This window comes from Urtica dioica, chromosome 3 (genome assembly GCF_054948205.1).
Source record: "Urtica dioica subsp. dioica isolate 48M chromosome 3, U.dioica_male_clone48M_v1_H2, whole genome shotgun sequence".
Classification (NCBI taxonomy): Eukaryota; Viridiplantae; Streptophyta; class Magnoliopsida; order Rosales; family Urticaceae; genus Urtica; species Urtica dioica.
In genome coordinates, this window is record NC_142758.1 from 44,142,709 (window position 1) to 44,286,487 (window position 143,779).

At 39.1% G+C, this 143,779-nt stretch overlaps 11 protein-coding genes and 2 pseudogenes across 13 annotated transcripts in view; 8 read left to right on the forward strand and 5 right to left on the reverse strand.

Moving 5' to 3' along the window:
* LOC149403020 (amino acid transporter AVT1I-like) overlaps positions 1-1,398 on the reverse strand; it is a 2,802-nt gene extending 1,404 nt beyond the window's left edge. The window contains exons 1-2 of the mRNA XM_089610076.1: positions 1,302-1,398; positions 1-527 (exon numbers count right to left, since the gene is read on the reverse strand). The exon at positions 1-527 is cut by the window's left edge and continues 99 nt beyond it. Of these exons, the coding sequence (XP_089466202.1) occupies positions 1-527; positions 1,302-1,398 (624 nt within the window). The remainder of the gene's footprint in view (positions 528-1,301) is intronic.
* Positions 1,399-27,958: 26,560 nt separating this feature from the next.
* On the reverse strand, positions 27,959-31,990 carry LOC149403021 (amino acid transporter AVT1I-like). The gene is made up of 3 exons (XM_089609475.1): positions 31,847-31,990; positions 29,879-30,504; positions 27,959-28,693 (listed from the first exon to the last, which is right to left on the reverse strand). The coding sequence occupies exons 1-3, from the start codon at positions 31,974-31,976 to the stop codon at positions 28,178-28,180; spliced, it is 1,272 nt and encodes a 423-aa protein (XP_089465601.1). The 5' UTR covers positions 31,977-31,990; the 3' UTR covers positions 27,959-28,177.
* Positions 31,991-39,738: 7,748 nt separating this feature from the next.
* Positions 39,739-40,188, forward strand: LOC149403022 (uncharacterized). The gene has a single exon (XM_089608605.1). The coding sequence runs from the start codon at positions 39,739-39,741 to the stop codon at positions 40,186-40,188; it is 450 nt and encodes a 149-aa protein (XP_089464731.1).
* A 326-nt stretch (positions 40,189-40,514) lies between these two features.
* LOC149403023 (transcription termination factor MTEF1, chloroplastic pseudogene) lies at positions 40,515-43,498 on the reverse strand (annotated as a pseudogene). Its single transcript, XR_016296008.1, has 3 exons — positions 42,953-43,498; positions 42,134-42,514; positions 40,515-41,451 (listed from the first exon to the last, which is right to left on the reverse strand). The product of XR_016296008.1 is annotated as a transcription termination factor MTEF1, chloroplastic pseudogene (transcript).
* Positions 43,499-49,002: 5,504 nt separating this feature from the next.
* Positions 49,003-52,398, forward strand: LOC149403024 (lipoic acid synthase 1). The gene is made up of 4 exons (XM_089609003.1): positions 49,003-49,535; positions 49,617-49,828; positions 51,116-51,495; positions 52,035-52,398. Exons 1-4 carry the CDS (start codon positions 49,114-49,116, stop codon positions 52,140-52,142), a joined length of 1,122 nt encoding a protein of 373 aa, XP_089465129.1. The 5' UTR covers positions 49,003-49,113; the 3' UTR covers positions 52,143-52,398.
* Positions 52,399-71,722: 19,324 nt separating this feature from the next.
* On the reverse strand, positions 71,723-72,610 carry LOC149403025 (uncharacterized). The gene has a single exon (XM_089608606.1). The coding sequence runs from the start codon at positions 72,608-72,610 to the stop codon at positions 71,723-71,725; it is 888 nt and encodes a 295-aa protein (XP_089464732.1).
* Positions 72,611-75,801: 3,191 nt separating this feature from the next.
* LOC149403026 (uncharacterized) lies at positions 75,802-85,237 on the forward strand. The gene is made up of 3 exons (XM_089608608.1): positions 75,802-75,870; positions 75,950-77,015; positions 85,192-85,237. The coding sequence occupies exons 2-3, from the start codon at positions 76,000-76,002 to the stop codon at positions 85,235-85,237; spliced, it is 1,062 nt and encodes a 353-aa protein (XP_089464734.1). The 5' UTR covers positions 75,802-75,870; positions 75,950-75,999.
* LOC149403027 (uncharacterized) lies at positions 77,040-77,937 on the reverse strand. Its single transcript, XM_089609296.1, has 4 exons — positions 77,822-77,937; positions 77,330-77,728; positions 77,115-77,263; positions 77,040-77,055 (listed from the first exon to the last, which is right to left on the reverse strand). Exons 1-4 carry the CDS (start codon positions 77,906-77,908, stop codon positions 77,040-77,042), a joined length of 651 nt encoding a protein of 216 aa, XP_089465422.1. The 5' UTR covers positions 77,909-77,937.
* On the forward strand, positions 83,577-84,321 carry LOC149403028 (lipoyl synthase, mitochondrial pseudogene; annotated as a pseudogene). The gene is made up of 2 exons (XR_016296088.1): positions 83,577-83,996; positions 84,078-84,321. The product of XR_016296088.1 is annotated as a lipoyl synthase, mitochondrial pseudogene (transcript).
* Positions 85,238-86,255: 1,018 nt separating the features above from the next.
* Positions 86,256-89,992, forward strand: LOC149403029 (putative apyrase 6). Its single transcript, XM_089609223.1, has 8 exons — positions 86,256-87,181; positions 87,539-87,651; positions 87,815-87,922; positions 88,248-88,302; positions 88,391-88,585; positions 88,678-88,775; positions 88,941-89,137; positions 89,289-89,992. Exons 1-8 carry the CDS (start codon positions 86,575-86,577, stop codon positions 89,563-89,565), a joined length of 1,650 nt encoding a protein of 549 aa, XP_089465349.1. The 5' UTR covers positions 86,256-86,574; the 3' UTR covers positions 89,566-89,992.
* Positions 89,993-94,911: 4,919 nt separating this feature from the next.
* On the forward strand, positions 94,912-95,370 carry LOC149403030 (uncharacterized). Its single transcript, XM_089608609.1, has 2 exons — positions 94,912-95,074; positions 95,186-95,370. The coding sequence occupies exons 1-2, from the start codon at positions 94,912-94,914 to the stop codon at positions 95,368-95,370; spliced, it is 348 nt and encodes a 115-aa protein (XP_089464735.1).
* A 15,331-nt stretch (positions 95,371-110,701) lies between these two features.
* LOC149403031 (uncharacterized) lies at positions 110,702-113,699 on the forward strand. Its single transcript, XM_089609008.1, has 8 exons — positions 110,702-110,837; positions 110,992-111,276; positions 112,033-112,104; positions 112,215-112,279; positions 112,362-112,515; positions 112,619-112,705; positions 112,801-112,890; positions 113,239-113,699. Exons 2-8 carry the CDS (start codon positions 111,013-111,015, stop codon positions 113,365-113,367), a joined length of 861 nt encoding a protein of 286 aa, XP_089465134.1. The 5' UTR covers positions 110,702-110,837; positions 110,992-111,012; the 3' UTR covers positions 113,368-113,699.
* Positions 113,700-115,018: 1,319 nt separating this feature from the next.
* On the forward strand, positions 115,019-118,307 carry LOC149403032 (mannose-6-phosphate isomerase 2-like). The gene is made up of 6 exons (XM_089609007.1): positions 115,019-115,235; positions 115,429-115,782; positions 115,866-116,033; positions 116,612-116,824; positions 116,943-117,209; positions 117,626-118,307. Exons 2-6 carry the CDS (start codon positions 115,444-115,446, stop codon positions 117,944-117,946), a joined length of 1,308 nt encoding a protein of 435 aa, XP_089465133.1. The 5' UTR covers positions 115,019-115,235; positions 115,429-115,443; the 3' UTR covers positions 117,947-118,307.
* Positions 118,308-143,779: the final 25,472 nt, after the last annotated feature.

A 143,779-nucleotide genomic window follows, 5' to 3' on the forward strand; every position in this document is an offset into this window, starting at 1 on the left:
TCCTCCAAACCTCACCGCCACGTGACTTCCTCTATCATCTCCGCCGCCGTGAAGCCCAACCCCATCAAAAGCCCAACCCCAAAACACACACACCACCACCGCCACCGAAGCCACGACTCCCCCGGCCGAAACGTACGCCATCGCGCCGAGGCTCCTCACCCACGCCGTCGGAAGCACGGCCAGCGCCGCCAAGACCACGAAGCCCCGGCGGCCCGAGAAGTAGCCCGCCACGTGGAGGCGGGCCCCGGGGAAGAGCTTCTCGAAGTTGTCGCCCTCAAGGACAAGAAACTCGACGGCGACGAGGAAGAGCTCAGCGTACATGAGGACGGAGATCAGGGCGCGGCCGCGGGGCCTGAAGGCGGCCCCGCCGATGTCTGGGTAGGATTTGATGGCGGCCGGGTCGGTCTCCATGCAGCGTTGGAGGAGGAGACCGGTGTACCAACACAGCGCCGCCACCGAGAATAGGAGGCTCAGGCTCGCCCACCCGCCTTGGGACAGCGCGAACGGGATCGATAGAATCCCCACGCCTGAGCTAAGGCAACATAATATTTTTTATTTTGTTAATTATATTGCATGTTATATACAAGAGAGCCTATAGCTAGGGCTAAAACGTTAGGGCTTTAGAACCATAAGACAGTGATCTGAACCAATGTATTGATTTATGTTATTTGGATGTTACATCTAAATAGCCTATCCAAAATTTGGCTTTTTCTTTTCTCAAAACTTAAAATGATTTTTGTGTATGATTTGTTTCTTGATGTTAACCGGTTTTGATTTTTAGAATAATGTGATGTTTCTTAGAATCATTTTTAAAATGTTCAAATTTAAAACAAAACAATATAACTAATTACATTAAGGAGATTTACAAGAATGGGATTAATTACATTGCGTTACGTCAAACCAATTACACAAACACCCACCCACGAGATTACGAGTACGTAATATATATATATATATATATATATATATATATATATATATATATATATACACACACACACACACACACATATATAAAAGATGTGAAGTGATCAATCCATTGTGTGGTTAAAGTATATTTTCATATATTAAAAAAAAATATTAACAAGATATATACGAGCAAATGTTAAATAGTTAGAATAATTCAGACTGCTGGACGGTACACGCAGTAAAATAAGATATGGGCCTGTGGTTACGATGGTATATACGAGCTGTATTGTTTCAAGTATTATGTATAATATTATGAACTCTATATATTCTACGCATGAGATCATGTATATAAATAGAGAGAGAGAGAGAGAGAGAGAGAGAGAGAGAGCTACCTGATAAGGCATTGATTCCATTAATGCAAGTTCTTAGGACAGTAGTTCCTTCGTTAGACTCTTGTGGCTGTGAAAGATGGTTTGCTTGGCTCTCCATTATGAGTTTCTTCGATAAACGTATGCTAGAAATATTGTTTGAATGGTTTATATACATGAACGATCTTGAGTTATATGACGAAGTGGGTGACAAAGAAATTTCCACGAATAATTCACTTTAGATCAACGAAACCCATGATTGAGATTCGACTATTCTAGATATCTACATTCTGTTTTTTTAACCAAATTTGTATATGACGCAAACCTATAAAATTAAATATACGTACATATATATATATATATACGTATATATATATATCTATATAATAATAATGAAACAACAAAAAACCGCCAAAATGTAATGGAAAACCAGAAATAACAAGAGAATTAAGAAATATCGTTTCTTTGTTGCAGCTGAAATCGAACAAACTAATTAATATGACAAAGAATTTTTCAAAATATCTTAAATTAATATAATTGATATCATACTTAGGAACTGAAATAAATGAAAATATCCTCATAATCGGGAGATTTCAAAATATGTAAAAAAAACTGAACGAAAATTGAAGTATTACAAGAATTTAAATTCTATTTTAATAGAAATCGTAAACAAAATATATAACAAGAATTTAATGGAGATGACATTTATGAGGATAGAAAATCACATGAATCTCGGATAGAAAACTGATGACCATTTAAAAAATCCCATGGAACTCGGGTGTGAAATGCTAATTGTTTTTTTTTTTTTTTTTGGCTAAATTTTTATTTTAAATTTAAATACTGGAAAACACTGGAGGCAAGAGATAATTTATTTAAAAGTTTTTTTTTTTTTTTTGTTGGACTTCAATATTAAATAGACCGATTTGGATTGATTCAAATTAAAGGATCTCCTTAAGACCGAAAAAAAAAACTGTTGAACCTATTGTAAAACTCATAAATACTAATATAATGTATATACGATGCAGAAAGAAAACAAAAGAATCAAAGTAATATATATCTTGGAATGTCAATAAATAAATACTTATATATGTGTCTATACGTATATGTGCAAATGGAATAAAAATATATATATCGACAATATAAGAGTTTGATCTTCTTACCGGATGAACAAACGTGTCTCTTTAGGGGCCCAGAAGATGAAAGCGCGACGTAGAGTAATATTTATGTATATGCAGAGAATGGAAAGTTGTTATAATGATATTGAAAGAGAACGAAAATATGCGTGATATAGAGTATGAAGCGAAAAATGGTATTGAACGGAAAATGAAAGCGAAAGATGTTGGAAGGAGACAGAATAGTGGAGGCATTGACAGGGTATGTCTATTTATAGACAATGCCAAACACAGGATATGTAATTTTATTTCATATGTATTATTGATTATATATAAATGTATATGTATATATTAGTGCATAGGTTTGGAGAATATATTTATTCTCGTGAATAACTATATATCTAGATATTTTATTACTTGACTCTCTCTCTCTCTCTCTCTCTCTCTCTCTCTCTATATATATATATATATATATATACACACACACACACAAGCAAGTATGCCCGCACGTAGTGCTACAGAATAATTAATATATTTTAATTTAAAAGAAAAAATATATAGAAATATGTTAAAAAATATTTAGATTTAAAAAAATATATTTAAACTTTTTTGAGATATTTTTATATTTCTGATAAAAAAAAAATCGTACAAATGAATGTTAGGGTCCAATCTCTTATTTTTTTTCTTTTAAAAAAAGTTTTCTTAAAAAAAATAATAAATAAATAAAAAAAAACATTGTTCAAGTGAGTAGAGATGATTCTTCTACTTTAACGATTTTCCAGCTCGATCCTATTTATCGGGATGGAGTGGCCAAGGGTATCTCGCTTGCCCGACGTGCAACCTTGACACGCCGTCTTTGAAAGTCAGAAACAGGATCGTTTACTACGACCATCGTCGATTCTTGCGTATGCGTCACCGATTGAGAAAAAGCACCGATCACTACAAGGATCGCCACGAGAAACGTAGTAAACCCGAGAAGTTTACTCCGCAAGACATACTCGCTCAGTTGGCTAGTGTCTCTTCCATGACAACTGGCAAACATGCTGGCTCCGTGGGCAGAAAACGAAAGCGAGCCGAGTGCGAACTAAATTGGGCCAAGAAAAGCATCTTTTACGAGTTGCCGTACTGGTCAGATTTGGAGTTGAAGCATAACATGGACTTCATGCACATAGAGAAGAACGTGTGCGAGAATCTTCTCGGAACCTTGCTCAGCTTAGAAAAGAAGAACTACGACACAGATAAGGCGAGGTTTGATTTGATGGACTTGGGCATCAAGACCGCTCTCCACTTGAAAAAACAAGGGGATTCGTGGTACAAACCGCGAGCATCGTACACCTTAACCCTTGTTCAGAGGCAGCGATTTACCGAGTTCCTCCAATCTGTCAAATTTCCAGATGGGGTCGCTGGGAATTTGAAGAAAAATGTGACTGCTGATGGAAAACTCACAGGTTTGAAGTCGCATGATTGCCACGTGATCTTGCAGAGGTTGTTGGCTGTTGGTATTCGTCCTTTTGTGCCAAAAGAAATACATCAGACGATCTCCGAGCTTTGCAACTTTTTCAAGCTGATAAGTTCGAGAACCTTGAGAGTAGAAGATCTTGAAAATGCGCAAGAGTCTATCATCGAGATCTTGTGTAAGCTTGAGATGATAAGTTCGAGATTTTGTATGTTTATTTACTATATAATGTAACCACGGTTTTCCTCCGCCATATGTGAGGTTTGTTAATAATAAAATCCGTGGTGCCGTCCACGTTTTTTTTAAACAGAAAACTAATATTTATTTACTAATATTGTTCACATCTTACAGGATGTCAGATGCAGGTGGAGCAGGTGGAGATGAGTCTCCGCTACACCGTTCAGGAGCAGGTGGAGATGAGTCTCCGCTAGAGACACCGGGTTCCCAAGGTCCTAAGAAAACAAGGGGACCAACAACCGGGTCTACTTCGGCAAAAGCAGCGCATGGGGTACCCGGTGCGAAAGTTGTTAGGTACGACCCAATCAACCAAACTTTCTACCAGGACGTAAGAAAAACAATAAAAAAGGTAGGAGTATTCAACAACCGCGTCGGCGCTTTGGTGAAAGTCCATATCCCGGTCACACTTCATGATTGGAACGAAGTGACGCCCCAGATGTTGGGCAATATTCTGAGCGCACTTCATTCCGAGTACACTTTCGTGTACAAGGATGATGAGACCGATGAGCTGCTTCCGGCGGATTGCTATCGTCATCAGATTGACCAGACTATCATTCGCGATGCAAAGCGTATGAGGCGCAACCAAAAGTCTAGATTATCAGGGACTTTCTTAGGAAAATGTTGTGGGCAAATGAATGTCGCCAAGAAAGAAATCTCAAAAGGATATCAAAAAGACGATTGGGAGAAGGTGATAGAGGAGTTCGCAACTGACGATTGGAAGGTAATGTATAATTCTAAAAATTATGTTATCTTCTATGAAATCGAATTATAACGCAATTTAATATGTGCAGAAAAAGTCTACTCGCAACAGAGACAATTCCAAGAACAAGAAAACGAAGTCCACACAAAGGTCGATTTCTTTTTTGGCTTATCGACATTTGAACGTAAGTTTATTCTAATTTTGTAATTTTTTTTTTGCAATAAATACATTACTCATATTTTCATAAGAACTGCAGAGTAGGGAAGATGGGACTTTGGCCTCGGCGTTAAACACGTGGGAGAAAAAACATCAAGATGATCAAGGCAATTGGACGACAGCTTGGGCGCAACAAGCATTTGTAAGTTACTTGTGTTAATTACTTAATAATCAAGTTTCGATAATCTTAATAATTTTTTTAACATATGTTTGAAGGCGCGAATTATGACTCAAGTCGAGGATATGCAGCGACAAGCAGCGGAGTCAGGCCAAATGTTTGACATAGACCAGGCGGAGCAGTACGCGATGGATACTGTTCTCGGGCAACGTCGAGATTGGTATGTCGGGATAGGTCCCTCGATCCCGAGATCCTCGTATCTCTTGGCTCAGGCTCAGGACGACAGCTCGTCCTCAGGTTCTTCATCGACGCGCGTTCCAGATCCAGTGATTAGCGAGCTACAAGCAGCGTTGGCCGCACAACAAGCTCAGATGGAGGCGTTTCAGCGACAGTTCTTTGCCTACACACAGCAGCATCCGTCTCCCATGCAGACATCCCCCGCGATGATGCACCCTGGGACGACGCCGCCATCAGCTTCAATGCCGAATGTTCAGACGCCGGCATCCGCTTCAATGCCGAATGTTCAGACGCCGCCATCCGCTTCCATGCCAAATGCTGATCAGACGCCAGGTTCGGTAGAATTTCAGCGACATCGTTCGAGCGGCAGCGCATCAGGCCGCCAAGGCGCACGAGCAAGATCTGGCGGAAGAGGAGGCCGTGCATTCCAGAATTGGCAGACTTCGAATGAAAAAGGGAAACAAAAAGAATAAATTGTAATTTTTGTAATTTATTGAATGTAAATTATCAAATTTTATGAATTTAATATTATTATTTATATACTTATTCTAATTAATATTATTCAAATTATTTATTTAATTTAACAAAAAAATTATTTAATTAATTTTTTAAATTATAATTTTTATATATTTAATAGGCTGATTCTATTAGAATCAGCATTTTAAAAAAAATAACTACAGACTATCAGATGCGACTAGTCGCATCTGATACTTTCGCGGGAAGAGTATCAGATGCGACTAGTCGCATCTGATTGTACTAACACCCGCCAAATATTTCGGGGGGAATTACTATCAGATGCGACTAGTCGCATCTGATACTCTTCCCGCGAAAGTATCAGATGCGACTAGTCGCATCTGATACTATAATTCACGCTTTAATTTCTTATTTTGAGGGATATTTAGGTGCGACGTTTGGTGCGACTAGTCGCACCTAAAATGTCGCACCTGATAGTGATGACTTTCAGGTGCGACAAGTCGCACCTAAAATCATCAGGTGCGCACTTTCAGATGCGACTTTGTCGCATCTAAAGTCGTACCTGATGATACTTTCAAGTGCGACCCTGATGCTTTCAGGTGCGACTTTTGTCGCACCTGATGCTATTAATTGTACTAGTGTTTGCTAAAAAAAAAATCGGTACGCATGATCACTACTTGTATTTAAGGTCCAATATCCCTATTTTTTTCTTTTAAAAAAAATTCCTAAAAAAAAAAACTATTCATGGAACAATGTTTTGTAAGGAATTAGGGAAATTATTTTATTTTATATAATATATATACATATATATATATATATATATATATATATATATATATATATATATATATATATATAGCTTTGACATATTTTCTACATAACTTACTAAATATACCAAGATATAGAATTGAAAGCCAATTCTTGTTAACCGTAAATACAGTATAGAATCGGAAGCCAAATCTGGTATTATATATATATATATATATATATATATATATATATATATATATATATATATATATATCTATGATTCAAAATATTACGTAAAGAAATATTGTTTGGATTCGTACATTATTAGAGTCATAAGTGATGCATAATTGGCAAGCTATTCGTTTGATATATAAAAAATAAAAGAATAAATGACATTTTCGCCCCCTAAACCAAGTCGCAATAACGATCGGCCGTCACAATTTTTTTGTTTTTTTTTTTGTTCTGTTTGTTTGCCCTTCAAACTCCGAATGTTGGCATTTCTGCTCCTTCCGTCCAAGCAGACGTCAAAAAATCTGTTAGTAGAACATGTGTGACGTACGTGATTGTCGAATTTAAGGGTAAAGTTGTAATCGTTACAATGAATCTGTTATTAAAATAAAAAATGAAATGAATTATACAAATAAAAGATATAATCGAAATGAATCTAATTTTAACAGAGAAAATAAAATAAAATATAAAACCCAGAAATTAATCGGATCCGACAAAACCAAAGATGCGAGACGATTGAACCCTAGTAGCCGAGAATGGTGAAATCGATGGGAAAATCTCCATTGAAGACGACTCCTTTGAACAAGGGTCGCGGTAAAAAAAAGTCGAAGTCTTCTGATGTTGAACCGTCAAGGCGTCGATGAGAGACTTTGAAATCGCCTTCGAAATCTGGTGATGGTGTACCGTCACGCCCAGCGAGTAAACCGTCTAAAAGAAAGGGAATCCCGGTCGAAAGTGGGGCTTATGTAACTGGATTTTATTTCTTTTGTTTTTGGACCACTACATATTTGTCGACTTATGTTTGTTGGTAGTGTGAGAACTTTGTGTTCCCGGTATGTGTCCATTTTTTTGGTTAGTTTGTCGCCTTTATTTAGTATGTGTGGGGTCGAGTATTCAATATTGTTTTGTTAGAGTGGAATATTAATTACACATTTTTCGTGTTGGTGGTTGTATTTAAATATTTTTTTTTTGCTATTTGTTTTGCAGAGGATTTGCTAAACAAATTTGTTTTGAATATATACCATGGAGAGTATGTACTATTTTTGAATGAAAGAGTGAAGTACGTAGGTGGTCTATTGTTCAGATCGATGCAGTAGTGAAGAAACGTTTAAACTACAGTGAACGCGGTATTTACTATATGAAGTCCCCCGGGTGTACAAAGATGGTTTGTGTTTCTAATGACATTGATCTTCTTGAGGTCATCACCCAGACTTTGAGGACCCAATAGGAGGTTGACTTGTTCGTTGATATTCCAATTAATGCCTCTATCGAAATTGAGCAACATTAAGTTCTTACAATGGGAGATTGCGATGTTCAAGAAGAGATTGAGGTTGAAGATCAGGGTTTGTTCAAAGAAGACGAGCTCATACGGCAAGACCAAGAGGAACTCGTGCAACATGAAGACACGACAACGGTAGAAGTTGCAGAACATGAAACTCCAATAGAGGCACATGTCGAGGAGGAACCTGAAGCTCCGACTGAGGCAAAACTTGAGTAGGAACCTGAAGCTCCGACTGAGGCACAACTCGATGAGGAACTTGAAGCTCCGATTGAGGCACAACTCGAGGAGGAACCTGAAGCTCTGACTGAGGCACAACTCGAGGAGGAACCTGAAGCTCCGACTGAGGCACAACTCAAAGAGGAACCTGAAGACGAGGCGGATGAAACACAATAGCAGCAGACTGAACCGTTCACCATGAATTCGAGTTTGAGCTCAGTGAAGACGAAGTGAATGTTGATGGTGAAGCTGTGGACATCGGACTCCAAGGTTTAACAGATAAAGGGAAAAAGCCAGTGCTTGAATACAGTTGATAAGAAGGGAATGACGAGGACATCGATGCTGATTTTGTTCGTGTGGATTCTTCATCAAAAGAAGATTGTGAAGCGTCATGCCTTGATCAAGTTTGTAGCAAAAGAAGTATTAAGAAAAAGTTGCCAGATTCCAGGAATTCAGAGATGGCACGGACTTGAGCAAGGTTACATTGAAGTTGGGATTGTCTTTCCCAAACGCGAGTATATTCAAGGACGTAATAAGGGAGTACGCAATACGAGTTGGCAAAGACATCTACTTCAAGAAAAATGAACCGGGACGTGTTCGAGCGGAATGTAAGGATAACAAATATAAATGGGTTTGCTATGCCTCGTTGTTAGGGGATATCGAAATGTTCATCATCAAGACATACAACCCTGTCCACACTTGTTCGAGAGTCAACCGGAACAAATTTTCAACAAGTAAGTGTCTAGCCAAGACATATCTCCAACAATTCAAGGATAACAAGTCTTGGTCAGCAGCAGACTTCATGAACCGTGTCCAACAAGATTTCATTCTTGAGTGTAACCGAGTGAAAGCGTATAGAGCTAAAAAGATTGCAACAACTGTCATTGAAGGCTCATTCAGAGAACAATATGTTGCACTGTAGGACTATAATGCAGAACTAAAACGATTAAGTCGAGATCGAAATCGATGCCGACGAAGACGGTAACCTTATTTTCAAAAGGATGTGTATATGTTTCCAATGTTGCAAGTCTGGATTTGCACACTGCAGTCTGCAGGCCTGTAATAAGAACTAGATGGTTACCATATTAAAGGGCACCATACTGGTTAGTTGTTTGCAGCAATAGGTATTGACGCTAACAAAAGCATGTTCCCAATTGCGTATGTTGTTGTTGAATCAGTATGTAAAGCATCTTGGACCTGGTTCCTGCAATTCTTGAAAGAAGATGTGAATATCCGGAATGGCCACCATTAGACCTTCATTTCGAACAAGCAAAAAGGTCTCAAAGAAGCGCTGAGTGGCATGTGGGAGGAAGGTTCTGTCCAAGTTGAACATAGGCATTGTGCTTGACATCTTCAGGGCAATTTCATGAAGGTATGTACTTTTGACATGAATCTATGATTTAGATATGAGACTGATTTTATTATGTGATTGAATTTAATAGGTTTTCAAGGGTCAGTACCTCAAAACATATATGATGTCTGCTGCAATGGTGTACTCAGTACCCCGGTTTGAATCACAAATGGAATTAATCAAGGCTGAAGATCCATTAGCATACGATTGGTTAATAGACAAATGTCCAGAACATTGGGCGCAAAGCCATTTCAGAAGTACTCCACAATGTGATATCTATTGGTGATTCACTCGATTAAACGACACCAGAAAACAACCATGATACAGCGGAAGCAATGAAATTACGCTAACAAGAGCTAATTAAAACATGGTTATTTATATAAACATGGTTATTTATACAAGATCTAGATCTACGATATTTAACGAGAGCAAGCAATATGTCAAGCAACCGATGAAAAGACGAGTTTAAGAAAACTTATAGTTTTTGACTCACGAAACGAAAGCTTTCGCAATCTGTCTTCATATTGAACGTACATACATCCACACGATCAGATATGGAACTCATCCTTCAAGGACTCGATGTGATGACACCAAAGTATTCCGAAACATAATCTCCGAGGAAGATAAGACAAATGAGTGGGCAACGTTGTATATCACAAGATTTGGAAACGAGGTATTTCTGATCTTTCTCTCGTATTTCTAAGAATGGAATTGAAGCAATTCTGAGGGGAGGAGGAAGCAAGAAGCACATGGCCTACTAGGAGAAGTGTGGCCGATTTTTATCTGTTAGTGCACGGTCAAATTTTGCTTCTCATCAGCATTCTATTTATAGCAGTTCAAAAATGTATCTTATAGAATATTCCAGAATATTCTAGAAAATATTATTTCCTTTTATTGTGTTCACACTAGTGGATTAAATCTCAGCATTGGATCTCAAAAAGTGAATCATATTTTTGCTCTCATCCGTCAGATCAGTATGTAGGATTTTATTTTATACAACAATATAAAATATTTGATGTTGAGAAAATTTAGGAAAATATATTCTCCTAATATTTAGCCTAAACATTAGGAGAGAATATAGGACAATGATATTTCCTATATTATCTCCTTTATTTTAGGAACAGAAAAACAGGAAAAAAAAAATACTGGTTACCAACCAGTAGAGAAAAACGCCTACAACCAGTTACGGAGGCCCAAAATTTTTCTTTTTCAAGGCCTAATAGCTTTAAACCCATTTAACACATATTTACTTGTCCAAATATAAAGTTTATTTACTTGATCTAGCAACAAATAAACAGCATTGCCATAAATATTTATTTAATTCCCAAAATACCCTTTTTGGAATTAATGTTGTCAATCACTATTACAGTAAGTGAGATTATAATTATAAAATATATTATTATATTAACGTTCTTATCCGCTTTTATCGAAGCCGAATTGGGGACGATAGACCTAGTAGTAGAAGCTTAACAATCTCGATAAAAGACAAAATATTCATTTCTCTTTTCAAATCGAATTGTCTAGTCTCTTTCAGTACTCCACCGTGTAATCAAAGACTGAACCATTCTTTAATACTAGAATTATATTTACTCATCGTGACGAGTGTCCTTTGATTTCGTCAGTACGTGGTCATGACCCTCCAGGTTTTGCCCGTATCGAGATAGGTCCATTTGTTCCGTTATACATTTTTCCTTACATAGAAGCCCTAAGCGTCGTTGCTTATCCATCGAAAGATTCAACCGAACGTAAGCCAACTTTGGAAGTGTGCATAATTAATCGGTTATGGAATCAACCCTTAGGTGAGAGAACATTTACCTTCTTTCAGGAAGGTTGGATTCCGTATCTGTAAAACACTTTCTTCTACAATCACGTCCCGACTTTCCAAGACACCTATTTGATCAGCGTCTTACTAGCATTAACATGGTGAGTCAATGAAGCCGGTAACATGATCAAGAAGTCCATTGTTGCTTCAGGATATTAGATCAAGCGTCACTGTACTGACCATCTCGTTCATAATTCATTTTTATTGTAACTATTCATCTAATAATTAATAAAAGTACAGGGTTATTTCTGTTTATTTAAAATCGTTTGCTTGAATTACAAATAATATTTAGAGATCACATGAATATTTGAGGTGATCACATCAACAAATTAACTACAACTACCAAATGATATAATTTTCTCTATATTCATGTTTTATTATGGTGGTACTATAGATATAATCTTCATAAGCGAATTATTTCATTAACTACCAAGGTTATGCAATGCTTTTGTTTTATTTCTCAATAGGTTGCTGTTGTCGGTCGTTTTCGGAAAACCCGAGATGCCAAGAAGACACGCCGTTCAAAGGGCCAATGGTCAGTCCGGAGGTCCTGAAAAGCGGCAAGCCTTCTGTCACGAGTTGACTGGCGAGTCTTCGTACCAAACTCTCACGCTCCTTAAGTCGAGCCTTGAGTCGTTCTCCTCGAGTCGAGCCTCGAGTCGTTCCTCGAGTCGAGCCTCGAGTCATTCTCCTCGAGTCGAGCCTCGAGTCATTCCTCGAGTCAAGCCTCGAGTCGTTCTCCTCGAGTCGAGCCTCGAGTCGTTCCTCGAGTCGAGCCTCGAGTCGCTCCTCGAGTCGAGCCTCGAGTCGTCCTCCTCGAGCCGAGCCTCAGGTCGTCCTCCTCGAGCCAAGCCTCGAGTCGTCCTCCGCAAGTCGAGCCTCGAGTTGCTCCTCAAATCGAGTCACTCTCGTCAAATAGAAACTTTCATATTTCGCGTGACAAGCGTGGTATCCGAAGACCCCTAAAGGCCCACAAGAGTCCGACGAGACGAGCCATGCGTCGCGCGCGCAGCACGCCGCGCCGGCCGGCCACACAGTAAGCCGCGCGTCGCGTAAGCAGGCCGCGCGCCGCGCCAGGCAGACCACGCGCCGCGCGAAGACACGCCCGTGCCGCGCACCCATACGCCGCGCATCCCGCGCTACACATTCCACGCCGCGCCAGATGACCCGCGTGCCGCGCCCCCTGCGCCGCGTGCCGCGCGTTGTGCGCCGCGCTTTGTGCGCCGCGCACGCCGTGCGCCTCCACTTGATGGTGCGCGCGCCCCTAGTCCCACATGGACGAAAAATGGACCTTCTAAGGCCCTCAAACACCTATAAATACCCCCTCTCATTGAGGGGAAAGCCATCCCATTCATTCTAAAGGAACTTGAGACTTCTCTCCGCTTCTCTAGATGCCATCCTTGGCCTGAAGCGGATTCTCCTCGATTTCTCATTCTCAGAAGTTTCTGAAGCACTCTCGGGGACTTCTCGGACGTTGCTCCCTCTGACCGAACGCCCCCTAGTGCTCAAGCACGCCCCTAGGGTTCTCGACTAGAGTCTCTCTGCGCGCCTAACACGCTAGACGCGCACGCAATCTCCGAAGTTCTGAGACGCCGCCGAGGACTCCTCCGCGCCTCGTCTCCTTCGTCGAGTACGCTTCTCCACCAAGGCTCCGTGCCTCACACTGCGTTACATACCCCTGAACTACGTTCTGACCTGATCCCACACACGGGTACGTAGGCAGCCGACACCCAAGGCACGGTCACTCCTCCTCCTCACCCCCTACATCTCCCGAGAGGCGGGTTGATCGGAGAAAACCTAGCTCGAGACTATCGAGTTCACACTCTTGGCCCGGGTGCGATCACTTGGTCCGGCCTTGGATCGAACCGCCCGAGGTTTTCAATAGTTGTTCATTTTCGTGCGACAACAGTTGCGACTGATATTCTTTAACATGTAAAACATGTCCATTGTCAAATAAGCAACGTGAAAATCTTAAGTCCCATGGCTCATCGTGGGCAAACAATCAGAAGCACACGGAATGAAGAGCTTCCGTGTGCTCGGTGTGCCTCACGGTACTTCCGTGTATCGTGTCGCTCGGATGCGGAAGAAGGCCTTCCGACTATTAGGGAAAAGGCATAATCAATTAATAAAAGTGTTCTTGTATATATAATACCAGTACAGAGATTAAAACGTAAAATACCATATAACAATGAAACATTAATTATAGTCTAATATGCTCCCTCAAGATGGTGTGACTGATGAGATACCAATCTTGTCACAAATATCTAAGAGACGAGGATGCGAGAGGGACTTGGTGAGAGCGTCGGCAAGTTGATTTGCGGATGAGACATGGATAACTCAAAGGCGTCCAGATTGGACGAGCTCACGAACAAAGTGGTAATCAATGGTTAAGTGCTTCATTCGGGAGTGAAACACCGGATTAGCACATAAGTACATTGCACCAAGATTATCTGAGTAGAAAGTCGGGGTCAAAGTGGATGTTGAAGCTCATCGAGGAGTTGACGAATCCATTGGATTTCGGCGGAAGCGGAAGCGATCGCACGATACTCGGGTTCGGTGGAAGAGCGAGCAATAATTCGTTGTTTTGTAGAACTCCAAGAGATTGGGTTCACACCGAGGAACATAACATACGCACCAGTGGACGAACGATCATCGGGGTTGCCTGCCTAATCGGCATCGGAGTACCCATGGAGGGAGAGGGGTGACGAAGCAAGAAGTCGAATCCCAAGGTATCGAGTGCCATTTAGATATCGTATGAGACACTTGACAGCGCCCCAATGATGTTTAGACGATGCATGCATAAACTGTGAGAGTTTATTTATAGCAAACGAGATACCCGGACGTGTCATACGAAGATGTTGTAATCCACCCATGACTTGGTGATACATGGTGGCATTAACTAGAGGCGATCCATCATGAACAATGAGAGATGTACCAACAACAAGGGGAGTTGAAACTTGGCTTAGAGCCAAGCATGTTGTCTTGCTCAGTAAATCCACAATATACTTATGTTGTGACAAAAGAATACCAGTGGGAGTGGAAATTACCTCAAAACTACAAAATTAAGAGAGCATGCCAAGGTCTTTGGTGGAAAAAGGCAGCATTGAGTTGATGAACAATCTGATCAACCACACGCGGGTCACTTACAATAATGATAAGATCATCTACGTATACCAAGAAATGAATAAGGCAGTCGGAGCACCATAATATGAAGAGGGATGCATCACTGCGTGAAGGGAGAAATCCAATTGACCGAAGAAACCCTTGTAGTTGATCATACCATGCTCTAGGAGCTTGCTTGAGACTGTATAGAGCCTTGTGTAAGCGGCACACATGGTCGGGAAATCGAGGGTCAACCATTCCTGTAGGTTGGGCCATATAAACATCCTCCGAGAGATGACCATTTAAAAATACATTATTGACATCAAGTTGTCGAATTTCCCACTAGTGATTGAGAGCAATATTGAGCACAACACGGACCGTAATGGGATTAATCACAGGGCTGAAAGTCTCGTGAAAGTCGACATCGGGTCGTTGATGAAAACCTTTAGCCACAAGTCGTGCTTTATAACGCTCAATGGATCCATCAGGTAAGCGTTTTATTTGAAATACCCATTTGTTTCCAATAAGATTCTGGTGAGGATCGCGTAGAATAAGAGTCCAAGTGTTGTTGTCGATGAGGGCTTGGTACTCAAGTTTCATAGAAGCATGGCATTGAGGATGTTGAACAGCTTGCACCACGGTCGTTGGTTTGGCGGCCTCAAAAACAACTACGCTAAGTCCATATTTGGGATTGGGCTTAACGATGTTGTTTTTGAAGCGCGTGGTCATTTGGTGGATATTCGGAGCCAAGCAATCAAGAGGCGGGAAGCTCAGAGGTGGCATGATGGCAGAGAGTTGATCGGGAGATGGACTTTGATCCTTCAACGAGTGTGCGACGGGAGAAAGTGACGCTGAATTGGAGTCTCGTGAGTCTGGCGAGCGAGTTGTGGGAGAAAGTGAACATTCCGGAAATGAAGTTGATGGAGACACCTCTTGATTCGAAGAGGGCATGGTTGCTGGAGTAGAGACTTGACCAACAAGGTTTTCAGTAGCGAGCCCATGTTGATTTTCTGTGATTGTTGTCGACAGGGCGGGAGCAACACAAGGAGGCAACGCCAGTTGACCAGTGAGTCAGGAGATTCGGGAGTGGTAAATTTAGAAATGGAGAAAGGAAATACTGACTCAACAAATTGAACATGACGAGATACGAAAATTTTGTTGCGCGATAGATCAAAACAGAGGAATGCCGATTTAGTGGGAGAATATCTTGGGAATATACATGCACTTGATCGAGGGTCAAGTTTGTGCGACGAGTACGGACGCAACCACGGGTAACACAAACAGCCAAACACTCGAAGTTTCGAGGGATCATGTTGTTTGTGAAAAATTTGGTAAATGAAGAGTTGTTGGGAAGATTGTGTATAGGCATGCGATTAATGAGATATACGTCAGTGGCAAAAGAGAAAGACAAAAATTTGACCGAAATGCCTGCAAAATGAGGAAGGGCAAGGCCGGTTTCAACGATGTGGCGGTGACGCCGTTCCGAATATCCATTATGTTCAAGAGTATGAGGAGTAGTGGTGATATGGGTCATGCCAGATGTGGACAAGAAGGGTCGCAAGGACAAGTATTCTCCACCATTATCACTATAAAGTATTTTAAGGGAAGTAGAAAAATATTTTTTAACAAGATTTTTTAATATGATAAAAGTAGAGTGGACGTCATATTTTCTTGACAAAGGATAGAACCAAATATATTTTGTTAAATGGTCAACAAAGATGGCATAATATTTATAGCCATCTAAAGTGATAACAAGGGATGTCCAAACATCAGAAAAAAATAACTTCAAGTGGAGAGGAAGAAGATACGGTGGAACTCGAAAAGGAAAGCTTGTGACTTTTATTGATATGGCATGAATTACATGAAAAGTTCTTCAGTTGAGAGTTCGGAAAAGAAATACGTAAGGACGACAATAATTGACAAAAAAACTTTGATAGATGGGTGACCAAGGCGACTATGCCAAGTGGCGACTAGACTCGGTGAAGGTGATATGGTGGTGAAAGCTGAGGGCTGACTCATTGGTGGACAAAGGGACATACGTGGCCAAAGATAAACGACATCCTTGTGATGCCCCGTGACCATAGTTGCTCCCGTGTGACGATTGCGCACCTGAAAACAATCATAAAAAATATAAGAAGGGCATCGTTAGCGGCACATAAAGCAGAAATCGAGAGCAAATTCATCGACATTGATGGCCCATGTAGAACATTTGTAAGTGAAAGTAGGTAAATTGAAGTAGTGAAACTCAAGAAACCCGTATGATGAATTTGAAGACCTGAGCCGTCCCCGATCATCATCTTATCGGAAGCAGAGTATGGTTGATGAAGAGATGGGTTGTTGAGGTCCGTTGTGATATGATGCGATGCGCCAGAGTCTACAACCCAATCTTGCGATGAGAAAAGGGTTGTAGTTATGGGTGGTCGTATTCACGCGAGGCAGTGGACGCGGTCCCCTGGGAGGAGCAGAAAGGTGCGTCCATGTGGATGGAGGAAACAGTGAGCATTGTCGCGCAGTATGACCTTGGATTCCACAAACATGACATTTTCCCATGTAGTCGTGGGGGGTCGATGCGCTGTTTGTTGGCTGAGTATTTCAAGGATTCCACAGAGGTGGAGGAGACCATGGAGCCAGTGGGCGAGGGGTCCAAGAGCCATGGCTAGGCGACCGTGAGTTTGATGGCCGAGAATAGGACTGATTATTGTTGGACCTGGATTTTGAAGTAGTCATTGGAGCAAAAAAGGCCGTGGAGGCGCCGGAGATATTATGGTGGTCGTCGGGAGTGCTAGTTGCACCTCTATATTAAGCAGCTTTTCGAAAAGCTCATCGAACTCAATAGGTGTTTCTCGTGCCTCAATTTCTTTTGCGAGAGAAGTATATGACTCATCAAGGCCTCTCAAGATACAGATAGACAAGTCATCAAAATCAACTGGTTTATTCTCATGAGTGCCAATGAGTCGATAGTGGATTGAATATCCATCATGTACTCTGTAATGGTACGAGTGCCTTTGATCGGAGCTCTTAGCTTTTGGCGAAGTTCCATGATACGACATCGGGACGGAGAGGCATAGGTTTTCTCTAATGATGACCACACAGCAAATGAGGTCTTCTTGGTGGCGATAAACGGAACAAGGGCCGGGGAGATAGAGCCGATGATACCATTAAGAATTAGTTTGTCTTGTCGATTCCAAAACGAGTACGCGGGATTGAGAGAATTGGGGGCCATTATGAGATCGGTGACCGTGAGAGGCGGAGCCGCAACAGATCCATCTACATATCCAATTAAATCATACCCAATTAAGAGTGGCTCGAATTGAGCACGCCAAGCCACGTAATTAGTTGAGGTAAGTTAGAGAGGGACTTGTGCAGAGATATTTAGTGCGATGAAGGGTGAAGACGAGTCGATGCTTGTTGAGATAGCCGGTTAGGGATTGATTGGTGATGCTGATTCTTCTTCTTCATTGCTGATGCTGGAGGTCATGAGGACGATACAGATCGATGAACGGTGCCGAAGAAGAGGAGAGAAGAAAAAAAATTCGCAAGACGGTTGTGCCGCTGAGTGGGGAAGCCGACGTGCGGCTGGGTGTTTTAAGTTAGGGTTTGGATCTTTTGTTTTTAAACAGAGTGCTCTGATAACATTAATTATAGTCTAATACCGATACTGTCGGAAGTGGCAGTCGGCGTGTCAGAAGGTGTGTCAGGCATATTGTGCAGTTGGAGAAACTAAATCCCCCAAAATTTAAAACCGCAGAGTCGTCGATAGAACCAAAAAATTGCAAAATTCTCGGAAGCATTGGCAATGGTTTTTTGTCGAGTTTATCTCATGGAGAGGACGACGAAGACACGAACGTGGTCGGGAATTCATCTGACAGCGAGAGCGTGAGCCTGCCAGCGAAAAAAGGATCTTGACGTGGCCCAAGGCGGCGACATCCCCGCCCCGCCCCGCCCCGCCGCCGCTCACGCCTTTCTCGTCGTCCTCGCTCACCGGAATCTTCGAAGCTGGCAGGGAAATAGTAACCGCCTCCGCGAAGTTTGGAATCGAAAGCCATCGTGTGGTGGTGAAGGTATTGAGAGGTCGGAAGATTTTGATGTTGTTGTTGGTGTTGGTGTTGGATTGACAATTCAAGGCTTGATGTTGTTGGTGTTGGTGTTGGATTGACAATTCAAGGCCGTGTATTGCTTCTCAAGATTTTCTCTTCTCCTTTTTTGCTTTTTTTTTTTTTGCTCTTCTTCAAATCGAAATGAGAGAGAAAAGCACGAGGTGAACTGTTGTAAATCCATTAAATATCTAACAGAAGGATGAATTGTGAAAATCTTTAAAAGCACGTAGTGAACTGTTGTAAAAAAAAAGGTGAGATAGACATTGTTACACAACCTATAGTTCAAAGGGCAAACATGAAATTTATCCAATAAATAATAATGATACAAGATTAATTAGTCGAGAAAATAGTTAAAGTTGATAATTTCTTAACAAGATAATGAATGTTTTAAATTTGAAGTAAGTAGCCGAAGTTTAAACTAAGTAGCAGAAGATAATATTAATAAAGATGAAATTCAGTTTACATATTAGTACATTCTTTTAAAATTTTAACAGTTTAGTCCATTGCATATACCATTTAATATGATAATCGGTTTCTATACTCCACATTCATGTTTCTCTTCTAGTAATGTCCCACATTTATATATAATTCAACATTACAAGGGGCAATAATTTTAAAATCTATTGCTAAAAAAGTAAGGGCATTATAGGACGTCATTTTCCCCTTCAGAGACGAGAAAATATTTGGCGTCGCTGCCTACGTCATTCGTGAAAAATCAATGTACGTCATTCTTTTAGCGACATTTTTGTATAGTAGTGATTAAATTGTCTTCTTCTATTTTTATGTTTTAATTCAGTGTTCTCTCTAAAGAAAAGTCTCAGCCGCGAGAAAAAAAAATAAAAATAAAAAACTCATAGAGTTCTCAACAGTAGCGGTCGGCGCCGCTGCCCCTCCAGGCATTGGACGCCGCCATTGCAGTGACTTCCAACCTGGAGAGAGCCCTTTCTTTCTACTATTTTCTTTATTTGCTTTATTTATTTAGAGATTTTGAATAAATTCCACCTTTCACTGTGGTTAAGCTCGTTCGTGGTATATTCCGGCAACCTCTTTGCCTCTTCGTGTCAGGATAGCCTCGTTGTTTTTCCCTGTTCGTGTTGGCGCCGCGTTGCATCGTCACCAATCTTTCGCTGCTTGTCTCGCGTCGCCGGCCTTGGATGGACCTTGGCGATGGTGGTCTTCAACGGCGGAAGGTTCGCCTTCTCCGACGTCACTCTCGGCATCATTCCACTGCCACATTTGGTAGGCATTTTATTCTTCGATAGGCCTGGAAGCTTGGTTCACACTACTACAAATTAACATATTGGGTGCGGAAGGGTATTAGGTGCGACATGTCGCACCTAAAAGTCGCACCTAAGCTCATATTAGGTGCGACTTGTCGCACCGGATACTCTACCAGATGATAAAAAATTTCGCTAATTTTAAGTGGTATCCGGTGCGACAGTGTCGCACCGGATATGTTTATGTCGCACCTAATGCCATTAGGTGCGACAATGTCGCACCTAATACTAATAGGTGCGACGGTTGTCGCACCCAATAGTTTTAAAATTCAAAGTTGTCAGCCATATTCCCCCGAAATTTTTTGGGTTTCGGATTTCATATCCGGTGCGACATTAGGTGCGACATGTCGCACCGAATATGTGTATTAGGTGCGACATGTCGCACCGAATATGTGTATTAGGTGCGACAGTGTCGCACCCAATAGGTTTAGGGTATTATAAATACCCGAGACTCCTTCTTCCTTACCCGAGTTTCAAATCTATCTGCATATCTCCCTCTCTCTCAATCTCACTCTCTCTCTCTCTCTCTCTCCGACCAGCCTCCACTCAGCCTTTCTCCGGCAACTTGCGTCCCCTCCGCCGTGAATCTCGCCGTCCTCCAAGGTACGCCTCTCTCTCTCTCTCTCTCTCTCTCTCTCTGTCTCACCCTCTCTCCGTCAATCTCACTCTGTCTCTCTCCGACCAGGCCCGACCCACCCGACCTCAGTCGAAGCCCTCGAAGACCAAAACCCAAGCCAAGCTCTGATTCTCCGCGCTGAACTCAAGCCTGGTCGGCGAAACAACGACCCGAACATCCTCCGGCGAACTAGTCCTCACCTCGTACACCGCTCCGGCCTTGCTCCCCGGTACTTCACCACCTCGCTCCCTCCTCGAACACCACCGAGAACGAGTTCAGATCCCTGCCAGAGCCCCGACTCCGTTCGCACATGCGTTCGTCCTCTCTCGGATGAAAACCGAGTCTCCTCCGACAGCCCCCTGCGAGGCACCTTGGGGAACGGCAACCACCACTTGTCCCGTTGAACTTCGAGCCCCCCAAATCCGTCTAGCTTCTGCAGGTCGGAGCGCCGCCGCAGGACCATCACCTCGAACGGCCTCAGCTCGACGATTGACTCGCTCACGCACAACAGCCCTCGGCCCAGCCCCCGGCCCATCCTCGGCCCTGCCCGACGTTTTCTTGGTGATTACATTACCCTAAAACTAGTCACATAGAAACTCGTTTTCTTGGTGACTAGCACAAATTAGGCAAAATGATGACCAAAACTGAAGGGAAATAATTTTGTATTGACTTGAAATATTTCAATAGAATATTCATTAATAGATTTTAGCATGTTTGTGACATTTGGTTGTGACTTGTGAGCATTCTTATTAATTTATTTCACGATGTATGTTGCCGCAGCTCGTCCCCGACTTGCTGCAGCCCGTCCCCGACCTCGCCGCAGCTTGGTCACTCGCAGCCCCGCGTCATATCTCAGTGCCTCGTCGTCGCCTCGGAAAAAAGTTAGTTATTTGTAATTAGTAATATTTTTAGATTATTTAATATTTTTAGATTATTTCATATAGATTAATTAGTAATATATATGAAAATATAACTTTGATTAGATGTTAACACGTTTAATTAATTAATTAATTAGTAACATGTTTAGTTAGATTAATTAGTAATATATATGAAAATAGTAACATGTTAGATTAGATGATAATATAACTTTGATGAAAATAGTAGCATATAGTAATAGTCAAATTTTTTTAATAATGTGTAACATGTTAGATTAGATTAATTAAGTTAAAAGTAATATATTAAATTAATTAGTAACGTGTTTAGTGTAATTTAATGTAATTGTAACATGATTTGTTTAAGTTGATTGCAATTTGTTGAAAATTTGGTTAATTAATTAATTTAATACTTTTTTAGTTAGATTAATTAGTAATATATATGAATATATTTTAAAATGAATTAGTAACATGTTAAATTTAATTTAAACTTATTGAAAATTTATTGCAATGGAGCTACGGAGGTTCAATTTAGTATTTAGTATGTTAATAAGATAGTCTTGGTTGGTTATATATGTGTTTTTTTTTTTAAATTGCAGATTTTGGTTAGTCAATATTTTAGGGGAAACTCTGCCGAATTTTCGGTAGAATAAAACGTATTTGTCAAGAAAATTAACTCTTTTGATAATATATTTTAACGAATTAACTAATTTGTCGAAATTGGTTAACTCGTTAATGAAATCAGTAGTGAATTTGTATATATTAAAGAATTTTAACCATTTTTCAAAATTAATACATGTCAATCATAATTTCTCTTTCATTCTTACAAATTCGCTCTCGAATCTTTCAAATATTAACGATCCACTCTCAATTTCCTAACAATTCATCACTCTCAATTTCATAATAATTCACTCTAAATTTCAAATATTAACGATTCACTCTCAATTTTACCTATCAATTTCCTAATAATTCATTCTTACAAAATGAATTCTAACGATTCAGTTTTATCTCCCAATTTCCCGTCTCATTCAAAAGAATGTCAAATCCAAGTAGGGACTGGATTACCGAGAACAATCGGTTGAGTTTGCAATATAAAACAGGGGTTAACGAGTTTATTCACGATCATGGTTCACGTGACAATTCATCTACCAGATGAAGCGTTGTGTGGCGGTCCGGTGCATATGCGATGGATGTACCCAATTGAGAGATACCTTAAAACGTTAAAACAATTTTTCAGAAATAGAGCTAGACCCGAAGGCTCCATTGCGGAAGCGTACGTTGTAGAAGAGGCATTGACATTTGTTGCAAGGTATCTCGAAGATAAGAAAACTGTCGATGAAGTTCAAGTGCGGGAACTTAGTGTTTTTCGATCTGAAAACTGTGTGCCTTACAGGATGATGAAGCCGATAGTTTTAGACGACGACCAAAAAGAGAAGGCGGAGTGGTACATTTTTACCAATTGTCCAGAAATCGATCCGTATTTGATGTAAGGGAATCTTTCATTTAAATATGTTCATAATCTAGCTCATTGATTTACATCTAATTACGTAATGTTAACAGTGAGCATTTGGAACTTATACAAAATAACTCTGAAGCGGGAACTGCAGATTCTGATCTCTAAGCAATGCACAGAAAAGAATTCAAAATTTGGTTTGCGAAAAAGGTAAACCGAAAGGATTCATTTGCTGAAAGCATACTAAAATTGCTACTAAAATTGCTAATGACATCATCTTAATTTGCATATTCCAGATTTATGACATGAAAGTTAGTGGTTCCGACGTGTCTGAAGAACTTTACGCATTGTCTACGGGATCTATGCAAATTGCTCATCAGTATCCGAGTTGCTTTGTGAATGGCGTGAAGTTCATCACTCGTCGTCGTGATAACCAACGAATCACCCAGAATAGCGGTGTTTGTGTGCCCCTGAACGACTTCAACTTTTACGGTCGAATGGAAGACGTAATCGTGCTGAACTATACACATAACTGTCGTGTCGTACTGTTCAAATGCATATGGTATGGTGACAAGTACAATGCAGGACGTATAGTGCACGTTGATAAGACCACCGGAGCAACGAGTTCGTATACCGCCAAAGAGTGGTTTACAGAAGAGCCGTTTATACTCGCGACTCAAGCGAAGCAAGTGTTTTACATCCAAGATCTCGTTAAGGGTCGCGAATGGGAAATCGTTCAGGAATGCAATCAACTTGGGATATGGGACATTCCTGAAGTTGATCCGACCACTTCAGCATCGATTCCATTGACAATAGAATTGTCAAATATCGACCGTCTTAATCATCGACACGAAACTGCTACGGCCGAGCTTGTTAATGTCGTTGAAGATGATGAAGAAGTGGATGAAGAAGATGAGGCGCTTGCCGTTTTTGAGGGAGACGATGTTGATGTCGATACTAACATTACATCGAGTGACAACGATGAATGACTAACACCATGTAATAACCGTAGTCGTCGAATAGTAATTACATAGTAATTAAAAATACTAACTACAATTCATTTTGCAGGATGTCTACTTCAGGTCAGGACCCATCAGGAGGAGAGCGTGACCCCCCGCAGATGCCGAGGAAGAAGCGGGGACCAACGACTGGCGTCGTTTCTGCGAGAGCTCGTGTTGGGACCCCTGGAGCGAACACAGTTCGCTACGATCAGACTGCGCAGGCGTTCTACCAAGACGTCAGGGAGCAAAATCCGTTGATCGGGACGTTCCAAAACCGATTAGGAAACCTGATCAAGAGTACCATTCCACTCGACCTCCCAGACTGGAATCATGTGCATGCGCAGAGTGTGGCGGCTCTTATGAACTCGATTCATAACGAGTATAACTTCGTTTATGAACATCCCGAGAGTGGCGAGCTTGTGCCTGCAGATCCTATTCGCAACGAGATTGATATGGCTATCATTCGCGATGCGAAGAGGATGCGCCGTGGCCAGAAGTCGAGGTTGTCGCAGCTCTTCTTCAAGACATTTTGCGGGAGTAAGGATCTCGCTAAAAATGAAACTCCCGAAGGCTACAACAAGGAAGCCTGGTTGAAAGCAATAGAGACGTTCGACTCGCCGGAGCATAAGGTATGAGTTGAACTTCCGATGGTTATTCGAATTTCTTAAAATTAAACTTAACGAATTTATGTCTTGCAGGCAAAATCTCTCCGCAACCGGGAAAATTCGAAGATGAAGAAGACGAAGGCGAGACAAGGGTCGCTTAGTGTTTTTGGTCATCGCTCGAGGAACGTAAGTCTCCTAATATTAATATGCAATATAAATGTGATTCATATTTTAATGTTGAAAAATTACAGCGAAGAGAAGATTGGAGTATAGGCTCGGCTTTAGCGATATGGTTAGAAAAACACCAGGACGCTAAGGGATCGTGGACGACGGACTTCGCGAAGACGCAATACGTAAGTTAATTTTTTTTATTTACTATATTTAATTACTTTATTTCTTCTTATCTGATAAGTTTTTAGTGGTTTTATTTTGAAGGATCAAGTCACCGCCCAGACGATAGATATTTTGCGGCAAGCGAAGGAGCAAAACATCGTGATCTCCCAAGAAGATGCGGAGATATACGCGATGCGCGATGTTTTGGGAGTGCGCAGAGACTGGGAAGTCGGTTTAGGGCCTTCGATCCCAAGGTCGTCGTTGGGTGTTGCCCAAACGCTAGATGGAGGCTCGTCAAGTTCGTAATCTCAGACCGATCCATTGGTTGCCGAGATGTGAGCTTAGATGGATGCCCAACAAGCCGAGCTGCAAGTGATGCGGCAACAGATCGCCTTCCTCAGCCAGCAGCACAACCAGCCTCCCACGACTCCTCAACCTTCGCCTGCATCGCAACCAGGTGGGACGGATCAGCAGACGCCAGGTTCCAAGCCGGGTTCTACGCCTGGTTCTATGGATTACTTGCGAGACCGTCCTTACGGAAGCGGCGGAACGAGAGGCAGCGCGTCAGGCAGCGGTGGACGAGGACGCGGAAGCGGTTCTCGAAGTTCTGGCAACTTATTCGGTAGAGGAAATTCTACTATCGATAAGTTTTATAGGAAAAAAAATTAGGAATTCATTTTTTTCGCTTTTTTGGAAAGAATTTGTATTTTTAATTAAGAATTCTATTTTCAGAATATTATTTCTAATTTATTTAGAATTTTGTTAATTAATTTTTATTTAATTTTAAATGAATTTTAATTTACTTTTTTAATTTTGTATTTTTTTTGTATTTTGTAAATTTTGTATTTTTTTTTTTTAATTTAACAAACATATTCGGTGCGACATTGTCGCACCGAATACCATGGCGCGAACATATTCGGTGCGACAGTGTCGCACCCGATATGTATTTACCCGCCAATTTTATAAAATTTGGCAGGAAAATAACTTGGGCATTAGGTGCGATAAGTCGCACCTGAAAGTGTCGCACCTAAAGAGGGACTTATTATGTGCGACACATGTCGCACCCAATACCTTCTGCGACGGGTTATCCGGTGCGACGCTGTCGCACCTAATAAACTTTTAGGTGCGACATTTGAAGCTTTAGGTGCGACATTTGAAGCTTTAGGTGCGACATTCGTCGCACCGGATAACGTATTTTGTCCTAGTGTCACAACATTCATTTTGTGTTGTCTCGGCGGCCGGCTCTGCTCGGTGATGATTGAAACGTCGGGTCGCAGGCTTGTGCGTGGGGGAGGGTCAGGTCGGCTGCGACGTTTTTCTTGGTGGGGGTCTCCACCTTCGTTGGGGCGAACGACGCTTGTGTCTTTCCTATGTCCCCTTTGGTGTCGAGAAAGAGGTCTTCTATTTTATTATTTATTTTTTTAATTTTATTTCTTATGAGGGTTGTGTACCTTCTATTTTATTGTTTCGTGTTGGCTAAATTGATTTGGATTGGAGACGAATTAGCCGTCGTCCACCATCCCGTTTTAGGATTTCTGTTAAATTTTTATCTATACTGGCTGAAGATCTATCTTTTTCATGGTTATCAGACCACGGTTGAATGAATCTTTTCATCAACCAATATAGATATTTTGAAAGAGCCTTATATGTGCTCGATTTGTATTATGATTTCTTGTCTTTTCGCTATCGGAAACGTGCATAAAGTGAGCGATTATCTTTGCTTAGTGTTTGATTCACTTCGACTTAGGTTTGTGGTGTACCGTGTACCTTGTACTAAGATGATTTCTTCCTGTATCCATGGTATTTATCCTAATATTAATAGAAGCTCCATTCTATTCTTAAAAAAAATGAAAAAAATAGACTACAAAAAGTACAAAGAATTATTCCGGAAGTATGACTTCTTCAATATTTTTATACCAAAAATCTAATAGTTTCAAATTAATAATAAAAAAAATATGACTTGTTATTTTGTGTATTATTATTTTACTTTTATTTTCTTTACCATTCATTTGTCATTTCATTCCGTCTCTTGTGTATATATACGATTTGTATTCCCTTTGCTAACGCACGCGCATAATGAAATTTTCTTATATCACTGGTATAAATGAACATAAATGTATGGATGAATATGAAGTGTGGACGTTGAATATTCCAAGATATCACTACTATTATTATCATCGCATTAATAACAGTTCGTAACATGGGAAATAAACGAATGGACTAGTTATCCTGTAAATTATTTAATTCTTAATAACATAATGCCGTGGAATGGAATAGTCCCTTTTTTTAAAAGCAGTACTAAATTATATAGTGGGCATAGAATATGCGTTTCCAAATATCTTATGCGTTCATAACAGAATTCTAAGTATCTTAATATCTTATTCAGGTTCAGAGTATCATATTAAGCAAGAAAAAGCCTATTAAACGTCGTATCGTAATCCATGTATCGATTTTCAATCGGGATAAAAATGGAGATACGTCGGGCGCTTTGGTGGGAGATACGTTGACCGCCAAGATCGTCGCGTGGTGAATTTTAAATTGAGAATCTCCACTTTCATTTTCACTTTTCATTCTCATATAAATAGGAGCATTTGAAAAGAAAAAAAAAATTCGGAAACTCATTATTTGAAGATTTTATTGATATTTTTGTCTAAATTGACATAAATGTCAATACATTTTCAAAGATTCTAAGAACTTCTTTGAAGATTTATTAACATCTTTGCCAATAAATTTTTCGACATACCAATTTTTTTTAAGATTTATTGACCTCCTGAAAATTAATTGACAACGATGTCAATAAATCTTCAAAGAAACTTTCAGAATTGTTTGAAGATTTATTGACATTTTGTCAATAAAAAGATAAATATGTCAATAAATCTTCAAATGATTTCTCAAAATATTCAAACGATTTTTTTTTCGGATTTCTCAGATTTTCTAAAAAAAAATCGTTCATTTTTTTTAACTTCACAGACCAAACGAAAATGATCTCTTACCTTGCGAGAGAGAGAGAGAGAGAGAGAGAGAGAGAGAGAGAGCTCTTCATGTACGGTCAAATAATTTGTGAGGAAATATAGCAAATGCAAATATATTAAGTAAGTAAAAAAAGTAAACATAAAAAAAGGATATTTTATTGAAGGTATTTTTATACCCAGACATATAAGGACATCATACTTTAGATTAATTTTTTCTTATTATATTTTGGTCCTATTTAGGAGGTCAATACTTCTGGAACTCCTTGCAAAGTATTTTCTTCTTAATGATCATCCAAAGACGGGAGTTCTTTTTTATCTAGATAAACTTTATTCCATATAAAGTAAGAAGTCACACGCCTTCGTCATAAGAACTTCAAAGATGACCTATAATTTGTTTCATGGACACAAATGTACCGGCTACACCCACGAAACAACCCGTCACCACAATTCCGGCGATCAGTACTAATTCAAACCCGAATCTCCGAGCGGATCTATTGATCTTGAGGTAGAAGAGGCATGGCAACAATAACGAGACGTTGACACTTAAGATCGCGCCGGTCAATGCCATCACGTAGCCAAAGAAAGGAAACACTAGTGCAACGATTACGGTGCTAAACACGATTAGTGTCCTAATGACGATGCTAACAACCGTTCCCATATTTTTGAAAGGGTATTTATCCTCGATGGCATTGGCGATGGGTGATATCACGACTGCGTATTTTGTGAGAGGGTTGATTAGGGTTGTGCAAATTGCTATTTTTGTACTTAGTTTTTGTATGGGAAGATTTAGGGTTACTTGAGACTTCAAAGTATCTCCAAACATTAAGTAGCCTAGGATAGCCATTGATCCGTAGGTTAATGTGCTCGTTACAAAACTCACCATTAGTACCTGCAAGTATATTGATAAACAAAGAGATATGATACATGTTAGGAGTGTAGAATAAACTTAAAAGTCATATATTTACAAAAATCATGACAAAAGTGATGAGCTTTTCTTTAAAAGGCTATAAGTTTAGAAAAATATTTTACTCATTTCGGTTTAAAAGTCTATATGCGTGCATGTGAATTTCATGCTATAAAAATTCTCAACTTGGTAGTTTGCTTCTAAATCTTGTGATCATTTTGCACTAGATTCACACTAGCGACATGTATTTTCTGCCTAAAAAACGGCTACATCATCGAGGAAAAATATATATTTTTAAAAGTCACTAAATATGTTCTTACGAAAGCTCTAGTTTTAAAAATGGCTTTTAAAGTGTGCGGGTGGTCTCTTAACCTTTTTCGGTTGTTGTATATCCTTAAACAGGGCCGGCTCAAGGGGAGGGCAAATGGGGCCATTGCCCAAGGCCCCTCCCCCCAATAAGGCCAATTTTTTTTTTAATAAATATATTTATACATATAAAATTATTATATAACTTCACTCATAGTTAATTTGTAGTTACAATATTATTAAATTGTTATAATCTGTAGCATTAATTTACAGTTATAATTACAAGTACAATTAAATAAACTTAACATTTTGTATCTATTAATAATTTATATGATAATTAATAAAAATATTTAAAAAAATTGGGGGCCCTTAAATGAATTTTTGCCCTAGGCCCCTTAAATTGTTGAGCCGGCTCTGTCCTTAAATTCAATTTTCATATCCATTTTAAAGCCTAACAAAAAAAAACCAAACAAACAAACTCGTCTTTATTTTATATATTTGAAACCGGAAGGAAACATTCTGGTTTTGTGCCAGGATTACCCTTTCCAATTATTTCCCAAAGTTTCGGGTTACTATTGGCTGGAACGTTATATATGTTCCAGCCTGACCCATAATTCTATTTCGGTCCGAACAAATTTTCTTTTCTAATTAATTCGTTTCTCTCTTGATGTCCTTCAAATCATAATAAATCATGTCATCAATTTATTATACTATTTTATCTTTTTCGAGAAGCAAAACATTGATGACATGATCTATTTTGATTGGAGATGAACCAAAAGAGACACAAGTCACACAATAAGAGCAACATACTATTTTATCATAGGCTAGCTTTTTTTTTTTCTCTATTTTTTGTTAGGTACATACCTTGGGGAAATGGGTCCTATCCTTCATGGAATTGCACAAAGTGGGAAAGACAGAATGTCCACAATAACAAAACAAAAACAAGCTCACTGAAGTGGGCAACCCTCCAAACCTCACTCCCACACTTCCACCTTCTCCATCGCCACCGCCGTGAAACCCGACCCCATCGAAAGCCCCGGCCCAAAACACGCACACCACCACCGCCACCGAGGCCATGACTCCCCCGGCGGAGACGTACGCCATCGCTCCGAGACTCCTGACCCACGCCGTCGGAAGCACGGCCAGCGCCGCCAAAACAACAAAACCCCGGCGGTCCCCGAAGATCCCCACCACGTGGAGGTGGGCCCCGGGGAAGAGCTTGTCGAGATTGTCTCCCTCGAGGACCAGAAACTCGACGGCCACGAGGAAGAGCTCGGCGTACATGAGGACGGAGACCAATGCCCGGCCGCGGGGCCCGAAAGCTGCGGTGCCGATGTCTGGGTAGGATTTGATGGCGGCGGGGTCGGTCTCCATGCAGCGTTGGAGGAGGAGGCCGGTGTACCAACACAACGCCGCCACCGAGAAGAGGAGGCTCATGCTCGCCCATCCACCTTGGGATAGCGCGAAGGGGATCGATAGTATCCCCACGCCTGCTCTCATCAAAAAGAGAGTCATATACCAAAAATTTGTTGTAACTAATCATTTCATTAGCTCATTTTAAAATTCTAGCACAAGTTTTTTTTTTTTTTTTAAATAGTTTATTAGATCCGCAATAAATTAAATTAACTAAGAGTTTAGAAAACAGATCATCAAGTCTGCTGTAAATTAAGAGTTTGATTTATTCTTAGTTAATTTAATTTACTATAGACCGTGATGGGCTATTTTTTTAAAATAAATGTAAAATTGTACTAGTTTTTAAAAGAAAGAGGACCTATTGAGTTATTGGTCTTGCCTATATATATATATATAAAGAAAGAGGACCTATTGAGCTACTGGTCTTGCCCATATATATATATAAAGAAAGAGGACCTATTGATATATACGATACAAGAGCTTACAGGTAAAACGAGACTCGAACCATATAGCGGTGGAGCCTAGATATGCAGTCGGGGGACAAATTTGATTAAATAAAATTAGTCTTAATTTTAGAATTGTTGTGTAAGAAAAAATAAGTCATCCAAAGAGGCTTATATGAAAAAGTCACATAAATTTGAGTTTTAAATATATATATATATATATATATATATATATATATATATATATATATATATATATAAATTTGTATTAAAAAAATCTTGATCGCATATATGCTACACAATCAGCCCTTAACTTGATTTGCATACTAGTCCCCCTAATTTACATTTTTAATTCCATCCATGCACACAATACAAGCTAACTACAAGACAGCAAAATCTTATCTGATATTAATTAACATTAACGGGTCGGGAATAATTAATATCTATAATTACTTTTTTTTTAATTAAAGTTTTTTTTTTTTATTAATTATATCTTATTTGAGTTGAGATGTTTGCCATATAATAGAAATAAAAAAAAAATTATTTCAAATTGTAAATTTATGAAAAAGCTGTTGAAGAAAACATTGGAGGAAAAGTTTTGGTCAAATGTATACATTTTATAATGGAAGCTTCTGCGATTATGAATCATGATTATATATATTAATATGATCCTCAGTAATATATATGTAAGATGTGAAGTAATCTACTCTGTGAGTGAACTGCGCGTTTTCATATATTAAAAAAAAAATTGAACATCAAGGAAAATATATTTTAAATAGTTACAATAATTGTTCCGCTACACGTAGTAAAATAAGATATGGGCGTCTGGTTACATTTAGATGTATCGTTTCAAATGTAATGAATCATATTATGAACTCTATACATATATAAATTGTTAGCATAGAGAGAGAGAGAGAGAGAGAGAGAGAGAGAGAGAGAGAGAGAGAGAGAGAGAGAGAGAGAGAGAGAGAGAGACCTGATAAGGCATTGATTCCATTGAAACAAGTTCTTAGAACTGTAGTTCCTTTATTGGGCTCTTGTAGCTCTGGAAGATGGTCTCCTTGGCTCTCCATTATATTATGGGTCTCTTCAATATACGTGCTCATTGGTTTGATACAATATTATATATAAAGAGTAATCTTGAGGTGTATTCATAAGTGGAGGGATATAGGAATCTCCACGAAGAAATCGTTTTGGGTCACTGAATCCATTATTCAGATTGGACTATTGTAGCTAGTTAGTGATGATATGAGTAGACAACCCATACAAAGTACAAACACAGGCACAAAATGTTGCTATCTGCATTTTTTTGCTTAAAGTCATTCATTAAGTGACTAAAAAAATGAAGACCCACAATAGTAATCCTCAAATGTCGTCACAACGTACACTTTATTTATGCTTTATACGATATTATACAAAATGATAATGTTTATATGATATTTGTACAATATTTATGATGATGTTTTCATAAAGAAAATTTATACAAAATGATCATTTGAAATCTATTGATTATTAAAATAATCAAAATTTCAACTTTTTACAAAATGATTAAAGTTACATTATAAAAAAAAATGACACTGTCATTAAATTTTAAATTAGTTTGATGATTTATATAACCAATTTATCACTTTCATAATATTTAGTCACATAATATAAAAAAAAAAAAAGTTACTAAAATTTGATACTCGCACATTTTAGCTATTTTATTCATTTTAAACTAACCTTGACTATTTAACTATAACACACTTTCATTAATGATTAAAATATCATCGAAAACCCATTGAAAATTCACTCTACAGTGATAAATTAATTGGTGGACGGAAGCTCATAAATTCACTCTATATTTTCTATAAAATCATGTATGTTCTTCTATTTAAGAAAAATGATTGAGCTAGAGTAGCCATTTCTTTCCAACATCGGTGTCACCCACAACGTGTCGGAGCAATTCTAATTTGCATTCTCGTGCAAGAGGGAACCCCACACTTCAAATGGTTAGCACTTAGGGTCTTTATTTGGAATCTGAAAAAAAAAATATGCGGAAAAATGAATATTTGAAGGAAAATGATAATAGAAGAGAAAATGAGCGGTATGATCAGAATTTTATGCTGTGTTTGAAAATCATGTAAAACATGAGAAAAAAATGAAGAATCATATTAAAAAGAGATACATGAACATAAGCCTCAAACGTACGAAGTTTGATGAATTTTCTTTTTTCACCCAATTTCCTAGGAAAAATGTAATCCACTCTTTACTTATGTAATATCCCTTAAATTTTATTTTCCCTCAATCTAGAGAACGAAAAACTTCCTTACAAAAGCTCTTAGTTTACAAACACTCTTAATTGAATTACTTTTCCAATTTTGGGCTAATAGCTATTCGTGATGCAATTTTTCTTTCACGTTAAGTCGTTAATGTGGAAATATTGTCAGTCTTTTAGCAAGTTTGACTTCATCCCCAATCGTCCCTCCTAAAAAATTTCATAATAGCCCCTAATTTTATAATGCCGGTATACTTGTTATACAAATTAACTTATGATTTTAGTAGTTAATTAGCAAATAACAAATTTAAGTTTTGCAAAATAGCGAAAAATTATGATAATTTTGTAATTTAGCCATTAACCAAAATTAATGAGGGTATGTAAAATTCATGACGACTAATCTTTTTCACGTCTGCATTTGTGACTATATTTAAATTTTTTTAAAAAAAATATTGGCGAAATAGCAATTTTAATGTTTGAGGTGGCTTAATTCGTCTATATTTTTTTAACTTATTGCACTTCATTCGTAATATAGGCTTTATAGACCGTCTTTAGTAGTAGCCATGTTTTGCTAAACCATTTGTGTGTTTTAACTATATATGCGTTTTATGCTTTTTAAAATGATCAAATGCATCACTATTCTATTTTTAAGAAAGAAACTTTCAATTAACAAAAATGTGAAGAGTTCAGCTCCAAAGCTCTTCCACGACATGAGAGGCTTCATTAATGAAGAGTCAAGATCTTAGGAAGACATGAATATCTACGGCTCAAGTTGAAGACCGGCGTGTTATCAGGATTAGGACTAGTTTAAATTAGTTACTTAAGGCTTTTCATTGTTAATCATTGGAATTACTCCAACATATGCGGGATTGATGTATAAAAATAATCAAGAAAAAGAATATTGAGATCGAAGGCTATGTTGACCCGGTTTTTGTTGGTGAACATTAACCCACCCTTCTAAAAGTCTTTGGAGTTGCTTGCTTCCCTCACCTGCGGGCATATAACAAAAACAAACTTGATTTTAGATCAGACATATGCGTGTTTATTGGTTATAGTGACACACATAAGGGTTACAAGTGCTTACACTCTTCTGGAAAAATTTATACTGCTAGAAGTGTGACTTTCAACGAGCAGTGTTATCCCTTTCAAAATGGCTTTCCATACCATAACCAAACACCAACTCAAATTCCCATAAATGAATGTCCTATTTCTCTGCCATCCCACAATACACCACATTATCCATCAGATAATAGTATAGACACATCACCATCACCATCTGCCACACAAAACAACCCACCCAATTCCCCAAATATCCCAACACATTCACCCACTCAAATAGTAGTCTCCCACGGCCATAATAACCCAATCCCATCTCAAATACCACAAATGTTCAGACCTGCAACAAATTCATCCCATCAAATGACTACAAGAGCCAGAGTCAATACCTTCAAACCAAAAACACTACCTGATCACTTTGGTCTCTTAAATCATGTCACTACACCTGAGCCCTACACTGTAGCTGAAGCCATCACAGACCCTCACTGGAAGAGTGCCATGGTCGAGGAATTATCAGCGCTAGCAACAAACAACACTTGGCGTCTGGTTCCTCACACATCGGACATGTCTCTTGTGGACAATAGATGGGTATTTCGAACAAAGTACAAGCCTGCTGGTTCTATAAGCAGGTTCAAAGCCCGTCTCGTTGCGAAGGGATTTCAGCAACACCCAGCGTTGATTACTTTGAGACGTTCAGCCCCGTAATCAAACAACCTACTGTGAGAATTATCATCACTTTAGCGGTAACTCGTGGCTGGGATATTCAACAGATCGACGTCAACAACGCCTTCCTAAACGGCGATCTGCAGGAAACTGTCTACATGCGTCAGCCAGCGGGGTTCGTCGACTCAACCAAGCCTCAACACGTCTGCAAACTCATTAAAGCCTTGTACGGACTTAAACAAGCTCCGAGGGCTTGGTATGATAAACTGCGTGAATATCTGGTCAATTGGGGCTTTGTGAACAACAAATGTGATACGTCCCTCTTCTTCTTCAACAATGGAGGTGTCTCTCTGTTCCTCTTGGTCTACGTCGATGATATCCTCATCACCGGAAATAGTCAAAGTCACATTCTCAAGGTCATTTCCGACCTCAACTCTGCCTTCAGTTTGAAATCCCTGGGTTCTCTAGGCTCGTCCAGCCATTTCCTTGGTTTTGAATCCTCACGAACTTCGAGCGGCCTCAAACTTTCTCAGTCGAAATACGCCTATGATCTTCTTGTTAAAGCCAATCTTGTGGACTCGAAGCCATACCCAACCCCGATGGTGTCCTCCAAGTCGTTTTCTGCAACTGATGGTAGTGAACCATGTCAAAGCCCGACGTTGTACAGAAGTCTTGGTTGGGGTCTTCAATATCTGACTCTCACGTGCCCGGATCTGTCCTTCACCGTCAATAAGCTCAGTCAATTCCTCCAAGCTCCGACTGAGACTCACTGGAAAGCGTGTAAACGCCTTCTTCGGTTTGTTAAAGGCACGCTCAACCATGGCCTGATGTTTCGCCCTGCAACTCGGCTAGTCCTTGAAGCCTTCGCCGACGCCGACTATGCGAGCTGTCTCGACGATCGACGCTCCACCACCGGCTACGTTTGCTTCTTCGGTGGAAATCTCGCTGTGTGGTCTGCTCGTAAGCAAAAGGTCGTATCAAGATCGAGTACAGAGTCCGAATACCGAGCTCTAGCTCAAGTCTCCACTGAAGTCATGTGGCTACGGTCGCTCTTGAATGAGCTAGACGTTCCTCTTGACTCGCCGACGACGGTGGTCTGGTGCGACAATCAAGGTGCTGGATCTCTCGCATCCAACCCTGTGTTTCACGCACGAACTAAGCACATCGAGGTGGACATCCATTTTGTTCGCGATCTGGTCTCCAACAAAACAATTGATGTGCGTTACATTCCAACAGAGGAACAACTTGCAGATCTTTTCACAAAGGCACTGCCTGAAGCTCGCTTCCTTGAGCTCAGCCGGCGACTACATCTCAGGACAGAGGATCGTCCAGCTCACGGGGGTGTATGAAGGCTAAGGGCTATGTGCCACGTGCAAACACGTGCTTGCCTCCAGTCTGTTAGAGAGTGCTATGTACACGTCACCTCAGTCAACTAATTATTGTTAGACTAGTCAACAATGTAACGATATACAAATACGATCAACAGATCTCAGAAACAGTTAATGAGAATTTCTCAAACTCATTCACAACAAACTCTGATCTTCTTCTCTCTCTCTAAATCTCCTCTTTCCTAATTCTTCACTAACATGATACCAAGAAGTCAACTATAACATACTTCTTATATTTGGTCATTGTGTTAGTTGGAAGTCTCATCTATAACTAGCCGTGACATTGTCAACCGCTGAAGCCGAATACATAGCAACCATTGAAGTTGTGAAAGAACGAATCTCGCGCTTTAGTGTATGCTCAAGAAGCTTGAGATCTATGAAGTTACAATGACTATTTTCTCAGATAGTCAAAACGCGGTCCATCTCTCCAAGAATTTTGTATTACATGATAGGGATAAGCATGTAAACTTAAAGTACCACTTCATTCGAGAAAAGATCTAATATGGTATTGTCAACTTTTCCAAGTCGGAGCTGGAGATAACTCGGCAGACTATGGTACTAAGGTGGTGACCATGAGAAAGTTTAAGCATTTTATTAGACTCCTAGTAGTTAGATCTCACCGATCCTAGCTAGTTCTTGAACCGTGAATCAAGAATATGGGGCAGCGATAAACTGTTTGAGCTACTTTGTGAAGATCTTTATCGATGAGGTGGAGATTGTGAAGAATTCAGCTCCAAAGCTCTCCAACGGCACGAGAGGCTTCATTAGTGGCGGTTAATATCCCAAGAAGGTATGAAGATCTATAGCTCAAGTTGAAGACCGGAGTGTTATTATGATTTGGACTAGTTGTTATTAAGTTAGTTATTTAAGGATTTTCATTGTTAATCATATGCAATCAAGTTAATTAATACAGTTTGTGTCATAATTCTTGGAGTGATTCTAATTGTGTGGCTTAATTGAGATCAGAGAGAAAATTTCTCAGGATAGATCTGAGCAGAGTAGGTTGTATTTAGGATCAAAGACTATACAAGACTGTAACTCAGATGTTAAGCAACCGTGAAGAAGACTCGAAGAGATAATCGAAGTGGTTTGAACTACTTTTATAAGAGGAGTTACATAAATTAAGCGATATGAACCTCGTAATTAAATCTTGTGAGTCTTTTCTACTTTGATCTTTCCTAGTTTAAGTTCGTGTCTGATTTCCTTGTGCATGAAGTTATTGTTGTGTTTGGTGAATTAAGGCGTGTAGTTTTCAAAAATAAAAATATACATGATTGATCGATGCTGCGACAACTAGATTAAGGATTCAGTGTCTTTTTTTTTTCCTATGCAACCACTAGATAAATGATTGTGTCATAAATACGTTTTTTTTTTCCTACGCATGTACATGGAAGAAGTAAAAGAAGAAGAAAGATTTAGAGGTGGCATAGAAATTAATGTCTACGGGTATGTGCGCAAAAGCTGTAACATATAGAAAATCAAACTCGTTGAACGGCCTTGAGAGTTCGTTGATGCCATCAGATTAAAATATTTATATGGCTATTATGTAATAACATTTTTTTTTCTTGTTTTCAAACACACAAAATATATAGTAAAAGCTATTAACTAAAATGATATAAACACGACCTCCATTTATTATTTTGTGTAAGAGACGGAGAATAAAATAAATAAATAACATTTTCAAAATAAAATGGACATATTCCCGTGGTCTCCGTTTCGGATAAGAATGGAATATATATACGTCATATGAATCTTATTGGTTTGTGTGGAATAAAAATAGAAATATGTTGTAGCTGTCGCGCAAAAAGCAGGAGAAAAAAAAAATACATTTTATCACAATATAAGTGGACGCCATGCATGCATGCAAAATAAAGCTTTCAAATAGTGTTTTTTTTTTTTTTTTTTTTTTTTTGCAATATATATGTGTTCTTTACAATATGTAGTGGTGTCATAATTATATATACGTCTCTATTGAGCTGCGTCGGGCCACTAAGATATGCAATTTGAATCATTGATTCATATATCACGATTGGCTTTATAAGAAAGTATTTACATGTACATACTATAAACAAAAAACAAAAAAAAAAGAACTCTGCATATTCGACGTATATATCCATATATATATATATATATATATATATATATCCATGTATATATAAGAATATATATCATAATGGATGTCAAGAACGTACGGGAAGTGCTAATTGTGGTATGATACATACCTCTCTCCATTGTTAAATTGTGAATATACCATAGAATAATGTAGATTATATTCATAAAAAAAATTAAATTTTAATTTTAAAATTATCTCACATTTTAAATTTAAATTATATTTTAGCCATATATAGTGGTCAGTACTGTTTCCATTTCGACTATAATGGCTTTTGCTTTCTGTTTTATATAATTGGATCATTTTTAGTGAATTTGATTTCAGTTCTAATAATCATTGTCTTGCACTCTTTCTTTATCTAAGATATACCTGTTATTAAAACTTGATGTGATAATAAGATAGAAGAGATATTGTTGTGTGAAACATCAATTTTAACGATTCCATGGAAATGTATTTTTTTTTTAAGCTGGAGTTATATGTGACATATCAACACATCGCTATTTAATTAAGCTTTATATTTATTCTTATTTTGACTACTTTATATTATTTACGTGTAGCTTTTGCATTGATATTTTTTTCTTGAAATGTGCATTGTTTTTTCTTTCAAAAGTTCGGTGAATAGAAACATCTTTCTTTAATATTTGAGTGGAAAATAAAAACTAGAAACAACCGATCGGCTCAAGGGACTAAAAAGAAGAAATAATTGAGAGAAGAGCAAAAAGTGGGAAAGAAAATTAAAGGAAAGCACTATAAAGCCGAATTCAAAAGGGTTATTCTTTTCATTATTCATAGGCTTTAAGAATGAAAAAAAAAAAAAAAAAATCAAAAGCAAAATTTGTAATAAAAGAAGGGAAAGACTACTGATCCATCACTGTATGGATTATGTTGGAATAAAGTTAATAAATTTTATTTATTAACATGTGGATGACTAATTTTTGGCAACAATTTGAGTGGGTTCCACTAATCGGAATTGAATAATTCCGAGTGATACGGATTCCTCGTAATGAGGGCTATAAAATTGAATATTTCTTTGCCAAAATCGGACCTAAGATGAATGAGAAATTGATGTTCAAAGTAGACTAAAGAAACACAATTGTTATTGTGTTGTGGAAGTGAAAACCAAGAGTCCCACATTGGTTGGAGATGTGTGTTGTGGTAGTGTTTAAATACTATCATCTTTCTTTAGTGGTCAAGCAAGTGCAAGAGAAGAGAGTGTGGGTGGGTTATCTCGTAACCCCTCGCGCGCACATACGCGCCACCGCCGCCGAGCCGGGCCGGGCTCGGGCTCGGGAATGGTCTCGGGCTTTCTTTTTATTGCAAAGTTCACTTTCGGGAATGGTCGAAGCCCTCGCCAGAAGATCCTGAACTTTAAGGCTGCGATCATCGTCTGGATTATGAATTCTATCTCGAAAGAGATCGTTTCGAGCATTCTCTTCGGAGGTACAACAAGAGTTATTTGGAATGACCTAAAGGATCGTTTTCAGCAGAGTAATGATCAAAGAATCTTCCAGCTGAGGCAAGAATTCGTCAGTCTTTCTCAAGATCAGCAGACGATTGGTGTGTATTTCACAAGACTCAAATTTGTTCATCAAGATTTGTGTGACTTCAAGCCAGAATGTACTTTTGCTTACACTTGTGGAGGTAAGGTGAAATTATCTGAATATGCAGAATCGGAGTATGTGATGCAGTTCCTCATGAGATTAAATGAGAACTACACACACGCAAGAGGCCAAGTTCTCCTGATGGAGCCTATACCTCCGATCAGCAAGGCCGGTCCTAACCTTTGGGCGTGGATGACTATTATCAGCTCAAAGTCGAGCCTTTGGAGATTACTTCATGTTTAGTAGTATCGAGTTTCAACCACCACAATAAATGATGACAAAAATATTAACAATAAAACAACATCACTCTCTTGTTATGCTTTTTGAAGCTGTATATTTATGCCCTCTTAAAATATGCTAATCTAAGAGATATGCATAATTTTTTGTGCTGAAGATAAATGTGATTGAGGAAAAAAAAAAAACTGGAACTTAAAAGACCTGTAAAAGAATTTCTCATGTCAAGATAATTCTAGAGAGTTGAAGTCTTTGTCTTTGCATCAAAACCGGAGTCCCAAAGTACGCGATGAAGCAATAAAGACTTTAATAACTGAACCGACACTTATAAAAAAAAGTGCAGAAGTTGTTCATCTTCGTTATGAACATATTTATAAATAACAAAAAACAAACATTAAAAAAAAAAAAAATAGATTATCCCCAAAAAGAGCCAACATACATACATACATATTTATTAACAACCCCACAGAGGAGAAACTTTAAAATTGACGAAGAAAAAAAAAACAGTTTTCACTCAAGGTGAAAAGAAAACCCCAATACATATAAAATAATAATAAAAAAAATTACTAAAATCAAAATCAACCGCAAAAGATGAGTAAGATTGCTTACAAAGCACTGGTGGAAAATCAGGCGATGAAATCCTTGATCATGACGAGGCAGAGAGCTTGAACCAACCCCGATAACCAATCAGAGAGAGAGAGTAAAAAGACTAAAATCTCCGAATTTAAAGCTGCCAAAAATAGCCAGCTAGCTTATACTTCTACTCTAAGCTACTACTAATCGGAGTCAATCTCCATAAAGTCGACGGTCCTGAGCCTCACGTCGAGCAGCCTAGCGCAGAACTCGCCGTCGCTGACCTTAAGCATCTCGGAGAGCGGCAGCGAGAGCCCCTCCGCCGCGAGCTCGTCGGATCTTCTTGTCGTGGCTGAATGAGAAGTACTGCGGGAACCGCCAGAGCTCGTCGGAGTCCCCTCCCATCTCCCCGAGAAAGTAGTCCGCCTTGGGCCCCAAGTTTCCCTCGACGCTCAGCGTCAGGATCCCCGGAGATCGCACCGCCATCGCCGCCACGTCGGCCTCGGACACACCGAGCCGGCTCCGCAGGAACTCGAGCTTCGGCCGGAGCGTCCGGTCGACGCTGGAGACGAGGAGGGTGTTGCGGGCCCGCAGCCCCGCCGGGAACCCGAGCTCCGAGAGGAATCGGAGGGTGGGGCGGAGCTGGGCGGCCACGTCGCAGACCAGGAGGCGCGGGCAGCGCACCAGGGAGAGCCGGATCTGCGGGTTAAAACATAGTTAAGCCTTTAATCATTTTATAAACGCTTAACCGTTGACCATAGTTTATTTTTTAAGAGAATAATTGATTGTTGATATAGTTGACGTGTGAATCAATTAGTGTGAACCAAATAATCGATCGGTTTGGCTGTTTGGCATAACTTTGCTTAAAAAAAAATAAAAAAAAAAAGTTTTTGAATTCTGCTATTGAAAAAAATCTGTTTTTTTTCCAAAACTACGAAAATCTAGCTTTTTTATTTTCTTCTATATTTTGCAAAAACACTTATCAACTTTTACTGAAAGTTATTTTTATCAAACGCTTCAAAACTGTTGGGCTTTTAAAATAAATTAAAAGCAAGCTTAATAAGCTAAGTCAAACACGGCCAATATTTTAACCGTGAAATTGTTCATATGCAATGTGTATACTAAAGTTACAACTTATACGTTATATGTATATACACACGGTAGTTAATATGTTGTAATGGATCATTTTAAAATATGCGCAACCGTGTATACATCATTTTAATTTAAAAAAAAATATTATAAAGAAGAATAGTGGAATGGTTACTTGCTTAACTGTGTCTCCTAAGAAGTATAAACAAGTTTTTCAATGTAAATGGTTGGATAATCACAGTTAAAATTGACCGCTTGGTTAATTTTAAGCGGATAAAATGGGGATCAGTACCTGCGGGTAGGGGATCCCGGCCTCGTTGATGAGGAAGTCGAGGATCGGGTAGAGGTGGAGCTCCGGGTCGGCCGTGAGGATGCGAGGGTGCATGTCGAGGACTCGGCTCCGGTCTTCTCGGCAGAGGCCCATCGAGGAGAGGCACTTCTCCACGGAACGGAGGGCCGAGATCGGAGCCGACCGCACGTCCGGGTTCAGCGTTATGGCCTTTCGTGGGTCCACGTTCACGCGGGTCTCCAAGTATGCCGGAACTCCAGCCCCTCGCTCCGGGACGGAGGCACCGGATTCGCCAACACCGCGAAAATCGCTCCGTGGACGCTCGCATGGCTCGCGATCATCGATCCTTCTCTCTCTCTCTCTCTCTCTTTCTTTCTCGTCCCTCTGCAAGATAATATACCGGTTTTTCTCAGATTCAAGTTGTTGAAGAATTTAAGAGATGGTATTACGATCAGTCAGTTGAGAGTGTTTGGCGAGAATTGATCTTCTCAATTAGAGCAAGATCGATGAATTCTCATTAAAATGAATCATGTACAGGTACGGGTATATATACACAGATTAACTACCTGACTAAACGTGCCTATAGGATAGTGACACGTATATATACATAAAGAATGAAATAATCGAGTAACAACTAATCTAAACGACTACGTTTTATCTCTAATACGCCCCCTCAAGGTGGACGATACATGTTGTAAAATGACATCTTGCCCATTAGAAAACGCAGAACAGTTGCTGGAAGTGGCTTGGTTAACAAGTCAGCCAGCTGTTGACGAGTTCGAACTGGTAGAAGCTTCAACGCTCCCAACTGTAGGTGATGACGAACAAAATGGCAATCGACCTCGATATGCTTCGTGCGTTCATGAAACGCAGGGTGAGAAGCAATGTGAATAGCCGCGTGATGCCAAAGTCAACGAGAAGCTGTTGCAGCCAAAGGATCTCACTCATAGCAGCGGCAATGGCACGATATTCAGACTCGGCGGATGACCTGGAAACAGTGGTTTGTTTCTTGGATTTCCAGGAAATGAGGGAATCACCCAAGAACACATAGAACCTTGTGACTGAACGCCGTGAGTCGTAACAGGTAGCCCAATCCGCGTCGGAGAAAGACTTGAGATGCATAGGAGAAGAGGCTGGATAGAGCAACCCCAAACCTGGTTGACCTTTGATGTAGCGCAGTAAATGGTGAGCAGCACGCAAATGAGTATCACGAGGTGCTGAAATGAATTGACTAAGTGTATGAACGCAGAACGTGATGTCACAGCGTGTGATAGTCAAATAGAGAAGCTTCCCCACCAATTTCCTGTAATGAGATGGATCGGTAAGTAACTGACCATCCTCATTGTTAAGAGCTAGGCGCGGAGCCATAAGAGTGTGGACTGGTTTAGCCGCCAAGAAATCAAAGTCCTCGAGTAGCTGGAGAGCGTATTGGCGTTGAGAGACTACAATTCCATCAGCAGAGCGAGCAATTTCCAATCCAAGGAAGTACTTTAAGTCACCAAGGTCTTTAAGCTTGAATAACGAGCTGAGATCAAGCTGCACAGACCGAATCAAATCCAAACTCGGACCAGCAAGAATAATATCATCGACATACAGAAGTATGGCTATGAATTGTGACCCAGCACCACGTGTGAAAAGGGAGTGATCAGCCTGAGACTGTACAAATCCAAGCTTACGAACGGCAGTGGTGAATTTGATATTCCATTGCCGAGAGGCCTGTTTTAGACCATATATGGATTTGTGAAGTTTACATACCGGTTTTCCATTAAACTTCGACTGTTCCTCACGAGAAAGGTAACCCAATGGCAGGTCCATGTAAACTTCCTCGAACAAATCTCCGTTAAGGAAGGCATTGTTGATGTCGAGCTGAGATAAATGCCAATTATGGGCAGCAGCAATAGCAAGCAAAAGTTTCACACTAACAAGCTTTGCCACCGGAGAAAAAGTCTCAACATAATCAATTCCCTCAAGTTGATTATAGCCCTTGGCCACCAAGCGTGCTTTATGGCGAACCAACTGCCCATCAGCGCCAAACTTGTTCTTGTAGAGCCAACGACACCCAATGGCTGTTTTATCAGGCGGTAGAGAAACCACGGACCAAGTGTGATTCTGATGCATAGCATCAATCTCTTCCTGCATTGCCTGTCTCCAATGAAGATGTTTGGCCGCATGGTGATAAAGTTGAGGTTCCGAGTGAACAGAAATAGCTAAAGCAAAAGCCCTGAAATTATCAGAAAGATGAGTATAACCAAGTACCGCATCCAATCTGTGTGGAGATGACAACGCAGTCCCGGAGTGATCACTGGAAGTTGCCATGTAGCAATGGTAATCGCTCAAACGAAGTGGGGCACGGGCATGTCTCGTTGATCGCCGGTGTGGTTGGATTAGTGGGAGTTCAGGTGTCATGGCAGTACAATGATCAGCAGGCAAGTCAGGGACTCCCATGGTCACATCTTCAGTGTCAGTAATATCCTGTGAAACAGGACTCGAAGCTGTGGGAGTGGGTGCATCGCCTCTCGGAGCATCGTCGTAGGCACTGACCTGAACCGGTTGTGGCGAAGGTAGTGCGAGATCGGCAAAAGGATCGATGGGATTATCGATGTTGGAGATGTTAGCAAAAGGAAATATGTGCTCGTGAAAAATCACATCACGAGAGATGAAAATTTCCTGTTTGTCAATGTCATATAGCCGATACCCTTTGGCCCCTGGCGGGTAGCCAATAAAGACGCATCGCCGTGCCCGGGGTTCAAACTTTGTCCTCTTAGCTCGCAGTGTCGAGGCATAGACCAGGCAGCCGAACACCCGGAGCATGGAGTAATCAACTTCCTTATGAAATAAACACTCATAAGGTGATATGTTTCCCAATACATGAGAAGGCGTGCGATTGATCAGAAATGTAGCTGTCAAGACACACTCGGACCAGAACTTTAGTGGAATCCTTGACTGAAAGTACAAAGCCCTGGCCACATTGAGAAGGTGTTGATGCTTTCGCTCGACCACTGAATTCTGCTGTGGCGATTCTACGCACGAGAACTGATGAAGTGTGCCCTGTTTAGAAAAAAATTCAGCAAACACGAGTTCACGCGCATTATCTGATCGAAATTGTTTGATGGTTTTCCCAAATTGTGTGTGTATCATTGCACAAAATCTAGGAATCAGGGAATGCACATCAGACTTTGATCTCATCATGAAAATCCAGCAAAAACGAGAGCAGTCATCCACCAAAGTGAGAAAAAAACTGTGGCTTGAATGTGCTTGAACATGATAGGGACCCCATACATCACAATGAATCAAGTCAAAAGTGTTCTCGGACAGCCTATTAGAGGAAACAAACGGTAAACGTCTTTGCTTGGCCAAAGGGCAAACACTACACGGACAAGCTTTATTCGTAGAAGAAAAATTCAAAAATCTCTTCATTCCCTCCATCTTCTTGAAAGACAGATGTCCCAATCTATCATGCCAGGTCTGCAAAGAAACTTGATTGACTTGCACGGCTGAACACTCTTTGCCCTCGATGATGTACAAGTCACTTCTCTTGTCACCCTTGCCAATCGTTTTCCTTTGCCGAGTATCTTGAATCACGAAACCACTATCTGTAAAAGTGACCTCAACACCGGTTTTCTCTGTGACTGCACTTACTGACAGCAAATTGAACTTGAACCCAGGCACATATAGCACATCTTTCAGAATCAGATCATCAGTGAGAGCCACATCACCAAACTGGCTCACTGAAATGACTGTATGATTAGGCAGTGTAACAGTTGCCCCTATGATAGGCCTAAGGTTCTTGAACTGATAGCTATGAGCACAAATGTGCTTAGACGCTCCAGAATCTAGAAGCCACACTGTGTTTATATTTGAACTGAAACTACAAGAGTTAGCATAATAGCAAGCACCTGAGACATAGGTTGTTTGATTCACGTCGGAGTTGGAGCTGGACGCCGTGAGAGTGCTCATGTGCGTAGAAAGCATGCTCATCAGCTGGTTGCATTGATCAAAGAGTTGCGCTGTGGTCATGGGACCCTGATCTTCAGACTTTGGAGAAGACTTTGGCGACTGTTCTTTGACTTCAGTGCAATTAGCTTGAGACTTGAGCTTCTTGTGCCCTGGCGGATATCCGTGAAGCTTGTAACACTTGTCGATGGTGTGGCCTGGAATTTTGCAGTGTGCACAGACAGGCTTATCCTTCTCCTTCCTGAGTGCTTTCTTCTGCAATTCATCTTTCACAGCCATCGCCACGGTGCTGACTTGCTCCACCGCTCCGTGCTCATTCCCAACGCTTCTTTGCTTTTCCTCTTGAGTAATTAGCGCGAACACCTTGTTGATGGCTGGCATTGGATCCATGAGTAAAACTTGGCTCCTCACTCCAGCGAACGAGTCATTTAATCTCATAAGGAAGTTCATGACGTACTCATTCTGAAAGAATTCGCTGAGCTTCTTCACTCCACCACACTTGCACGTTCCACAGGTGCAAGTTGGACGAAAATTGTTCAGCTCCTCCCAGATTGCCTTCAGTTTGGTGAAGTACATTCCCACCGATCGCTGATCTTGAGTCAAGTTCGTCAACTCGCGTTTCAATTGGAAAATTCTTGGACCATTCGATTGCTGGAATCTCTCATTGAGATCAGTCCAGATCTCAACCGCTGATTCACCAAACAAGATGCTCGATGAAATTTCCTTTGAAATCGAGTTCATGATCCAGGAAATGACTATGTGATTGTTGCGTGTCCACGAATTCAACAACCGAGGGTCAGACAGATCCATCATATTTCATAATGGATCCATCAACAAACCCTAGCTTGTTCTTCACGGACAATGCAATCACCATCGAACGATTCCACGAAGTATAGTTGTCTCCATTCAGCAATTGAGATACGAGCACTGTACTTGGATTGTCTGAGTGATGGAGATAGTACACACTCAATGGATCGTCTATGACTGACCTACGCGAAGCTCCAATCGCCGAACCTTCCATCAGATCCTTGCTCTGTTCTTCCATCTCGAAATCACCAGGAAACAGAGTATCGATGTAGCTCAGCAATTTGTGAAGCTTCGAAATGCTCAACTATGGGGGAATAGGAGCTCTGATACCATATTACGATCAGTCAGTTGAGAGTGTTTGGCGAGAATTGATCTTCTCAATTAGAGCAAGATCGATGAATCCTCATTAAAATGAATCATGTACAGGTACTGGTATATATACACAGATTAACTACCTGACTAAACGTGCCTATAGGATAGTGACACGTATATATACATAAAGAATGAAATAATCGAGTAACAACTAATCTAAACGACTACGTTTTATCTCTAATAGATGGTAACAATTTCGAGGACGAATTATAACTACCCTCATCGGATTAAATATTGGTCTCTTCTTTGATAAATGAATAAAATATCTTGCAAGTTTCAATTTGAATATGGGTATGCTGTTCTGTTGCATTGTCAAATCTGCATTGATAGTTCCATTTTTAATGGTAGTGAAAATTACAATGCCAGTTACATCAATGGTTCTATAGTTGTGGTGAAAATAGTAACGAAAGCGAGAATTTTAGTACAAGAACTAGTATGGAAGAGAAAGTTCTAATGATTGTAACTAAAAAACACATTGTGGGTTTCTTTTTCTTTTTTTCGCGAAACTTGAGCAATTCAATAGTGATAAACAGATATCCATGTTAATATGGAAGTCTTTAAGATAAACTTAAATATTAGGTAACTAAAGAACTAAGATTAGGTTAATAAACAAATGTCCCCTCTGCAAGATATACAGTTTTTTTTTTCTTTTTTCGATACAAGTTATTTAAGAACTTAAGAGATGGGCATAGTTTTGAGTAAAAATTAGAACACTATATTGGTTAAACAAAAAAAAAATATCTTGCAAGTTTGGATTTGTGTAATTTCTTCGCGAAACTTGAGCAATTCAATATGGATATACAAATATCCAAGTTCATATGGAAATCTTTAAAAACTCAAGAAGGTTTAGAAAGAAATTTATGTGCTTGCTCATGTACATCGGTAAAACTCGAGAGAGATATGTATCGGAAGAACGTAAACAAGATCTCTCTAAGTGAGGTTGGTTCAATGTATTGAATATCCATATCCAACTAAGCTCTCTCCCACAGATTAAGAAAGTACCAACATAATGGAAAACATTGGCATCATAATTTCCAGACTCCAACAAAGTATGAATGACCAATAAATAAGTCACTTACAGTTCGTCCGAAACGCCTGGAAAATATAGCTCCCCTTTTGCTTCTTCACCGTAAAACTGGTCATGGAAAAAAAAAAAAACAATGGAGTAAAGGATCATCTATACATTGTTGTTCTTCAAATGAGGAATAAAGAGACAATGTTAAACTCAGATACTCGTTTTGTAAAACAAAAACGACACAATCATCTAAAAACCGCAGAATTTAAAGGGCGGATTTTCAAGTCTATTTAAACCAAAAATTTTAATATAAAAATTAGAATGCACCAAAATGTTGTATATCGAATCAGCTAAAAAGCTTGTATGAACGACACGGTCGTTTGTACTCTATACTCGTACTTCGAAGAAATGGGTTTGTGATCCTCACTTCTTTCCCTCAAAAACCTCGGGTACGGAAACTAAAGGCTCTTCGGACCCTCCCGAAAATCAATTGAAGCCAGGTCGAGCTTGAGAAGCTTCGACAGCTTCTCCGCCACTGATTTCCGGGACGATTTCCATGGAAGTTTTCCTTTGAGAGAGAGAGAGAGATGCGACGAACCTGGGAATAATACGACGGAATTGATGAAGCGGGAAAAGATAGCTGAGCAGAGAGAGAGAGAGAGATTGGATAAGGTCGAAGATCCGATTATAAACTTATCTGCTAGTGGGCTTTTAAATGGCCCAAAGACTGTAAACGGGCCTATTTCCGACCCGAAAGAGTCTCGTCCAATCCCTTCATCTTCGTCATCTCAATCCATCCCTCTCTCTAGACCTCTGATCTCGAGGGGGAGAGAGAATGGCGTCGCGTTACGAAACCCTAGGTCGAGCCCTGAAATCTGCTGGCGCGGCGGCGAGGCTCTTATCGTCCTCCGTTGAAGCCCCCTCCTCCGCGGCCCCTCAGTTCCCGCAAACCCTCGCCGGACTCCGAGCACGCCTGGCCTCGGAATCGCCCTCGCTCTCCGATTTCTCCGCCGGAGCATACTCCGTCGAGGTCGGCACGAAGAAGAAGCCGATTCCGAAGCCGAAATGGATGAAGGAGTCTATCCCCGGAGGCGAGAAGTACGTCCAGATCAAGAGAAAGCTCAGGGACTTGAAGCTCCACACGGTCTGCGAGGAGGCTCGGTGCCCTAACCTTGGCGAGTGCTGGTCCGGCGGCGAGACCGGCACGGCCACCGCCACGATCATGATCCTCGGCGACACGTGTACACGGGGCTGCAGGTAAGCTGTTTGATGAATTGTCGCTTAGGGATTGTCAAGCCGGGTCTTTTTTCTTTATGCTCTACTGTTGCTCGAGTGCAGGTTTTGCAATGTGAAGACATCGAAGACTCCTCCGCCGCCGGATCCAAATGAGCCGACCAATGTGGCGGAGGCAATTGCGTCGTGGGGATTGGACTACGTGGTGATCACGAGCGTTGATAGGGACGATTTGGCTGATCAAGGAAGTGATCATTTCGCCCAGACGGTTAGAAAGTTGAAGGAGCTGAAGCCTAACATGCTCATTGAGGCCTTGGGTACGATTCTAATGCGCACTTGTTTCGTTTCCATGAGTGTTTAATTGGTTCTTTCATGTCTCTTTTTATGTCTAAACCTTAGAATTTCACAAGTGTGTGTGTATACCCTAGAACCCTTAAGTTATAGGTTTAGAAGATGTCTATATGCCCACGTAGGTGTGCATTGGTTTAAATACTGCCTGTTTGCTATATGATGGTCTACCGTATCGTGATAAGCAGTCTTTAAGTGAGTGTGGACTTCTTATAAAGAGAGAGAGAGAGAGAGAGAGAGAGAGAGAGAGAGAACACTAGATAGAGATAAAAATACTAACTATATTTTATTCATCTGTTGATTCCAATATCTTGGATTTGTACATTCATATAACCGTTTGATAAACCTGAACTCTGACAACTATTGGTAAACATTTTAAAAAGCTCGAACTTCTCTCTTAATGAACAAAGTTGACTACATAGAGGTAAGTAGTCAGTTTTATTTAGTAAAAAATAATTTAAGGAACAAAAGTGTGGGTACTCGCAGTTGGACTATTTAGATTATGAGGGATAAAATATGTGTGAAGAAGAAGACTGGAACGAGCGTGAAGCAGTCGGCAATTTTTAACAACCTGTTTGCTAAATGGTTGTTAACAAAGTGTAAATAATCTAAATGTTTTTTTTATTATTTATTTTCGCATTCAGACTTAGTTAGGGATTGGAGAAGTGTTGTATAATGTGATTGTCTTGCCCTGAAAGATCAAGGCTGGCATGTTGGATTAGCGTTTGGTTCGACTATTTCGTGGAAAACAGTTACCGTGTTATGTAACAAACCCCTGGATTGTCACCACATTCTGGAGGTATTATAACTGATTGCTTGCAGGGAGGATCCGAGTTCGCTTAATTCTATTCGAATCAGGAAAGCCACCTTGAGCTTAAAGAAATAAATAAATCTGACGGGATAACTAATAATTCAATCCACTACTCTCATATTTCGTATATATTTCCTATACTAACCAACTATGGGGAGTATTGTAGAAGTAAAGGTGTATCAGTCTGTCAGTGAAGTTCATTCATTAGTAAATTGCATTAAGGTTGAGAAAGGCTATTTAGTAAATAATATTCCGTTGCAGAACACATATTCACAGGAATCTAACTCTTCATGCATACATGCGGATTGTGTTGTCATCAATTTCTGGTTGTTATTATGTTTATAAATTTTGGTGTGTGTTTGCTCACGGCCAGGTCTTTGGTCAAAGTTACTTTCTTTTGATGTATATTCCCATCGTTTATTAATTATACTTGGCTGTTTCGCAGTTCCCGATTTCAGAGGAGACGCTGGTTGCGTGGAAAAGGTCGCGACATCCGGGTTAGATGTCTTTGCTCATAACATAGAAACAGTGGAGGAGCTTCAGAGTTGTGTTCGGGATCATCGTGCTAATTTCAAGCAGTCCATCGATGTTTTGATGATGGCTAAAGAGTACGCTCCTGCGGGGACGCTTACAAAGACATCAGTAATGTTGGGTTGCGGTGAAACACCCGATCAAGTTGTGAAGACAATGGAGAAGGTGAGAGCCGCCGGGGTCGATGTGATGACGTTCGGTCAGTACATGCGACCTTCGAAGCGACACATGCCTGTTTCCGAGTACATCACGCCAGAGGCCTTTGACAAATATCGAGCTCTTGGCATGGATATGGTATGGCCTCATTATATCTCTTTTAATAATAACATTGACCCATGATCACCATAGTATAAGTTTGATGCTTTTAACTTGTGTGATTGTGTCATTCATTTTTTCCTCAACCCTCCATATGAAATTCAATCTTTTATCACCTACTTCGTTAATTGCAAAATATATATTTTTTATTATTATTATTTTCTTCTGCATGTATCCTTAAGAAAAACTAATGAGATTTTAATCCTAGTGCATAAGAGAATCTACAAAAATTATAATCATACTAGTATATTACTTATAATTTTTTTCTACTAGTATACGACTATATTCCCCCAAATGAGTCTGCTGCTTATTTAACTCAACTCTCTAGCCGTGGTTTCTGTAACGAGTCTGATATTATGTAAGCTGGTCTTATCGCTCTGTTATGATTCCACACTTAATATTCCCAATCTCCTTTATATGACAATCAATCACTACCAGCAATGATAACATTCTTCGTGGATAAAAACTCTAATTGTCTGTCACTGAGAAATTAGTTTTCTTTTGCCCCGACGGAACAGGGATTTCGGTATGTGGCATCGGGTCCCATGGTGAGGTCATCGTATAAAGCAGGGGAGTTCTACATTAAATCCATGATTGAAACCGATCGGGCCACATCCGCTCCTTAGCTTTATGTTTAGGGATGAACGGATTTCTAACCCTACCACACCCTTTTGTACTTAAATTTTTCCCCCCCTTTTTGTTGGGTATTGGTTCATAATTTGTTCCCAATGGGTCTATATCTGTATACAATTATTTATATCATAAAGGCTCAAAATGTTACAACACACATGGGCTTATCACTCACAACCAAGGTATCAATTCTTCAGAATTTTTGTTTATCATCATGCGTTTGCTAATAAAAATAAAAGTTTATTCTGTTCTTTTTTTTTTTGTTCGTGTAAATTTAAGAGGCTAAGACGCCATATTTATTGTGGACCAGTGCGCCAATTCCAACGAGCCGTTTCCTTGGATTTACGACTTGAAATCGATTTTCCTGAAATTGAGACTGGGCGAGTCAAACGAGATTTTCATTGACTTTTCTCACAGTTAATCCACCGTGATGTTGAGCTAAAGATGAAAGCTGTACAAGGACACTATGAATGAGAATAACAATAACAATAGGAATGAGAATGGAATGAAATGGTTATTCTTTGCTCTAGTTTGGTAGGTAATTTTAAATAAAAAGAATGGGAATGGAATGAATCAGTAATTTTACGCAAGTACCCTCAGCCCAGACCTGCGTATTGAAAAATGGGTATGGTTCCAGTTTAAAAAAAAAAAATTGGTTCATCTTCCAAACGAGCAAAAAAAAAAAAAAAAAAAAAAACCAACATCATCTCTTCCGTATCCATATCTGCTCCTTTTCTCACGCACAACAATTTTCACCACCACCACCCATCTTTCCCCATCCACCACAAAGAGAGAACAACCCATGGTCTTGAACGTGCGAACAACGTCAAAGAAGAACAACTACAACAAGAAACCCTCCCGAAGTGCGAACAATGTCAAAGAAGAACTTAGACGCGGTGGTGGTGGCTTTATCGCCACCGCCGTCGTAGAGGACGAGATCGGAAATCGTCAAGGCCACGGCGGCGCGGCACAGATCTATTGTTTTTTTTTCTTGTGTTCTCGGCCTTATCACCACTGCCGTCGTCGAGGACGAGATCAGAAATCGCCATAGTAACGGTGGCGGGGCACATATCTGTTGTGGTTTTTTTTTTTTTTTGGTGTTCTCGGCTTTATCGTTACCGCCATCGTCGAGGACGAGATCGGCAACCATCGTAACCACATCGGCGGGACACATATCTCGCGTGATTTTTTGTTAATTTTTTATTTTGGTATTTTGAAGTTAGGAGGCGGATGCGTTTTAATTGTTTTAAGAAAGATAAAAAAAAAATATCTGTTGTTTAAATATTTCAAGGATAATTTTGGAAACGTAAATTATTACTGAATGGAATGGTCCATTCTTTACAATACGTGAGGAATGAAAATGAAGTAATGGAGATTCTGCAGAATGATGATTCCCCTGAAGAAAAATGAACCAAACAAAGTATTTCATTTTTTTTGGAATGAATTCCATTCCATTCCTACATTTTGCATTTTGCAGTCAACCAAACATGCCCTAACTGAAACTTTTTTTTTTATTAATCGCTTGCCGCAAAAAAAATTAGTTGGGTATACTATGGTAAATTCTATCGGTCTAATACTTTGTTTTTGTTTTTATTTTGTAAGTAAAATGGGTTTTATGATACATTGTTTTTTAGAGAAAGGTTTACTGATAAATTGTTACCAAAGACTACAACGATTAAGGTTGCGATCAAATATATTATTAATGTATGTGTATTTACATGCATTATAATAACATTAACTCATACGTAATTTATTAATGCCGTTGCTCTTTCTATTCTTTGGGCAAGGGTTATAAGTTCTACATTATTTTTTAGAGGAAACTATATCAACTAGTTAAATAGCTGCCCTATATTAAAATTATAGTTAAACTATTGAATTAATTAAAGAAAAATAACTCAAGCATATGTCTTCATCATATATTTATGATACATGCGTCATGTCTTAGTTTTGCCTACTTTCTTAATTTTTTAAATAGTTTGACTAGAATTTTAACGTAAGAAGTTTGAATGGGCTATATGCCTAACTCCCCCTTTATTTTTATGTATTTAAAAAGTTAAAATTCTCGATTTAGCTTGGTTAATAAAGATTTTAATAAGTTAAACTAAATCAAACAATCATTAGTTTTATTGGGGGTAACTGTGGTTGATTTAAATGAATTAATTTCAATATTAGTAACGAAATTTAGCCAAATTTGAATCATTGTTGTTATAGCGTCGTTTTTTCATCTTGAATTGACACCCCCACTAAAAAAAGACAATAAGGGCCGAAGTACAAGACTCAAGTCCCACTATCGGATGAATTTGGCTCAAAAAAGGGGGAAACCCATGATCCCGGCTCATAAGACAAATTCGAGACAAAATATGAGTCACGTGAACAATCATGAAGGGGAGTTAGTCAAAGGCCATTTAATGAAGCCCAAAACTAGGAGTCAATATCTATAGTAAGCCTTTTTCCCGATACTCTCAAATCCCAACAAGGGGTAGCCAATGGTACGACAAAGTCCATAAAATGAGTTAGTCAGCGGCACCCCCAAGTCCATGGAGTGTGGTAGTTAGCGGCACTCCCAAATCCACGACCCGAGTTAGTCTGTGGCATTGGCAAGTCTACGATGCTAGGTAGTCTGCGGCACTCTCAAGTCCATGACACGAGGTAGTATGCAGAATCCGCTCTAGTCGTTCGATAGGTTGAGACCAGGAAACATCCGCTCATCAAAGACCTGAAGAACATGTTCCTAGCACGCTTCTCTACTTTTATGGCTTAGAAAAAGACCAAGATGTCCTTATGGTCCTTCAGGCAAGAGAATGGAGAATTTGTAAGGAAATACCTCGCCCGATTCACTGAGGAATCGAACAAAGTCGACAGATTCGACGATAGAGATGTGACGACCGTGATCATCGAAGGCTTGCACACTACTGACTTCCTAAAGTTTGTTGTCGGTCGTATTTCTACAAGAAGGACTGAGCTAATAGCGCGATCCAAAAGCTACATGAGGTTCGAGGATTACCTTAATGGGAGATAAGGCAAGAGCCAAAGTTCTTGCCGTTGAGATGAGCACGACAACGAGCACACATAATTCCGAAAGAAAAGGAACACATGAGGTCAGACTTCCAATAGCCAACCACCTGCGACTCAGAAGCCGCAACTTGCGAAAGACTTCCAAAAATACTACACGTTCATGCCGTTGAACATGCCACCAGATCGGATCCTGACTTTGGCACATGGCAATTTCACGGTCCAACTCCCATCCGAAAGGACCCCACAATTCGGGACGAGAAAAAATGCGAGTTCCATCAACGCCATGGTCATCTAACCTCCAGGAGCTTCCACATCATAAAGCAATGAGCGAAACTCAAGGATTTTGTGTTGCGTCTGATCGGTAACTGTTACTAACCAAACACGAGTCAGTGGCACCATCGAATTGCAACTTCATGTCGATTTCAACAATCTCAAATTATAATTATATATATATATATATATATATATATATATATATATTTGATTTATTATAAATATGGGTTTCAGAAGACGTCGTATAAGAAGCAAAGGAAATTCAAAAGAAATGGGCAGAAACGAATATAAATGCTCGGAGTTTTTATTAATAACCGAAGAGATTACAAACTAGAAAATGGCGGAGTGCCGAAATCAACAAGGGCGAACCCAGAGAATAAAGAGATAAGAGATCGAAAATAAGATTCTAAGCTTGCGTGTGCAAATTTTGACATATCGGCTTCTATTTATAGTCGAGGCTGGTTTGTTGAAGTGGACACGTGTTCATCAGTTCGGCTCCGCCACGTTACTGGTTGAAATCGTCTCAGATCCGGTCTTCGCGGCGAGGTCTAATGTCCGCCTATGACCAATTCCTTTGACCGAATCCGCGTAGGTAATACGTCCTTTCTTCGATGAGCTGGGCTTCTTATTGGGTTTGGGCCAACCTCTGCGAGTCGAGTTGGGTCTGTTGTTGGGCTTTGGTCGAACTAAAGCCCAAATTATTATTTTTTAGATAATTGATTTTTGACCCCCACAATTAGCCCCCGAGTATTTTGAAAAATATTTCAAATATTTTTTAAAATACTTGAGCGAAATTTTCGGAATCCCGAAATAAAATGGGGGGAAATATTCGAATTTTCGATTTTGGGGCGCGCGGTGTGTATTTTTGGGATATTTTGACACATGGCGCGAGTTTAACCGCGCTTCGTCAGTCGGAATCGAAGAGTCAGTTGGAATTTTCTTTTTGTTTGGCGCGTGGTGCGCATACCCGAAGCTCTGTGACATGTGGCGCAATATTGGCTGCGCTCCGTCAGTCGAAGTCGAAGGGTCGGATATTATTTTATGTTATTTTCGAATGACCGAATATTTGATTTGATTCATAATCATTAGATATTCTCGGAATTCGGTTTTAAAATAAATGGTTATAAATAAGAGTAATTCGAAGGGTCTTATCATTTCACTTATATTTCGAGCGGTTTTGGAAAAAAGGTAATTTCTCATTCTCTTCACTTTTTCCGAAACATTTTTCTCTCTTTTCTCTCAAACGTTTTTCATTTTTTGCGACTTCGATTTTAAATTTCTTTATTTCGCCTGGCGAACTCAAGCTAAATTTCATTTTCTGAGCACTTCGTCCTTAGTTCTGATAGCGAACCCGGACAAAGTTCTCATCTTCAAACACTTCGCCCTTATTTTCTTAGTTTAAACTTTCATAAACTCTTATGTCTAGGACTGAGATTCCGCAGCCGGGACCCAATCCTTTGGGTAATAAGGACATCTGCATGCCTTCAGCCGTCAGAAGCTCGGATCTTTTGAGCATCCGCCATAAATATCAAATAGCCCCCGAGATCGGGCTTCTTCTGCCTCCACATCTTGCTACAGCGGATACCTTAGTCGAAGGGTACTGTTGCATGTACGAGGTCTGGTTGGAGTCGTGCGGACTTTGGTTCCCGATCCACCCCCTTCTTTTCGACTTCGTCGAGGCCCTGGGGTTAACTTTGCCCCAGATGTGCCCCACCTTTGTTCGAATGGTCATGGGTCTCTTGGTTGTGGCCCATGAACAGAAGGTTGACCTCGCTTTGACGGACTTAGTCCGTCTTTGCGTGGTCAAGGCGAATTCGAAACACGATCCCAAGTGTTTCTATCTTTCGAAGGCTGCGGGCCGGGGAGTGATCTCCGGTCTCCCTTCGAAAGACAAGAACTGGGGACGGCGTTATTTTTATTTCGCCGTAAATGAGCAATCCCTCGGGAGCCGAGCTCATAATTTTTAAGCGAAGTGGGCGAGCTCACCGAGTATGCGAACCTGTTATTAGATATTTTAACACATTTTTTTATATAGGTACTATAACCGTGTATTATCATCTCTGCTATTATAGGAAAAATCAAGGCTCCCTCGATCGCGGAGTTCGCAGTTAAACTCGACCAGCTTCGTGAAGGCGTTGTTGATTAGCCGAGCTTCACTCTGGAGCGATTTACCTTATCCGGATTTTGGCCTCCCCCTCCTAGAGACGGTAGGTTCAGCATTTTTATCTGATTCTTGTTCGAGGATTTTATCAATCACCACTCCTTTCATCTTTTATTATTTATTATTATTATTATCTATATATTTTTTTTATATATATAGTCACCGAGGAAGCGATGAATGTGCCTCTCAGTGCTCGGGACGCGAGGCGCAGTAAGAAGACCGCATCGGCATCCTCTTTGGCTGTCGCGCCCTCGGGTCCCTCTCAGGATCCCGAGGTCGAGATCACGGGAGAGCGCTCCCAGGCCGATATCCCAGTTGTGGATGTCGAGACTGAGGTCGCCCCTGCGGGGACCGGAGGGGCTCAGGGCGATCAAGCCCCCGGGTCTGTTTCTGCTACGCCTGTTGGGCAGGCGGGTGACTCGGCTGGGGCCACTGCGGGACCAAAAAAGAGGAAAACTCCAGCAGGCCGAGGCGAGGGCTGAGACGAAGAGGAGGACGCCCCTCGTGGGGGCGAACTGAAAAGGAAGAAGAAGAAGAAGAGTAAGGGTGACGGGGGTAGGGACCCGGAACGCACTACTACAAATTAACATATTTGGTGCGGAAGAGTATTAGGTGCGACATGTCGCACCTAAGCTCATATTAGGTGCGACATGTCGCACCGGATACTCCGCCAGATGACTAAAAATTTCGCTAATGTTTAGTGGTATCCGGTGCGACAATGTCGCACCTGATATGTTTTTGTCGCACCAAATATCTTCCGGTGCGACGATGTCGCACCTAATAACCTTTTAGGTGCGACATTTTAAGCTTTCAGTGCGACATTCGTCGCACCGGATAACGTTTTTTGTCCTAGTGACCCGTGGTCGCCCCAGGCGAGCCAGAGAATGCTCCCGATGTCGGAGCGGCGCAAGGAGAGAGCACCCCGGCCGGCGGGAGCAGCGCGGCGAGGACTCGGGGTGGTCTCGCGAGGGCGCGAGGAGGTGATCCTGGTGCTTCTTCTTTGAAACCGAAGAAGAAGCACTGCGTCAATTTCCATTTTAACCAGGATCACCTTCTTTGCGACGACTTTTATTCTTCTGCAGGACTCGTCAGGCAGATGACCATAGAGGGTCACGAGCTGCCTAAGGTTCCCGAGCTGACGGAGTCGGACTGGTACCGATGTATGACATTGACCATCACCGGGGTAAGTATATATTTTTTTGTTACAATTTTCAGGGTCGAACTGAGATACTTAATATGCCTTATACTATTTTCTCTTTTTTTGTAGCTGTGTACCCAGTTCAACCGGGGGGTCTATCGGTACGAGAGGCGCCTTCGAAAGGCGAAGGCTTCTCTCGCCGAACTTGACTCGGTGAAGAAGGGGACGGAGTCCCTTCAGGCCGAGCTCAAGGAGGTCGGCGGGAAAGTGACTTCCCTCGAAGAGGACGTCGCCGCCAAGGACGCACTCTTGGGGAAGTACAAGGCCGCTCAGGCCGACCTGGTGGCGAAGACCAAGGGTTTGGAGGCCGAGGTCGGGAAGAAGGAGGCCACGATCGAGAAGTGGGGCGTTCACTCGACCGAGCTGAAGAAGAAGCTGGACGTGTCCGAGGCCAAGGTGAGGAACCGGGACCGAGATCTGGCTACCGCTTTGAGTGAGCTGGCGAAGATCAAGAGGTCGGCGAATGTCGAGAAGGCTCGGGCAGTCCTGTCGGCTCGGAAGGCAACTTCGCTGCGATACCGAGAATAGATACTTAAGTATCGGGCTCAGAATGAGAAGATGGACGAGGCCATCATCGTCCTGAGGAAGCTCGAGCAATGCCGAGGTAACAGGGAGTTGATCTCAGAGGCTCTGAAGGGAGATATTACAGACTGGTCGGGCGAACTTAAAGATACTGAGGATGACATCGCTCAGTACGAGGCAGATTTTGCCGCCATCGCCGTTCCCGAGGTCAAGGATATCCCCTTCACTCCTTATGCCGACCATTCTCTGTTGTCAATGGTGCCCACAAGAAGAGTTGTAATCTTTATTTTGAACATTTGATGTAATAAAGTCTCATGAAGACTCTTGCTTGTAATTGCCTATTCATTCATTAATAAAGTTGAAACATTCATTCAATCTTCCTTGTCTGAAGCTTTATGATAAAACCATAGTCTTTTAGTCCATAAACAAACTAAACAACTTACGAAGAGACAAATGTAGATTTGCATGAACAAACTCTTCGTAGTTTGCTTAAAACGATATATTCGCAATCTTAGGGTCAAAGGACTATTGACCTCAGTATGATTGTTAGAAGAATCTATGATGTCTGGTTATGAGGCATTGAGAGTTGGGGACTCTATAGTTCTTCTAGGTATCTTCCGAAGGTACTGAATTGACCAGTGCACTTCTAGAGACAATATAAGAACAAACCATTTAACCTCTTATGTCTCGAAGTCACTATGTATGAATTGCGTCATGCTTACCTTAATCCTGAAATGAGACATGGCATTTCACACCTTAGTATTCTCATTTGAGAAAGTCAAAGTTCGGACTCACTATGTGATTCCGAACAAGGCCTATTGGTGAAGTACTAAGTTGTGAGTCTGTCATGAGTAACTTTGTGAAGTTCTCGTAGATATGGAATTCATGTACAAGATTGCTGAAATGCAATGTATGTCACCTCATGCTTTGTTCCTTGGAGTGTGAATAAATGAACTGGCCAGTGTCCAAATTGAGTCCTGACTCTTTTGGATGAAACAATGTGACTTGTTAGCTCCTCGTCAATACATTGTTTCTAACTTATTCACAAGCGACAAAGGAGTTGAGGAAATAACAGCTAGAAGGGTAAAATGGTAATTTAGTAAATCCCGACTAGCTGATGACATTCATGAAGGGTAAACATAGATAATATTCAGTGGATCCGCTCATCATAATTAAGTCGAATTCTTGAGTAGAAAATAAATTCATTTGAACCGAGAGATTTTCAGTGTCAGCTCTTTAGTGGAGTCAGTTGGCATTAAGCTAAACTTGGAAAAGGTTTGTGAACTTTTGAGTCCAAGTGTTTAGCTAAAGCTTTGTTCATTTGGGTCCATGAGGTCACTGTCACGAATCACATCGATAGGAATAGTTAAACTGGAAGCTAAGTCAAAACAAGAACGAAAATAGTTAAAAGGGTATTTTTGTCTTTTGAGACAAAGGATGAAATGAATGTCAATAAATTTTTGACAAGGTCATTTTATGACATGTTTCACTCGGCCATGACTTGATCATTGGGCCTTGTGAATTAATTTCATTTCATAAGAATTTTATTGAAAATTCTTATTGGGCATTTTTCATGTTGTCATGAACAAATGGAAAAGCTTCTAGAAGCCCATTCTAGAAGGACATAGGCGCCCAACATACCCAACCAAGAGAGAATATTTTGTGCATAAATGTATCAAGATACTTGCCAAAAGAAAAAGAGGAAACAAATTTGCATGAGGATGCTTTAGGGTAATCGGCCAAGAGAGAACAAGGCAAGGCAAGGAACAAAAATGGAAACAAATCCAAGCCTTCTAGAAAGCATCCTTGGCCGAGCATCTCAAGTGGGAAAAGAGGTAATTGGCTCATGAATATGTGATATTCTATAGAAGAGGAAACTACCTTATAGAAGGTGAGACCTCTCCTATAAATAGGAGCCCCTTTTTCTCACAATTGATTCATTCAAAAGTTTTAGAGATTGAGAGCTTCTCTCTCTAGACTTGGCCGCCCCTTCCTCTCTCTCTCTCTAGTTTATATTTTCGATTTTTCTTGTCTTGGCACCTAGGTCCTCACTCGACCTAGTGTTTAGCTCTGCGACTTCGAGACTCGTTCTTAAGTCGTAGCGTTTAAAAGTGCCCACTCACTGATTCCTTCTTTTCGAGTGATTTAGTGATAGAAACTTTCGTGGTTGCTCGAGGTGCCGAGGAAAGAAAGAGAGACGTGCTGCGAGGGGAGACGAGCGTTGCAAACTTTCCACAAGCTTCTTCAAAGTTCAAGCTTCAAGAAAGGTTAGTAAACTTCTAGCTCATATTGGTTTTTTAATTACATGTACTTGCACTTGTCTAGGTTAGTAAAAACTGTTTTACTTGTAAAAGAAAATTTTTAAAATTCCGCCGCTTACCGAAGCGTTAATTATTTTCTCAAACCCTAGATCGATTCCAACAAATGGTATCAGAGCTATGGTCAAAGATTAGCATGTACATGTTTTTAAAATTATGAGCTTGAAAATCGTTTTCGAAAGTTTACTAATTTTGTGACAAGTTAGAATTGTAATCTTAGATTTTTTTTAATTTATTGCTCTTGCCTTCAAATTGAAAAGCATGTTGATTTTCTATGAGTTTGGGATGTTTTTAAAACACATTATAATCAGTTCTAAAAGTTTTTAATTTTTTATATTAAAAAACGTGTTTTAAAGGTTTGAGAAATTTCGAGTAAAATTTTGTGACTAGTTATATTGTCTTGCTAGTTTCGTTTATTTACTTGAATCGTTTTATGCATGTTGTTATTTCTTTTATTCTATGTTATTACCCTGCTAATAAAACACAAATAAAAGCTTTAAACAACATCTTAAAACGTTCCGTTACACTTGATTCTTTTTCGCACCTAAGTAGGACCAAGCTTTAATTTATTTCTTTTTCTTCGAGCTGGAGTAAACCCGCATTAAAAGTGGCATAACTCTCTGCTCAGAAATCGAAATTTGATGATTCTTGAATCAAATTAAAGCTCTGTCTGTCCTCTGTCCAATGCCACCGGTTTCGGCTGAAAAGGACATCGGAGCCGCCAGATATGGCGATTTTACTCCGAGGTGCGCGGCTGTCTGAAACTCCAGTTTTTTTTAGAAATCCGGATTTTCAAACCCCACTACCATGAGTTATAGAACTCTAATGAGAAAATTTTCTTGAGCAAAAATGTTTTTCATGTGAGTATAAACATGATGTGTAAGATTAAAATGTTTTGTTTTTTGAAAGTTTAATTGAAATTGAATCTTTACAAAACTAGTTTGAATTTTGAAAAACCGTTTTCACTTTCAAACTTGAAAATATTTTGTCATCCAAATCAAATAAATTTTCAAAATATTTTCAAAACTATATCTATATCACATATGTTCAAAATCTATATGCTCTTGAAAATTTAAGTGGGAGGTCTCCTTGTAGACAAGCCGAAAAATAAAAAAGATGTGTAATCTCAAACTTTCAAGTGTTCGAGTGAGTTGAAGTTCACACTTCCCTCACGCATTTTCCCGAAATAGAAAATAGGAAAAGATCGAGTATGTACCTTGTGCCTTTATGCACTAATACTGCTCTGAACATGTCGATCTAGGATTCTCTTCTAGTTGTCCGCTCTGTCGCTCTCTAACTAGGAAATTTGTTTCCGAACTTAAAAGAGTCGATGAACCAACTCCAAAAACTAAGTGGGAGGGTTATACTTGTTGTTTGTAACCCACGATCCCCAACACTAATGAAAGATGCAATAACGTGGGACTAAGAGCCGCTCTTGCGACCCTCACTTAAATGTGAGTACTCCAAGGCGTTATTGCTTCGATCATTGCTCAATGAGCTACGTCCGAGAGTGATGCAATGATGGCAAGGCCTCCCCTTGGGGGATTGTTTTTCAAAGCTGATCTTTTGGACTAAGTGGTTGGTTGCACACTTAGGCTCAATCCCTAGTATCCTCCCTTGAGGCTCTGCGAAAGGATGTGAGTGATCAAACCAATTTACAAGGTGGCTAGTCAAAATAGATGTATTGACATCTTGGCTTAGCATTAATGATGTGTCATTTACTTATAAATGGAGATTTTTTGCGGCCTTCTCTTGAGGGAGTAAATTATCGTTTGGTTTATAACACCTTTGGATTTTACAAAAGTCTTAATAAAACTTAAATCCTAAACCAAAGACTAATCATAAACTTGTTTCAACTTTTATAGGCAATATGTCTCTCAACCCTCTCTCTACAATTCTTTCCTCGAATAAACTCGAAGGCGACAATTACGTCGACTGGAAACGTAACCTCGACATAGTCCTTACTGTCGACAAGCACAAATGGGTTCTCACCACCCCCTGTCCTCAAACGAATGATGATTCGACGCAAGAGGAGAAAGACGTCTTGGCGGCCTGGCTTCGATCCGATGAGATTGCGAGATGCTATATTTTGGCATCGATGAACAATGTGTTGCAACAACAACATCGAGATTATGAAACTGCCACCGATATGCTCTACAATCTCCATGAGATGTTTGGAGGGCAAGGACGTCAAGCTAGGCAACAAGCGGTCCGACAATTCATGAACTGTCGTATGAAGGCTGGAACTCCCGTTAGAGATCATATGATGCTGATCATTAGCTATCTCAACGAGATGGAGATTCTTGGATCTGAGATTGATGGGGAGACTAAAATAGATATGATCTTGGAAACTCTCCCCGAAACCTTTGATACCTTCAAGTTGAATTATTCCATGAACAAGCTGGAGTACACTGTTACCGAGCTCATGAAGGAACTTCAAACCGCTGAGGCACTCACTAAGAAAAAGAGGGCTCAAGGAGAAGTACATGCTACTGCCTCCACCTCTGGATCTAAGAAGAGACCTCGCAATGCCGAGAAGAAGAACCAACCTAAGGTTCACACGAAGAAGAAGGCGCCAAAGGCTCCGAAGGTGGACAAGTCTAACGACAAGTGCCACCACTGCAACGAGCCTGGTCACTGGCGTAGGAACTGTCCAGCCTACCTCAAAACCAAAGCAAAAGGTATTGTACTTGTTACTGAAACCTGTTTAGTAGCTGATAATGTATCATCGTGGATTATTGACTCCGCTGCTACTAACCATATTTGCTGCTCCTTGACTGGTTTTAGGAAAAGCAAAAGCTTAGAGGATGGCGACTTCTGCTTCAAGTGGGGTGATGAGAGCGTGGTGTCTGCGAAGGCTGTGGGATCTGTGACGCTATCTTTTGAAGATCGAACTTTAAATTTGAATAATGTTTATTATGTTCCTTCCTTTGGGAAAAACCTAGTATATGTTGCTCAACTTTTCGAGCAAGATTATTATTTAAAGTTTATAAAGAATGGAATTCGTATTTCTTTTTCTGATTCTTTCGTCACTGATGCATGTATGAAGAATGGTCTTTTTTACATCTATCCCACTCAACCTTCTCTTTTAGACACCGAAATAGATAACGATCTAATTAGGGAGCCAAAGAGGATCAAACTTTCTGAATCCTCCGATCTAACAAAATCAACATACCTCTGGCACTTAAGACTTGGTCATATCAGTCTAGATAGGATTAAGAGACTTGTGAGGGATGGTCCACTCCAAGCCTCTGCAATAGGCTCACTACCTACTTGTGAATCCTGTATAGAAGGAAAAATGACTAAGCGACCTTTCTCCGATAAGGGTCGAAGAGCCACTGAGTTGCTGGAACTAATACATTCTGATGTATGTGGTCCGCTCAACCAACATGCACGTGGAGGATACGAATACTTCGTTACCTTCACTGATGATTACTCAAGATATGGGTTTGTCTATTTGCTTAAACACAAATCCGAGACCTTTAACGTATTTAAGGTCTTTAGGGCTTTAGTGGAAAAGCAAACTGGCAAAGTGATCAAAACCCTTCGATCTGATCGAGGTGGTGAGTATATGTCTGGAGAGTTCGATGACTTTCTTAAAGAAGAAGGTATCGCTTCTCAGCTTACAGCACCTGGCACACCTCAACAAAACGGAGTGTCAGAGAGAAGAAACCGAACTCTTATGGAGATGGTTAGATCAATGATGAGTTACTCATCACTCCCGCTTTCCTTTTGGGGATATGCCCTCGAAACAGCCGCCTACATTCTGAACCAAGTTCCGTCCAAAACGGTTCCTGGTACTCCTTATAAACGATGGACTGGCCGTAAAGTGAATCTTGGCCGCATCCGAATTTGGGGTTGCCCTGCACACGTGCTGAGGCAAAAGACTAGCAAGTTGGCTAGTAGGTCAGAATTGTGCCTGTTTGTAGGATATCCGAAGGAAACCAAAGGTTTTACTTTCTATAGTCCCGAGGACGATAAGACTTTCGTTAGCACGAATGCTCGTTTCCTCGAGGAGGACTTTATGAAAGATGCGAAACCTAGAAGCAAAATTGTGCTTGAAGAAAAGTTGGGTGAGGAAGCTTCTACCTCATATGTGAGAACTGTTCTTACCCCAACTGAAACACGACCTAACTCATCAGAATCTCGTCAAGTAGTACTTAGACGTAGTGGGAGGGCTACTCAAAAGCCTGATAGGTACATGTCTTATGGAGACTCTCTTGTAGCCGTCTCCGTCATGGATGACCCTGTTTCCTATAGCCAAGCGATGGCTTGTTCTGAATCAAACCTTTGGCTTGACGCCATGAAAGTTGAAATGCACTCGATGTATGTCAACAAAGTCTGGAAACTTGTAGACCTTCCTGAAGGGATTAAACCAGTAGGGTGTAAGTGGATATACAAGAAGAAAATGGGTCCTGATGGGAACGTCGAGACGTTCAAAGCACGACTTGTGGCAAAGGGTTATACCCAACAAGAAGGGATTGACTATGAAGAAACCTTCTCGCCAGTCGCAATGCTTAAATCCATCCGCATACTCCTATCCATAGCTGCAGCTCTCGACTATGAGATCTGGCAAATGGATGTCAAGACAGCCTTTCTGAATGGCAATCTTGACGAGCGCATTTACATGGCTCAACCAGACGGTTTCATGGATAAAGGTCAAGAGACCAAGGTTTGTGAGTTGCTTAAATCCATTTATGGACTAAAGCAAGCATCTAGGTCATGGAATATTAGATTCGATGAAACTGTAAAGAGCTTCGGCTTTGAACAGTCAATAGATGAGCCTTGTGTTTACAAGTTAATACACGAAGGCAAAGTTGTGTTTCTGGTACTATATGTCGATGATATACTACTCATTGGTAATGACGTGGGTAAGTTATCTGAGGTTAAGGTCTGGCTAGCAAAGCAATTCGATATGAAGGATCTAGGAGAAGCCGCGTACATTCTGGGAATCCAAATCTTTCGAGATAGGAAAAACCGGACCCTGTCGCTCTCTCAAGCATCTTATATTGATAAGGTGATGGATCGCTTCTCGATGCAAGACTGCAAGAGGGGTCAAACACCCTTTAGGCATGGAGTTTCACTCTCTAAGGACCAGTCTCCCAAGACTGCACAAGAGATTGAAGACATGAGGAAGATTCCTTACGCCTCTGCCGTAGGAAGCCTCATGTATGCTATGCTTTGCACTAGACCTGATATATGTTTCGCCGTTGGCGTAGTTAGCCGTTTCCAATCCAACCCTGGACCCGAGCACTGGATTGCTGTTAAGCATGTTCTTAAGTATCTTCGAAGAACTAGGAACTTGATGCTTACATACTCAGGTACTGACCTGACTATGACGGGATATACCGACTCCGATTTTCAAGCGGATAAGGATTCCAGGAAATCCACATCAGGATCTGTGTTCATCCTTAATGGTGGAGCTGTTGTGTGGAGAAGTATTAAGCAATCTTGCATTGCTGACTCCACAATGGAAGCAGAATATGTGGCTGCTTGTGAAGCATCCAAAGAGGCTGTATGGCTTAGAAAGTTCCTTAAGTATTTGGAAATTGTTCCAAACGTCGACGAGCCCATGACCCTTTATTATGATAATAGTGGGGCTGTCGCTAACTCAAAGGAACCTAGAAGCCATAAGCGCTCTAAGCATATTGAGAGGAAATACCATTTGATTCGAGAGATCGTGCAGCGCGGAGACGTGGAAGTGAAGAAGATCTCAACGGTGGAGAACCTAGCAGATCCATTCACCAAGGCCCTAGCGAACAAGGTCTTCGACCAACATCGTGAGGGATTAGGCATGAAAGACTACACACATCTTCTTTGAGTCAAGTGGGAGTTTGTTGTCAATGGTTCCCACAAGAAGAGTTGTAATCTTTATTTTGAACATTTGATGTAATAAAGTCTCATGAAGACTCTTGCTTGTAATTGCCTATTCATTCATTAATAAAGTTGAAACGTTCATTCAATCTTCCTTGTCTGAAGCTTTATGATAAAACCATAGTCTTTTAGTCCATAAACAAACTAAACAACTTACGAAGAGACAAATGTAGATTTGCATGAACAAACTCTTCGTAGTTTGCTTAAAACGATATATTCGCAATCTTAGGGTCAAAGGACTATTGACCTCAGTATGATTGTTAGAAGAATCTATGATGTCTGGTTATGAGGCATTGAGAGTTGGGGACTCTATAGTTCTTCTAGGTATCTTCCGAAGGTACTGAATTGACCAGTGCACTTCTAGAGACAATATAAGAACAAACCATTTAACCTCTTATGTCTCGAAGTCACTATGTATGAATTGCGTCATGCTTACCTTAATTCGAAAGTCAAAGTTCGGACTCACTATGTGATTCCGAACAAGGCCTATTGGTGAAGTACTAAGTTGTGAGTCTGTCATGAGTAACTTTGTGAAGTTCTCGTAGATATGGAATTCATGTACAAGATTGCTGAAATGCAATGTATGTCACCTCATGCTTTGTTCCTTGGAGTGTGAATAAATGAACTGGCCAGTGTCCAAATTGAGTCCTGACTCTTTTGGATGAAACAATGTGACTTGTTAGCTCCTCGTCAATACATTGTTTCTAACTTATTCACAAGCGACAAAGGAGTTGAGGAAATAACAGCTAGAAGGGTAAAATGGTAATTTAGTAAATCCCGACTAGCTGATGACATTCATGAAGGGTAAACATAGATAATATTCAGTGGATCCGCTCATCATAATTAAGTCGAATTCTTGAGTAGAAAATAAATTCATTTGAACCGAGAGATTTTCAGTGTCAGCTCTTTAGTGGAGTCAGTTGGCATTAAGCTAAACTTGGAAAAGGTTTGTGAACTTTTGAGTCCAAGTGTTTAGCTAAAGCTTTGTTCATTTGGGTCCATGAGGTCACTGTCACGAATCACATCGATAGGAATAGTTAAACTGGAAGCTAAGTCAAAACAAGAACGAAAATAGTTAAAAGGGTATTTTTGTCTTTTGAGACAAAGGATGAAATGAATGTCAATAAATTTTTGACAAGGTCATTTTATGACATGTTTCACTCGGCCATGACTTGATCATTGGGCCTTGTGAATTAATTTCATTTCATAAGAATTTTATTGAAAATTCTTATTGGGCATTTTTCATGTTGTCATGAACAAATGGAAAAGCTTCTAGAAGCCCATTCTAGAAGGACATAGGCGCCCAACATACCCAACCAAGAGAGAATATTTTGTGCATAAATGTATCAAGATACTTGCCAAAAGAAAAAGAGGAAACAAATTTGCATGAGGATGCTTTAGGGTAATCGGCCAAGAGAGAACAAGGCAAGGCAAGGAACAAAAATGGAAACAAATCCAAGCCTTCTAGAAGGCATCCTTGGCCGAGCATCTCAAGTGGGAAAATAGGTAATTGGCTCATGAATATGTGATATTCTATAGAAGAGGAAACTACCTTATAGAAGGTGAGACCTCTCCTATAAATAGGAGCCCCTTTTTCTCACAATTGATTCATTCAAAAGTTTTAGAGATTGAGAGCTTCTCTCTCTAGACTTGGCCGCCCCTTCCTCTCTCTCTCTCTAGTTTATATTTTCGATTTTTCTTGTCTTGGCACCTAGGTCCTCACTCGACCTAGTGTTTAGCTCTGCGACTTCGAGACTCGTTCTTAAGTCGTAGCGTTTAAAAGTGCCCACTCACTGATTCCTTCTTTTCGAGTGATTTAGTGATAGAAACTTTCGTGGTTGCTCGAGGTGCCGAGGAAAGAAAGAGAGACGTGCTGCGAGGGGAGACGAGCGTTGCAAACTTTCCACAAGCTTCTTCAAAGTTCAAGCTTCAAGAAAGGTTAGTAAACTTCTAGCTCATATTGGTTTTTTAATTACATGTACTTGCACTTGTCTAGGTTAGTAAAAACTGTTTTACTTGTAAAAGAAAATTTTTAAAATTCCGCCGCTTACCGAAGCGTTAATTATTTTCTCAAACCCTAGATCGATTCCAACATTCTCCTCCCGAAGTCCAGCCCGACTCCGCTCCTGATGCTTACGCAGAGGTCCCTGAATCCGAGGCTCCTCCTTTTGACGAACACGGGTCGATGATGGGCGTGACGGACGAGACTCTGAATCCAATTCCCGAGGTCGAGGAGGAGGCTCAACGATTCACCCCTTCCCCCGAGCGTCCCGAAGCTTGAGCTCGGAGCCGTTCTCATCGTGGTCTTGCCCCTTGTTCATCGTTTTTGTTTTCCAGTATTTTTATCTCTATATTTTGGGTCAGTTTGTTTTGGGCGAAACTTTTATCTGTCTTGAAACAATTATAGGGGGCTTCGGTACCCCTATCTATTTTGGATTGCTAGTTTTGTTTTACCATTAATTTTTAAATGCGATTTTCATTTCTTAAATATTCGTCAAGTCTTTTAGTTCGCCTAATTCTTTGAAGAATGTATGAATGTGTGTATTTTGTCCAAGTCATTCAGGTCGCCCTTTCGTTCTGAGGGTTTCCATAGAATGTTACCTGGCCGAAGTCTTAATCGCTTTGGGTTTTCTAAAATCTGTTAGTCTTTTAGATCGCCGGGATCTAAAATGTTTCCCTTAAGATTTTAGGCCGAGGTCATATGGCGGCATTTTCAAGGTAGCTAAGTCTTTTAGATCATCGCAGTATCTAAAATGTTTCCCCTAGGCCGGAGTCGCATTGCCATATGTTTTTATAGTTACTAAGTCTTTCAGATAACCAAGATCTAAAATGTTTCCCTTAGGCTGGAGTAAACAAATGAATCTTACCCGGGCGTTGTCTAGTCTTTTTAGATCGCCGAGATCTAAAAATCTTCGCTATGTTTTTCCCGAACGAGGTCCTCTCTGGCGAGGTACGCCCTCTGATTCAGATGTCACATGAGATGACGAGGTGAGACTTCGGATCTCGCCTTGGTCGTGAGATATTTACACCGTGGTCCTAGGACTAGGTGTGGGCTTCGGAGCCTTTTTGTTATACTTTTGCAATTGTTACCCAACGGGCGACTAGGGTTATTTTATTTTTGGGACTGTGCCTTCGCAGAGAGAGGCTGCCTACGTACCCTTATGCAGGGATCAAGTCAGCCGTAGTTCGATTCTTGCCTTTTAGCAGTAATATTTTCTTAGGTTGATCACGTTCCATGATCGCAAAACGGGAACACCGCTGAGTGTTTCGAGTTCATAGACCCCGGGATGTGCTATTTTCGTGACCCTTTTCCCAATTTGCACCGAGTTTTCCCGCGTTTGCTTCGGCAGTGTTTTGGAATATTTTTCGAAGAACTAAGTCTCCAATGTCGAATCTTCTTGCGTTGACGCCCTTATTGTAGAATCTGGCAATGGATTGTCTATAGAGGGATAGTCGTGCAAGGGCCGCATCCCGCCTTTCTTCCACAAAATCCAAGGAGTCGCATAGTGATTCGTTGTTTTTTGACTCATCTTCAGGTGCGTGTGTCACCCTAAGGGTTTGCACCTGGTGCTCGATCGGGATGACAGACTCGACCCCGTGAACTAAAGAGAACGGGGTTTCTCCTGTCGGTCTTCGAGGACTGGTTCGGTATGCCCAGAGCACACCGGGCAATTTTTCTGCCCATCGTCCTTTCTTGGCATCGAGCCTTTTTCTTATTGAGTCTACTATAGTTTTGTTTGTTGCTTCTGCATGTCCATTTCCTTGAGGATACCGTGGTGTCGACATCCTCAACTCTATGTTATTGCGGAAACAAAAAGTTCTGAATATTTTTGATATGAACTGTGACCCGTTGTCTGTTACGATCTCATAGGGGGTTCCATGCCGACAGATTATATTCTTCCAGATGAATGCGGTTACGTCGACATCTTTTATCAAGACGAAGGCGCCTGCTTCGACCCATTTGGAGAAATAATCTGTCAAGATTAACAAAAACCTTAGTCCGCCTGGGGCGGATGGCATTGGTCCCACGATGTCCATGGACCATTTCATGAATGGGTATGGAGACGAGATGGAGGATAATTCTTCCGCGGATCTTTTTATGTTGGGTGCGTGGCGTTGGCATTGGTCGCAGTGGCGCGGATGTGCCTCGCAATCTGCCAGCATGGTCGGCCAAAAGTAGCCTTGCCTTTTTATTTTGATGGCGAGTGCTCTGCCTCATGCGTGGCTTCCACACTCTCCCTCGTGTACGTCTTCTAGGATTCGTTTTGATTCATCCGTGTCGACGCACTTGAGGTATATTCCTGCGAAGCTTCTTTTGAACAAGTTTCCGTCTATTACGCAGAATCTTGCGCTCCTTAGTATGAGCCTTCGTTTTGCCATCTTGTCGGACGGGACCGTACCAGTCGTGATGTAATGTATGATTTCATCCTTCCAATCCCCCCTTTCTATAGCTATTACTGCCGTGACAGTGATGGCTATGGAAGGTTGTTTGATTGTCTCGACTGGTATTACCCTTTTGAGATCCGGATCCGAGGTAGATGCCAATGTGGCCAGTGCGTCTGCAGAGGTGTTTTCACCCCTGGGGATTCGCATTAGAGAAAATTGTTTGAATCGCGCCGCAAGGTCTTTTACAACCTTCGAATAAGCTTTCATTCGCTCATCCCTTGTTTCGTATTCGCCGGAGTATTGATTTGCTACTAGCTGAGAATCGCAATAAGCATGTACTTGCTTTGCTCCCACTGTTGTGACTAACCTTAATCCGGCTATTAGTGCTTCATATTCGGCTTCGTTGTTGGATGCAACGAAGTCGAGTCTGAATGATTGTTCGATGATCTCGCCGTGGGGTGATGTCAGGTGTATTCCTACTCCTGCCCCATGTTTTGATGATGCGCCATCCACTTTCAGTGTCCAAGTGTCATCATCCTCAGTCACGGCTGGGTCTTCTCTTGGGAGTTCGATGAGGAAATCTTCTAAAACTTGAGATTTAGCCCAAGTCCTAATTCGATACTGAATGTCGTATTCGCTTAGCTCTACTGCCCATTTGGTCAGTCTCCCTGACTGGTTGGGGCTGTGTAGGAAGCTTCTTAGCGGTTGGGTTGTCATCACTATTATGGAATGAGATTGGAAATAGGGCCGGAGTTTTCACGCCGCGGAAACTACGGCTAATGCCAATTTTTCCATGATAGGATATCGAGTTTCGGCATCGACTAACGACTTGCTCACATAAAATATGGGTCGTTGGTCCCCTTGCTCTTCCCTGACGAGCACTCCACTAACCGCTGTCTGGGAGACAGCGACGTATAGGTAGAGTGGCTCTCATGTTAAAGGTTTTGCTAAGATCGGGGGTGTCGACAAGTATTCTTTTAGTTCTTTAAATGCTTTCTCGCATTTTTCGTCCCATTCGAGTTTCTTTTTTCCCTTTAGGAGTGATAGAATGGGAGGCACTTGTCCGTGGATCGAGAGATGAAGCGATTGAGGGCGGCGATGCGGCCTGTCAGTCGCTGTACTTCTCATCTATTACGGGGTGAGGGTATTTCTCTTAGGGCGTTCAGCTGGTCTGGGTTTGCTTCAATTCCGCATTGGGTCACCAAATACCCGAGGAATTTTCCTGAGGATACCCCGAATGAGCATTTAGCAGGGTTCAGCTTCATTTGGTATTTATTCAATACCTCGAAGTATTCCTGCAAGTGCCCTACATGGTCACAGTCTCTTAGGGACTTGACGAGCATATCATCAATGTACACCTCCATTGTCTTTCCTATTTTTTCTTTAAACATTTCGTTGACTAACCTTTGATAGGTGGCGCCAGCGTTCTTAAGTCCAAATGGCATGACCTTGTAGCAATAAGTGGCTCGGTCAGTTATGAATGCCGTTTTTTCTTGATCGTCCGGATGCATTAGGATCTGGTTGTATCCTGAGAATGCATCCATGAAAGAAAGCATCTTTGTCCCGCGGTTGCCTCCACCAACTGGTCGATGTGCGGCAAGGGGAAACTGTCTTTGGGGCATGCCTTGTTCAAGTCAGTGAAGTCGATACACACCCTCCATTTTCTATTTTCCTTTTTTATGACGACGGTGTTAGCCAACCAGTCCCGGTATTTGACTTCGTGGATTGAGTCAGCCTTGAGGAGTCTTTCAACTTCGTCGTTAACTATTGATGCCCTGTCGGGACCAAGTTTACGCCTTTTTTGCTTTATCGGCTTGAAACTTGAGTCTACGTTAAGCTGATAGGACGTAACGTCGATACTAATCCCTGGCATATCTTCCGTCGTCCAAGCGAAGGTAGATTTATTTCGTTTCAGGAAACAAATCAGCTCTCGCCGTATGCCTCCCTTAAGCTCGGCTCCGATTCCCATGCACCTAGAGGGGTCGAGGCCGTCGAGTTGTATTTGTACTGTCATTTCAGTACTCGGGGAGTCTATTTCTTCCAGTTTAGAGCCTTCATTTTTTGTTGGCTCTATGTTTGTTAATTGCTATTGTTTCTCACTAGTTTCTTTAATATTTTGCTTGTGGTTAGTGAGGTAGCAGCTACGGGAGGTTGCCTGGTTACCTCTTCTCTCACATATCCCTTCAGGCGTGGGGAACCGGATACGTTGATGGAAGGTAGAGGGGACGGCCCTCATCCGATGTATCCATGGTCGCCCCAAGATGATATTGTAAGGGGAGAGGCATTCCAAAAACCTGGAATTCGACTATCTTATTTATCCCGTTGGTCTTTACAGGCAGCTTGATAGTCCCTATTGATGGAGTGGTCGACCCATTGAAGCTTGTTAATTGGGTCTGCTCCTTCTCGATCTCAGATTCCTCGATTCCCATTCTTTTACTGGTATCTTTGAAAATTAGATCTACGGAGCTCCCTCCATCGATCAGGACTCGGGTGACTTCGGAGTTGGACACATCGATTGTTATTGAGAAATTTCATTTTCTAGACCTCGAAGTTATGAAAATATCTCAGTTAGACTCACTAGTTCATAAATATCTAAAATTAGACTTTTGTACCAATTTCGGACAAAAATACCCTTTCAAGGTAATATAACCATCTTCACTTCATTCTATACTTCTTTTCATCTCTCATCCTCTCTCATTTCCTCTCGTTTCATCATTTTTGAGTATCCACTTCAATCAATCTCGTCGAAATGGGTTAGTATGCTCATTCATTCATCTTTTATAGTTATGTTTATATAGTTTGTGTAGAAAAAAAGAAGTTAGTAGATTTAGGTCAAATATCCGGGAATTTAACGTTATTTCCGATGAAATCCGATAATTTAGGATGAAATTTAAGTACGATTTCCGATGAAATTTAAGATAAAATTCGGACCGGATCTGGCAAGATCCGACCGGATCTGGCATGGTCAGGATCCGACCGGATCTGGCAGGATCCGACCGGATCTGGCAAACTGCCAGAATCCGACCGGATCTGGCAGGATCCGACCGGATCTGGCCGGATCCGACCGGATCTGGCCGGATCCGACCGGATCTGGCCGGATCCGACCGGATCTGGCCGGATCCGATAGTGTATGTAGAAAAAATAAAAAAAAAACTTTTTTTTTTTATTTAATGTATTTTATGTTATATTTGTTGCAGTTTTGTTGATGGTTAACGGCACATGGGAGAGAAATGGACACTTATACGTGTTCAAAAATGCAAGAACATTTCCGCTTGAAGTTTCGAAAGAGACGACATACACGGGGTTAGTCGACAAGGTGTACAATAGAGTCGATATAGACAGATCAAAGTATGACTTAAAGTTAGAAGTTCCATATGAAGCGGGTAATATGCCGATTGAGCCTGCTTTGTTGAAGGACGATATTGATGTTAAGTACTACACGAAGTGCAAAAGTCGTAGAAAATATGCACTTTGTGTAACTTTGATATCGAAAGAAATCACAGCGTTCAGTGCAAACAAAGTAGATAAAGGAAAAAATGTGATCAATGAAGAGTCGCCTCGTGTTGAACTCAACAAGAGACGAAAGAATTTGATAATCACCGATCGAGATGATGAAGTATACGTGCATGATAGACATAATTATCACAACAACGAGGAAGAAGATGATGAAGAACAAAATAACAAAGTTGACGAAGATAAAAGTGACAAGGGAGAAGATGGGCTCAACAGTGACAAAGAAACAGAATTCGAAGAGTTTGTAAATCATGAAGAATATAAAGATTTTGTTAAACATTTTGCAGTACCATCAGGACACGGGGAACAATCAAAACAAGGTGAACCGTCACGTGACCCTCGTAAAGATGTTTCACAAACGGATTTCGTGCGTTATTCATGGGAAGCCCCTGACTTCACAGCGGCTGATGTTGTCAAAGAAGAACGTAATGAAGGTCCAACTCTATTGTCACATTCTTCCACAGGTAATAAAAACAATGATATCTACTTATATATGGAAAATGTTATGTTATATATTTTATAACCATTGATTACATGCAATAGGTAGCACAGAAGATATATACCTTGGGAAAGAGTTTGAGTCAAAGAAACAGATGAAGCAACAGATTCATGTTTTTGCTCTAAAAAATAATTTTGAGTTTAGAGTGAAATCGTCTTCGAAAAAGAGATGGTATGTCATATGCAAAAATGAGATGTGCACTTGGAAGCTGAGGGGTGTTGTGCAGTGGTCTGACATGTGGCAGATAACGTCGTATGAGAGTAGACATTCTTGCGCGCGTGTGGTTCGAACAGAAGGTCATAGAGGAGCTGCACCTTGGGTTATTGGGCACGTCTTCAAAGATAAGTACAACATTAGCTCTATGGCTGAATATTCAGCGCATAACGTAAGAGAGGAAGTCAAGACAAGATGGGGTGTTGGCATATCGTACTTGAAAGCGTGGAGAACAAGGGAGAAAGCAATTTCTTACGTAAGAGGTACGCCAGAAGAATCTTATCAGAAGTTACCATCTTGGTTATACATGTTGGAGCAGAAGAATCCAGGGACTCTTACGGCGTTTGTGAAAGATGGCGATAGATTCAAATACGCGTTCTTTTCTATTGGGGCGTGTCGTAGAGGGTTCAAGTCTTGTCGACCCGTCATATCATTAGACGGTGCATTTTTGAAGACAAAATACGGTGGACAGTTGCTATGCACAATTGCGATGGATGCTAATTCTCAGTTGTATCCACTTGCATTCGGGGTAGTAGATAGCGAGTGTCACGCTTCGTGGATTTGGTTTTTGAGAAAGTTGAGAGAAGCTATCGGTGAAGACGTTGAAGAGTTGGTGTTCATATCCGATCGACATGTTAGCATCATACATGGCGTCGAAGTGGTGTTTCCCGGTATCCCTCATGGAGCATGCTTCCATCATCTCAAACTAAATGTCCAACACAAATTCAAGACTGATCATTGTGGAATTGAACTGTATGATGCCGCTTATGCCTTCAATAAGCGGGCTTTCGAAGCTCATTTTCAGCAGTTGAGGAGAAAAGATGTCGAGATGGCTAAGTATCTCGAGGAAGTCGGTTTTGATCGGTGGGCAAGAGCATTTTTTCCTGGAAAACGGTAAGACTAAAACTTTTCCCTTTATCATTACAAGTGTTTTAACCTTGTCATAATTTTTTTAACATAACTCTTAAATAAAACTTCATAATTTTTTTTACATACCTTGTCACACATTGTGGGATGGTATCGTCAACTACCCATCCGAACGGTGGAAGTCGAATTTCCCCGCCATCTAGCTCTCGCTCCGACTTCGGATGCTCGTTGAATAATCTCGACATTGCCATAACCTTCGATATCGCTTGACACCAATCCTACGTTAACATGAGAATGTAAGAAAATAAATATATGATTTACTATAAACTTTAAAGTTTACTAACATCCATCATCGTTCTGAAGTTGTTGGCATGTTCTCTCATCTTCACAATATCATTTTGGCAGTCCAAGACGGTTATGGTCAGCTCTTTGAGGTCGACTCGGAACGTGAACCAATGCATCTGTTTGAAGTTCACGACGAACAAAATCTCCACGGCACAATTCCACGGCAAGACTTGAGAGTTCCTGTATCCAGTCATAGGATCAAACACGAGTCGTTGATCCCAGTCTACGATCTCCGCCTCATTGCCTGTTTCGTCGGCAATCTTCTTGAACTCTTGTTCTTTCGTATAACGCCCATATACATGTTGGACCCATTGGGTATCCATGATGCAGACGTCTTGACGATACCCGTCATATTGTCGTTGGCGTCTCCGTAGCATATGTATAATAGCATCAATATGCTGTCAACGTATTTGGATTAACAAATATATTTAAGTCATAATAATTAACTTTTAGATGAAAAAACATATTAAACGTAAAGTAGTTATACATACCGTGTCGTCTAGCCATTTTCCGTTCTCGAGAAGGAGCTTGAAAAAATTTTCTTCCACGCTAGCGATCTTCACATAAATCCTCGGCATAAAATGACCATCAAGTTTTCGCGTTTTACTCCACTTCACGACGGCATCCCAATCTTTAAGTATTGGCTCCTTCAACGGTTTGAACGGCGACACCCGCTTATTTGTTCCATACTTCGGCCGCGTCGGATCCGTGAAATCGGCGGAGAAAGTATCTTTTCGAATACGCTTTTGAGATGGTGTTCGTACCTTCTCTTTCGCCTTCTTCTGTGCTAGGGTGGACAACGGGAGCGTCTTATCTGATGCATCGTTCCGCCGGAGACGTTTTTTACTAGGTGAAACCGGCTTCCTCGTCGTACACGAGGGATGCGAAGACGACGGCTGTGACGCCGCATGTGAACGAGGACTAGGAGGGGCAGGAGGACTAGGAGGGGCCGGAGGATTAGGAGGGGCCGGAGGACTAGGTTGAGGTGGACGAGGTTTACATGCTTGTGTAGTTGGTAACGGCCCGGGACATAAACCCGTCACGTCCGAGAAAATGTAGTTTATCTTCTCGAACATGTCAAGCTGTAAGTTGATGACACAAAATACTGAATAAGAAACTAAATTTTTATAGAAATGACTAATTTATTTAAAAAATAAAAAAAAACTAACCTGAGATCGCCTCATTCTCTCTAGCCTCCGACCGTTTGTACTTAGAGCCCTCAAGACGGTTGCCTGAGATCGTACCAACTGACTCTGAGATTTTCGAAGTTCATTATTAGATTTTAGAAGTTGATTCTGAGTCTCGATCATATTATTCCACATATCCACAGAGAGGGCGGAGAACGTCTCTGTCCACGTGATGTTCCCCCACGGCAGAGAATAGAAGAATGGCAAGTCCTCAACCATGTAGAGATACTTGTCGTTAATGACTCGGTTGTGTTCTACTCCGAGGAGATACCCAATGACAAACACGCACAATCCGAGCTTGTACGCGTCCTCCGGATCTTGACATGTCTTGAACGCGTTCGTCAAGACTTCGAACTTGGCGTTTCGCACGCCGTTTAAGTGATCGGTCACGAGCCTATTACTTCTTCGCTCGTTCTGCTCCTCCGCCGTCGGACCGTCTTCCATACTGAATCCGGTGATCAACGCGTATTCGAGTTTACCGAATCTCACGCGTTTATTTCCGATACCGAAGTGAATCTCACCCCTTTTCGTGGACTCCACCTTTCGAAGAAGCAGAGAGTGTAAAAGTACTGAAGAGAAATTTAACGTCGTCGCCTCGAAGAATTGAGCGAACGGAGTCTCTGCTATCCTTTGAAGTAGATCCAGAGCTGTGAATTTTTCTTTCACGAGCTTCAACATTCCCGAACCACTATACGTGATTCGACCCGGAAAATTACTCTCACATAGCAACGTCAAATTCTCCTACAACACGAGTTATAACAAGTTTAATCACTAATAAATTATAAATATCATTCAAAACACAACTAAAAACACAACTAAATATCATTCAAAACAATCCAACAATAAACACAACTAAAATCTGAAAAAAAAAAATAAAAAATTATAACAAGTTTAATCACATAGCAACCACGTTACATTCTCCTAAAACACGAGTTATAACAACTTTAATCACTAATAAATTTTAAAACAAAACAAATATCATTCAAAACACAACTAAAACTAAATATCATTCAAAACACAACTAAAAACACAATTACATATCATTCAAAACAATCCAACAATAAACACAACTAAAATCTGAAAAAAAAAATTTAAAAAATTGTAACAAGTTTAATCACATAGCAACCACGTTACATTCTCCTAAAACACGAGTTATAACAAGTTCAATCACTAATAAATTTTAAAACAAAACAAATATCATTCAAAACACAACTAAAATTAAATATCATTCAAAACACAACTAAAAACACAATTACATATCATTCAAATCTAAACCCATCTCTCGTTAGAAAAAAAAAACAAAAAAAATTCACTTTGAAGCCGACGGGATTCAATGTTTGGATTTTTTTTTTTTTTTTTAAATCCTGCTGGAGACGGTCGGATCCCGTCGGATCCCATCGGACTCGGTCGGATTCCGACCGAATCCGATGGGATCCGACGGGATCCGACGAAATTTAAAAAAAAAAATAACTTGAAGACGGAGACGATCGGATCCCATCGGATTCGGTCGGAATCCGACCGAGTCCGATGGGATCCGACGGGATCCGACCGTCTCCGTCAGGATTTAAAAAAAAAAAAAAAAATCCAAACATTTCCAGATTTTAAAACAAAAAAAAATCACTATGAAACCACTCTAATCTTATTTCTTATCTATGGTACACTAAGAAACCATGAAAAACCATTAAAAAAACCATTAAAAAACATACCTTTTTTGTCATTTTGAGGTAGCTATGGAGGTTGATGGAGGTCGGGGTCGGCGTCGGAGTTGGTGGTGGGCGTCGGAGGTGTCGAGGTCGGCGTCGGATTTGATGAGGATGGCGTCGGATTTGATGAGGATGGCGTCGGATTTGGTGGAGATGGAGAAAATGTTTTTTTGTGTTGAGAGAAAGTGAGAGAAAGTGAGAAAGTGAGGAAGTGAGAATTGAAGAAGATGATGTTATGAGGTTTATTTTGAATTGAGGGCATTTTTGTCCAAAATTGGTACAAAAGTCCAATTTTGGATATTTTTTACTTAACGGGTCTAATTGAGATATTTTCATAACTTTTAGGTCTAGAAAATGAAATTTCTCTTGTTATTACGAGCGCGTCATCATGCTGGTCTGCTGCTCCGGCGGCTTCTCTTTCGGAGAATGAGATTTGAACATCCTGTTCCTCTCCGATCTTGACGGTCTTATTCATCAGCTGACGCTGATGAGCTTTTATTGAATTGACTAAGCTTTTGCAAAACTTCGACCCGCCCATTATGAAGTCGACTTGGTGTTTTGCCGCGGTCGGCGGGGACTCCGGTTCCCCTTCTTCGATGGGCCTGGATCTTTTTGGCGAGGGGTTGCCTCTACCACGATTGTTGAAGACCTTCTTTTTGGGCGGGGGACCCAAGTCGATGTTCTTTAATTCTCCTTTCGCGTATTTTTCGGCTAACACCTTGCGCACAGTTTCGCAATTTATGGTGGCGTGGCCGGTGGTCTGATGGAAGTCGCAGAACGCGTTTGGATCCCTAGTCCACTTTTTTGCCTGGGGACCTCCCTTCTTGCTCTCTTCTCCTATGTTGAAAGCGAAACCCAGATGGGTGTGCTGTTTCCTAGCCTGTGGTCCGACCTCTTGGGGGTTGGGCCTCCGGGGATTGTTCCCAGCGCTTACGGGGCGCACCCATGTGTTAGCGTGAGGTTTCTTTTCGGCCGCACGCTGTTTTGCCAAGAAGGTGAACTCCTCCTCGGCCTTAGCGTAGTTCGCAGCTTTGTGGATTGCGTCTTCTAGTGACAGGGGCCAGTTCACAGTCATCTCCAGTTTGAACCTCGATTCGTGCCACAGTCCGTTCCTCAGAGAGGTTATGGCAGATTCGGGGTCGACATTGGAGATTTTCGAGAGGACGTCTTTATAGCGGATCATATAATCCTTTAAGAACTATTTTTCCTTCTGCTGAACCCCCCATAGGTCCGCTATCGTGAGCTCGTTTTCGACGAACATCGAGTAGTGTTTTAGGAAAGCTGCCGACAATTTGGCGAAACTATCGATGAAGTTCGGCTCGAGCCTGGAGAACCACTCTAAAGCGGCTCCAAATAAACTTTCAGCGAACAGCTGGCAGTACCCTGCCTCTTATTCTCTCTCTGTCAGCATAGCTCGTCCCATTACAATCCTGAAAGACATGATATAAGCCTTCGGGTTCGAGGTCCCGTTATACCGCGGGAGTCGAACTTTCCCGGCATCCCCAATAAAGACGTCGGTTATGTTTTTTGCGAAAGGGGTCCTTCCCGTTTCGGCGACAAGTCAGTCTATCTCGGGGGCCGAGCTGGTCGCACTGTGGAATTTTGAGCGGACAGCCTTTAGCTCGGCTGTTACCGACTCTTTGAAGCTTTCGAATTCGGTCGTGCTGGGTTCGCCCTCTTGAAAGTGGCGAAGTCCCGTGCGCACTAGCGTGATCGTAGTGACTTCGCCCTGATCAGTTTGCATCTGGTTCTGCCCGCTAAAATATTGGGGGGTGAACATCTGGAAAGTTGTTACAGGGCGAGGTCCGAAGTCTGCCGAGAAAAATCCTTGAGGTGCTCCCGCTGGCGGGGGCGGGGGCAGTCCCTCCGGATCGATCGTGGCTTCTGTGGCGACCTCTTCTGTACCCCCTCCGAGCTGTGAGCTCGAACCTGGGGGTTGGTCCATGCCCTGAGAAACTTGGATCCCGGTAAACTCCAGACGGACTCCAGGAGGAAAAACCCGGCTCGTCTGCGCGGCTGACGCCGCGTTACGAGCGGACTCTAGGGCGGTCACTTCGCCGGATCCCAGCTGTTGACCCGGAGTATTTTGAGGGGTCAAGAGGGAATCCAATCGGGCGTTGAGGCTCCGGTTGGTTTCCTCCTGACTTTCTATTTTTTTGTTCAGCATATCCAGGATTGCCCTGATCCCCGGAGGGATTTCCTCTCCCGATTCATAGTGAGTTGGGGTGGAAGACATGATATTACTTTTCTGGCGAATTTGCTCCTTTCGAGGTTAGCCTTTCCGATGTTCCCACAGACGGCGCCAAATTGTTGATGTCGATTTCAACAATCTCAAATTATAATTTTATATATATATATATATATATATATTTGATTTATTATAAATATGGGTTTCAGAAGACGTCGTATAAGAAGCAAAGGAAATTCAAAAGAAATGGGCAGAAACGAATATAAATGCTCGGAGTTTTTATTAATAACCGAAGAGATTACAAACTAGAAAATGGCGGAGTGCCGAACTCAACAAGGGCGAACCCAGAGAATAAAGAGATAAGAGATCGAAAATAAGATTCTAAGTTTGCGTGTGCGAATTTTGACATATCGGCTTCTATTTATAGTCGAGGCTGGTTTGTTGAAGTGGACACGTGTTCGTCAGTTCGGCTCCGCCACGTTACTGGTTGAAATCGTCTCATATCCGATCTTCGCGGCGAGGTCCAATGTCCGCCTATGACCAATTCCTTTGACTGAATCCGCGTAGGTAATACGTCATTTCTTCGGCGAGCTGGGCTTCTTATTGGGTTTGGGCCAACCTCTTCGAGTCGAGTTGGGTCTGTTGTTGGGCATTGGTCGAACTAAAGCCCAAATTATTAATAATTGATTTTTGACCCCCACAAGTAGCCCCCGAGTATTTTGAAAATACTTGAGCGAAATTTTCGGAATCCCGAAATAAAATGGGGGGAAAGATTTGAATTTTCGATTTTAGGGCGCACAGTGTGTATTTTCGGGATATTTTGATTACAACACAAAATCAAAATATTACCACAATTGAATACCTAGACCAGGGACTCCCCCTGAATTTGAGATCCACCTCAATTCCACTTTTCGAGCAAACACCTATGCCCGGATGACTTCAGTTGTCAAACGCACGTGAATCTTCAATCACGTAAACACAGAACCCAAATCACTCAAACACTCAATCTTCTCGAATAGTATTTGGTGAATAACACTGCTCTTATCAAAACACAAAGCCTCCCGACCCGAAAGAGTCTCGTCCAATCCTACGAACTAAATTTTCCACCACCATCTTCGTCTTCGTCATCTCAATCCATCTCTCTCTCTAGACCTCTGTTCTTGAATGGCGTCGCGTTACGAAACCCTAGGTCGAGCCCTGAAATCTGCTGGCGCGGCGGCGAGGCTCTTATCGTCCTCCGTTGAAGCCCCCCCTCATCCGCGGCCCCTCAGTTCCCGCAAACCCTCACCGGACTCCGAGCACGCCTGGCCTAGGAATCGCCCTCGCTCTCCGATTTCTCCGCCGGAGCATACTCCGTCGAGGTCGGCACGAAGAAGAAGCCAATTTCGAAGCCGAAATGGATGAAGGAGTCTATCCCCGGAGGCGAGAAGTACGTCCAGATCAAGAGAAAGCTCAGGGACTTGAAGCTCCACACGGTCTGCGAGGAGGCTCGGTGCCCTAACCTTGGCGAGTGCTGGTCCGGCGGCGAGACCGGCACGGCCACCGCCACGATCATGATCCTTGGCGACACGCGTACACGGGGTTGCAGGTAAGCTGTTTGATGAATTTTCGCTTAGGGATTGTGAAGCCGAGTCTTTTTTCTTTATGCTCTACTGTTGCTCGAGTGCAGGTTTTGCAATGTGAAGACGTCGAAGACTCCTCCGCCGCCGGATCCAAATGAGCTGACCAATGTGGCGGAGGCAATTGCGTCGTGGGGATTGGACTACGTGGTGATCACGAGAGTTGATAGGGACGATTTGGCTGATCAAGGAAGTTATCATTTCGCCCAGACGGTTAGAAAGTTGAAGGAGCTGGCCGTGAGCAAACACACACCAAAATTTGTAAACATTTTCATAATATTTGTAATATTATAAGAGATTTGTAACTAACTAGGCCACTTCAAACATGTGATTTTGGATCTAGCCTATGTTTGACAATTTTTAGGGATATAGCCAAATGGCTTATGTGGCAATAATTAAGGTATGATTTGCCCTTATATATTAACAAATTTGTCACTTTCTCTCTCCTATTTTTTTCAAATAATTTTTTTTGCATCAAAACTTCGAAAATTCGTTTTTTTCTCATACGAACTCGAAATTGAGTGATTTCAGATCTTATAAATTCGTGGCGTCGAGATATTCAAATATAGACCCATTGTGTTTGATGAAAAATTATGTTTAATGAATCATATTTACGTTTCCATTTATTTTTTTGATAATTTTAAAAAATTTCAGTTATTTCCATATTTAAGGTAATAACGTGATTTTTCTACATCTATGGTATTAAACATGATTTTTCATCAAACACAATGGATCTATTTTTGAAGATCTCGGCGTCACGAATCTGTAGGATTTGGAATCACTCAATTTCGAGTTCATATGAGATAGATATGATTTTTTGAAGTTTTTATGTAAAAAAGTGTATGAAAAAAGTAGGAGAGAGAAAATTACGAATTTGTTAATAAATAAGGGCAGATTAGACCTTAATTATTGCCACATAAAGCTGTTGGCTATTTCCCTAATAGTTGTGAAACGTAGACTAAAAACAAATTTCATAGTTTCATTTTGACTATTTTGCTACACTGCTCATATCATAATTGCATATTCACTACAAAGTAATTGACTACATTTAAATTGGTTAGTTTAAAATAGAACTTAGAATTAATAGCTATTTTAACGTTTTGCATAGTTTGATTATGTTGAAACGATGTAATATTTCTTAGACAATGAATCAAATATATAATCTATTATCATTAGTTTATCAATTATATACATAATTTATTGGTGTTAAAATGTATCAAATAATCCCGATGCAACGTGCGGGCAAGTTTGCTTGTATAATATAATATGAACGTTGTCAGATTTTCAACTTCTCCCCTGAGAGGCCGAGACCTTCCATTTTTTATCTATTTTTTAATATCATTTTTTTAAACCTCTTTTTACAAATATATATATATATATATATATATATATATATAAAATATATGAAAAATAAAATATTAATTTATAATTTAGTTGTGTTTGTTAAATAATTTAAATTTGAATAAAATATTAGACCAAATTGTTAAATATCATTTGTGTTATTAGTTAAATGCTATCACGTCAATGTATACTTTAAAATTTAAAAATATTATACAAAAAAAATTAAGTTTTTTTAGTATATAGAGTTTATATAAAAAAAAAAAACTCAAAAGAAATAAATATCAATACATAAAAATATGTAACACATATATAGATATTATTAACTCTTAAATATCATATATTTTTACATGTTAAAAAATCGAATACTAATTATTTCCGTCTTTTAAATATTTTGTGGTGTGACTTTAAATGTGAAATATATGTGGTTGATATGTAAGATTTGTAGTGTTTTAAATTTGGACTATATTTACAAGTATTTTTCTATGAGTTTAATTTGCAACATTATTTACGTTCGATTTTCTATCGATCCGTCGGTTTTCCATGGAAAATGACATTTGAACACGACATATTAGTTGTCATTTTTCACATTTTTTCCGTTCGATTTTTCATCGATCAGTTGATTTTTTGTAAATTAGGAGGCTCGAAACAGCGTCAAAAACGGCATTTCGAACATTGATCTTGAGTCCTCCTACCAAATACGAATTATCAATTTCTTCTCATCATGGAATATATATATATACCACCAAATCATACACATGTATTTGTTTTAATCGAACACATAATTGGAGCACACGAACCACGACAAATGCAAAATAAATAAGTCAACCACATCTCTAAGATATTCCTTTGCCATCCTCCCCCAAATTAAAGACCAATTAATGCATTTGAATTTAATTATAAAGAAAAACCGGGTCACTATATCACAAGCCGACCAAGCCGGTTCGCGCAGAGGTCGAACGAGGAAGGAACGTGTTTTGTTCGTCGATAAACACTTTCTTCTTCGGAGAGAGGGTAACAGGAAAATTTAATAATAATATGTAAAGAAAGACTTGTTCTTATTTACCATTTTAGCCCTCTCCGACTCCGATTCACGATCTGGTTATCATCACAATTTCACATTCCCCCGAAAGATTATTTTTCCCATTTTACCCCTCCCACGAGTACGCGTATATACATACACACACATATGAATCTCGTTCTTCGTGAATGCGACGCCCCAATGCCCGAAAGCGCGTAGCCGATCCCAATCCGCGAGACTCCGGCGAACCCAAAGCCATTGAAATGGATCCGATCAAGCTCCCGGGTCGACCCGTGCCCCGATCCAACCTCTTCGCCCGGAGCCACCACGGCAAGCAGAGCCCGAGCCTCCTCTGCGTCGCGGCGGCGACGGCGATCGCCGTCGTCACCGCCGTCGCGCTCTGCTACGCCGTCCTCCGCCGCGCCGGATCTTCGGCGCGGTTCGGGATCGTGATCGACGGAGGAAGCACCGGGACGAGGATCCACGTGTTCGGCTACGATTCGGCGGTGGCGAGGTTCGATTTCGCGGCGGAGAGGTCGATGAGGGTGAGTCCGGGCTTGTCGGCGTTTTCGGAGGATCCGGAATCGGCGGGAGGCTCTCTGGCGGGGTTGTTGGAGTTTGGGAAGGGGCAGATTCCGACGGAGCTTTGGGCGGAAACGGAAGTCCGGTTGATGGCCACGGCGGGGCTCCGGCTGGTTGATTCGCGTGTCCGGGATCGGATTCTGGATTCGTGCCGCAGAGCAATTAGGGCTTCCGGTTTCAAGTTCAGAGACGATTGGGCTTCGGTGATCACTGGTATGAATGCCTTGAATCTTAAAACCCTAGCAATTCTGGTTTGCGAAATTTAATTTAATTTTTTTTTTTTTTGTATTGTGAGGAATTGGATTAGGGATATATATATATATATATATATATATATATATATATATATATATATATATATACTGTTTCATCGGACAGATTGTGGACCAAACGCGTATACATTAGAGCTTCAAATTTCCTAATTTGAGCATTGATTTATTTAACCATGATAGAGCAGTCTTTAATGGTTTTTCTCAGTAAGGATTGCTCTTGATCATCTGGTATTATAGCATATGTATTTTTTTTTATTTACTGTGTTAATGTTGTTAGAGGGTTGTTTGGTTGTGTTAGGCTCTGATGAAGGAATGTATGCTTGGGTGGTCGCAAACTATGCGCTTGGCTCTCTCGGAGGCGATCCTCTTCGCACCACTGGAATTATCGAACTCGGTGGTGCTTCTGCTCAGGTTTTGTTCTACTCTCAGACTTTACCTCTTCTTTTACAATTCGATATCTTGTAAAGATAGCTAGTCCGAGAACGCAATACAATGTGGTATAAACTAGCGCATTTGAATTGGGATGCTCTGTGTGGCTATAGGGTTGAAAGTGTGTGGTGTGTTTATATTTCAGGTGACTTTCGTTTCCAAGGAGCCAATACCTTCCGAGTATTCTCGAGTAGTCGTATTTAAGAATGTAACTTACAATCTCTACAGCCATAGCTTTCTTCATTTCGGCCAGGTACTTTTTCTCTCTTTTTGTTTAAAAAAAAAAAATCTTATTTATTTGCCCATATATTCTAGTTGGAACATTTTTATCCCGGCTAAACTATATGCAGCCTTTTAAGTAATAATTTAAACGCCTACATTTTGTGGCAAAAAAATTTCACTTCAAGTTTGTTGAAAATATTTCCAAGTAAAAGCTGTAGTAAATATCTGGAAGACTGGAATCTTATGTATGCCCTTCACTTACTTACGACACTAATGATTTCAAAAGGGTGGTATGTTGATTTTTCATTAAGTTGATATTATCTGATTTGTGTGTGCTAACCAGTTTGTTTCCTCAGAATGTGGCATATGATTCACTGAGAGAAGTTCTTTCTTTGGGAGGATTTAACAGAGGTGATAATTATGTTTTCCCCTAAATTGTCACTTCTTCTAGAACGGTATACATATTCTCTCGAATTCTTACATTTCTTCATTTATGCAGAGCGTAAATCATCACTCCAGGCAGGAACGAGTATAGATCCTTGTACTCCTAAAGGGTATACACATGTTTCAGAGTCTTTGAAGCTTTCTCCTGATTTGCTTGGGGAAAAAGAGAGATATTTATCCCCTCTTCAATCCCAAGGGAACTTCTCGGAATGCCGATCTGCTGCATTAATGATGTTGCAGAAAGGAAATGGTTAGAATTGACTTCAAGGCTGTATGTAAGAATTCACAAAGAAACAAACATATCATTATTTTTGTTTTAATGTCTTGTTTTATAAAACACAGATGATTGTTCCTATAAGCGTTGCCATATTGGATCATCTTTTGTACCAAAGCTTCGTGGGAAATTTTTGGCAACAGAAAACTTTTTCCACACATCCAAGGTTTGTCCCCTCTACTTTTTTGTTGATCCATCTTTTCTGATTTTCCATGCTTTTTAAATGGTTCAGATCCGCATGTAGTTACTTCTGTAGATGGTCATGTTTTTTTTTATTCTTCTAATAATAATGTACATTCTTATCCCCGCTTCTTGTTTTTTCCTGGATTAGTTCTTCGGTCTGGGCCAGAAGTCTTATCTTTCGGACCTGATTCTCGCGGGAAAACAATTTTGCGGTGAAGATTGGTCAACATTGAAGAATCGATACACTTTATTTCACGAGGACGATTTGCGCCACTATTGCTTCTCGTCTGCTTATATCGTTGCCCTACTCCACGACAGTCTTGGAATTGCTTTGGACGAAGGAAGGTACAATACAGAACCTAAGAAAATGAAAACTAAAATCTGAAGAATGTTACGTTTCGTTATCCATCAAGTACAAATCCCTTGTTATGTGATTCATTATTCTGAATATCTAGTATGTTAATTTTCCATTGATTTTTTTATGACTATTGACCAGGATAACAGTGGCCAATCAGGTGGATGATATTCCACTCGATTGGGCTTTGGGAGCTTTTATCTTGCAAACCACAGATAAATTGGATTCCGAGCGGCCTCATTGGATCTCTACTGTGATCGGCCAAGACTCGCCGAGACTTATCACACTAATCGCCATTTTTGCGATACTTATGTTCGCGCTATGGTCGATATTAAAGTGGAGGAAGCCACAGTTGAAGACGATCTACGATCTTGAAAAGGGAAGATATATAATCACACGCGTTGGAAGATATCATTAGCTCTTTCGAAAGAAAGGGTGCTTCGTAAACCCGGGTAAAGACACATGCAAAATACACCTGAGCATAATGTTCGGACAAGCTCATCGAGGTTTTACAAAGATGAAGATGGTATAATTTATGTTGCGGAGTAGAGCAAAGTGTTTGGGGGACATAGAATAGAGAGTAGATAATCAATTTTTGTTTTGGAAACAATCTACGATATCAGTTTTGCATACTGATTTAATGATCCCGTTGCTAGTCATTGAGCTCTCGGGATTGGTTACTTATTGGGGAAGATGTACTTCTTCTGAATTGCATAGGTTCCTTGAAAAAGAAAGTCTGTTTCAGAAAGTGTAAGATTGGTCAGTATTTTAGTCTTATGTAAATTATATGGTATTAGTTTGACTATGACTACATGAATCCTATATATTCTTTTCACTTTTTGGTCTCAAGTTTTTAGCTTATCTCTAACTTCGTTTGCCCCTATTTAACTTATTTAAGCCCAATTTCATTACATTCTTATAAAAATCCTTCAACTTATCTTGGATAATTGTATAACTATGACCATTTAAAACTATTTTGACTAAAATTCATTAATTACTTTTAATTTCAAAACTATGACCAATTTTATCAATAAATATAGTCATGTTTTTAGTATTAAAAGTTATTAATTGATTTTCAAAAGAAATAAAGTTTTAATTAGTTATAATTTTGGTATAATTCCAAGTGTTTATACCTGAACTTACCTTGCACTTGGACTTTCCAATGTGGGACTTTTGGCTACCACACGTGATGCAAACATTATAACCGTCTTTTTTTAGCATTATTTGCAACTACTAGCATTACATGCACTCTTATAGCATTAGTATATAAATAAGGGGTAGGTTCACGCGTTGCAACGGATTGCATTTTGATAATATTAAATTATATGTCCAATTTTTTATTTATTTATTTTTTTTGTACGAAATAATAACACATAGTCAAAACATTATCAGAATAACAGAATAAGTTTTAAGTTGTTACGACACAGATATGCATAATCTTGTCTCTATCGTGCTCGCTTGAATCTTGTAACCGCAACAAAGACATTATCCAAAACAACTGTGTTTGATCTTCAATAGATTTGATCAAACTCTAGCTGCAAATCTTTGAAGATTTTGTGCGAGTGTGTATGAAAAACTTTGACCTCCACAATCACGAAAATCGCACAGACCAGTGAGGTGGTCTCCTCTAGCCACGGGCTTCACAACAATAAATATATATCGACGATGCGTTCTCTAAAGACTATCTTAGTGGAGTTTTTTTTTAAGCTCCGAGATTTTCGTGATGCTCTTATCCCCTTGGTAGAGGAAGCTTTGGAAATTAAAGGCAGTTTGGTGGAGGCGCATACTCAAGGCATGATTGATATCCAAGTGTAGACGAATTCCGAGTCGATCTTGAATATTTTCGCGCTTAAAACCTTGTCGGTGACGAAAGCGAGCATTGTCCATATAGATATGTTCAAACTCTAGCTGCCTCTTTCTCTTCTTTCTCTCTAGTCTTGCGCCACAAATATTACCATTTCCGAAGGAACTGTAGTTACATCTCTTTTTCATTTCCATTCTAGAGTTTTTATGTATTTCCGGTTCCACGCCCCTTTGAGACCCCAAAAAATGAAAAAAAAAAAAAAATCATTTTCTTAGGAACACAAACAAGATTCGTCAATACAAAAAGTAAAAATGATAATGTTAACCCCATCATTAACTACTTCATTTATGAATATCATAGTAATAGAAATACATGTTCTACCGAGACAGAATTTGTAACTTGCTATCCTCTTGCCTAGTTTGTATTCACCTATAGAACTTGTAAACAAAATTTCTCACAAGCTTGCAAAAGTTGCCATGAATTATGAAAACTATGTAGTGTGGGTTAATTTTGTTCCTCTTGACCTATGGGAGGACATTTTGGCACATGTGCCTTCTAATCAATAGTGCACCTCACTACCTTTTCCTAGTCAACGGGATGGTATTAATGTTATGAAAATATCAGAAGGAATGGCTTGTCCAGGGATCACTTGATTCAATTAGTCATCCAAGCACCATTTCAACTCAAATTGCATATCTCCCACACAAAAATATAATTTTGAACCCATAATTTATAATATCAATGTAGAATTATGTCTCGGATCGCGTGTTTTTTTTTTTCTTCTTCTGGGTTTCGTATTGTGTTGGTCAAACGACTTAATTTTTACTTTTAAACGGAGAAAAATTAATTTCCATACATGAAACACATTCAAGTTAGTTTTACACATCATTTAACAACACATCTTTTTTTTAAAAAAATTATTAACTTTATATTAAGCATAAACATTTAGTTGAGAATGCATAAAAATGCAATGAAAAACCATCCAATTAACCATTTTTTTTTGTACATATCCATCAATTTAATACATGCAATTATATATATATATATATGTAGATATATATTTTTTGGAGTGAGATATGTATATATATATATGTATATATATATATTGAGAGAGAGAGAGAGAGAGAGATCTAACTCTTTGTAATTTGGAGTGAAGAAGAAGTAAAGTATGCAAATAGTTTGTACTTTGTACGTTAAAGTAATTAAACATAGGTAACTAGAGTGAAAAATGGCTATTTCTAATACAGCTAAGCGATTCTTTCAAAATATTTTTATTAATACAGTTAAACGACGAACTTTAGTTTGTGAAAAAAGAAGAACATTAAGTTGAGAATGCATCAAAATGCAATGACATACCATCCAATTAACCATTTTTTGTACATATCTGTCAATTTACTACATGCAAATATGTATCTACAAAGATAAATAGAGAGAGAGAGAGAGAGAGAGAGAGAGAGAGAGAGAGAGAGAGAGAGAGAGAGATTATTTAATTATGTAATTCAGAGTGAAAAAGAAGAGTAGGCAAATGGTTTGTATTTTTTAACATAGGTAACTAGAATGAAAAATGGCTATTTATAATATAGCTAAACGACTCTTAAAAAATTAACACAACTTCGCCATGATTTTGAAAAAATTACCCCGTTTACCTCATTTTAAAAATGAATTTCGATACTACATCATGTCCACTATTATTTTGATAATGGTTGTGTTTGGCATAGCTTTACTTAAAAAAAAAAAAAAAAAAAAAAAAAAAAAAAAACCAAACGCTTTTAGATTCTGTTTTTGAAAAAAAACTGTTTTTTTTTTCAAAACTACAAAAATCTAACTTTCAATTTTCTTCTATATTTTACAAAAACACTTTTCAACTTTTACTCAAAGCTATTTTTACCAAAAAATTAATTAATTGACATGTAAATTAAATACTCTTTTGATAATTATTATTATCTAGTTAATTAATTTATTGCTGGTTTGGTGAACTATTTTTTAATAAAATAAAATTTTGGATAGAATCTTAAAAAGATTAATGGAATGAACTAATTGCAACCAGTACTTTTTTAGGTTATGAGCTCAACAAATTAAGCTACCCTTAGAGGTGTTTAGATCTCAAAGTGATCGAATTTAAAGTTGACTTTGTCATTTCTAAGTTATCCATCGTAACAAGTTCCTTCTCATTTTCCCAACTTTTCTATTCCTATCCCAACAAAGTCAATGTTCTTAATATTAGCAATATGGGCCCATGTAGAAATTCAGTGTGACCAAGCTAGAATAAATAGCTGAATTAGCAAAGAAATTCCATGCCTCTTAATTTTCGACTCATTAATTTTGATGGTTGCAAGTGGTGAAAGCTGGATATATAGTAGGCTTTGGCCGATTCTAAGGTATTAAATTATTGCCCATCCCCTAATGTCAAATATCTAAGGAGGAAATATTCAATGCTTTACCACAATATTTATCAAAATTAACTATTACCGTACAACTCGTACAATTTCAAATATCACTCTCATTTATTTATTTATTATTAAAAGATCTTCGAAATATATTGATAAATTAAAAATGAAACTACAATAAAATTCAAAATTGTAGAAAAAGTTAATACGCCCAACTATTGTAGAAAAAGTTCTTTGGAGCTTCCGAATTTTCCAGTCAACTGAAACTCACGTCCATAAAAATACTATACATCCATTTATCATACCTGAGGTTCAGATCCAATAAATGAAACCGAAAACTCACTCAAAGGTCAAATGGTACTAAGATTATGTCTAATTTTAAATTACTAATAAAACATAAAACAAGTGAAAAATAAATAAATAACCCTTCAAGATGGATAGGAGACAATGCAAACGGTAATGAACTGATGCTGGTTTCGTAGAACAGAGACATCCTAGGCTTGCAATGACAATAGCTACTTCGAACTCTGAATATTATCCACAAAGAGCCAAAAAAATATTCAATTGCCATATATCTATGAAAAAGAGAAAATTAAAACATAATTGCATAAGACTTACTTTTGCTAAATCAAGGGTAATCATTGGTCAAGAAAAAAAAAAAAAAAAAAATTGGAGGCGATAGCCACTAACGCACACTAGGATGTGTGTGAGAATCATCCTGGCTATAGGATAGGAAGTGTCACTTCCATTTCCAATAAGATACCTTTCAATTGTTTATTGAAAGTAACTCTTCCGTTAGACAAAACTATATAACAAAAATTAAGTAGATAAACTTAAGTATATAATAAAATTTTATATACTTAACTATATAAACAGAATTAGAATACAAACTTAATTATATATTTGTGGAGTATTTGAGAGAATTTGAGAGTTTGATAAAGAAGAAAGTTTGATTTGTAAATAAAATGGTAAGAATTGAGATGTATTTATATGAGAAATAAATAAATGTGTTAAAAAAAAAATGTATCGACTTCTCTTTCATCTCCAACGTCATTCTCTTCTCTCCTCCAACGGCAGAAAAGCCTTCCGTCTCCTTCCATCACAGGCCTACCACTTTTGACAGGTGTCAGAAGTCTTCTGCCGATTTCCGTCCTTATCGGAAGCTGGAAGTTCCGCCAGGCACGAGGATATTGGAGCTAGCTGTAGTTTTGGTGTTTTAATGTTTAGATGAAATGACTTGTTGACTAAGTCATTTTAGCGGTTTTCTTTCTTTCTATAAAAAACGACTTGTAGTTTTTTTGTTCTTTTGCTTGAGTATGTCGTTTTGACAACTCAGCCAGTTTCTTTTATTATGTATTTAAGGAATTGATACTATCAAATCAATTCATTCTTTTGCATTAATTCAAAAATATTCTATTAAGAATTCTCTCATTCTTTCTCTCTCCCTCTCTCTCTCTCGTTCCATCTCTTTCCTCTTTCGGATTCTTGAAATCAATATGGTATCGAAGCCCTTGCCAGATCCTGAACTTTAAGGCTGTGGAGTCGCAACAACAGTACGATCATCGTCTGGATTATGAATTATGTCTCGAAAGAGATCGCTTCGAGCATTCTCTTCGGAGGTACAGCAAGAGACATTTGGAATGAACTGAAGGATCGTTTTCAGCAGAGTAATGGTCAAAGAATCTTCCAGCTGAGGCGAGAATTCGTCAATCTTTCTCAAGATCAGCAGATGATTGGTGTGTATTTCACAAGACTCAAATCTGTTCATCAAGATTTGTGTGACTTCAAGCTAGAATGTACTTTTGCTTACACTTGTGGAGGTAAAGTGAAATTATCTGAATAAGCAGAATCGGAGTATGTGATGCAGTTCCTCATGAGATTAAATGAGAACTACACACACCCAAGAGGCCAAGTTCTCCTGATGGAGCCTATACCTCCGATCAGCAAGGTCTATGCAATGCTATCTCAAGAAGAGACAAGAGATCTGTCGGTTACGAGTCTCAATCCTCCAATGATCAATCCAACACTCTAGCAATGGCAATCCGAGAAGATCCAAATAAATTCAAGCCAAAAGACCGCCCAATGTGCATGCATTGTAAAACGCTTGGCCACACCGTGGATAAATGCTATAAGGTGTATGGTTACCCCCTGGCTACAAGTTCAAATCCAAAGGCCAAGCAAACACAGTGGAAGGTCAAAGCAATGGAGGAGGAGGTCTTGATGGAACTTAAGCGAATTCTTCTCAGAGTCTGAGTGCTGATCAGATCCATCAACTTATCAACCACCTGTCGAATCAACTCACCTCCTCAAACAAGACCAATCCAGGTGCACCTGGTGAAGTCAACATGACCTCGTTCAGCACAGGTCTTTATGGTTTGGTTAATTCTTCTCAAACTTTGAATTTTGTATGTGATTCTTGGATCTTAGACTCAGGTGCTACTAGACACATATGTGCAAAGAAATCTTTGTTCTCTGATCTAAGAACACTACAGCATTCAACTGTTTCTCTCCCTGATCATACAGTCATTTCTTGAATATGATTGGCACGGTAATTTTGCATAAGGACTTAGTTTTATACAATGTCTTATATGTTCCCTGTTTCAAGTACAACCTCATTTCTGTAAAGACTTTAACAAAATAATCTAATGTCATTGTTTCTTTTCGTGATTACTCTTATTTGATTCAGGATTCCAAGAAATTGAGGATGATTGGCTGGGGTAAAAGTCAAGATGATCTCTACATCTTATCTAAGGATAACCTTCTCAACTCAGCGAGCCATGTGAATCAAGTCTCAGTCTCGGCACATATCTAGCATTTAAACATCGGTTAGCTTACTCTGTGAAAGATGTAGATGATAATCCTTGTGATGTTTGCCCCTTAGCTAAGCAACATCGCTTACCTTTCAGTTCTGCAAATAATTTTGCCAGTTCTAGTTTTGATCTTGTTCACTGTGATATCTGGGGACCATACAAGGTTCAATCACGTTTAGAACATAGATTTTTCCTTACTCTTGTTGATGATACTTCAAGATTTTGTTGGATCTTTCTAATGAAACAAAAATCTGATGTCCATTCCATCATACCTCGTTTCTGTGCTTATGTGACTAACCATTTTTCTACAACTATCAAGATGTTTAGATCTGACAATGCACATGAGCTTACCTTTGCAGATTATTTTTCTAAGCATGGGATCATTCACCAATTCTCTTGTGTTGAGACTCCACAACAAAATTCTGTTGTGGAAAGAAAGCATCAGCACTTGATGAATGTTGCTAGATCCTTACTTTTCCAATCACATATACCTATAGAGTTTTGGGGTGATTGTGTTCTGACTTCTACTTATATGATCAATAGGACTCATTCTCCTATTTTATCAAACAAGAGCCCTTATGAGCTTTTGTACCAAAAGGAACCTATTTATAATCATATGCGAGTTTTTGGATGTTTGTGCTTTGCCTTTACTTTGAAGGTATACAGAACCAAGTTTGATCCAAGGGCCAGAAAATGTGCTTTAATAGGATATCCACAGAGAGTTAAAAGGTTACAAGCTTCTTGATGTTAACACTATGGAAGTGTTTGTATCAAGGGATGTGGTGTTTCATGAAAAGTTTTTCCCTTTTCATGATGTCAAACACCCTAATATCAGAGTTGATCCTTTTGAAGACAATCCTATCCTACCCTTGTGCCTAATGTCATTCCAGCTTTTTATCCTGATCATAATATTGACATGATCACTCAAGCACATAGTGACTTGGAAGATCATCATCGGATTGAGGAAGTCATTCCAGACCCTGTGGCAGTAGACAATGCATCTCAGCCTGATGCTACTGAAGAATTGGCAGTAAGAAGGTCTTCAAGAACACATGCACATCAAACTTACTTGAGAGATTATCACTGCAATCTCATAATAAAAGGTGAAAGTTTTACTTCCAAGCATAGTCTTGATACATTTCTTAATATGAGAATTTATCCATGCCTTTCAAAGATTTTGTTTGTTCTGTTTCAGCACATAGTGTACCACAACACTATCACATTGCAGGCAAAGAAAAAGTTTGGAGAGATGCTATGGCAGAGGAGATTGAAGCCACGCACAGCAACAACACATGGTCCATTGTCCCTCTTCCAAGTAACAAAACTGCAATTGGGTATAGGTGGATTTTTACTAACAAACTTAGCTCGGATGGATCTTTAGCCAGAAGAAAAGCACGTCTGGTAGCCAAGGGTTACACACAAAAAGAGGGAGTTGATTTTCTTGATAACTTTTCTCATGTGGCTAAATTAGTTTCAGTAAAGTTTTTACTTAATTTAGCCTTTTCTCATAAATGGTTTCCTTCTCAGCTTGATATTAGTAATGCTTTTCTTAATGGAGATCTATATGAGGAAGTCTACGTGGAGTTACCTATGGGATATATGAGACATGAGGAGCAAAAAGATCATAGTATTAAACTGGTTTGCAGATTACACAAGTCCATATATGGGCTCAAACAAGCTTCAAGACAATGGAACTTGAAGTTCACAGAATTAGTTGTTCATGCTGGTTTTACTCAATCAAGGTGTGATTATTCCATGTATATACGCGGTTCTGGTAGTTCTTTTGTAGCCATCTTCTTTATGTTGATGATATTATAGTAGCAGGTCCTAGTGCCAACATTATCTCTGAGGTAAAAGCTATGTTGAGTAGCAATTTCAAATTGAAAGATTTGGGTGATCAGAGATATTTCTTAGGTCTTGAAATTTCCAAATCTAGATGTGGTATTGTTATCAGCCAAAGACACTATGTTTTGCAGGTCTTGCAAGATGCTGGTTTCATAGAGTCTAAACCTTTGAAGACTCATATGAATCCTAAAATTTATTTATCTCTTAATGATGGTGATTTGTTATCTGATTCTACTATGTATAGGAGACTCATGGGTCATCTTTTGTACTTGACTATAACTCGTCCTGACATTTCTTGTGATGCGCATTCTTTGAGTCAATTTTTTCAGGCACCCAGAACTGCACATTTACAAGTAGTTCATCATTTTCTTCGATATGTTAAAGCAAATCCGAGACTTGGTTTATTTTATCCTTCTTCTACTCAATCAAGAGCTTTTTCTGATATTGACTGGGGTACTTGTTCTGATACTAAGAGATCAGTGACTGGCTATTGTGTGTTTGTAGGTGATTCTCTTCTTGCTTAGAAGTTAAAGAAACAAACAACAATCTCAAGGATTTCTGCAGAAGCTGAGTACAGGTCACTTGCAGCTGCAATGAGTGAAGTCATTTGGTTGCAATACTTGATGAAGGATTTCCAGATCAAGACAGATGATACCTTAGTGATCTATTGTGATAATCAGGTTGCGTTACATATAGCCTCTAATCCAATATTTCATGAGAGGACAAAGCATATCTAGATTGATTTACACTTTGTACGTGATCATCTCCAATGTGGCTTTGTGAAACTGCTTCCAATCCGGACGCAACATCAAATAGCTGACATTTTCACTAAACCATTGGCGCCACCGGCTCTAGAAGATCTTATATCCAAGATGAACTTGAAGAACATTTTCAGTTCACCTTGAGGAGAAGTACTGGAGCTAGCTGTAGTTTTGGTGTTTTAATGTTCAAATGAGATGGCTTATTGTCTAAGTCATTTCAGCAGTTTTCTTTCTTTATATAAAAAAACGACTTGTAGTTTTTTTTGTTCTTTTGCTTGAGTATGTCGTTTTGACAACTCAGCTCGTTTTCTTTTATTATGTATTTAAGAAATTGATTCTATCAAATCAATTCATTCTTTTGCATTAATTCAAAAAGATTCTATTCAGGATTCTCTCATTCTCTCACTCTCTCTCTCTCTCTCTCTCTCTCTCTGGTTCCATCTCTTTCCTTTTTCAGATTCTCGAAATCAACAGAGGAAGCCACATAAGTTTTTCCTTCCGTCTCTTCCGACCGAAGGCCCACCATGATGTGATAGGCATAAAGTTTTTAAAATTTGATTTTTATATATAAGTTATAGTTTATATATATATATATATATATATATATATATATATATATATATATATATGAATTAGTCTAGATTTATATAAATTCTTTTCTTCGTGCTCTTCCAAAATTTTCATGTCACTAATACCCTTTTGAAATTGAATCCTTGATCCAACAGTGACAATAATTCTAGAGATTTTGCAAGAGTGTTTCTTCCAAAGGATATTTTGGGCCGCATCATGATTATATTTTACATGATCAAACATTTTCAAAAAGAAATTATATGAATTAGTCAAATAATAAACTTTAATTAACATTATAGCATAATTATTTCAATATTAAAAATATTGACTCAATTTTTATGAAAAAATATATTTTGTCTTAATTTAGAATTTTTCTGTAATTATTAAATAATTAAGTTAAAGTTTTAAGAGACAAAGGCTATAGTCAAGTTCCCCTATTTTTGACATGTATTATTAATAATAGAAAAAAAAAATCATATGTCATCGAAATGCCACATTTATTCCTACAATTTTTAAAAAATCAAAAGTGCTCCTTACCATTTTTATTAACATCAATTGAAAACCTTAAAACATTTTTACATATCAAAACCCTTCATTTTTATAAGATTTTCTAAAATCGAACTGTCCATTTTCGAAAGAGGTGACCACATCCGACCACCAACGACGGCGACAGAAGGAAGAGCTTCCCAGAGAGAAGAAAAAGTGTTGATGTCGCCGCCACCATAATCACCGAGCACCCTGCAAGCTCATTGAGTCCGATTGACTAGCCCAATTAAACTCTCCATAGTCGTCTAGATCAAAAGATTTATGTAAGATTTTTTCTTGCTTGAAACCCGAAAATTCTCTCCCCATTGCTAAATCCTTAATGAATAAGAAATCGAAGGCACGAGCCAAACAAGGATTATGTTCTTTATTTTTATTATAAAAAAGTTCAGAGTATAAAAGGATGGAATTCATTAAGAGTAAATTGGACAGTTCAATTATCAATTAAAAAATCAATAAAATTTTATAAAGAAGAAAGATTTTGAAATGTAAATATGTTTTAAGGTGTATAATTAATATCAATAAAAATGTTTAAAAATATTTTTGATACTTTAAAATTATGAGAATAAACGCTATATTTCAATTAAAGTTAGGAGAGGCATACGATATCTTATTATAATCATAAATATATTTTTCTTTCTTCTTATCCAAAAGAACATTACAGTAAAAAAATAAAGCGGTTATTTATATTAGATTTGACACTAACTGCGTTTGGTTAAGAATAAAAAGCCCTATTTTTGTTTTTGTTTTTAGAAAAAACTAAACTGCTTATCTAGTTTTTGGCAAAACTGTTTTACAAAAAAACTTCAAAAGCGATTTTAGAATATGTACATGAGATGGAAAAGCTAGAATTCTTATCTTTTAAAAAAAATGTTTTTAAGTTTGATATATGAATTACTGTAATATCCTCGTACAAAATATTATTCATATATATGTATATAAATAAGCATATTAATAATTATTATTTAATTATTAAGAATATGTCTATTTTAGTCTTTTTACTATAATATATTTATTTTGCCAAACGCTTAATCAGTTTTTGTTACCAGTAACAACTGTTTTATAAACAGTTTACCAAACACCTTGTCAGTTTTTGAAAAAAACAGTTTTTTTCAAAAACTGAATCTAAAAGCATTTGTTTTTTTTAAAACAAAACTATGCCAAACGGGACCACTGTCTTATTCTAAAAACAAAATTGGATTGTCTGTCTTGAGGAAGAAATAAGGAAGAGAAATTTCATTAATTGGGCTTAATAATACATTAAATATCAAGATTAGACCCTAATGTTTAAATATATCTAAAAATGGACTTTTGGACCCAAAACGGACAAAAATACCCATCTGAACCCTATACATCTCTCACTATTCATTTTTATCATTTCAATCACACTCAAATCTACTCAAATCCATACTTAAGCGGGTTTCAAAAGAATCATGGGTAAGATTACTAACTTAATCCTTTTTACAAAGTTTATGATTGTATATGATAGAATGTAGCAATAAAAATCTATCAGATTTGAAAACATAGTCCAAAATCTGAGTTTTAACTTTTTTGTACGATGGTATACGATATGGTAGGATGAGATTTAACTTTTTGTGCGATGAAATTTAGAAAAAAAAAATTACGCTCTGTACGATGCTGTACGATTCTGTATGATGCTGTACAATACAACTCAGTACGATGCAGTACGATGCTTTACGATTCTGTACGATGTTGTACGATAGATAAGCTAATTTTGCATAGTTTGACTGTTTTTTTTACAGTTTTTGTCATGGTTAACGGCACTTGGGAGAATGAAGGACACCAATGGGTTTTCACCAATGCAGAAATGCGTGCTTTCGTAGTTCCGAAAGAGGTAACGTATATGGAGTTAGTAGATTTGTTATACGAGAAGTTCGAGTTAGACAGATTCGCTTTCGACTTAAAACTCGAAGTCCCATACACAGTCGGTACAATTCCGCTGGGTCCTGCCATATTGAAGGACAGTGGTGATGTTTCGCATTTTATGAAGTACAAATATCATAATAGATTTCCACTTTGTGTAAGTTTGGTACCGAAACAGATCATTGCACCTATTGCGTATCGAGGAGTATGTAAAGGGAAAGATGTGGAAGTTGGAAGGGTGTCTCGCAATGAACCGAAGAAGAGACGAAATACTCTTGTTATCGAGGATCGACAAAATGATCCTATAATTGAAAACAAAGATGGTGGCTATGACGATGACTTGTTTAACAAGTACAAGGGTGCCGAAAACGGTGAGAAGTATACATGCATGATAGAGATTGTAATCACAATAGTGACGAATATGATGGACACAATAGTGACGAAGGTGGCGAAGGTGATGAAAACGAAGGTGACGAAGGTGACGAAGAGAATAGTGACGGATATGATGGAGATAACAATGGTAGAGGTGGAGAATTTGAAGAATTCGCCAATCCAGAAGAATATGAAGAGTTTGTGGAAATGTTTACAATACCAACGAGTCATTGTGAACCATCGGGTCAATGTCAGCGTGAGCCTCCGATGATCGGATCACCTATCGTTCCTTATTCATGGAAAGCACCCGAGTTCACCGCCGATGATGTTGTGAAGGAAAACCCGAGTCATTATCCAATTCATTCTTCTACAAGTAATTTAAGTGGATTCAAATGAGATTCAAGTATAATCTGAAACCACCTATTGTTTAATCAACCTTTGAAACTAACAAGTAGCTAAGAAGAAATATATTGGGCAGCAGTTTGAAAACAAGCATGAAGTGAAAAAACATATCCACTTGTACGCGTTGAAACATAATTTCGAATTTAGAGTGAAATCTTCTTCGAAAAAGAGATGGTATGTTCTATGCAAAGACGAGAGATGTACATGGAGGTTGAGGGGTGTCGTGCAGTGGTCTGAGATGTGGGAGATTACGTCGTACGAGGGTAAACACTCATGTGCGCTTGTTGTTCGAACAGAGGGCCATCGAGGAGCAGCACCATGGGTCATCGGTCACGTATTTAAAGACAAGTACTCAATTAACTCTATGGCAGAGTATTCGGCGCATAACGTCAGGGAAGAAGTGAAGACAAGATGGGGTGTGAACATATCGTATTTGAAAGCTTGGAGATCCCTGGAGAAAGCTATTGGGTACGTGCGGGGTGTTGTCGCACGAAAATGAACAACTATTGAAAACCTCGGGCGGTTCGATCCAAGGCCGGACCAAGTGATCGCACCCGGGCAAAAAGTGTGAACTCGAAAGTCTCGAGCTAGGTTTTCTCCGATCAACCCGCCTCTCGGGAGAGGTAGGGGGTGAGGAGGAGGAGTGACCGTGCCTTGTGTGTCGGCTGCCTACGTACCCGTGTGTGGGATCAGGTCAGAACGTAGTTCAGGCGTGAAAGACGCAGTATGAGGCGTAGAACTTGGGTGGAGAAGCGTACTCGACGAAGGAGATGGGGCACAAGGAGTCCTTGGCGGCGTCTCAGAACCTCGGAGATCGTGTATGCGTCTAGCGTGTTAGACGCGCGAGGGAAACTCTAGTTGAGAACCCTAGGGGCGTGCTTGAGCACCGGAGAACGTTCGGTCAGAGGGAGCGACGTCCGGGAAGTTCCCGTGAGTGCTTCGCAACCTCTGAGAACGGGAGAGGGAGTATAGAAAATGCTTCAGGCCAAAAATGGCATCAAGAGAAGCAGAGGAGAGTTAGAAATCGAGCGTGTCGATATGAGATGAAGAGATGAATTTCCCCTCAATGGGAGAGGGCTTTTATAGGTGTTTGGGGACCCCCAAGGAGGTCATTTGGCGTCCATGTGGGACTAGGAACGCACCCCTATTCAAGGGGAGGCGCACAAGAGGCAGCGGCGCACAACGCGCGGCGCACAACCCGCGGCGCGCGGTCTGCGCCGCTCAGCCGCGCTCAGCGCGCGGTGCGGCCTTGGTCGGGCGCGGCGCGCGACCCGCGACGCGCGGGCAGCGCTGCTCAATGCGCGGCATGCGCTGGGCTTCGTCTCTGTGGGCTTTCCGCGATCGTTTTGCTTCCGAGCCCATTGAGGCATAGTATTTCGGGTTTATGACAAAAATGTTTGTTCGACGGATAGGACTCGAGTCGATGCTCGACTCGAGGAGTGAAGCTCGACTCGAGGAGACCGACTCGAGGCTCGACCCGAGGAGCGAGGCTCGATTCGAGGAGACCGACTCGAGGCTCGACCCGAGGAGCGAGGCTCGACTCGAGGAACCGACTCAAGTCTCAATTCGAGGGGCTAAGCTCGACTCAAGGAGTCAAGAGTTTGGACGAGGATTTGGCGGCTTTCCGCTTTTCAGGACCTCCGGCCTGACCATCGGCCCTTTGAGTGACGTGCCTTTTCGGCGTCTCGGATTTTTCGAAAACGACCGACAACACGGGGTACGCCGGAACAATCGTACCAGAAGTTACCGTCTTGACTGTACATGTTGAAGCAAAAGAATCCTGAGACGTTAACAGATTTTGTGCAAGATGGTGACAAATTCAAGTATGCTTTCTTTTCCATTGGGGCGTGTCGTAGAGGCTTCAAAGTATGTCGGTCGGTCATAGCATTGGACGGTGCATTTCTGAAGACAAAATACGGCGGACAGTTGCTTTACGCAATTGCAATGGATGCGAATTCACAATTATATTCACTTGCATTTGGAGTTGTAGATAGCAAGTGTCATGCTTCTTGGATTTGGTTTTTGAGAAGATTGCGAGAAGCTAAGACGTACCTAATTTGGCGTTCATATCCGATCGCCATGTTAGCATCATACATGGTGTCGATGTTGTGTTTCCTGGTATCCCTCACGGAGCATGTTATCATCATTTACAACTGAATGTCCAACACAAGTTCAAGACAGACCATTGTTGCTTTGAACTTTACGATGCTGCTTACGCCTTCTTAAAACAGCATTCAAAGCTAATTTTAGACAGTTGAGACGAAAGGATGTCGAGATGGCAAAGTATCTCGAAGAAGTTGGTGTCGATCGGTGGGCCAGAGCTTTCTTTCCTGGAAAACGGTAAAAGTCTAGAACTTCTTTTGTCTAGCATTTTTAATGTCGTTAATTATATAAACGTCGTTGGTTTTATATAGGTACGACCTAATGACGAGCAACAACGCATAAAGCTTCAACAACAAAACAAGGAATGCTAGGACGTTTCCCATTACGACGTTGCTCGACTTTATTCGATTCACACTCCAAACTTGGTTTTTCGAACGAGAAGAGATAGCGCACAAGTTGAACACAAAATTGACACTAACGTGGCAAAATGATCTCGCACAGCTAAATAATAAGGCACAGTTCGTCAATGCGTACGGGCTTGGTCTATATGAATGTCATGTCAAAGACGCAAGAAGTGATTTCGATGTAGACCTTATGGCGAAGACATGCACTTGCGGACTACCACAACAATTGAATATCCCGTGCGAGCATTCTATTGCAGCAGCCCAACATCGAAGCGTGGACGTGTACTCGTTATGCAGTGACTTTTATTTGAAGGGGACGTGGATTGAGATGTACAAGGAAGCCATATATCCGGTTGGCAATGAAGATCAATGGGATGTCCCGGATGAGATAAAAACATGAAAGTTTCGGAACCCGTTGAAAAGAAGCAAGCCGGTCGACCGAAGATAAGTAAACAAGGAAGAAGAAGGATTAATCGATACCCATCTCAAGGCGAAAAGATTGTTGTCCAGCGAAAATGCGGGAAATGTGGTGGTAGGGGACATAACAGAAAAACATGCACTTGGAGGGATTAAAACTTTAGACCTTGTGTTTTTTTATTTTTAAGTTTAAAACTATAACGTTTATTTGAGTTACATGTTTATTTTGTTTAATGGAGTGTCATCAGTCTGAATTGTGATGGTTTTTTTTTTTTTTTTTTGGTGTGTGAAGGGCTTTCATTGAATACTGATATAGTCTTTATATAGGGAATATTACAAAATTACATGTTTATAAGGTACAATAAAAAACACATTCAATCAATAGTCAACAAACCATCTTGATAATATTTTTATAAGGTACTATTACATACAAAAAAAAAAACATCCGAAAATACAAAATCACGAGATAAGGTGGTTCTAGAATAAGTCCACGCACCATTTCTTCCCGAACGTTCTCATATCGACACTTTGAATAGTGTCAAATGATTCGTTCAGTACTATGTACCCGACATACTTCACTGCGAACATCCCGCAATCATCGCTACAACACAAAAATAAGTAAAAGAATTTGTCAAACTTGTCAAAAAACGTGTCTAAAAAAAGTTGTTAAAAAATAAACAAACTTGTAAAATAACTTTTCCAAAAAAGTTGAATAGCATAACTTGTAAAAAAAACAAACTTCTAAAATAACTTGTCAATAAAAACAAACTTGTTTAAAACTTGTCAAAAAAACGTTTTTAAAATAACTTGTAAAAAAAACTAACTTGTAAAAAATCTTGTAAAAAAAACAAACATACTTGTAAAATAACTTTTAAAAAAAAAGTTCAATTAACTAGTCAAAAAAACTTTTTTAAAATAACTTGTATAAAATCTTGTAAAAAAAATAAACAAACTTGTAAAATAACTTTTCAAAAAAAGTTGAATAACAAAACTTGTAAAAACAAAAAAAACAAACTTCTAAACTAATTTGTCAATAAAAACAAACTTGTTTAAAATTTTTCAAAAAAACTTTTTTAAAATAACTTGTCAAAAAAGCTTTTTTAAAATAACTTGTAAAAAAAAACTAACTTGTTAAAAATCTCGTTAAAAAACCAAACATACGTGTAAAATAACTTTTCGAAAAAAAGTTCAATTAACTAGTCAAAAAAACTTTTTAAAATAACTTGTAACAAAAAATGTAAACATGTTTACCCGTATGCACATTGTCGGACATTTTGATCGACGAGCCACATCGGGTATGTGAACTTAATTTCACCGTGCTCACTCTCCCGGTAAGAGTGGCGATGGTTCTTGAAGTAACCAAATATGGCCACAATCCTAGCTAATGCTCGAGTTCAAGTCTGAATAATAAACATTTTAACAATGTTAAGTAACCCTTTTGAATAACATAACATTTTACGTACCTCCATCGTCTCCGTGAACTCCTTTTGATTAATCGACGACTGCATGAGATCCTTTTGGAAATCGAGTACGGTAATGGTCCAGGCCTCGATGTCAATCCGACATGTGAACCAATGAAGGTTCTTGAAGTTCACGACGAACAGGATCTCGCGAGCACCATCCCAAGGCAAAATATCGGTGTCCCTATACCCAGTCATCGGGGTAATAGTTGCCCTCATGTCCCAGTCCACGGGTTCGGGCTCTGCCCCCAGCTCGATGGCCTTCTTGATGTTCGCTTCTTCCTTTGTGAATCGGCCATACACGTGTTGGACCCACCGACAATCCATGATTCGAACTTCTTGCCGATATCCGTCGAGAGCTCGTTGGCGAGCCCGAATGATGTGAATTATAGCATCAATATGCTGAGACATAACAAACATATAGCGTTATTTTAAATTAATAGGGAATGCAAAATATAATAAATAACGTACCGAATCATGTAACCATCTGGTTTCTGTCAATATCGTGTCAAAGAAATTCGTGTCTCCGTCGCACGTCTTCAGGCGAGTAGACTCCATGAACTTGCCATCCTTTGTCCGCAACCACTTAACGAAATTATTAAACTCCTTTAGCCTCGCGACCTTCAACGGGTTGAACTTTGGGATCGGCTTTTCAGAATACTTGGGCCTCGTCGGATCAGTGAAATCGGCCCAACGCGACGACTTATGTCGCACTTGCTGATCTGGACGTGGCGGAGTAAGCTGTGCCTTGTCGCTTTTCCTTTTAAGCGGAGTTGTGAGCCGGCGTTGCTTCTCCAAAATGTCTTCTCTACGAGGACTCGACGAAGACGTCGACAACCTCGGCGAAGTCACCGGCCTGATCTCCGATCGCTTCGACGACTCGCGATGCGTAGAAGACGGCTTCTTCGACTTCTTCGACGACTCGCGATGCGAAGAAGACGGCTCGTGCAATGAAGACGCCGGCTTTTGACCACCCGTCGTCGGAGGAGGATGAGGAGGAGGATGAGGAGAATGAGGAGGGGTCCGGCATCTACGACGACCATCAGCTTGGGTTGTGGGAATCTCACCCCCAGGCAAGCCCGTTTGGTCCTCGAACAAAATGTTAAGCTTCTTCCACATATCAACCTGCAAGTCAAAGTAACAAAATATGTCACGAAATTTAAACTTGTCACAAAAACTATAAATAAAATATAAATTTAACCCTAAACTCTAAAACGTTAAATTATATTTATACTTAACTCTTAAATGTTGAATTAAATTTAAAATGAAATTTAAACTTAACTCTAAAACGTTAAATTAAATTTAAGCTTAACTCTAAAACGTTAAATTAAAGTTAAACTAAAATGAAATTTAAACTCAACTTTAAAACGTTAAATTATATTTAAACTTAACTCTAAAACGTTAAATTAAATTTAAGCTTAACTCTAAAACGTTAAATTAAAGTTAAACTAAAATGAAATTTAAACTTAACTTTAAAACGTTAAATTATATTTAAACTTAACTCTAAAATAAAATTTAAACTTAAACATAACTTGATTTAAATCTAACCTGGCTTTGCCTGATGCACGCGATTCTACGCCCGCTCGTGCTAAGAGCGTGTAAGATCATCCCTTGTGATTGCAACAGTTGTTCTTGGGATGCTCGCATTTCTTTCGACATTTCCCGTGTTAGGACAAAGGGCTCGGGAATGTCGGTGCGAGGGGTCGGTGTGGGCCTCGATCCCATTGCGGGAGTGGTCGGACTACCAAGACGAACACCGGGATTGTCTGACACGTGTTCGTTGTCGGAGTCTCCGACGATGACATCTTCTACAACAGTCGCGACTCGATCTATTTCTTATTCGATATCTCGTGGCTCAGTCGCGTCTTCTCCCTCGACGTCTATGGGATACAGACATTTGCTCGTCTGTGTCTCGAGGAGAGTGAAAAATTCTTTCTCTGCTGCCCTTGGTCTCAGCATTTGAAGAACACCCACCTACAAAATCAAAAACAATTATTAATATTTCAAAATAATGTAACATACATTTAATAAAAGTTAAATAATAAAAAGTTACCGTTTTTTTTTATTCAGGACGGCCTCGATGTCTTTGCCCATGATGACCACATTACTAGACCACGAGTGCATCCTGGGCACACGAATCCCCTGGTTCGACCCGAACCTCATCCCGATCTCTGGGATAACCTCGTACGTCCAGTAATGAAGGGTATGAAGATTACCCGTCAATGTGTACTTGACCTCTTTCTGAGCCACGTCCAGCTTGTCATTCAACTTCTTCTGCAGCGTCTCGTGATAATGCCTTAGGTTCACCGAGAGGCTGGACTACGTCTCTGCCCAATTCAAATTTCCCCAAGGCATCTTGAAGAAGAAGGGGAGGTCTTCTACGATGTATAGAAATTTCTGTCACCTTTCCTCGATGACTTTGTTGGCCGGTTGTCACAGAAGATACTCATACACAAATACGAGCAGCCCGAGCTTGAACGCGTCGTCATGGCTCTGGCATATGGTGAACGCGTTGATCATCGCGCTCAACTTGCTTCCGACGACTACGTTCAAGTAGTCTGTGATCAGTCGGTCGCTGTTTCGCTCGTCTTGTTCGGCTTTAGTTGGACCGTCTTCATAGCTCATCCCCGAGACGAGTGCGTACTCGAGGCGTCCAAATCTTACTCGTTTGCCTCCGATACCAAAACGTATCTCCCCCCGTACCGTCGCCTCGATCTTCTTCTGAAGGAAAATATCTACGAGCACCGGTGAGAAACCGAGCTCGCTCTCCGAAAAGAATTGCTCGAGCGGACTCTCGAGGATTCGATCTTTTATCCCGAGCTCATCGAATCTCCTCCGTACGAGCTTCAAGATCCCCGTCCCACCGTAGGTGATACAACCCGGGAATGGAACGTTGTATATGTAGTTCAAATAGTCCTAAAAAAACGACAAAATTAGGTCAGAATCATAATTCATCGTATGGTATCGTACAGACTCGTATAGCATCGTAAAACAAAAAAATTTACATTTTTTTTAAAAGACTATCGTACAGCATCGTACGACATCGTATGGCATCGTACGACATCGTCGGTATCGTACGACAATTTTTTTTAAAAAAAACTTAAATCCATCGTACCACATCGTACAGCTCTATGAATTTCATCGTACGACATCGTACAGCATTGTACGACATCGTATGATGCATGATTCTCATCGTATTTCAGCCCCAATTTTAACCATAACTTTCTAAATCCAATCCAAAAAAGCTCAAATAACCACAAATCAGATAAATCATAAGTCATAATACCTATTCTGACTATTTTCGATGAGATTTAACAAGAAATTAGTTGAAAAACTCACTTTTTTCGACGTTTTGAGAGCTCGGGATTTCTGAGCATCACCGTCGCCGGAGATTGAAGCTTGTTTATCGTACGCCATCGTAGTATATCGTATTGAATCGTACACGGTCGTAGTATATCGTATGGAATCGTATAAGATCGTACATGTTTGATTTCGTTTTTTTCGAGTGAGTAAAGAGAGAGAGAGAGATAACAGGTTCTTTTATGTTCAAATGGTCTAAGAGTATTTCTGTCCGGTTTTGACCAAAAAGTCTATTTTCAGATATTTCATTAAGTTTTCGTCCAAATTAGATATTTAACCTATTTTTAAGCCCAATTAATGAAATTTGTCGTAAAGAACCAGTCACGTACGCGGCATGAGAAATAATGACGAAACTACCCGTCGAATACAAATAAAAGTCACCCACCACCGAAACCACTATATATAGCACCAAACACATATTTATTTATTTCTTTCATTTCTAAAAAGACAAAAATCTAAAAACAGAGACCCAATCTCTCTCTCTCTCTCTTGTTTCTCTCTCTGTGCTTTCCCTTGTCCCGATTTGTTCGCTGAGTCGTTCACGCGCTTTCATAGCCGATTTTTCCAGGTAACGATTTTCCCTTCCATTTTTTTTCTTCTCTCTCTATCGCTCCATTTTCCTCGGAAACCTCCGATCGGCTGCTTTCTCCGGCGCGATCCTGGTTTTCGAGGGCTCGAATTCAACATCGCTTAGGGTTTTTGGTCAATGTCGGTGTATTTAGGTCTTTGAATTTTGGGGAACCATGAGCGATCACCTGGTGGTGTTGGTTGACCGTTTGGTTAGACCATCGGCCGTACAAGCGGCGCCAGAATCAGCGGCGGTGATCGAACCGGCGACAGCTCCGGCGACCTCTAGCGCCCTCGAGCCAGCGAAGGCGGATCCAGAGTCTGACGAGGGTTCCGGCGAGGATGAGCCCCTGATTCAGGCTGCTGAGTGTCGAATTTGCCAGGAGGAGGACAGCCTCAAGGATTTGGAGACTCCTTGTGCTTGTAGTGGAAGCCTCAAGGTATGATTAATATTGAGAAATTAAATTCGATCGAATTTCGGTGTTTAGACTTATGAAATTCTTTAAGGGTTTTTTATTTTATTTTTTTTTTTTGTTTTTTTTTTGTTTATACATGTTTGGTTTTTATCTTGAAACTTTTCTTTTGCAATTCTGGTGATGGTGTGCCTTTGTTTTGAGGTATTCTTTAGTTGGAAATGGTTAGGTTGTGGGTTGGTGATGCTGACTCAGGGATTGGGATAAGGGTTTGATAGTGAAAATTAAATAGAGATAAAGATGCTTTTGTATGGCAAAGGGGAATGTAGAGATGGTATTGTGGTAGTTAAGTTAGAATTAGGTGTGAACTTAAGAAAACCTGTAATAATTAAAAGGAATGTCAATTTTTTGCTTTTACACGACCCAATCTTAAATTAATGGTGTTATTTGACCAACAAGGGTTATTTATACTAAGAATGATTCGATTTAGGCTATAGCAGGGTTCAAACAAATTTCTGACTTTAATTTATTCTACAATTCGCCAATAGTTTTGTATGAATACAATGATGCAATTTTCTGATGTGTGTTCATTTTCCATTAATTAGTATGTTACTTATTCCACCGTCTTCTCATTTTGTTTATGTCTACACCATGATGTTTCTTTTTTGTGAATGTTGCCATTAGGAATATTGTCGGATAAGATAATTTTAATCATCGCTGTTTGAATTCTTTTCGACCATTTAATTCGTTTCTGATGGAGATAAAAAAAATACGTTGTTACAGTATGCTCACAGGAAATGTGTCCAGCACTGGTGCAACGAGAAAGGAGACACAATTTGTGAGATATGTCACCAGGTGCGATTTCTCTAACCTCTCATTTTTTTTCTTCTTCTTTCTGATAGTTGCTTTGTAATACTATTCTCAAACCACACGCCCTAATCACTATTTGCATTTATGTTGCACAGCCATATCAGCCCGGTTACACCGCACCTCCACCACCACCTCCCGATGAAACAACCATCGACATAGGGTACAATTCTCTCTCTCTCACCCATCTTTGATATTTCGATTTTATCTTTGTGAATGTGGCTTATGCTATGTTGTGTTTATAGTGGCGGATGGACATTATCCGGGACTCCAATGGAATTGGATCCTCGCCTTTTGGCCATCGCAGAGGCGGAGCGTCACTTTCTGGAAGCTGAGTACGACGATTACGCTTCTTCCAGCGCCAGCGGAGCCGCGTATTGTCGTTCGGTTGCCCTTATCGTAAGCCATTCCAATTGAATTTTACACTCTACACAGTAGTAGTGAATAATTCTGAGAGCCAAGTAGCTAAACTAAACTAATTATCCACTTTTATGTATCGCAGTTGATGGCCCTTCTTCTCTTGCGACACGCATTGGGTGTTACAGATCCTGATGCTGACTCAGACGACGACACGTCTGCTTTCTTCTCTGTAAGCGAAAAATCGTATTTGCAACTATACGACTAACTAATTACCATCAAAGAATCATGCTGATTTACGATCATAATTAACCCGTTGGTTATCAGCTCTTCCTACTTCGAGCCGCTGGGTTTCTTCTTCCCTGCTACATTATGGCATGGGCTATCAGTATGTTACAGCGCCGCCGTCAGAGACAGGTAAAACCCCATTTGGATAAGAACCTCTAAAATCCTTTGAAAATCTGATGCAAAATACAAAGATAATATAATAATATTTGAGAGACCTGCAAATCTTCCCAAAATGAATTTCTTCCTTTGATCCCCTAATTCTATCTATTTAATTATGCAAAATAGCCATTTGGCTATAATGATATCCGTATTTGTAAAAATTTCTGACAATTTACATAAGTAATTTATCAAAAAAAATTATTTAAACACAAGGTCAAAAAAATTAAAAATTATTCACACCTGATGCTTGCACATTTGGCTATAATGATATCCGTATTTGTAAAAATTTACCGGGGTAATTTTTTTTTGGTAAAACAGGAAGCGGCAGCGCTGGCGGCGACACAGGTGGCGTTTGTGTTGCAATCAGGACAGCAGCGAAGGGCGATGCAGTTTGCGATTGCTCCGGGACGACCCGCACCACCCACTTCTCCTCAAGAAGCTGTTTAAGATGGCCCCAAAAAAACCAAAGAAAAAAAAGAAGGGGATTCCTTTTTTTCTTTGATGTATGTGAAAAGAAAAGAAAAAAATATTTTTTTTTCCTTATTAAAGAGGAAGAAGAGGATGTGGTTTGTTTCTTACTGTTGTGATGATAACTCAATTTTTTTTTCCTTCATGTTGTGTATATATATCATCGGTTTTAAACATAACGTATCGTAAATTTATATTCTCCTCAAATCTGACTGCTTAGACTACTTTGTCGTGTTAACCATAAACGTACATCTGTTTTTTTGCCTTAATGACTGTCATATTTCTATTTATCGTATTTGTTTTCAAGCGTATTATGGATTGGGTTTTACTCTTCATTTGCTTTTTATGGTGCGACAGTCTCTTAATATCCTAAATCATGGAGATTCAGTCGAGGACTACAACGACACTAACGTCGTCCTTGTCCCGACGAAAAAAAAGACCTGAAAGTGTGTCTGACTTCCGACCGATCAGCTTCTGAGAACGCATTATTGGTGTCGAGACTCAAAAGTGTGCTTAACTCGCTGATTTCAGAAACTCAAAGAGTACTTTTATTCCAGGAAGACTTATCTCGGATAACATAATTATTGCCTTCGAGTTCATGCACTTTATGGGACGGAAGAAGAAAAATAAGAAGGGAGACATGGCACTTAAAATAGATATGTCAAAGGCGTACTACAACGTAAAATGAAAATTTTTGCTTGCTACGATGGAGAAAATGGGTTTAAGCGACAATTGGAGGAGATTGGTATTTAATTGTATCTCGACACCTACATTTTCTTTCATTATCAACGCTCAAGTTCGGGGACGAGTCAAACCAGCTAGAGGGCTTCGACAAGGCTGCGCACTCTCACCTTATTTTCTTTTAATAGCACATTTTTGGTACGAAAATTCTGCAACATATTTTTTATAAGTACAACAATACTGAACGAGAAATGATATTGTGAAATGATATTATTTGAAAATATCATTTTTGTTATGACCATATTATTAGGCAAGAGAAATTTAGAAAATAAAATATGACTAATCATACACAAAATTTATAATTTACCATAAGTGTAAGAAACTCGTTAGAATACTCTTCAACAAATAAATATTTACGACTGCTGCGTACCGCAAAATTTAATCTTTGGGAGTTATTATATTTTCTAAATCGAACAACTTATATTTTCTTAATATTTAATATTTGATATTTTAGTCTGGATAGAAATTAGAATTATACAGCTAAAAAAAATTATGTGTGGCTAGTCATGGTTTTCCTTTAAATAAACGGAAATGCTTTTCAACACAACTCACGATGTTGAACGATCCACTCACAACGCGACACGTGACACTGAACATCCACGTGTCGCGTTGTGAGTGGATCGTTCAACATCGTGAGTGGTGTTGAATAACATTGCTCTTAAATAAATGATCTGGTAGACAAATCCAGAAGTACAACACAGCTGTCTAAAAGATTGATTTATTTGGAAAAAAGGAAAAGTTCGTTCAGTACGCTGTCAATCATACGTCACACAAACATGGGAGTCAAGCAAACCTGTTTTGACATTTGAGGCGTCACACGAACTCACAACTGTTATTCTTGTAGTAAAAATATTATTATTTAATCCGATCTGTTATTATTTTTTTTAAACGAACAACAAAACCGACTATCATTGGACTAGAAGCATCATATCACCCAATCTGTTAAAAAAATCCCCATCTCCAATTCTTTGGGAAAGAAAAGAGAAACAACGTTTAGCCCCAAATCAGGTTTGGTCATTTCTCTTCTCTCTTCCTGGCGATTTTGTTCTTCTTCCGATTCTCTCTCTCTCTCTCTCTGCGATCCTCCGCGACTATCACTCTCACAGGTACACATAAGGCTAGCTCTGGCTCTCCATTTACATGTCAATTTGGTTTTTGGAGATTTCGATTTCAGTGGTGAATTATTTGGACACAGTAGTGTTTTATTTATTGAATCATTCACTAAGTCCGTTTGGACCACAATGCCATAAGATCTGTGCGAATGCGCATCAATTCTTTCGATTCCTTCTTTTTGAATAGCTCGTCGATTAGTTCATGGAGGTTAACGAATACGAATCCGAGAGCGTAATGGAGGTTCGGAGGCTGAGGTGTCCGGTCCAGAGCTACGATTGGGGACGGCGAGGACGCGATTCCACAGTCGCCAGGCTCTTCGCTCGGAACTCCGCCGCCGCGAAAATCGCCGACGACGACCGTCCGTACGCCGAGTTTTGGATGGGGACTCACGAGTCGGGACCGTCGCTCCTGCTTCGCGGCTCCGGTTCCGAGGCCGCAGAGCCGAGCTGTAGTCTCAAGTCTTGGATCTCGAGAAACCCTATCGTCCTCGGCGACAAGGTGGTTCAGAAATGGGGTACGGACTTGCCTTTCTTGTTCAAGGTAATCGCAATGGTGTTTGAGTCAGAACTGAACTTCTGGTCTTGTTATTCATTTTTTTTTTCTATTTTGTTTTGGTGTTTCAGGTTCTTTCCGTAGCGAAACCGTTGTCGATACAGGCTCATCCGGATAAGGATTTGGCTGAGGCTTTGCACACGCTGATGCCGAGTGTTTACAAGGACGATAATCACAAGCCTGAGATGGCTCTGGCGATAACACCGTTCGAGGCTCTCTGTGGCTTTATCAGTCTCAAGGTATGTATGTATATATATTCTTGTCATCACTGAATTCTTCAATTCAAGTTTAATTGAACCTTGTTAAGAAATCCGAGAATGGAGAAATTAACGTATCGCATTAATTTTTTAAGTTTTGCATTTTCTTCTTGTTACTGTCAGTTTAAAATATTTTTTGTTATCAGCTTGTCGAATTAGTCCTCTCTGTGGCTTAATATGTTTTTCACTTGGAATTGGGTTTCTAAAACTTGGCTCTATATGGTTTTAAAATCTTTATGATGTCGCCATTCATATGATCATAGAAGCTAGAAAATAGCTTAGCCTAAGTTCATGGAAGATTTTTTAGTGATTCGTAAACTGAGCTGAAGTTACTTTTTAAAATAGATGGTCTTCCATTTTGGTACCATAATTCATCAGCCCGTAATTAGGAAAACACCTGTTGAAGTTGGCATGGAAAAACAGAACAAAAGATAAGAGTGTAATGTTATCTTTAATTGACACATCAATTGGAACATCAAACCTGAGTTTAGAAGATGATAGCTTGATCAGTAGCTACGTTTTTTTTTTGGTAAGCCCTATTTCCTGGTCTCATTTTCCAGGAGCTTAAATCTGTAGTTCACGACGTTCCAGAGATCATAGACATGGTCGGAGTGTCAAACGCGAACCAAGTATTGTTGCTCAGTGACCAAGACGACAAGGAAAAGAAAAAGTCTGTCTTGCGTTCTATTTTCACGAAGCTCATGTCGGCCAGCGATGAGACGATAATCGACGCAACGGCCAAACTGAAAGAACGTTTGCACTTCAAGAGCCAAGTAATGTCAGTCATTTTTTAATTCCTTTCTACTATTATGGCCATGGAAGCTTAAGGTGAATTGAGGCTCAGGGGTACGCAGCATTTCTCATTTTTTTTTTCTTTTTTACCTTGATCAGATAACTAAGTTAACAGACAAGGAACGTTTGGTATTGGAGTTAGATAAGCAATACCCAGATGATATTGGTGTTATATCAGCCTTTTTCTTCAATTATGTGAGGCTTAAACCCGGCGAAGCCTTATATCTCGGGGCGAACGAACCACATGCATATTTATCCGGGGAGTGCTTAGAATGTATGGCAACTTCAGACAATGTTGTGAGAGCTGGTCTAACCCCGAAACACCGCGACGTTTACACTCTTTGCTCTATGCTCACGTATAAACAGGTAAATATTACTTTCTAAGCTTTTTTAAGCTTTCTCGCATTCATTAATTTTCTTGGCTTTTTTTTTTAGTTGCGTGTATATATGTGTCTCATCTTTTACTACATGAGAATAAAATGATCCTATTGGAGAATTAAATAAAGGAATATTATACCCAATCTTAGTTTTTTCTTTTAACCCACTTGTGGACTAAATTTGTTTATATTTGTGTTTATTCGCTTTGCTATTTAAAATCTCAGACTTGTTCTCTTGTAAAGTTTTTTTATTTTTTTATTTTTTTATTTTTTTATTTTTATGCTTCTAGATATTTTTCACTCTTGTAAGTGAATAAAATATAGAAAAATATATTCTTTATAGCCACGCCACCGAAGGTAGAGTTACTTGGAAAAATGATTTTGACATGGAATTCAAAATTTCAGGGCTACCCTGATATTTTGCAAGGAGTTCCTTTGAACCCGTACGTAACAAGATATTCCCCGCCATTTGATGAGTTTGAGGTTGATAGTTGCAATATTCCCCGAGACAAGGCTGCTTTGTTTCGCGCTGCCCCGGGTCCTTCCATATTAATAGTCACGCGTGGCAATGGAATATTGCATACGAGTCCTCTCGTGAAAAAAGTTTTAACTACAGAAGGGGATGTATTTTTCGTCGCCGCCAATGTTGAGATTAGAGTAACAAGCGAATCCGAGTTACAGATATACAGAGCTGGAGTGAACAGCAAGTTGTTTCAAAGCTCGTAACCCACACACACACACACACAAAATCCATATAGACCTTTTTCTTTGAGAGTCTAAGTTCTTATCCTTCCACGTCTTTCTTTGTCCAATAATAAAGCGGTTTATAGTGTATATTTATTTTGTATAATGTAACTCAACGAATAGGAAAAAAAAGTGTACTACCTAGCGTTATCTCGTACATATGATAATTGTTATATTGACTCTGATATATTGGTCTTTATTTACCAGGAATGTTTGAGATAATTGTAATATTGTCATCTCTTAATATCTCACTTTCTGTTAAAGGCGAAATTCAACTTGATTTGAACAGAGCAGTCATGATAAAGCCACAGAGAGACTTGAACTGTGTTAATGCCAGAGTCCATCTCAGGCTTATAAGTCAAACAAGTAACACGAAGAGTACTTGAATTGGCATTAATCTCTCGTGAACCCTATTTTTTATTTTTTTATTTTTTTTATTTTTTTTTATATATGATTATGTAGGACGTGTTAATACTCAGTTTTGGACTAACATCAATGAGCCGTTCACGGTTCGACCCAGGACCGGACCCGGAAGTCGCACGTAGGTTGGGTGTCATTCTCCCATGGATCACCGACCTTTGGTAGTCGGAAGTTCTTCGATTCAAATCCCGAGAAGGAAATAAATAGTGAACTTAGAGGGCGCAGAGTGTTTGCCCTCGACGCTCACCCAGACGTTCAACATTAGTATTGGTGTAATGTCAAAATGGATGGGTCTCATCTCGTATACAAACGTTAGCATTTGGAGAGAGGAAGAGAAAGTTGTGTGTGTGCAGATTGTCTGCAAGTGGGAGAGAACTTACCATCTACTTGTGGTGCAATCCTCTATTTATAGAGGAGGAGAAGGTGGGGGTGAAGATTGGGCTTCATAAATGTGGTTAGGTGGAAAGGTGCGAGACCATTTGGGGGCAATGTTTTGCCCTTGGACTGCTAGGTCTCTCCCTTGTATAGGTAGGGCTCTCCCATATGAAGAGGGGTCGCCTTGAGCAGTGGAGGTCTCACCAAGCAGTGGCGGATCCAGGACTTGGAAGGAAGGGGGCCAAAATTCAGTTTAGGCTGAAAAAAAAAATAATTTTTTTTTAAGCCTGAAAATTTTTGGTTGGGGGGAGCCCAGGCCACTTGAGCCTCCCACCTGGGTCCGCCACTGTCACTAAGGAAAGATTTTGCCCATGGCCGGCGAGACCTCGGCAGGGGCTCACGTGGGCTTGCCTTGGGAAGGTCTCGCCCATGACTGGAGGACCTCGGCACTCGGCAAGGGTTCGCCTGGAGAAGGTCTCTCCCATAGCTGGCGAGACCTTGCGCGCGCTCGGTATGGCTAAGGTCCCGCCCATGGAAGGCGGGGCTTTCCCGATCCCGAGTTTGACAGTTATGTCTTTACTGAGGTCGGTGTTCTCTTGACGGGCTGTTATTTCCTTTGATGTCTCGGTTTGACCGCTGCCAATGTTCATTTTGAGGAGTGGATTTTCATCATATAATAAGACGTTTAGATAATATTTGATTATTCAAAGACAAATTATGATATAAGATAAAACCATAATAAAAAATTTGTGTTAATAACTTCTGTTTTGCAGGTTTCATCCTCGATCGTTGGCTGGAATTAATTTCCGAGATAATTAATCAATTTCAATGATGGTCAAGGTTCACAAAGTGAAACAAAGCATATATTCTAATACACTCTTGGTATGATTAAGATCCAAGGAGATCATGATCATAAAGTGTATAAAAGAAGCATTTTAATTCTACTTTAACATCTGTTTAAGGGACATTCTATTTTGTTAGCTTCCCCACCAATTCCTTTCACCCTTTGTTTTCCGCTTTATCTACAAAACAAGATATGGTCAATAAAAAACAATACTCCATATATATATATATATATATATATATATATATATATTATATATATGTAATACAATATACTTTGTCATATTTAACTTACCACGTAAGGTAAATGTTTGACCTCTCCCATGTCATCATGCATTGATCTCTGCCATGTCTTGTTGTAACACCTCTAGTACTTGGGCTCGAGGTCACGACCATCGCCTTGTAAGACTCGACTCTTGACGAGAGGACCATCACAATCAGGCACGAAGCTAGGAGTACTCCAAGGTGGCTATAGCCCCCACTCAAATTTAGTTTTTGTACTTTTTGCCCATTTTTTAATTTATTTGTACATTTTTTTACCCTCAAAATTTACAAACCAGCCCCTGAATTTTTTGTTGCAAATTAGCATCCCCTAATCTAGATTCCTGACTTCGTCCCCTGATCACAACCCTTTCTAAAATGGCCGATTCATTGGTTTCAATAATAATTCACATAATCATCTTCTTAGTTGTAATTCGAAGATTCCGACAAAGCTATCTCTGCTAATCCAACACTATCATTTCAAATATTATTGAAAGTCGGTGACTAAAATTAAAAATTCAAAAAACGATAACAAAAATAATTCAAAGGGATTTATGCACCGAAATCGGATTCTTGTTGTGGAGCTACGTATTGTGTATTCAATTATTATTGCTTTCATGTTAAAGTGTGAAAAAAAAAACATAAATATGGAAAAGCATAGTAAACAAAGTGACAGACCTAGATCAGGATTTGCAAAAGAACACTCCAATAGGAAGAAGAGAGCGACGATAATCCATTTTCCGTGATGAAAAACTTGTGTGGATTTGTTTGGTATTGCTTCTAAAAGGTGTTTTTGACTTTTTTTTTTTTTTTTTTTTTTTCATAATCTATTATTTATTTTAGTGTTTGTGAAAACAAATTTTTTTAAGTTTTTTATTTTTTTTATTTTTTTTAATTTTTTTAATGTTTGAACTAAACATCTAATAACACATATGGCCGCAATAGTTTTATTATATAGGAAAATCTAAAATCACTTATTTCGATAGCACATTACACCAAACGCATCAAATAGTTTTGGGGGATGCATGGACACACGTCCAACCACGTTCTTGCTTATTAAGGTTCTGGAAAGAGGTAAATCGGAATTCAGTTTTACGAACCCTAACATGGAGAATAAACTCTCTCCGCAAGTGTCTTGGTCTCCACACCCGTCACATTTATTAAGTGACATTTGTACTCTACCCAAGAATGACAACTTTGAAATTTTTGCCTTTTTGCATATACGAATTTTCGAATCTGTAGGTTGTGTTTGGTTTTCATTCCAAAAAGTGTTTTTCACTTTTTGAGTTGAAAAAATTGAAAACAAAAAGTGAAAATGTGTTTGTTTTAATTTTTCGGAAAAAATTTTCAAAATTTTTTGAAGTTGTTTTGTAAAAAAGTAAAGAAAACTGAAAACAAATAAAATGTGTTTTTGGAAAAAATTTTCTTCTCTTCTCCTCTCCTTCTCCTCATCTTCTATTTTCATTCTTTCAAAAACAAAAATGAAAACTATACCAAACACTTTTTTCAGTTTTTTCACTTTCTAAAAAACAAAAATGAAAATTGTACCAAACAGCTTTTTGAAAACAACTGCAAAATAATTTTTCAGTACAACTACAAAAATTAGAAAATAGAAAACAAAAACTTTTTTAGTTAACTACCAAACACAACCGTAAGCTTCCACTCCAAAATCCTGCCACTTATTTTTTTTTTTTTTTTTCATATACAGTGAGCAGGGGAGGAGGGAGGTTGGGACCAGAAACACAAAAAAAAAAAAAAAAATAATAATAATACCATAATATGTACAAAATTTAAAGATATATAATCATATAAAAACTCAAGTTTTTTTTATATAACTAACTTAGGTTAAATTTTAAGTAAATAACTACGAGATTTTATTAACAGAATAAAAAAGATATAAATAATTGTAAATATTTTTAATAATTGTAAATAACTATCAGACTCCGAATGCATAAATGGAATGCTAAAAATGTCAAAACAATGTTACATCCCCATAATTGTATTTTCTTAAAATTTACAAAAGATTGACTATTTAGCAAATCTCTAAATTTTGGTGGCTTAGTTATTCAATTAATTGAAAATTAAATTCCCATCCCTGGTCTTAAGCATCTACTGAATTTTTAGTCCAAAATTATATGATTTTTTCAATTACATGTCATGTCCTGAGCTCAAATTGGTGCCCGGCAACTGATCGTGAGGATAATGGTTAAGTAATTGTTGGATTCATCGCCATAAATTAATGGTTAAGTAATTATTTTACTCATCACCACAAATTGGATTGATAGTCTTCCATATATTATTGTGGTTAAAAGTTTAGAAACGATTCATTTAAGATTAAATATATTCGTCTATTCCATTTATTTTAGAAATGTAGTGTATTAGCACTAAAGTGGATCAAACATATCAAGTTTCATTAGTAAAGAAGATTAAAATTATGAATTCTTTAACTTGCTTTCTCATCATCTTTCTTTTTTCTTTGATTAGGTTGCTTGGTCAGTTAGACCGTGAACTCGTGTCATGTTGATCAATAATCAGTATACAAAAATGTTGAAATGGGAAGTCCAAAATATATATGGGACCCCTAAAGTTTAAGCAAATATTTTTATATTCAGGAAATCTCACAACTTTGAGACCAACCCTCGAGAATCTATAAAGCCATAATATAAATTCGAAGTTCTGGTATGTTTTTTCTTTCTCTTCTTCTTTTGTATGCTCTTAAGGTTGGAGTGATGATTATAATCATAAGGAAAGCGGGTTCCACCAGATAATTAAGGTAAAGATTCAAGCACTCTTTATTTGTAAACTTTAATATTTGTTTTTTGAATGTGAGAAAAGAAATGAAATATTCATATACTATATCTATAAGTACGTTAACTGATTATTAACCTTGATATGGAATGGTACGTACCCGTACTACAAGTCTATTTAACCAGGCATGAGGTCCCACCTTTAAGAACTTTTAAATATACTATTGCATATATTTAGCCAATTTTCGTGTACGCCCAAAAATCTATTTTTGCTACCCTATTCATCTAAAATTAAACCAATAAAGTAATTATGCAACTAGAATAAATTTCTACCAACTATTTCGCTGTAAAACTGTCACACTTATCACGCAAACTTGTGGTATTTTTTTTTTTTTTTTTTTTTTTTATAAAAGATAAAACCATAAATGATCCGACGTCGTGACTTATTTTACTTACTCGCTTAAAAACAAGCAATATAAAAATATTTAATGAAAAGAAAGCTCATCAGGTCAAAATAATCCATATTCGAAGTCTCGTCGACGTGGAGCCGCTCGATAGTCAAGTCGCTATCCTACGCATACTTTTGTATCACAAAAACGAGTGACCTAACGCCCAATAAGCAGAAACAATGCATATGATGTGATTTTCATGTTCAAACTCCTACAATTCTTCATCTTTTCTCATTTGAAAGCTCTTTTAATTTCCCGCGTGGTGTATGTTAATAGAAGTTCATTCTGGCTCATCGAGACCATAAGGTAACCAATACTACAAATGGTTCGACGGTCGAAACCATAAGGTCACCAATACTGTAAATGGTTACTTTATGGTTTCGACCGTCGAACCATTTGTAGTATTGGTTACCTTATGGTTGTGACGAGCCAAAATGAACTTCTATCACCACACACCAAGGGCGAAAGTAAAAATAGTTTTCAAATGAGAAAAAATGAGGAATTGTATGAGTTTGAACGTGAAAATCATATCATATGCATTGTTTCTGCTTATTGGATGTTAGCTAACTCGTTTTTGCGATACATGAGTATGCGTAGGATAGCGGTTTGACTTGCGAGCGGCCCCACGTCGATGAGACTTCGTATATGGACTATTTTGACTTGATGAGCCTTTTTTTATATTGCGTGTTGTAAGTAAAATAAGTCATGACGTCGAGTCGTTTATGGTTTTATATTTTATAAAATGAAATAAAAATGACAACAACTTTGCGTGATAAATAAACGACTCGTCGGGGGCCTGACAAAAACATTATATTATACGGTTCTTTCATTTGGTTTTGTAATACAATAAACGACATGATTCACGGGCATCTTGGTCGAGGAATTCCTCGCATCCTCTTCTTGGCTGGAGGCTTACCTCGAAGCCTCAATCAGCCTCTTGAGCTTTTGGTCCTCCGACAACACTCCCATTTTTCTCCATTACCATGGAAAACACATCGTCTCCCGACCCCCGAGAAGTCTACATTGTCGTTTCCACTAAGAAGATGCATAGGCCAATGACCCTGACTATATCAACATCGTTGAAACCTCTTGGTCTTCCCCCACCACTAGCCACCCATTCAAATTCCTCTACATGGCGCTAACCGCATGTCAAGCTAATCTTCGTCGTTGGAATCGATTTAAGTTCTATCTACTACAAAAGTCCATCAAAATATAAAACGATAAGCTCCTTGTTGCCGGTACAAACCTCTCTCCACCATCTCCAAAGCCTTCCACACACTGAAGAAAATACCATAAACACCTACCTTGATAAATAAGAGAGGTAGACAATGCCAAGTCCTTCGGCTCCAACATGGAGAACGTAATGCCCCTTAATTAGATGGATTCACTTCATCCTCTGTCATTGAGACTATGATATGCCATCTTGGTTATGACGATCGATAGATCATGTATTTCTTTAGCATCGTGACCTACTTTTTTGTCCTCAGTCACTCATACATGATAACATCTCTCCTAGCTGAGGCATTCATCAATGCGGCCCAATCTCTCCATTTTTTTTTGTTACGAAGGCCTCTCCTCCGTTCTCAATGAAACTGAAACCAATAACCAAATTAGTGGCATCTCTTTAGGAAACAAGATAAAAATTTCCCACCTTTTCTTTCCCTTTGCCCATGATAGCCTCATCTTTTTCAAAGCCACGAACGATGATTTTTTTGGTGGTTTGTGACATCTTACGCATAGATCGGCAATCTCACACCAGTAAATCAACTTAAAAAATTCTAACTTTTTTTTTCTTCAAGTACCAAGTTGATCCCGAACACCAAAACGTCATTGCCACCACTTTAAAAGTCCAAATTGTAACTATTTATGAGGAATACTGTGGCATACCCGTTTTTCTGGCTGCATAAAAAAAAACTACTTTTGCCTACGTCAAAGATCAGGTATGTAACAAGTTAAGGCGATAGAAATAAGCCTAATTTTTTTTCCTAAGCTGACAAAGAAACACTCATCAAATCCAGTATCTAAAATGATCTCGTGTTATATGCCATGAGTTGTTTCAAACTCTCAAAAGTCATTCACCAAAATTTACCGTCTCCTAGACCAATTTTGGTGGGGTTCCACCGATTAAAAAAAACCCCCTTTAATGCATAAAGGGAATAACTTTGTAAAGGAAAATCCAAGAGATTCCTCAGATTTTACCTTCAAGTCTTTAACCAAGCTCTTCTCGCTAAAAAAAGCTTGAAAACTCATTTGGAACTGTGCCTCCCTCAGGGCTCAAATCCTCAAAGCTTGTTACTTTCCCAACAACACATTTCTTCAAACCCAAACCCACTACAAAATTTCACTCTGTTAGTAAAACCTTCTCATTCTCTCCGGAGTTTGCTGGTAAATCGGGAATGGCGAGGACATTTAAAATCTCGATGAAAAATTGCTTTTCAGACCCACGACTTTCTCCAATGTGCCCCCTAAACTCTTATACGACCTCCATATTTCCAACCTCTGTATTGGCAATGGAAATTCAGATTCCAACTTTATCCACACCATCTAATTTAACCAAAGAAGCATCCCCTTATCCTTATTATTCCAATAAGTGTATGCAAAATAGAAAATCATCTATGTTGGCCCTACTCTAACAATGCTAGATACAACATCATAAGTGGTTACTACTTTTCCTCAAGACAAAAATAGACCGTTGTTTCTTCTAGCTCCAACACCTACACATCATGGTGGAAGTTCGTTTGGAAGCTTCAACCTTACCCCAAAAATAAAAATAAAAATTATTATGGAAATTCAGATGGCTCCCTACCTTAACTTGTTCATCTACTTGGGCTTTGCCTCGTCAGCATAAGCCTCCATTCCTATACGACATGAACACTTCGCACTGGAATTTTTCTTATTCTTTCCAGCTCCTTTTTTGTCATGATGGACCTACCGCAATCAAATCCTTAACGAGAAACCTCGTCTGGAACCTTGATATCTCCTTAAGTTGACTTCTCGTCTCTTAGACGATCTCTAGGCCCAAGAACAATCTTGAATAGCTTCATACCCACCCACCATGGAGTTTTACTTCCAATCGATGTGGTATCCGAGTTCTTTTCCTAACCACTACTGGTCTAATCACGACATCGAACATCGTCTTGATATATGCTCTCCTTGATTCGGATATAGATGAATCTTCAACGATCATAGAAGGTTTTCATCTGGCTTGCACTCGCAACATCGATAAAATCGATGTCTTCTCTAACTGTCTCTTACCCATTCAACGCATCTCTAACTCGACAACCTGGCATTGAACTGGGAATCATCATTGACGACGTCAACCACCTATATATATATATGTCAACCTTCCTGCACCTTCTTCTATTGCCCCGTATCTAAAACTTTTAAGCCTTCAAACTTCAATAATGTTGTAACTTGGGAAAATTATGTTATCCATCTGATTTCATTATATACTCACTTGTTTAATTGAATAAATTATGTAGTTCCCTTAAGGAAATAGTTTATGAAATACTTGACCATGTCCCTAGTTTTATGATTTTACAATTCTATGAATTTCTACTACATAGTTAGAAAATCCTATTTTAAAATCTCCCCATTGCTTGAAAACAAAATAATTAAAAAATGGTTAAGAGCAACTCCAGTCATATAAAGTTTTTGTGTGAGGATGAACATTAAAACACCAAATATAGCACGATCTTATTCATTGCTACGGCATGTAGCTGTGTTTATTATTGTTTTGTCTTTTGAACATCTTCAATTTACATAAGTAGCCATAAAATTTAGAATTATTTAATATTTGCTCCCAAAAATATATTTGACAATCAAGAAATATACCTAGTTTTGAGCTTAAATAATAATAATAAAAAAAACCCTACTACAAAAAAAAAATGCAGTTTGGGAGAAAATAAAAAGACATTAAGTAATAAGAAAATACAATGACATTGCTTCTAAATCTATACTTTGCACACATTGATTGATCACACATAGGAAGATTATGTTCATTCTCATGCATACGTGTGAATTAATTTATTGTTAAAATTAGAGTTTGGTGACATAATTTATTCTTCGATTTTTTTTCGGTTGGAGATAGTTCAATCCTTATGTTATTTCTTATAAGCAAAACATAGATTAAACATTTTTATTTGTGTGTATCTGGACAAAAAGAAAATTATAACAAAAAAAAAGTATTTCTAAGTAAAATAACATATTACTATAATAATAATAATAATAATAATAATAATAATAATAATAATAATAATAATAATAATAATAGAATCTTTTGTTGTGAGACAGGATTCAAAAGAAAAGTTGGTATAGAACAAAGAATGCTGTTGCTAAGACAGTTTCTTACTTTTGCTCTGCTTGGGAACATCTGACTGTACAACTTACTAACATTCTTCATATTTTTCTTACTGCTAGTCTTCCAAGAAAATCTCACGCATTCCATGAGACCAATAACTAACTCAAAAGCTTATATTTGAGCTTTTTTCTTTTATACAACCGGGCCTAAACTTATCAAATTATCTCATATTGGTCCTTAAGCCTCTTCTTTATAACATTCTTAGCAAAAAAGTAAAATAAAATAACGACCCAATATACTACTCCTTCAAAAGGGTGTCTATTTCTTATATTAAAAAAATATGGTACTATATTTACGTAACTTTTTCGTATTTTTATTTTTATATATGTATAGTTTTTACGTCGCTATTAAGGGAATGATCTCTAAACAGGTGAAGATGATTAAATGATGATGAACTATACTTGTAAGGTTTTAAAAAATGTGTCTGCTAGAAAGCAACACCTCATTTAAGACTCTTCTTTTTTTTGGTTCATCACTTTAATTGGTGGATAAAAAAAAGCAGAGAATGAGCACAATAAACATAAAAATAAAAAATAAATAAAAATCCAAGCTGGGTCCTCAATTCTCTCATAGGTTGGACCATGACCAGTCCATCTTAATGTCACCAAATTTTGATAAAGTGGTGCAGGAATTTATGCTTTAGAATGTTCCAACTTGCATGTGATATTTAACTAATCCACCATACTTACTACTACCACTACTACTAATAATAATAAGAATATAAATATATAAAATAAAAAATTGGATAGATAAAGAAAAAGATGGTCTTCATGAATAGAAATGGGTTATATATATAAAGAAATTGAAGTTGAGGGGATTAGAGCCTTGGCCAGAGAAGTGCAAAGAAAAAGCATAAAGAGAGAGTTTAAGCACAAGAAACCAAGGAGTGTTGTTTTTGTTGGGCATAGGGAAAAGAACTTGGAATGGGAATTGGAATTGGAATTGGAATTTTAAAGTGGGCAATAATAGGAAGGAGATCTTATTCAGAAGAGAAGAGAATAGCATAAAGCAAGTGTTTGTTTCTTTTACATTCCTTCCAATCTATTCTTTATAGGACTCTCTCTCTCTCTCTCTCTCTCTCTCTCTCTCTCTCTCTCTCTCTCTCTCTCTCTCTACCAATCTTCCGAGGGCCCAATTTGGCTTGTGTCTACTTAAATTATCTCTTTTTTTATTATTATTTTTCTATTGTTGCCACCAAATTACAAAAACAAAATCCCACTTTTCTTAGGAACAAAGGAAAGTCTAGTTACCAATTTAGCCTTCACAACGAACTACCATGCCTTTAATTATTATATGTATATAATATATATTCCCTAATCTACTATCCAAAATCTATCAAGATATCGTTATTCGTTATCTTGTAGCTAAGTAATTCAATATGCATAAAATCCTATAAATATTTTGTTTTGTAGATTGTTAATTGTTAAGTATTTGAAAATTGCATATATTGAAATTGAGTCTCATAATTTTAGAAATGTTCAATCAAACTAGTAATAATCAGCTCCATAGTGAAAAATCATCAAATACTTATAAAAATGCATTGATTAGATTTTTAATAGATAATCCTATAATAAAAAGATACAAAAAAAAAATTAACTTGAATTGTTTTATTATAATTATCTAGGGCTTAATTTTCTGAAATGGAAAAAAAAAAAAAATCTTCATATTAGTTCTAGAGGTAGCACCCATTGGTAGAGTGACGTGGCAAAAACGGCTAAGAAGGCAAAGACATTGGATTGGCCTTTTTAGAAGTAGAATGAGTCGACAAAAGCAGTTCAAAATGATAGAGATATGAGGGGAAACAAATTATGAGTGAAAAAGATACTTGGCTTCTCAAAGCGTACTAATTATTCGGATTCCTTTATTCATCATTGTCAGATTCTCCAAAACCCAACAACAATAACAACAGCCTTAGATCATCTTTCAGGCTTGTAATTTTTTATTTTATTTATTTATTTTTTTTTTTTTTTGGGTGCTGAATCCAAATTTCCCTCTTTAACTTAAGTACTTAACTAATCAATATTCTTTATTTTAATTTTTTCCTTGGGGTTCCCACTTTCTCTTTATAACCCTTTAAAAGCCACACCCTCAATCCAATCAGCCATATATATATAAATAGCACTCTTTGCTTATTTATATCTCTACAGGGAATGAGACACAAGAAGTGTGGCATTCTCAAATACAAACCTATAATTTCCTTCAAATCTCTTCAAACAAAAACCACATCAAACTTCCCCTATAAATACATATATTTTTTTATATAAAAAAAAAAACATATCATGGTGATTAGTACTAGTCATAGAGTGTTTGTTGTACTCATATGCGTCGCGTTTTTATCGTCTCAACTCGGAAAAGTTTCGTCCAAAAAAATAGAAGAAAATCTAGTAATTCACCGAATCCGAAGATTCCTCGAGGATGTCAAAAAAGAGGGATTCAACACTCAGAAGAAGAAACCAAGCGAGCCTGGCAAAAGTGAAGATCATCATCACTCCGACCCAAACAAATCGAGCAAGAGAAGAGTCCGGAGAGGTTCGGATCCGATCCACAATAGGTGTTGATCATGTATGATCACCAACAAAGAAAAAGAGAGATTGTTTAAATGTGGTGAATATATAATATTGTCTCTTTTTTCATTTATTTGAGGAAACAAAAATCCCATGATGATGGTTGGCTTTCTTTTTAGGCTTCTTTGTGTGTTGAAAGAGATGTTCTTTGCTACACAAAAAAAAAAAGAGGGACAGATTAAAAAAAAAATTGTGTATAGAGTGCAAAGAAGAGAAGGTATCGACACGTCATCATGTTACACAACTTGAAGCCAAAGATCATTTTGTTGATCTGCATGAATTGTGAGAAGCAAAGGACAGAACAGATCTTGGTTTTTGGCCTTCAGTGAAGAAAAAAAATGATTTTAATTTAAATATACATTTTTTTTTTAGTTTTTAGTTTTTTTTCTTTTTCTTTTTTTGTTTTTATATATATATATAAATATAGGTTTTGGAAGAAATATATAATGTTGTTGAGTTGATATGTTCTGATGCACTAGTTTTACAGTTTCTCTTCCCTTTTATTATAACGTGAAATTCTTTTGTAATCTTCTATCTCTTACAAAGGTGTTTGAATTAATTTTAACTGCAGTGAGCTTAATATGTTCTATTGGCACTTTTTTTTTATATAATTATTATTTGGATTTTGGGTGCGTTTTCTAATACTTCTCACATATCCGAAGTTATATAATTTTGAAATGGTTTAAAAATGTATATTATATTCCGGCAACTGAAAGCATCAAACTTAGAATATTATATATTATATCCATGTGTCACAAAAGAACAATTTGGTTCTTTATCTTTTTCACTTTTCCTTTTGTTATTTGAAGTTTTGAACGACCTTTCCTTGGTGTTTTTGGGGTTGGATTGAATGGAATAGTGGCGCTGAAGGATTAAATAGAATCACGCTAAGAAGAAGTGAACAATGAGCACACACATTAATATAACATACTTCATAAAGCAATAAATACCTCTCTATTCCGAATTTATCCTCATTCAATGCTTTTGTTTTCTACTTTTAAAGTTGTATTTAAAAAAAAAAAAAAACTGAATCTCTCTGCCAATTGTTTAAAACCCACTAAAGTATATGGTATTTCACAAGTTTTTTTGTTTTTTTTATAATATTATTTTTAAGAAATATTTTTTATGCTACAAATGAGCAAAAATACAAGGAAAAAAAAAAGGAAATCCATGAAATTTTTAGCACAACTCAAATCGACCAGACCAGCCAAAAATAATATCGTCACTTCACGCAAAACTTATCTTACTTGGAATTTGGCCAAGACATTTCTCAATTTCGAAGATAGACTAACACTCCTACAAAATTAAGAATGCCATGAAAATCAATTCTCCAAACAACTAGTCAAAGAATTAATGACCTTTTTTTTTTTTTACCTCCAAAAGGAAAGCGACGTCCTCAAATCCGACACTCCGGCAAAGCACAAACACTTGAGGCCAGTGGACAGCCAAAATCTTCAATTCAAAGATTTGGCATTTAAGATTTTAGAAGAACCTCATTGGAATCACGCACAAATCTGAAGCGAAGACTCATCTACTAGCAAAAGAACAAACACAACATACTAGTTTTTTTTATAACAAAAAGTAGCGTAGAAAAATTATAATAAGGTAGAAAAATTTTACTTTTCAATACTATCAACCCGAAAAAGAAAGTAAACCAACAAAACACACATTAATAAAAAAAAAATCAAACAGATTATTCAGCAATCCTCATATAATAAATAAATAAATAAATAATAATAATCCATCTTCTGAAAACAGTGAAGCCACCTGCAGGTCGGGGCAAAAAACTAAATTTTAAGAGAACTATATATAAATATATATTCAGCTGAAAATATTAATTTATTCTAATATATTAGTATAATTGTTAACTATAAGTGTAGAGATCAGTTTTAAATTTTATCGGATAATTTACAAAATAAAGACTATACTGAAATAAATAAGTAGGGCTAATTTTTTATTTTATTCTATAAATATACAAAAAAAGGATAAATTACATAAATGCCCCCTGAACTTTTGACCATTTAACAACGTGGTCCTTATTTTTATTTTTCTTACAGCGTCACCCTTGAACTTTGACAGTCTTACAAACTTAGTCATTCTGTCTATTTTTCTCAACAATCCATCCATTTTTGCCCATGTGATTGGCATGTGACTATTTAAACAGGGACAAAATTGTAAAATAACAAAAATATATTGATTTTATAATTATTTAATATTATTAAAATTTATTATTTATTATATAAAAAAATAAATAAAAATAAAATAATTATGTAAAATATGAATTTTTAATAAAAATGAATTATTATTTATTATTAATTTTCTATTATTGTGAAAAAAAAGTATAATGGAAATGTATAAAAAAAAGTATTAAAAAAAGACAACAAACAAAATGAAAAATGAAATTTTGTAATTGTAATTTATTAATTTTAAATATAAAATAATTAAATAAAGGATATATAGGTAATTTTAAATATTCAAGTTGTAATATGTCGATTACACAAGTTAAAATAGACGGAATATAGAAAAAATTTGACGGAAGGACTAAGTTTGTAAGAATATGAAAGTTTAAGGGCGACGCTGTAAGAAAAATAAAAGTAGGGACCACGTTGTTAAATGGTCAAAAGTTCCAGGGCATGAGTGTAATTTATAAAAAAAAAATGACGTATTTGAAAAAAAAATGAAAAAATAAATAAATAAAGGGGGCCAAGGTCCTCCTTTGCTTCCATGAGCCTCCATCTTTGCTGTAAAAATAAAAGCCTAAGTCGATAAGTGTGCTCACATGAAAAATACCTCTAAAATTAGGACAAAGCTATAGTAAGTCAAGTAGGGGCTCAAGCCCCCCTCAAAAAAAAATTTTAGTAACACTTTTTTCCAATTTAAAAATTTACATTTTTTAACTCTGAAAATTTACATTTTTGGTCCATTTTAAAAATATTTATATTTTTTTTAAATTTACAAATGAACCCTTCTCTGAAACTTTTTTCTTCAAATGAATCTTTCTTAGGAGTTCTTTGGCTCCGTCCCCGTCCAAAATGTAAGATATTTTAACTGACCGTAAGAAAAGTAAAACTGAATAAAGGCCCATAGCACTACTGGGTTTAATTAATATGTGCAATCGAATATAAATCTCACGAGATATGAAACTGAGAGATTTGTCGCGATGATAAAAATAAAAATAATTAAATCAATAAAATTAAATTTGTGTTTAGATAGTGGAGATAAAAGTATGAGATTAGTTATTCGGTAACATACGGAATAGGTTCCAATTTAAAATTCTCACATAGGCTAAGGATTATATTCAAGTTCTCAGTAGATTTAGATGAAATGCATGGATTAATTCTTAAACAGCCGAACATATTCTATCAATTTAATAACTGTTTAGGTATAATATGTCTGACTCGATATATTTTGTTCATGTCGTGATTATATCAACCACATTTGATGGAAGATGCTAAGTTCTCTTGATGCCTCTGGAATTGTGAAACTTTAATTTTGCTCCTGCATTTATGCGAATAAAATGAATCAGTGATCTTTTACATGTCGATATGGGGTTTGATAGAGATATATATATATATATATATATATATATATATATATATTTCATTCTTAATTGCAGTGGTTGTTCCAGGACAAATTTAAAGAATAATATTTAACTTATAATAAGATTAGAGTGGATGTTCAAGGACACTGTTTATCGAATTTTCACTTTATTAATCACCACGAAAAGGCCTTGTTTGATTGAAAGAAAAAAAAAATCACTACAAACAACGATAAACTCTTCGATTTCTTAAGTTTCTTGAAAGAACCTTATTTACTATTTTTTCTGGATTTTTTATGGCCAGTTCTCTTCTAGGTTTTTCTAGGTTTGGGGGTCGAGAAGATCTTTCTATATTTTATTGAAGTTCCTTTGTTTCGTTGATTTGTTATCATGTCCGAGTGGGTTATGCCTATATTTCAGTGATTATAAATTTAAACGTGCTGGATTGAAGCTCGCGTCATTTCCGAGGCCCAAGTCAATTAGGCGAAGTGATGATTTGGCAGCCTTGTTTGTTGAGGCAAATGACACTGGACTCAGTTTAACTTAGTCCTCGTGTAATTGACATGCCACGATAGCCACCGTTGGATCTTTGCTTAATCTAACGACCAGCGTTGCATCTCAGCTGGAGTATAAAAGGCAACTGATGACCTTAGTTGACCTAACTGATTCATTTATGTCTTTTTGTACTCGTCTCTAGTTTGTTGTTCCCAGAGCGATTCTCTCATCTTCTTATTCTCTAGGAGTTGCAATTGAATTTGGTCGATCGCCTTGATCGTGGGTTCCATGTGTGAGCTGTGTAAAATGATTCTTTGTAAACTATGAGTGTAATTTGTACTATATGAAGAGATAGTGATCTGAGTTGAAGGCGCACTCGATTCGAAGGCTAGAGCACGAGGTTTTCCGGTTGGTGCTCAACGGGGACTAGGATTCAAATCATATTTTTTGTTTGGGTCTGAACCTCGGTAAAAATACTTGTGTTCTTTATTTTTTGCATTTTCAATTATGTTATGTGTTCACGTGGTTGGGTTGCGATAAAAATTAGCGGCAAAAGTTCCTACAAAATGCCTGTTAGGTGGTTTCCTAAGTTTAATCAAAATTATAACTAACTAAGCCACTTAAACTAAGAGATTTGGTAAATAGCTAACTTTTCATAAATTTGAAGTAAATAACCATAATGTCGACGTTGTATCTTCTGGATAGTTTCTGATTTCCATATTTATCCTTGCGTTTTACTTTAATTTTTGTAAGTTTTATAGGGTGTTTACGTCAATTTGAGTTTGTAAATAATATTTTGTGACTATATAAAAAGTTGACTAAATGGTCAAATTCAATATTTCATATGATTATATATCTACTAGATCCTTTTATTATTCTGTAGTTTCCGGCAACAAATTATTAGATGTGTGAAATCCCAATTTTTTTTAGCTTAATTAAAAAGCTAAAATTTTTTAGTTCGAGTTACGTTAGTTTTTTTTTTTTTAATAAAGTAGTAGTGGATTATTTATTTATGTGGTAGTTTTTGAAGTTTTAATTTTTTATGTGTGCTTTAGAGTGTTTTTGGAAATTAATATACTCTTTAGATTACAAAATATGGATATAATATATATAAGTTATATATATCATAAATAAATAAGTTATGTGTGTATATATGCACTTTACATATATTAATATATATATATATATATATTATAACATATAAATTAAAGTTAACGTGTATGATATAAATAGTATATATATATATATATATATATATATATTACTAAAGTAATATAATCACTAGTACAATTGATAGCATCAGGTGCGACAAAAGTCGCACCTGAAAGCACCATAGTCGCACCTGAAAGTATCATCAGGTGCGACTTTAGATGCGACAAAGTCGCATCTGAAAGTCCGCACCTGATGATATTAGGTGCGACTTGTCGCACCTGAAAGTCATCACTATCAGGTGCGACAGTTTAGGTGCGACTAATCGCACCAAACGTCGCACCTAAATATCCTCCAAAATAAGATATTAAAGCGTGAATTATAGTATCAGATGCGACTAGTCGCATCAGATACCTTCGCGGGAAAAGTATCAGATGCGACTAGTCGCACCGGATAGTAATTCCCCGCCTAATATTTGGCGGGTACCAGTACAATCAGATGCGACTAGTCGCATCTGATTCCTTTCCCGCGAAGGTATCAGATGCGACTAGTCGCATCTGATTGTCTGTAGTTTTTTTTTTAAATGCTGATTCATATAGAATCAGCCTATTAATTATTTAAAAATTATAATTCAAAAAATTATTTAAAAATTAATTAAATAATTTTTTTGTTAAATTAAATAAATAATTTGAATAATATTAATTAGAATAATTGTATAAATAATTTAATAGAAATTCTAATATTAAATTCATAAAATTTGATAATTTACGTTCAATAAATTAAAAAAATTACAATCTATTCTTTTTGTTTCCCTTTTTCATTCGAAGTCTTCCAATTTTGGAATGCACGGCCTCCTCTTCCTCGTGCGCCTTGGCGGCCTGGTGCGCTTCCGCTCAAACGATGTCGCTGAAATTCTACCGAACCTGGCGTCTGATCAGCATTTGGCATTGAAGCGGATGGCGGCGTCTGAACATTCGGCATTGAAGCGGATGGCGGCGTTTAAACATTCGGCATTGAAGCTGATGGCGGCGTCGTCCCAGGGTGCATCATCGCGGGGGATGTCTGCATGGGAGACGGATGCTGATGTGTATAGGCAAAGAACTGTCGCTGAAACGCCTCCATCTGAGCTTGTTGTGCGGCCAACGCTGCTTGTAGCTCGCTAATCACTGGATCTGGAACGCGCGTCGATGAAGAACCTGAGGACAAGCTGTCGTCCTGAGCCTGAGCCAAGAGATACAAGGATCTCGGGATCGAGGGACCTATCCCGACATACCAATCTCGACGTTGCCCGAGAACAGTATCCATCGCGTACTGCTCCGCCTGGTCTATGTCAAACGTTTGGCCTGACTCCGCTGCTTGTCGCTGCATATCCTCGACTTGAGTCATAATTCGCGCCTTCAAACATATGTTAAAAAAATTATTAAGATTATCGAAACTTGATTATTAAGTAATTAACACAAGTAACTTACAAATGCTTGTTGCGCCCAAGCTGTCGTCCAATTGCCTTGATCATCTTGATGTTTTTTCTCCCACGTGTTTAACGCCGAGGCCAAAGTCTCATCTTCCCTACTCTGCAGTTCTTATGAAAATATGAGTAATGTATTTATTGCAAAAAAAATATTACAAAATTAGAATAAACTTACGTTCAAATGTCGATGAGCCAAAAAAGAAATCGACCCTTGTGTGGACTTCGTTTTCTTGTTCTTTGAATTGTCTCTGTTGCGAGTAGACTTTTTCTGCACATATTAAATTGCATTATAATTCGATTTCATAGAAGATAACATAATTTTTTTGAATTATACATTACCTTCCAATCGTCAGTTGCGAACTCCTCTATCACCTTCTCCCAATCGTCTTTTTGATATCCTTTTGGGATTTCTTTCTTGGCGACATTTATTTGCCCACAACATTTGCCTAAGAAAGTCCCTGATAATCTAGACTTTTGGTTGCGCCTCATTCGCTTTGCATCGCGAATGATAGTCTGGTCAATCTGATGACGATAGCAATCCGCCGGAAGCAGCTCCTCGGTCTCATCATCCTTGTACACGAAAGTGTACTCGGAATGAAGTGCGCTCATAATATTGCCCAACATCTGGGGCGTCACTTCGTTCCAATCACGAAGTGTGACCGGGATATGGACTTTCACCAAAGCACCGACGCGGTTGTTGAATACTCCTACCTTTTTATTGTTTTCCTTACGTCCTGGTAGAAGGTTTGGTTGATTGGGTCATACCTAACAACTTTCGCATCGGGTACCCCAAGCGCTGCTTTTGCCGAAGTAGAGCCGATTGTTGGTCCCCTTGTTTTCTTAGGACCTTGGGAACCCGGTGTCTCTAGCGGAGACTCATCTCCACCTGCTCCTGAACGGTGTAGCGGAGACTCATCTCCACCTGCATCTGACATCCTGTAAGATGTGAACAATATTAGTAAATAAATATTAGTTTTCTGTTTAAAAAAAACGTGGACGACACCACGGATTTTATTATTAACAGACCTCACATATGGCGGAGGAAAACCGTGGTTACATTATATAGTAAATAAACATACAAAAAAGATATTACTCATTCATCGTCATCTATGCCTATAATGTTAATATCATCTTCTATATCGACATCAACATCTTCTCCCTAAAAAACGACTCGTCTCTCATTTTCATCATCGTCTTCTTCGTCATCGTCAACGACAGTCACTAACTCAGCTTCATCGGTTTCGTGTCGATGATTCAAACGCTCGATGTTTGACAACTCTATAGTCAATGGGATCGAGGCTGAGTTGGAGGGGTCAACTTCAGGAATGTCCCAAATCCCTCGATGATTGCATTCCTGGACGATTTCCCAGTCGCCGCCTTTAACAAGATCTTCGATATAAAAAACTTGTTTGACTTGAGTCGCGAGTACGTACGGCTCCTCTTTAAACCACTGTTTCGCAGTATAAGCACTTGTTTCTCCAGTAGTCTTATCGGTGTGCACTAGTCGGTTTGCATGATACTTGTCACCGTACCAAATGCATTTGAACAATACAACACTACAGTTATGCCTATAGTTCACGACGATGACGTCCTCCATTCGACCATAGTAAGTGAAATCATCCACAAGTACACATACACCACTATTTTGAGTGACTCGTTGATTATCGCGACGACGAGTGATGAACTTCACGCCATTTACAAAGCAGCTCGGATATTGATAGGCGACTTGAAGGGAACCGATAGAAAGCGAATAGAGCTCGTCAGACACGTCAGAACCACTAGCTTTCATATCAAAAATCTGATTACGAAAGAAAGCATTGATTAGCACTTGTGCGTTTATCAAAAAAATTGCATTGATATTGTGTTATTACCTTCTTCTCAAACCAAATTTTGAACCTCTTTCTATGCTCCGCTTCAATATCGCGAAGTCCAGATTCGCTCAAGAGATCCAAATGCTCGCTGTTATTAAAAACATTACTTCAATAGCTTACACAAGATCTCGATGATAGACTCTTGCGCATTTTCAAGATCTTCTACTCTCAAGGTTCTCGAACTTATCAGCTTGAAAAAGTTGCAAAGCTCAGAGATCGTCTGATGTATTTCTTTTGGCACAAAAGGACGAATACCAACAGCCAACAACCTCTGCAAGATCACGTGGCAATCGTGCGAATTCAAACCTATGAGCTTTCCATCAGTAGTCACATTTTTCTTCAAATTCCCAGCGACCCCATCTGGGAATTTGACAGATTGGAGGAACTCGGTAAATCGCTGCCTCTGATCAAGGGTTAAGGTGTAGGATGCTCGCGGTTTGTACCACGAATCCCCTTGTTTTTTCAAGTGGAGAACGGTCTTGATGCACAAGTCCATCAAATCAAACCTCGCCTTATCTGTGTCGTAGTTCTTCTTTTCTAAGCTGAGCAAGGTTCCGAGAAGATTCTCGCACACGTTCTTCTCTATGTGCATGAAGTCCATGTTATGCTTCAACTCCAAATCTGACCAGTACGACAACTCGTAAAAGATGCTTTTCTTGGCCCAATTTAGTTCGCACTCGGCTCGCTTTCGTTTTCTGCCCACGGAGCCAGCATGTTTGCCAGTTGTCGTGCAAGACACAGTAGCCAACTGAGCGAGTATGTCTTGCGGAGTCAACTTCTCGGGTTTACTACGTTTCACGTGGCGATCATTGTAGTGATCGGTGCTTTTTCTCAATCGGTGACGCGTACGCAAGAATCGACGATGGTCGTAGTAGACGATCCTGTTTCTGACTTTCAAAGACGGTGTGTCAAGGTTGCACGTCGGGCAAGCGAGATACCCTTGGCCACTCCATCCCGATAAATAGGATCGAGCTGGAAAATCGTTAATCGTCCAGAGTAGCGCGGCACGCAATCGAAACACTTCATCGTTGGCGCCATCTCGAACGCGGAATCCAGTCTCCCACAGTTCTTTCAGCTCTTCGACAATTGGCTGCAAGAACACGTCCATGTCCTTTCCTGGTGAGTGAGGCCCCGGGATCAAAAGCGTCAGCATCAAGTACTCTTTCTTCATGCATAACCAAGGCGGCAAGTTGTACGCAGTTAGTACCACAGGCCACATGTTGTACGATAAACTCATTTCTCCGAACGGATTGAATCCATCCGCAGCTAGTCCAAGCCGCACGTTTCGAGGCTCTGCAGCAAAGCCTGGGTATCTCTCGTCCAGGTTTTTCCACGTCGTACCATCCGTAGGATGTCGTAGAACACCAACTTCCCTGACGCGATCTCTTTCGTGCCACTGCATCAGAAGCGACGTGTGTCGAGACGCGTACAACCGCTTCAATCGATCTTTCAGGGGAAAATATCGTAAAATCTTTTGCGGTATCATTTTCCCAGTTGGCTTCCATCTGCTCTCGTTGCATACTGGGCACACGTCGACTTCCGTGAGATCTTTTCGAAATAGGACACAATCGTTAATACACGCATCGATCATCTCGTATCCCATGCCAAAACGCTTCAGCTTCGCCTTTGCCTCGTAATGCTTCTCCGGAATTCGATTTCCAGCTGGATGAGACTTCTTCAAGAGCTGCAAGAGTTCTGTAAACGACTTGTTCGTCCAATGGTTCGTGACTTTGAGGTGCATCAACGAAACCAAGAACGACAAAGAAGAAAACTCTTTACATCCAGGGTACAATTCTGCTTCCAACTCGGCGAAGAGGTCTTCCACTTGCTCCTCTGCACGCACCTCGCTCTGGGTCGGCTCCGTAGCATCGTCGAAATCCTCGTGATCCCTGATATCCTCCACAACACCGTGCAATCCTCCTATTCCTCTCTGATCTGTTCCTTTGATGGAATCTTCTTCATGAGGAAGGACGACACGCTCGAGCTCGCCGTGATGATACCATTTTGTGTAGCCTAGGGTAAACCCCTTGTTCAGCAAATGATTCCTGACAACCCCGATGTCGTGCCATCTCACGTTGTTGCAAGGTTTGCAAGGACACCGACATTTGGCTTTTTCGTTAGGGAATCTTCTTGCAGCGCGAATAAACTCGTTAACACCGGTTTTGTACTGCAATGTCACCCGATTATTCTCCGTGATCCAATCTCTACTTGGATTGGACATTTCGCTGAATGAGAGCGAGAAATGAAAGTTTGGAAGAGTTATTGATAAAGGACGACGGAGAACAAAATGAAAGAGAGATTATGAATTCTATGTTATTTTGAGTTCGGATTGAATAAGTTGGGAGTTTTTAAACTAATTAATTCGAAACTCTACCGAAATTTCGGCAGAGTTTCCCCTATTATACTGACAAACCAAAAACCTGCAAAATTATTTAAAAACATACACAAACCATCCAGAACTATCCTATAAACTAGCTCAGCCCTAAACCGAACCTCCGTGGTTCGATCACAACATTTATAAATGAAAAATCGAAATAAACAAAATATCACAAACTATCAAAACATGTCACAAACTATCAAAGCATGTCACAAAACTATTTTTCTTATTTAAATTACAATTTCATTACATGTTAAATCAACTACACAAACTTATCACAAATTAATTAACTAGTTATAAACTAAGCAACATAAATGTAATTATTAAACTAATTACAATTTCTAGGTAATAATTTACTTACAATTAATCTAAATTAATTAAAAGCAAAAAATTTAAAGATGTCACAAACTATATATCAAAACATGTCAAAAAAACAATTAAAACTTAATTTTAACCTAATATAAACAAATCACATTATTAAACATGTGAAATTATCATATTAATACTAACTAATTTACAATCAATTTAAACTTTTAACCTAAACTAATATAATTATTAAACTTAACCAAATTACTAATTAAACATGTTAAATTAATTATCAAATTAATACTAATTAAGTTACACATTAAATTAAACTAATCCAATTAAAATTACTTAACACAATATATAATACTATAATTAGTAACACATATAAACTAAACATATATGCAATATACAAACACATATATATATATATATATATATATATATACATATATTATTACACATATATTCATATATGAATTAGTAATATATATATATATATATATATGTATATATACTTAAACAGGAAAAAAAATAAAAACACTAACCTTGCGTCGGAGATTCAGCAGAGACGGTGAGGTCCGGTGGCTGAGGCGCTGTCGGAGATGGAGCAGGGATAGCGGAGATGGTGAGGTCCGGTGGCGGAGCTGGACAAAACAGAGCAAAATTGCCGTGAGAGAAAGAGAGAGCCAGAGATAGAGTGAGAGAGAGAGATAGAGAGATAACCTGGTGGCCGGAGCAGGGACGGTGGCAGTGGTGACTGGCGAGGTCCGGTGGCCGGATGAGGCGGAGGTCCGGTGGCCGGGTACGAGGCAGACGACCAGAGACGCACGGGTACGTGGCTGTGAGGCGGGTACGGGTACATGGCTGTGAGAGAGAGCGAGGCAGAGAGGGAGCGAGGCAGAGAGGGAGTGAGAGAGAGAAATACCGAGTGAGAGAGAGAAGCAGTGGTGACTCGGAGGCAGCGGGGCCGGGGCTGAGCGCACGGCGAGACGGAGGAGACGGTGGCGGAGCTCCGGCTGATGAAACATAGAAAATTAGTGAGAGAAAGAGAGAGCCAGAGATAGAGTGAGAGAGAGAGAGAGATAGATAACCTGAGGATGTCGATCAGAGCGGGAGCTTGTGGTGGTCCGGTGGCCGGCTGAGGCAGCGGAACCTGAGACGGGCGCTTGTGGTGGTCGGCGAAGTGTTCTTAGGCGAAGGAATAGTCGGAGAAGAGAAGGACGGAGGAATAGTCGGCTAATGAGGACGGAGAAGAGAAGTTCGCAGAGAGGGAGAGAGAAAAACGAGTTTACAAAAAAAAAACAAGTTTCAGCGGCTACGGAGAAGAAGAGTCGACTTGGGTTTTTAAACAAAACCCTAATAATCAGGTGCGACAGAATCGCACCTGATAATTCTTCAGGTGCGACTAGTCGCACCGGATTATAATTAAAAAAAATAAAAATTTCATTCGCCACGTCAGATTAATGAAATAAAAGAGGGGGAGATGAGGCCCGCTTAAAAATTTAAAACTATCTGATGCGACACAGTCACACTTGAAAGTTTCATCATATTTTCAGGTGCGACTAGTCGCATCGGATTGTCAAAATCAAAAGACAATTTGAGCGAATTTTTTCGGCTTCTGATTGACTATCAGATGCGACTAGTCGCATCTAAAAGTTATTTAGATGCGACTAGTCGCATCTGATAGTCTTACGCATCAGAAAATCAATTTTGTAGTAGTGAATTAAGTTATTATACGTTAGTTATATATATATATATATATATATATAAAAGTTACTTATATATATAATAATAAGTAAGGTTATTTAATACAGCATGTAGCAGTTACGTTATATATATATATATATATATATATATATATATAATATAATATAATATACATCAGCGTGTTTAATAATAGTAATAATTATTATTAATAAATTAAGAATATAAGTAGGATTAGGGTTTGAGCTTTTAGGGTTTGGGTTTTTAGGGTTTAATTAAGCCATATTTAAACATCCCGTCCTCTTCTTTTAATGCTTCTTCTCTGCTCTCCCTTCCCCATCTCTCTCTTTGTTTGGAAATTCGTAGCTTTAGTTAGGTATACTTTCTTTTTTATCTAGTTCGGATTCCTTGAAAACGTTTTCTTAAAACGCTTGTCCTGGTTTCAAAAAGTATGTTTTTACGTTGATTCTTTTGGAAAAGTTAGGTTTATGTTTCTTCTATCTAAATCTTTAATCTAAAAATATTTTTATGAAATAAAGAATATTTTCCGATTATTTTCAAATCAGTGCACAGACCTGAGACCTATTCCCGATTTTCAGACTTTAAACGTTTACTGTGTATTCAACAAATTTTGTTTTGCGTTGATTCTTTTTGGAAAAGTAAGGTTTATTTAATCGAAATTTGTTTTATTTATCAAATACCGAATATTTTCTGATTATTTTAAAAACGGTGCGCAGACAGTTTTTGGCAAAAATTTTATAGTTAGATTTTAGCACTTCTTTTATTTTTAATAAATAGTTAAAAAATTATTTTGGCCGTGGTGCCTTTACAAAAAGTGATCAAAATTATGCTTTATACGTATTGGAATTTTTTACAGAAGTTTTCTCA

What these genes read in the sequence shown, in the direction of transcription:
- LOC149403021 (XM_089609475.1), bottom strand. Translation starts at nt 31,976, where the DNA reads ATGAGCACGTATATTGAAGAGACCCATAATATAATGGAGAGCCAAGGA. An exon ending in TGGAATCAATGCCTTATCAG is followed by an intron (nt 30,505 to 31,846) that starts GTCTCTCTCTCT and finishes TGATGAGAGCAG; the next exon opens with GCGTGGGGATACTATCGATC. An exon ending in ATAGGACCCATTTCCCCAAG is followed by an intron (nt 28,694 to 29,878) that starts GTATGTACCTAA and finishes ATATACTTGCAG; the next exon opens with GTACTAATGGTGAGTTTTGT.
- LOC149403022 (XM_089608605.1), top strand. Translation starts at nt 39,739, where the DNA reads ATGAATTCTATCTCGAAAGAGATCGTTTCGAGCATTCTCTTCGGAGGT.
- LOC149403024 (XM_089609003.1), top strand. Translation starts at nt 49,114, where the DNA reads ATGGCGTCGCGTTACGAAACCCTAGGTCGAGCCCTGAAATCTGCTGGC. An exon ending in ACGTGTACACGGGGCTGCAG is followed by an intron (nt 49,536 to 49,616) that starts GTAAGCTGTTTG and finishes GCTCGAGTGCAG; the next exon opens with GTTTTGCAATGTGAAGACAT. An exon ending in GAGCTCTTGGCATGGATATG is followed by an intron (nt 51,496 to 52,034) that starts GTATGGCCTCAT and finishes CCGACGGAACAG; the next exon opens with GGATTTCGGTATGTGGCATC.
- LOC149403025 (XM_089608606.1), bottom strand. Translation starts at nt 72,610, where the DNA reads ATGACAACCCAACCGCTAAGAAGCTTCCTACACAGCCCCAACCAGTCA.
- LOC149403026 (XM_089608608.1), top strand. Translation starts at nt 76,000, where the DNA reads ATGAAGCAACAGATTCATGTTTTTGCTCTAAAAAATAATTTTGAGTTT. An exon ending in TTTTTTCCTGGAAAACGGTA is followed by an intron (nt 77,016 to 85,191) that starts AGACTAAAACTT and finishes AAATATATAATC; the next exon opens with TATTATCATTAGTTTATCAA.
- LOC149403027 (XM_089609296.1), bottom strand. Translation starts at nt 77,908, where the DNA reads ATGCCGAGGATTTATGTGAAGATCGCTAGCGTGGAAGAAAATTTTTTC. An exon ending in GAAAATGGCTAGACGACACG is followed by an intron (nt 77,729 to 77,821) that starts GTATGTATAACT and finishes ATACGTTGACAG; the next exon opens with CATATTGATGCTATTATACA. An exon ending in ACTTCAGAACGATGATGGAT is followed by an intron (nt 77,264 to 77,329) that starts GTTAGTAAACTT and finishes ATGTTAACGTAG; the next exon opens with GATTGGTGTCAAGCGATATC.
- LOC149403029 (XM_089609223.1), top strand. Translation starts at nt 86,575, where the DNA reads ATGCGACGCCCCAATGCCCGAAAGCGCGTAGCCGATCCCAATCCGCGA. An exon ending in TTTGGGAGGATTTAACAGAG is followed by an intron (nt 88,303 to 88,390) that starts GTGATAATTATG and finishes TCATTTATGCAG; the next exon opens with AGCGTAAATCATCACTCCAG. An exon ending in GATGTTGCAGAAAGGAAATG is followed by an intron (nt 88,586 to 88,677) that starts GTTAGAATTGAC and finishes TATAAAACACAG; the next exon opens with ATGATTGTTCCTATAAGCGT.
- LOC149403030 (XM_089608609.1), top strand. Translation starts at nt 94,912, where the DNA reads ATGAATTATGTCTCGAAAGAGATCGCTTCGAGCATTCTCTTCGGAGGT. An exon ending in TCAAGATCAGCAGATGATTG is followed by an intron (nt 95,075 to 95,185) that starts GTGTGTATTTCA and finishes CTGAATAAGCAG; the next exon opens with AATCGGAGTATGTGATGCAG.
- LOC149403031 (XM_089609008.1), top strand. Translation starts at nt 111,013, where the DNA reads ATGAGCGATCACCTGGTGGTGTTGGTTGACCGTTTGGTTAGACCATCG. An exon ending in TTTGTGAGATATGTCACCAG is followed by an intron (nt 112,105 to 112,214) that starts GTGCGATTTCTC and finishes TATGTTGCACAG; the next exon opens with CCATATCAGCCCGGTTACAC. An exon ending in ACACGTCTGCTTTCTTCTCT is followed by an intron (nt 112,706 to 112,800) that starts GTAAGCGAAAAA and finishes GTTGGTTATCAG; the next exon opens with CTCTTCCTACTTCGAGCCGC.
- LOC149403032 (XM_089609007.1), top strand. Translation starts at nt 115,444, where the DNA reads ATGGAGGTTAACGAATACGAATCCGAGAGCGTAATGGAGGTTCGGAGG. An exon ending in GTGGCTTTATCAGTCTCAAG is followed by an intron (nt 116,034 to 116,611) that starts GTATGTATGTAT and finishes CTCATTTTCCAG; the next exon opens with GAGCTTAAATCTGTAGTTCA. An exon ending in GTTTGCACTTCAAGAGCCAA is followed by an intron (nt 116,825 to 116,942) that starts GTAATGTCAGTC and finishes TACCTTGATCAG; the next exon opens with ATAACTAAGTTAACAGACAA.